The 144,179-nt window shown below is 40.8% G+C and overlaps 2 protein-coding genes across 4 annotated transcripts; one reads left to right on the forward strand and one right to left on the reverse strand.

Annotated features, from left to right (window-relative positions):
• Positions 1-4,694: 4,694 nt before the first annotated feature.
• PDHX (pyruvate dehydrogenase complex component X) lies at positions 4,695-95,882 on the reverse strand. 2 transcript variants are annotated; one of them, XR_005598385.1, is made up of 12 exons: positions 95,662-95,882; positions 88,816-88,899; positions 79,369-79,469; positions 59,944-60,161; positions 54,783-54,881; positions 44,195-44,378; positions 41,721-41,868; positions 27,653-27,711; positions 23,186-23,344; positions 11,366-11,430; positions 6,802-8,393; positions 4,695-5,069 (listed from the first exon to the last, which is right to left on the reverse strand). XR_005598385.1 is itself a non-coding variant. In XM_039538410.1 (11 exons), the coding sequence occupies exons 1-11, from the start codon at positions 95,801-95,803 to the stop codon at positions 8,129-8,131; spliced, it is 1,524 nt and encodes a 507-aa protein (XP_039394344.1). In that variant the 5' UTR covers positions 95,804-95,882; the 3' UTR covers positions 6,749-8,128. The 2 variants fall into 2 exon arrangements, 1 of the variants encoding a protein (XP_039394344.1); XM_039538410.1 differs by lacking the exon at positions 4,695-5,069 and having other exon boundaries at positions 6,749-8,393.
• Positions 95,883-96,461: 579 nt separating this feature from the next.
• LOC120404837 (APAF1 interacting protein) lies at positions 96,462-113,104 on the forward strand. Of its 2 annotated transcripts, none has more exons than XM_039537845.1 (7): positions 96,462-96,604; positions 100,755-100,855; positions 103,669-103,717; positions 106,842-106,959; positions 109,124-109,259; positions 111,684-111,851; positions 112,549-113,104. In XM_039537845.1, exons 4-7 carry the CDS (start codon positions 106,851-106,853, stop codon positions 112,646-112,648), a joined length of 513 nt encoding a protein of 170 aa, XP_039393779.1. In that variant the 5' UTR covers positions 96,462-96,604; positions 100,755-100,855; positions 103,669-103,717; positions 106,842-106,850; the 3' UTR covers positions 112,649-113,104. The 2 variants fall into 2 exon arrangements, with proteins under 2 accessions (XP_039393779.1, XP_039393778.1); XM_039537844.1 differs by lacking the exon at positions 96,462-96,604 and adding an exon at positions 97,053-97,161.
• Positions 113,105-144,179: the final 31,075 nt, after the last annotated feature.

Raw genomic sequence — 144,179 nt, forward strand, 5'->3', positions numbered from 1 at the left:
AATCCACAAATTCGACTTAAGTAGATTCGAAAAAGTCTTGTAGTGTAGACAAGGCCTAAGATAGAAAGAACAGCTACAGGAGGAAAGGAAATTAGATACTATGTCTCTTTATGTTCTAATATACTGAGCATATGTGACTGTTTGATTGTATATCTGTAACTTCTGAGAGGTTGGAGTTCAACAGAATTATTGGTTTTTGCATTGTCAGCCACATATTCATACCAGATAAGCATTACCCTGAGCTGAGTAGTTTAGGAAAATGATATAAGTATACAATCTGGCTAGTTACATTTTTTTAGTCTCTTGCAATGTCTTCAAACTGAGAAGTGAATGCGAATTTTGCAGTTTTGAAATCTCTCTCTCACTAGGCCTGCATAGTGTAAATTAGAGCACATAACGTACATCATTTATGCATGGAAGTTGGGAGAAACAGTTTTCCAATGGCATGGAAATGGTCCCTGTGTGAGTTCAAATATTAATCCTTGGAGAGGCCAACAGAATAAAGAACAGTGCCTCGGAAATCTACGAATTCATTCCAAAAACAGATTCTGTAATAAAATCGTTTATTAATAGTGTCACATGGGTTTCTACTCTTTACCGTGCTCATCACATGGCATATGAACGCCTGTTGGTGTTCACTTACAAATTGCTAGATAGATGAGTACACTTTATGCAGCCTGATCTCATGGAGGCATTCTGCCAGTAACCCATGCTTTTGCTTGCAACCTCAGAATAGTTCGTTTCAGCTTCTCTATGCAGTTTGTGTTTAATAAAAGGGAAAAAAAATACAGTACCTAATTTGAAGTAACTTTGAATGCCACACATAATCGTGCATTCAAATCTATACAGCCATCATGCAGCTGTGTGAGATAAGCAAGCATTGTGGGTATTGGTATGCAAATGACCACACCACATTGCTACTTTGCTTCCAAGAACGTTTTTATTGATCCAGGACTGCTTCTACAAACAGTTGTAGTAGGGGACTAGCCTGGTTGAATACCAAAAACAAAGTGTGTCTCTTCTGCTTTTGGGTATCAATCTCCAGCATAATTTTCTGTCTTCCACAGTTGTGGGGACTGTATATGGTCCCAGAATAAGCCAAAGAGGGTTTCTGTGCATTCACACAAAAAGCACTCCCTTTATGTGCATGTCCATGAGGTGCTTTCCAAGGAAAATCACAATGCACAGTACTTTCCAAAGAATTTAGGGGAGAGGGGAAAAAACCCCCACAAACCTGTCGCAGCCTATAATGGACCAGGACAAAATGGTCTAGTGGAAAAGTGAAGAGAACTCTTGGGAGAGAAGCCAAGCGAATAAAGGAAGTGTGAGCTGTCATGTCACTAGCTCAGACATCTTGGAGTACTGGATAAACTGTCCGCCTAAAGGCCTGTCTGGCCTGGCAAGAGAGATGTCAATAAAGTGCCTTATTTTCTTTGTGGGACAAGCAGTGAAAGGCTTTGCCCTCTTTCAGTCACTGCAGCTTTGCTGCCATGTTTACCACAGTGTAATTCTAAGCCCTGGTCTACACTACGAGTTTAGGTCGAATTTAGCAGCGTTAGATCAATTTAACCCGTCCACATGACAAAGCCATTTTTGTTGACTTAAAGGGCTCTTAAAATCGATTTCTGTACTCCTCCCCGACGAGATTAGCGCTCAAATCGACCTTGCTGGGTCCAATTTGGGGTACTGTGGATGCAATTCGACGATATTGGACTCCAGGAGCTATCCCAGAGTGCTCCATTGTGACTGCTCTGGACAGCACTCTCAACTCAGATGCACTGGCCAGGTAGACAGGAAAAGCCCCACAAACTTTTGAATTTCATTTCCTGTTTGGCCAGTATGACAAGCTCAGAGGCGACCATGCAGCTCTCATCAGAAGAGGTGACCATGTAGCCTCAGAATCACAAAAGAGCTCCAGCATGGACCGAATGGGAAGTACTGGATCTGATCACTGTATGGGGAGAGGAATCCGTGCTATCAGAACTCCACTCCATCCCAGAGGACTGCCCAAGCAACAGAAAGCTGGCATTTAATAAGTTTTGAAGTGCAGTGTGGCCTTGTCCTTCCCTCCTCCACCACCCTACCCGGTGCTTCCTTCCTCCCGGACTACCTTGGCAGTTATCCCCCCATTTGTGTGACAAATTAATAAAGAATGAATGAATTTGAAACAACAATGACTTTATTGCCTCTGCAAGCGGTGATCAAAGGGGGGAGGGGAGGGTGGTTGGCATACAGGGAAGTAGAATGAACCAAGAGGGCACGTTTTCATCAAGGAAAAACAAACAGAATTTTCACACCATAGCCTGGCCAGTCATGAAACTGGTTTTCAAAGCTTCTCTGATGCGCAGCACGCCCTGCTGTGCTCTTCTAACCGCCCTGGTGTCTGGCTGCACATAATCAGTGTCCAGGCGATTTGCCTCAACCTCCCACCCTGCCATAAACATCTCACCCTTACTCTCACAGATACTGTGGAGCACACAGCAAGCAGTAATAACAATGGGAATATTGGTATCGCTGAACTGCACCAGCGTGCTTTTAAACATCCAAATGCACATTCTACCACCGTTCTGCATTTGCTCAGCCTATCGTTGAACTGCTCCTTACTCCTGTCCAGGCTTCATGAGCCATGGGAGCAAGGGGTAGGCTGGGGTAGGTGCGACCGTGTGGTGCTGCCAGTTGGGAGAGCAGCCTGAGGCAGAAGCCTCCAGCTCGCATGATTTTCCAGGCAGGACTGAACCCCCATGAGACAAAACTTAAAGAGAATGACCTGGAGTCACTCCCATTTATGTCCAGGCACCTCTGACTGACCTCACTGAGGTGTGCCAGGAGCACCCATGTCTGCCCAGGTGCCCCGGCTTACCTCACCGAGGTCGGCCAGGAGCACCCAGGAGACGATAACGACGACTAGCAGTCATACTGCACCATCTGCTGCCGTGAAGGCAAGAAGCTGCTGCTGTGTAGCAATGCAGCACCACGTCTGCCAGCAGCACCAAGGAGACGTATGGTGACAGTGAGCTGAGCGGGCTTCATGCTTGCTGTGGTATGTCGTCTGCATGGGTAACCCAGAAAAAAGGCGAGAAATGATTGTTTGCCATTGCTTTCACAGAGGGAGGGAGAGAGGGAGGGACGGGGGCCTGACAATATGTACCCAAAACCACCCGCAACAATGTTTTTGCCCCATCAGGCATTGAGAGCTCAACCCAGAATTCCAATGGGTGGCGGAGACTGCGAGATAGCTACTCACAGTGCAACGCTCCAAGAATTGATGCTAGCTTCGATATTGTGGATGCACTCTGACGACTTAATGCGCTTAGTGGGGACACACACAAACGACTGTATACAATCGATTTCTAAAAAACTGACTTCTAAAAAACTGACCTAATTTCGTAGTGTAGACATACACTAAGTCATATCTAGTCCAATGGAACTCTTCAATCTCTCTGAAGGTTGGTGAATATCGTACTTGTGAAAGATGCTGGATTGTCAGTCCTGGAGAGCAAGGTCCTCGTTCATAGAACAGCTACAGCAAAGGGAGCAGCTATGCAAGCTTCCCACACATTGCTCCCCATCGTGGCCCATTTCTGGATAACATGTGGGGGTGAGGAGGGAATTTCTCTCTACTCAGTCCTTTACTGCTTCACCGAGACTGTCCGCATGGGCTCAGTTGTATTGGTGTGTTTTGCATTCTGGGCATCTGACCTGAAGCCATCAATTCATTTCCCCCAGGTCACCATGCAGCCACCAGATAGTAATTCTCTCTCAATAACAACATGAGTCAGTTTCAAACCAACAAACAATTGAGCAAAGTAAGGCTTTGTATCAGATTATCAATCCCTTGAGACACCCATTTCCATACTTTCCCTCATCTATTGCACTGACTACTTCATATTGAGACAAAGGCCTGTAGGACACTTTGCTCCAATGGTTCAGAATTATATAAACTATTCCTCTCATTAATATACCACATACATTCCTGTCTCTACCTAATACACTGCAATTTTTATCCACTACAACAATGTACACACAAAATACACGGGTCCATGTCCACAAAGGCAGTGTTGATACAGAAGCCTTTTCATCAAATTTTTGGCTTGCCTGCTAAATTGCTAAATTTTGTAATATTCAATAGGACTTGTCATTAGTGGGATGTAAAAAAGTTCTACTGTATTATGTGTAGGAATAAATCAACACATGAGACAAGAGGTTCAGTGTTATCCAATCACTTTGCAGTACCTACGTTGTTTTAGAGAGTCACATCTGGGATGCTTCCAGAGATGACAGATTAAAAAAGAGCTCAGAAAGTAATCTACACTGATAACATAATTAGGGATTAATTAGTATAGGGAGGGTACATACTGTTTCTGACATGCTGTCAAGCACAGGATGCATTTGAAGCAAAATATATTTTCTCAATTTCTCTTTTCAAAGTAAAGCTATATAGAACTCTCTCCCACCCCAACATTCAAGCATATCCCTGTTCCCAGGAAGCATGTTCCCAGCAGAAAATATTAGTACACTGTTCATAGATCTCTATCTTCAATTTCTGACTCCTCCTTTCTAGGAAATTGGATCACTTCTTCATGAGTCTCTTGCTTAGACACGCCAAAGATATTGACAATGGTAAATTCACAAAGAACAATGCATGAGGTATTTGATACTTTTGAAGCTTTTTATTTAAAGTAAAACTGTTTCATATTTAACCATTAAGACACTTCTGAAACATCTTATCCACAATACTTTTAAACCTAAGTTTTCCAGAATGAAATATTTTCTGTATATTTTAATCCTAAATAGCTCCACTTTTGCTGTTCCATTTCTCTTGTAGCAGTCATTTGCTGTGCCAAATGGTGTGGTTACTCTGTAATATGGACACTCATCTCCTTGGGACTAGGTTGAAACCACAAGACATTTTCACTTGTTCAGACTTTCTTCAGTTGGATGGGAAGCACAAATCATGCCTCACCAACTATGTTTCAATCCAGTGACAATGTTGGGATACTTACAAATAACCATTCTGCATGCTGTGAAGGGGTTAGCTACAGGTCACACGCTGAAGTTAATCTGCATGGCTATGATAGAAGCACAGTTCAAAAAAAAAATCTCACATTAGCATGAAAAAAATTGCACTGCATCTGTTTGTACAAGCAGCATAGAGGAATTTGTTATATAATGTGCCCCATGTGCAGTCAACATTATGATTATATGTTTATATACAACAGCACCTTCCAGTGGCTCCCAAAGCAATGTGCAAACTATGCTGACTGCACACATTTTAAGTAGGAATCACTTTGCCCACTGTGGCCTCCTGTGGGGTGGAACATATAACTGTTGAGTACACATGAACCCCACTTTCCCTTTAGGGCAGAAAATGAAGAATAGATACCAGATTTAAAAACATAAGGGGAATTTTACTAGGCAGACTAGATTTAGCTATCTAAACACATTAGAACCTATTAAACTTCATTATTACCAATGGCACTATATATATGTAGATGTTTTGTCTTCAATGGGACCTGGGGCTGCTCATCACCTCTGAAAAAAATCAGACCATATGTGTCTAGGTGTCTAAAAATTAAAAACCTAAAAAGCATACAAGTTTGAAAATCTCAGTTATCAAGAACAAAATCCTGCCAATACAAAAAGGGTATATGAATAATAGCATAGTAAACCCTATGTAATGTGATACAGAATGGCCAGAGGGCAGCAGGAGAGGGTTAGAAAGGAGCCTTATTCCCTGTAAGGGGAAGAAAGTTTGCTATAGATTAACTAGAGCACCTGAAGCCAATTAGAGCACCTGAAGCCAGTCACATGATAAAACCCCCCTGCTTCAGTCAGACAGTGTGAGACTTGGAGCAGAAAGGATTGGTGTTGCAGCAGAGAACAGTTTGAAGGAGTTGGAGCAGAGAGGAATTGGTGTTGGAGCAGAGGACAGTTTGGAGAAGTGCTGCGGTGGGCTAAGAAGTCCTAGACCCTAGGTAAGGGGCACCTGGCTTGTGCAGAGGGAGGGCAGGAAGCCCCCCACACGCTGAAGGGCAGGAGAGGGAAGTAGCCCAGGGGAAGGAACCGTCAGTTCAAGTGGTTCACCACTATCCTCAGGGCCCCTGGGCTGGGACCTGGAGTAGAGGGCGGGCCCAGGTTCCTCCCTCTCCACTCCCCTCCTCTAGGACACTAGTGGGGCAATTAATATTCCAATTTAGGGGCAAGAAATGGTGCCCTGAACCCCCCTCCCAAAGAAGAGAAAGCACGAGACCCATCATAATAGTGCCGGCAATTTGCCACAGTAAGTAATCAGAAATACGTCAGATTGATGGCTTATGAATTTCTCATGTCGTTATCATTCACACACATCAGTTAAAGAAGCAAACTAGTTTTGTGAAAACTCCAACCTGAACATTGACATAAGTTTTAGACATACACTTACTATTGTAAGTATTGCAACAACTTGGTGAGTAAATAAATACTTAAGAAGTTTGGATCTTAAAGAACAAATTGGTGCAGTGAATTATATACAACAAAATACGGTGGCTCTAATGGTGACAGACTCCAGGACTTGAATGGGGCACTAGTGGCTTATGTTGTCATCAGATCCCCTCAATGGAATTATTTCATTGGAAATTCCCATTGTTTCCATATGATATATACAGTAAACTATCATAATAGGGATTCCAAATAAAAGGCTACTCAAACTGAATTACAATTCAGTATCCATCTACTTATGATATGCACTTTGTAATGATACATTCATTCCTTCCATTCAAAGAAGGGATTTATTGAGCAAATGTTCAGTATGCAAAATCTGACCTTTGCCACTCAGGTCTGATGAAGAAGTTGGTACCACTGTGTGACAGAAAGATCATCAAGATAGTCAGTCTGCAAAACACACTTCAATTTTCAGTTACCTATCAGATAACATACCATGGAACAATTGCAAAAGCACTATTGCAATTTACAATAGTTAAACAAGGACACACCAATTAGATTTTGATATTTAAATGTAATCGAACTCATTACTATTGTAATAATGTATTGGGTTAAAAAGGAAAGTATCACTTTCACAATTTATTGCAGATTTAAAGTTTGTAATGAGAAAAATATCTGGGGTGAAATCCTGGCTCTATTGAAGTAAATGACAAAACTCTTACTGACACATTTATTAAATTTGTCTCCTTTGTGGGACACTACATTAAGTAGAGAACTTAAAATGCTGAAGTGCATATCCACACACACTTTAAATGTGTTTTTAATTAATCTAATGCTAAGTGCATTTTCAAATCCAGCTTTAGATGCTAATAGGCTATTTAATATTTTATTTTATTTGAGTTTTTCCATTTACATCCATTATGTAATTTGGTTTTTGTGCACTAGAATTTTTCCACCCTCTGTTATTTTCATCTGGAAAAGCTCATAGTAAAGTAAAAGATCAAGAATGGTTGAGCTTGTGACATGAACCAAACCAAAGTAACTTATATAGGGCCATGTGTCACCAACCAAAGTAACTTATCTAGCGTCAAGTAGAACCCCTAGCAAAATCCTCATAAAAAATCTCAGAGCTCTCACAGTTTATATCACCCAACTCTAACAGAAGATTTTGGCTGGAACCCTCTTCACATATTAAATAGCTAAAATATATTGCTTGAACCGATAGCTGGTTTGATTCTCTTAATGATGATAGGGATTTATAGGGCCATCTTACTCAGTCATGCTACTTGCTTTCCTCACTGTGAAAGCTAGTTTAGTCCTTAAACAAAGCATTGCCTCATTCTCTTTTTCATTTCACGTTTCTCACTCAAATTTCCCAAGGTTTTCTAAACTTCTCTAGCTAAACAGTAACATATATGTTTAAATTTGGTGTAGTTGCTATTAAGCAGTGAAAGAACTTTAATGCATTAGTTCTATTTTAATATTTCTTTAAAGTATTTCAGTTTTACAGTATAAAACTTGAGAGCTGGAAATGATCAAAAAGATGGATCTGAAGAGTCTTTCCAGTTAATTAAAATAAATTAAATATTTTAATTGTCCCCCCCATGCTTAGTATTCGTTATTTCTCTGGGGCAGTGGGGGAGGAGAGGGGAACAGTTTGTAACCTTGTTCCATATTTTGCCAAAGCAGGAGCCAATCCCTGATCAGTTTAACATAAGGCAAGTCGTATCGGATTCTCTAGGTTTGCTTTCAAGGTCTCCAGAAACACTGAAGCCAGTTTGTCGTCTACCATCCGACTGTCGCTTGACAGTGTCACTGTCATAAGCTGATGTTGCAGAAGTTTCTCGTTCCCTTCTTCATCTTCCACAATCTTGAGTTCAGGTCGAGCTCGTCCCACAGCTAGGATGCAGGCTTGAGGAGGGTTTATGACAGCAATGAAGCCACTGATGCCAAACATGCCCAGATTGGAAATGCTAAAGGAAGGGGGAAAAGTTCATGTACATATTTTCTGTGTTACAGGAAGATATCATGGCATTGTCACACAACCGAGATACACCCAGCTGTGGAAAAGTCACTACTAAGGGAATTTGCAGGCAGATTAGCGCTGCCCAAAAAATGAGCGGTATGGGCTGAACAGGAGGCGTAGTTCCAGGCATCTTTGAAAAGGCCCATTCAGCACATCACAACTGCAGCCTCTAACAATGGGAGTCTGATTTCAATGTACAGTGACCCTCATCCTGGAATGAACCCAATGGGATGGCAGCAGCCAAATCTCTGCCTGCTGTCTCCTATAAATGAATCCTATCTGCTGGGTAAGGTGTTGCCTGATGCAGGGAAGTGCATAAAAGATATGATGCAAAACTATATCTAGTATTTGAATTCAGCTCCTGTACCATAGCTAAGTTCTAATGATTCACAAAATACCTACAGTCTAATATTTTACAAACGTATAAAGAAAAGAGAGCAAAGTTGAAAGAGGCAGAGGGCAGGGAGGAAGGGGACTAGTTATTGTGCCTCAATGCCCATATATAGAATCTATAGGTCCTAAACCTTGTTTTCAGATGATGAGTACACACAACTGCTGAGGAGTGTGCAAGCTTTAAGCCACCTTTGCACCTCACCTGATCCCGGGCCAGGTGTGTGCCAGGCTGGCCCCCAGATGTAACTCAGGGGTGCTTCAATTTACAAAGGCTGCTGATAATGGCAACGTTACCAGTACAGCAGCTGGGTATTACTGGGGCACAGGTAAACCCCAGCCCTACTCTGTTTCCCAAGGGCATGCCCCTATGTCACTCACTGGAGGTGGCATACAAGCCATTACGGTGACTCTATACCACCCCAGGATGGAGTTACCTTTTATGACTAGCTACAGGAAGGATCTATCCCAATGCCTCCATTTATTTTTCAATTTATCATCCTTCTTTTGAAACCAATGAGGTGGTGGTTTTTTTCTTCTCCCCTCGCTAAAGCCATTTCTGTTAATGAGGACATCCATCTCTGCACTGCTGGATTCCCATTAGCTTTTCTGCCGAAATGCTTATGATCATCTAGGAGATATTTTCTTTTGACAACTGCTTCAGCCTGAAAACACCGCGCAAAATAAATAGTTCTGTGCTCAAGGCTGGTGTAGGCCAATTACACTACCCATATTAACAAATCTCTCTCTGTAAAAGAGCTTTATTACTAGTGCATCCCAGGACATTTTTATAGTCACCAATTATCCATTGTAAATGCAAAGATTTGTGTTAATACCATAATTCTGCACAGTTAAAAAAAAAATCACACTTAATCACTTAAAAAGTCATGAAGTTCAGGTTTCCACGGCAACGTTAGCCACTCTCTGTTTAACAGTGTTATGTTTCTCATAAATGTAATATATTAAGATACACATTAAACCACAAAAAACTGAGTCAGCATATGTTCAAAGAAGCCAATATAAAATTTGTTAGAAACTTAACTTCTGTATTGCCTTACATTTAAATATTAACATTTTATTTAGCACAAACCATTTCGTTTCTTCTTGTAAATTAAAAAAAAAGGGGGGGGGAGGACTGCTAAATACATGTAAATTGTCCCATTTAAGTTTTGAAATTTACATCTCAAAGATCAGAGTGGACTAAGGGTATGGCTACACTTACGGTTTGCAGCGCTGGTAGTTTGCAGCGCTGGTCATCCAGCTGTGTAGGAGCAGTGCTGGTGTGTGGCCACACTCACAGCTACCAGCGCTGGTGTGTGGCCACATTTGCAGCATTAGCAGCGCTGTTGGGAGTGATGCATTATGGGCAGCTATCCCAGCATTCAAGTGGCCGCAATGTGCTTTTCAAAAGAGGGGGGTGGGGTGGGGTCTGGTGTGACAGGGAGCGGGGGGAGAGAGAGAGGGGATTTTTGGAGCCAACACTGTGTGTTTAGCTTCCTGACTTGAAAAATCAGAACATGTTTCCAACCCCTTAGTCTTAACTCTTAATTGCAAACAGCCTGCAGCCAACACAACTCCCCGCTGTTTCATTCACTCTCCCTGTCTGCCTCTCATCTGATTGTTTACAGCCAGGTACAGATGATCACAGCAAACAGGAGCTCTGTTTGTTTTTTAGATAAGCGGCAACGGAGCTCCGATTGGAGCTCGTTCACAACAAAACAAAGAGAGGCTGCATAACAAAACAAAGAGAGTAATTTATAAAAGCATTCTGGGATACACCTTATACCCTGGAGACCAATCACAGCGCTGGTGTGTGGCCACACTTGATGACCAGCGCTGCAGCACCAGCGCTGGAATCCTTATTCCCCATGCCGAGTGAGGTGTACGGCCAGCGCTGCAGCCAGGGAGTTGCAGCGCTGGAAGTGCCCTGCAGGTGTGGCCACTTACTAATTGCAGCACTGGTAGAGGCTTTCCAGCGCTGCAAATCGCCAGTGTAGCCATACCCTAAGGAGGGTTATTTCCCAGCAGCTTTTGTTTGGCTGGAGACCTTTTTCTGCAAGGCTGGGTTAAATGAGGTGAGAGTACATTGGTTTACACTGCAGTAGTCGTGCCTTTGCAATAGAAAGGTATTTTTATTTTTTTACACTATAAAGTAAATATTTGACTCTTTTCCTAACTACTAAATATAATAAACAAACAATCTCCTGCAGATGGACATACACGCAAAATAAAAAGCCAAAACCCTTTTTTGACTCTCAACAGACTTGGCTGTATCAAGATGAACCTGTATGAAAATTGTGAGGGTTCTTCTCTTGATATAGGAATTTCAGGCCTAGATTATCCTTGCTAATTTGCAGGTGTAAATTGCTGCATCTTTTTTCAAAATCACTTAATTTGCTTTCACAGATACATTGGCTGATTTTATAAGATGATGTGTTAATGCACATCTGAATACCTGAGAGCCAGTCGTAGTTCTAAGCTCATATTGTATCTATTAAATTGGTAAAAAAAAAAAAAAAAAAAAATTACCTAAAAGATCCTCCTTGGTATTCTTCAGGTAACAGTTTTCCATCTCTTGCTTTCTTTGCGAGATCCTAAGAAAGTGAAGATAGAAAATAAAATCCCAGACCAAGTTATTTCATCACCTTGTATCTGAGTAAGACAGCACACACTGAGTATTGCACAGCATTAGTAAAATTCCCTATATGCTTTTTTGGTCTACACAAATATTTGAGGCAGATAGTTTTGCCATTTAAATATGACATTGAAAATGATTAGCTGCTGCAATTTGTAAGATGTGAGGGGTGAGACATTTTGGATGAGATGCCTGGGGAAGACGACTAGGACTGGTAGCCAGAGAGATTGGATGAGGAGCTGGAAGGGGGTAACTGGCACTGGCTGACATTCAAAAGAAAGATTGAGACTCTGACAGAGAGCCTGGATGTGGAGACTAGGACTGGACAGACAAAGAGAATGAGACTTGGATGAGACTCCTGAGGAGAGATTGGGGCTGGATAGGCAAGGAGAGTAGAACTGGGCTGAGGACCCAGGGATGTGGATAAGACAGGACTGGAACCGGGGCAGGTTGGAGAGGACAGAGCAGAAGGGATCAAGTGTAGGCAAAACAGGCAGAAGAGTCTGTACCCACTAGAGCACACCCTCCTCCAGAGCCTGGAATGGAACCCACGATTCCAACATCTCACCATTCTTCTGCTATAAGCAAATATCTGAGAAACCTACTGGCAAAGTGTCCCATCCTCCTGTAAGGCTGGTCCACACACAGGATGATAACCTATTACTTCTACCAGTTACTCTGTTAGTTCAGTAGCAGAGGTCTGTGTGAGAGATCGACACCTGCTGACGAACCATGTGGGTCAATATGATGCCAGATAATTAAATTTGTTGGGGTTTTTTCTTGTTTGCTTTCTTAAAAACCTAGGGAAGTACACACACAAAATACACAAAAAGAATATTAACATTGCAATGTCAAGCACTCAAAAGTTAGAAAATGCCTTAATTTAGCCCCCTTCTGCATACACATTACTATACAGTCTTTAATTACATGATCACATACTATGTTTTCCCCATCGGAGCCCTATTTCATTCAGTATACTGGATGGACAGTGCTCACTTCAATGAGCAGCTATTCAATATTTTGTTTTCTCCTCATTATTCAGCGTGTTGCCCATGGCCTTATTTGATGCACACAATCCATACCCTGCTCTAAAGGCAGAATTATTAGTTTTCAAATGGGCTTGTCTATGGCGTTCATCACAACAGTATCTGAGCGCTTTGCAAACATTAATCTATCCTCACAACACCCCTGAGAGATGAGGAGGGGGATATTACCTGCTTTTTATAGATGGGGAGCTGAGTCACAGAGGGATTAAGTCAGAAAAATGTTGGCTCTGTGGTTCAGCAGGTGCTAACTTAACCCATATGTTTTGGGAATGCTCCTATATCCATATGTTTTGAGCAGAACTTAATTGCAGAATTAATTATTTCCTATCAAAACGGTGTTGCAAACTAAACAAGTAATTTTAAACCTAATGGATGTTCATTGGAAGCTGAATAAGTCTGAAAAACTTTGGCTTAGCAGAGTACTAATAATTATTAAAAGACTAGTACTACAAAAAGTGAAAAGCCAAACAGCGACCAACAACTGAATACTGGAGCATACACATTGTAAGCTTGGTCACCATGGAAAGAATTGAATACGGTAACAGAAATACCCAGGAAAAAACTTCAGTGCATGCTCTCAACACCTCTTCTCTACCAACTTCTTCCCTCCCCACCTCTATTGCCCTCCTCTAAGTATTGCCTTTATTCTTTATCTTAATTGTTTTAATTAGTTGTATTTTTATGTAAATTAATTTGCTTTGTCGCCTTCAGAAAGGAAAAATGTATACAGACTGCAGTGCCTTCATCCATATTCTCAAAATCCTAGCGCAGGTCTGAGCCCATCTCCCTCTGATTGTAATTTTGGAAACAGTTGCTTTTTTCTGAAAAATCAGAGAGAGATGGGCTCAGACCTGCACTAAGATATCAAGAATATGAGTGAAAGGAATGCAGTCTGTATACTTTTTCCAGGCTGTAGGCAACAAACAAATGATAGGTTTCCCACAGGTTTCATAAGATATGAAGGAATATTTAGGCTTAGTTAAATTGATGGAAAAAAAAAAGCATTCAAACTACATTGCTCCCTTTATAAAGTGTTCTGATAACAATATATGTGGGATTTATTTGTAAGAAAAAGGTCCAGACATTTACTTTAACTGCAAAAGTCATGGGAAATAAGCTGAAAGACTTTTCCTGTTAAACATAAAATGTAAATAAAGTCACGAAGAACATCCTAGGTAAGGCAGGATGACCTAATGTTTAGGGCAGAGGCATGGGTTCTCGTCCTCTCTGCTGAGAGGCCTTGGGCAAGGCACTTCACCTCCCTTTCCTTAAGTGATCCATAACACCTTCAAATCGCTCCTCAGGACACCAGGTTTCTATAAAGTCCTCAGAAAAGAAACCCACCAATAAGTGATAATGATACAAAGCTTTTTGTGTCGGAGTGGAGTTTTGTGGAGGATTAGCTTCTGGGTTTTAACTGAATTATTTCCATTTTGTGAAAAGGTATCCAAGGTAACAGACTTTGTATGTTACAAATGGTAATAAACAAAAAAGGACAGATTGAAGGGAAATAAGGAATAGCGGATATTCCTTATTTTATATAAATACATATATAAATAAATAATGGTGTAAATTTTGATTGTATCCTTTTCCCTAAATCCCAGATTACCACTCTGAGTGCAAGAATTGAATCTTTGTGTGTCTGTTGACAATGCCTAGCATCAGGGCTGGTTCCAGGGTTTTTGCTGCCCTAAAGAGTGGGGGAAAAAAAAACTGCAATCGCGATCGGTGCCTGATCCACCGCGCCACTTTCTTCTTCAGCGGCAATTCGGCGGCAGGTCTTTCCCTCCGAGAGGGACCGAGGGACCCGCCGCTGAATTGCTGCCAAAGAGCCCGATGTGCTACCCCTTCCCCTTGGCCACCCCAAGCACCTGCTTGCTGAGCTGGTGCCTGGAGCCGGCCCTGCCTAGCATATTGTGGATGTTCCTGGCATATGAGTAATGAAGAGTAATAATGTTCTTTAGTGCTGAAATGGGAATAACACCACCCATTTTTATAAAGGTCTTAGCTATTTATGGGGAAAAGTGATATATAAAGTCTTGTTATGAAAGGAAATATTAGGTGATATTGTTTCCCCTCTTGCAAACTAAAATTCTATAGTGCATGTAATAAAATCTGAATATAATCCCACCAATAACATATAATCCCACCAATGACATGCAAAAATCAAGTTCAGTGAAGTTTTTAAATTCATTAAGCAATACCATACTTTTCTGTATTACTTGTATTTGCATGTTCAGTATAGTATGGAGGCTGCAACTGGTACACGGCACATTCGTATGAGACAGCCTATATATATTTATGTTTGAAGGCAGCGTAGGTATGATTATTCAAGTGCTCCCCCTCCTCACCAAGTGAATTTTGTGTATGTGAACAATACTGTATCGACAGCCTTGGAGAAGTAAAGTTCACTATGCACAGAACAGGTACAGTGGTGGTTCAAATTTCCTCATGCTCTGCTGCCACTGTACCATAACTCTGACCGTGACGTTGTTGAATTAGCCAACAATAGAGGTAAGAGGGTGATTTAGTCTCTATGACCATCCAATCTTCAGTCTTTCTAGTGGGAGATCAAGAAAGAGAATATAAGGAGATATGGGGGAGATTATTGCCAGATACAGTGATTTTTTTTTTGGTGACGGAGTCACCTGCCCACTAGAAAATGAATCCAACTCATTAATTGTTGATTGCAGCGTTGTTGTAGCCATGTTATTGCCACGATATTAGACAGACAAGGTGAGTGAGGTAACCTTTTATTGGTCCAACTTCTGTGGGTAAAAGAGAAAAACTTTCAAGCGACACAGAACTCTTCTTCTCTTCCTAGACCTAAAGAAGAACTCTGAGTAGCTCAAAAGTTTGTCTCTTTCACCAACAGAAGTTGGACCAATAAAAGATGTTACTTCACCCACCATGTCTCTCTGAGAATCATCAACTCATTTCACACATGCTACCAAACAGTCTTGTTTAGTCATGAGTGACTTCAGCTAGATTTCAACCAGTGACCTAAAGGATAAACACATATTTTGTCATTAGTCCTTTGCACCAGCCAGTCCTCTTAGATTATTAAGTATTTGTTTTTTTTGGAAAGTACTTCTGAGACAGAATTTCTCTCTGAGAAGTGATAACAGTTAAGCCATTAAATTGATCACAAAATGAAATTTAGAAATAAACTACCATAACGACACTAAATAAGAAAACACTATTTATAAAAAAAGTTTACAAGAACACTCAGTAAGGTATTGCATGTTGCACTACACATGAGGGGCAGGAAAGTCTTTTGTGAATGCTACCCAAAATCCATAAACCTGGGAATCCTGGACGCCCCATCATCTCAGGCATTGGCACCCTGACAGCAGGATTATCTGGCTATGTAGACTCCCTCCTCAGGCCCTACGCTACCAGCACTCCCAGCTATCTTCGAGACACCACTGACTTCCTGAGGAAACTACAATCCTTTGGTGATCTTCCAGAAAACACCATCCTAGCCACTATGGGTGTAGACGCTCTCTACACGAAGATTCCACACAAAGATGGACTACAAGCCATCAGGAATAGCAGCATGATACTATCACGGCAAACCTGGTGGCTGAAGTTTGTGACTTTATCCTCACCCACAACTATTTCAGATTTGGAGACAATTTATACCTTCAAGTCAGTGGGACTGCTATGGGTACCCGCATGGCCCCACAGTATGTCAACATTTTTATGGCTGACTTAGAACAACACTTCCTCAGCTCTCATCCCCTTACGCTCCTACTCTACTTGCGCTACACTGATGACATCTTCATCATCTGGACCCATGGGAAGGAGGCCCTTGAGGAATTCCACCAATACTTCAACAATTTCCACCCCACCATAAACCTCAGCCTGGACCAGTCCACACAAGAGGTCCACTTCCTAGACACTACAGTGCTAATAAGTGATGGTCACATAAACACCACCCTATACCAAAAACCTACTGACCACTATACTTACCTACATGCCTCCAGCTTTCATCCAGACCACATCACACGATGTCTACAGCCAAGCTCTAAGATGCAACCGTATTTGCTCCGATCCCTCAGACAGAGACAAATACCTACCGGATCTCTATCAAACATTCTTAAAACTAAAATACCCACCTGGGGAAGTGAAGAAACACATTGACAGAGCCAGACAGATACCCAGAATTCACCTACTCACAGGACAGGTCCAACAAGGAAAGTAACAGAACACCACTGGCCATCAGCTACAGCCCCCAGCAAAAGCTTCTCCAGCACATCAAGGATCTACAACCTATCCTGGAGGACGAGCCCTCACTTTCATAGACCTTGGGAGGCAGGCCAGTCATCACTTACAGACAGCCCCCCAACCTGAAGCAAATACTCACCAGCAACTACACACCAAACAACAAAAACACCAACCCCAGAACCAAACCCTGCAACAAACCCTAGTGCCAACTCTGTCCCCATATCTATTCAAGGATACCATCATAGGACCTAACCACATCAGCAACACCATCAGGGGCTCATTCATCTGCACATCTACCAATGTGATATATGCCATCATGTGGCAGCAATGCCCATCTGCCATGTACATTGGCCAAACCGGACAGTCTCTACACAAAAGAATAAATGGACACGAATCTGACATCAGGAATCATAACATTCAAAAACCAGTAGGAGAACACTTCAACCTCCTGGTCACTCAATAACAGACCTAAAAGTGGCAATTCTTCCACAAAAAAAACTTCAATGTGAAACTGCAGAACTGGAATTAATTTGCAAACTGGACATCATCAGATTAGGCCTGAATAAAGACTGGAAGTGGTTGGGTCATTACAAAACCTAAACCTAATTTCCCTAATACTAATTTTCCCCTACTGTTACTTACACCTTCTTGTCAACTGTCTGAAATGGGCCACCCTCATAACCACTTCAAAAGTTATTTTTCCTCCCTTGGTATCTTGCTGTCAATTGAATTATCTCCTTAGACTAACCTCGCACTTCGTAAGGCAATTCACATCTTTTCATGTATTTATACCTGCTCCTGTATTTTCCACTCCATGCATCTGATGAAGTGAGTTCTAGCCCATGAGAGCTTATGCCCAAATACATTTGTTAGTCTCTAAGGTGCCACAAGGACTCCTTGTTGCTTTTGCTGATACAGACTAACATGGCTGCCCCTCTGAAATTTGTGAATGCTTGTGATTAGCATGTAGTGCATTCTATTAACAAAGGCTAACTACAAAACATCTTTTAATGGGTTACGCCCATCTTTAAGGGACTTCACAGATATGAGGGAAAGGATTCAAAAGCTAAACAGCTCCATAAATGTTTTTACTTATTATAATAGTTTGGAGTTTTAATGAGTTCATAAACGATAAGTTTACAGGTTGCCACAGTTCAAAATGCAACATTAGACAACTGAATAAATAACCTTTGTTATAAATCCATTTTCCTTTCCTTTTTCAGGCTCTTATTTTTTCCCATGGAGAAAATGTTATTTTTTGTTATTAAAAAAGGGCAAGTTACAGAGGGCAACTTTATATTTCAAAAACTCATATTATAATGGCCAGTGTGAACCAAGAAATGTCTTACAATAGGCTAGAAATGTTTCAGTACCAACTTGGAGAAAGAGAGAAAAGGACCAGACTCTAATATTCTTACTGACACTGAAGGGACTGCTCAAGGAGTGAGGTACAATTCAGTGTCAAGCCATCAGAATGTGGCCCAAAGAAGTTTCACTCAGTTTTTTGGAGGTTTGCTTTGAAAAATTCAAAGGATGAAAAGGAAAAGCTGTGTGTAATTTGTTCAGAAACAAAACAAAATTTCAGTAAATTCAATTAAAATGTTCTGGTACTTGTACTGTAAGAAGGTAGATTTTAGATTAGCTTCGAGGTAGAAATGGAGAGTTAGATCATCCAGAGCAAAGAGCAGCATATTAGCAGATATAAATGATTTCATTAAATTACAAAGGGGTACCTTGTATGTAGCACTGCTTTTCTGCCAAACTCCTCTTTCATAGTCACCTGTTTGCCTACAAAAAATCTGCAATAGTATCAAGCTCCCTCTATCCTTCTCCATAAGTGGTGATGCGCCTAGATGTTTCTTACTTTATGAATTGGAACTTTGCATGCAGTGCAAAACATCAGTCTGCTTTTCTACTAAGAAATCAAAAATGTGCAGACATATTTCCTACTTTCTTATCTGCTTTTGTCTGCCTTGATGTTGCTTCTGCTGTCAGTCTTCTCTAAAGGGGTGACTCCTGTAGGACAGTCATGGTAGTCAGAGCCTGGTCCACAAGCTCAGATACCATGAGAGGCCAGCTGCCTTAGGCCCTCCTCCCAGTACATGTCAATTTGGGGAATTCACTTACATTTGTGCTTCAGCTTCTCCATATTACAGTGTGCGTAATACTTATTCTGCTTACTTGCTTTACTACTTTTTACTTTTAAGCACCTTCTAGCAAAGAATCATGTGCACTTCATAAATATTAATGAACTAATCCTCACAACTCCCTTGTGATATAGCTGTTTTTAATCACTTTCAGAATATGTACAAACATTAATCTGTAAACTGTAAAACACTATATAAGCATAAAGTATTTTTATGATCACAAGTGCCACTGAATCTGATGCTGGACCTCTGATATAAGGCCTTACTTCCATTGATAATAATGAGATCTGCCCAAGGCAATTTATGATAAAGTCATAATTACAATTTGAGACAGGATTTAAATTAACTTGTCACAACTATGAGGTATATCTGCAATGTTGTTGTAGCTGTGCTAGTCCCAGGATCTCAGAGAGACAAAGTGGGTAAAGTGATATTGTTTATTGGACCAACTTCTGTTGATGAGAAAGAGAAGCTTTCAAGCCACACGAAGCTCTTCTTCAGGTCTGAGAAATGTGATAACTCCTTATCTGTTCCACCTTCTAGTTAGCTGTGATATTCTGAGTACTTTTCTCAGACCTGAAGAAGAGTTCTATGTAAGCTCGAAAGCTTGTCATTTTAGCCAAGAGAAGTTGGTCCAATAAAAAGTTATCACTTTCCCCGCATTGTGTCTCTAGCTATAAAGCATCTTATTTTCATAATTTAAGGTGAAGGTTTATCATGCAACAACTCTACCTTCACTCACAAGAGAAGAATGACAAATGCAGACCGACACTCATTTCAGCATGGTTTCCTCATATAGAAGTTGACCTAATGTGTTACTGTCAAGTGGAACAAATAGTTTTATGAACTTTTCTAATGGGTTTTGTCCACTAAAATTAAAAGCTAAGGTCCCCTAGGAACAAAACAGGAGCAGCAGCAACCACCGGAGTACCACCCCCACCCCCGAGCAGCAGGGACCGCTGGAGCACACACACACACGCCCGCCCGCCAAGCACCAGCAACCCGGAGCACCCCTTCTTCCCCAGCACCTACGATTTAGTTAGGTGTATTTTTAGTAAAAGTCATGGACAGTTCACTGGCTGTGACTTTTTGTTTACTGGCCATGACTTTTACTAAAAATACCCGTGACTAAATCGTAGCTTTAGCAATTATTATATTTGTGGGGGGGGGGGTGGTCTTGACAACACATCAAAATGAACATTCTGAAGTCCACTGCAAGGTATGACCCTCAGCAGATCAGAAGTAACTACAGGGCTCTGGGAATAAGGTGAGGGAGTTGGGAACACAGGTGGTGTTCTCTTCAGTCCTTCCAGTCAAGGGTAGGGGCCTCGGCAGATGCATCCTGGAGGTGAATGTCTGGCTGCGAGGATGGTGTCACCAGGAGGGCTTCGGCTTCCTTGACCATGGGATGCTGTTCCAGGAAGAAGGACCTAAACATAGATGGGGCCACCTATCAAGGAAGGGGAAGAGCATATTTGCCACAGCACCTAACCTAGTGAGGAGGGCTTAAAACTAGGCTTGATGGGGACAGGTGACCAAAGCCCACAGATAAGTCAAAAACATAGAGATCTGGGAGAAGGGTTGGAATCTGGGGGGAGCATGGGCTGTTATAGCAGAAATAAGGGAAAGACAAGACAGAACTGGGGGCAGAAATCAAATCAGTATCTTAGATGTCTGTATACTAATGTGAGAAGTATGGGGAATAAGCAGGGAGAACTCGAAATGCTAGTAAATAAACACAACTATGATATAGTTGGCGTCACAGAGACTTGGTGGGATAATATGTATGACTGGAATAATGGTATAGAAGGATACAGCTTGCTCAGGAAGGACAAGCAGGGAAAAAAGGGAGGTGTTGCCTTATATATTAAAAATGTATTCACTTGGACTGAGATAGAAATAGGAGACAGACTTGTTGAATGTCTCTGGGTAAGGATAAAAGGGGTAAAAAAACCAAGGGTGATGTCATGGTAGGGGTCTACTACAGACCACCAAACCAGGAAGAAGAGGTGGATGAGGCTTTTTTTAAACAGCTAACAACATCATCCAAACACAGGACTTGGTGATGATGGGGGCCTTCAACTACCCAGACATCTGTTGGGAAAATAACACAGCAGGGCACAGATTATCCAACAAGTTCATGAAATGTATTGGAGACATTTTTTTACTTCAGAAGGTGGAGAAAGCTACTAAGGGGGGAGGCTGTTCTAGATTTGATTTTGACAAATAGGGAGGACCTGGTTGAGAATTTGAAAGTGGAAGGCAACTTGGGTGAAGGTGATCATGAAATGGTAGAGTTCATGATTCTAAGGAATAGTAGGAGGAAGAACGGCACAATAAAGACAATGGATTTCAAGAAGGCAGACTTTAGCAAACTCAGGGAGCTGGTAGGTAAAATCCCATGGGAAGTAAGTCTAAGGGAAAAACAACTGAAGACAGCTGGCAGTTGTTCAAAGAGACATTATTAAGGGCACAAGAGAAAACTATCCCACTGTGTAGGAAAGATAGGAAGTATAGCAAGAGACCACCTTGGCTTAACCAGGAGATCTTCAATGATCTAAAACTCAAAAAAGAGTCCTACAGAAAGTGGAAACTCAGTCAAATTACAAAGGATGAATATAAAACAAACACCACAAGTATGTAGGGACAAAATTAGAAAAACCAAGACACAAAACTAGCTAGGGACATAAAAGAGAACAAGAAAACATTCTACAAATACATTAGAAGCAAGAGGAAGACCAAGGACAGAGTAGGACTGTTACTCAATTGGGGGGGGGGGAGACAATAACAGAAAATGTGAAAATGGCAAAGGTGCTTAATGACTTCTTTGTTTCCGTTTTCACCAAGAAGATTGGACGTCTAACATAGTGAATGCCAGTGAAAATGAGGAAGGATCAGAGTTTAAAATAGGGACAGAACAAGTAAAAAATTATTTAGACAAGTTAGATGCCTTCAAATCACCAGGGCCTGATGAAATGCATCCTAGAATACTCAAGGAGCAGACTGAGGAGATATCTGAGCCATTAGCAATCGTCTTTGAAAAGTCATGGAAGAGGGGAGACATTCCATAAGAATGGAAAAGGGCAAATATAGTGCCCATCTATAAGAAGGGGAAATAAGGACAACCTAGGAAATTACAGACCAGTCAGCTTAACTTCTATACCCGGCAAGATAATGGAGCAAATAATTAAGCAATCAATTTGCAAACACCTAGAAGAAATAAGGTGATAAAGAACAGTCAGCATGGATTTGTCAAGAACAAATGGTGTCAAAGCAACCTTATAGCCTCCTTTGACAGGGTAACAAGCCTTGTGGATAGGGGGGAAAAGCAGTAGATGTGGTATATCTTGACTTCAGTAAGGCTTTTGATACTGTCTCGCATGACCTTCTCATAAACAAACTAGGGAAATACAAACTAGATGAAGCTACTATAAAGTGGGTTTATAACTGGTTGGAAATTCGTTTCCAGAGAGTAGTTATCAGTGGTTCACAGTCATGCTGGAAAGACATAACGAGTGGGGTCCCACAGGGATTGGTTCTGGGTCCGGTTCTATTCAATATCTTCATCAACGATTTAGATAATGGCATAGAGAGTACACTTATAAAGTTTGCGGACGATACCAAACTGGGAGGGGTTGCAAGTGACTTGGAGAATAGGTTTATAATTCAAAATGATCTGGACAAACTGGAGAAATAGTCTGAAATAAACAGGATGAAATTCAATAAGGACGAATGCAAAGTATTCCACTTAGGAAGGAACAATCAGTTGCACACATACAAAATGGGAAATGACTGCCTAGGAAGGAGTACTGCGGAAAGGGATCTGGGAATCACAGTGGATCACAAGCTAAATATGAGTCGACAGTGAATGCTCAAATGGTCACAGCCACGAACAAGGAATATAATAATTACAATAAAACAAACCACTCCCACCTAGCGCCTGGAGAAAATACTGCAAATACTAAAAAATCTAAAATTACTTATTTGTTGTTGTTTTTTAATTTATCACTTTGATTAAGACACACAATTTCACAGGCTGTAGTGAGCCATGTTTAGCTGGGATTTCACTGCAGAATTTGCATTTAAAAAAGAGTGCTAAGAGAATGAATGGCAGAGACTTACTATATTAATAATAATTTTAAAATTCCAACACCACTAAAGCAGCTTTAAAGACCATTTTAAAACTGCTTTAAGATCATCATTCATGTTCATCTGGGTCATGCCATACACATGACTCCAAGAAGCTAAACAGCCATGATATTTCTAAGCTTACTGTACATCTGAGACCTACCTTTGCAGAGGCAGAAATTTCCTGCACTCCCTTGGCAGCAGCATCTTTTATGATTGGTGTAATGAGACCTCGGTCTGTTGCCACAGCAATAGAGATGTCGATGGATTGCAGCTGCCTGGGGCCCTCTCCATCCCAGGTCACATTCACATCTGGCATTTGCTAGAAAAGAGAAACACAAAGAGAGCCAGCTGTTAAAGGAATAATGGTTCAACAATTATTAAAAGGAAACCCCTTTAAAATGCACAGTGATATACAGGCATTCACCAAAGTAATTAATGCAGTACAGAATGCTGCTTGAGAGCAGGTCACATCTGTCACCAGGACTGCCACGAGCAAGACAGGGATAATAAAAGACTTGCCATGTAACTCTAAGAATAGACCTACTTTATTAGCTAGCATCCATTTAAATCTACACTGTCAGCAAGTGCGAATGTATGCTGCAGAGATGGAAATTGTGCAGCAGGGGGGCAACAAGAAATATTTATGAACACTCAGGGTCATTGGGAAACTAATGCTATGCTAACAGCAGGCTCCAAATTCCTTTGGTGTTCACAAGTATCACCTTTTGGATGTCTGAAATTCAAGAGGTACAAAGCAGAGGGTTTTTTTGCCAACCATGAAGTAGGGTGAGCCAACACACTGTATTTATATTGTATATGAGAAGGTAGTGAACATATTAAAATGGAAAAGGGATGCAGAGATCCTTCTAAACATACACCAGGATAGTAATGTTAACTTCTTTTGCCCTGCTTGTTTTGGTACCACTCTAATCAAAAAAGTTGGTTGAGTTTTAACTGAGTATATTGCAAAAGGCTGACGTCTATTATTGGTGTTAGGTTCTCCTATCCAAAAAAGCCTCACGCAGATTTCTAGGGACAGATTCAGGTTGAAGTTAATCGATTAACTCTTGAGTTTACCAAGCACAGCAAGGTAGACCCCAAAAAACATGGGGGGGGGAGGGCGTGGGGCGTGAGAAAGAGATGGATAACTAAGGCAATTGGCAACGGGGTATTTGGCCCTTCATGTCTAAGTCACCAGTTTTAAGTAATCCTGATCAAGTGACCATACATATATGATCTGTAGGCTTGTTCTGTGTCCAGTGCAAAATGAGTTATTAGAAAGTCCAGTTCCTAGTGGGGAGATGTCTCGGTAGAAATGCCCATCCAATCACTGGCCTAGGAACAGAACTTTCCTCACTCCCTGGTAGTCTAACATCATCATGGGATGAGATACACTGGCAAGTGGTAGCAAGAGGGACACCTGGGGGTTTATATGAAGCTTCAAACACTAGCACTCTCAATCTAGCAATTGTAAAACCGAAATAATAAAATATCCTGGAGTTGAAAAGCTGAAACTTTGTATCTTGCTGGCACTTTGAAGCAAGATTTTTTTAAACCTGTTTTGAATATCCAACATTCAGATCTCTACCTTGTCATCCCACAGATGGTACTCCTGGGCTATTTGCATAAGAGGAGAATATGCATGAAACATTTAAACATTCTCAGCTCACCTTCTTATGTGTATGAAGATAAGAATACATCACGATATCTTAATTCTTATTTTGTATCCTTAAAGAGGAATACATTTAGCAGTCAGGGAAACGTAAAAATCTCCTATTAAACCAAGTAGTAGTAGTCAAAATTTTCTGAATTTCAAAGTTTTTAATGCAATTTTGTCAAAAATTCTATTTTGATTAACAAAAATGTTTGGGGATGTGGGAGATGGTTAAATGTTTGGGGGGGGGTCTTGACTAGCTAATAACTGAGCGTATATCTGACATGCTATGTATATATTTGATTATTTCTGAACATTTTAAGTTACTAAAAATCAAATTTGAGTGTGGGTTGTTTTTATTAACATCACAATAGTATAATGGAGTGTGAATAGTCTTATGATTACTAAATATCTTCCAAAACAATAAATAGCTTTCATGTAATGTATACACAAAATTAGCACATCATTAAAATACTCTATTCAATTTTCCCTCCCCAATTTACATATTTTAATTCACAAATGTCTTCTGGTTATCAACTGCATCAAAACTGGAATAGTAAAAGCCTATGTGCCAACTCATTTATAACTGCTCACATACACAATGTCCTAAACAAGCTGTTCTCCATCATCATCCAGTTATTAGAGATCGTTGAATTTTCTTTAAGAACCTGGAAGATGACATGTTACTGCTGATTTTTAATGCCCAGCAGCAATCTAATCCTTCAGTAGAAGAGCCTAATGCTGGATTAGCAATGACAATCAACACAAAACAAAAATGCAAAATCTAATCAACTAAAATTCAGATATTAAGAGCAGAAAATCATATTCCCTAAATTGATTGGTGTAGATCATTCTGTAGTAATAAATGCAGAAATCCCCTTTTAAATAACAAATGAACAACATGCATAATCCTTACACCATATGGTAAAATATATTGAAAAAAAAGCAACTGTGAAAGGTACCTGTTATAGTTGCTTTAAGAGTATATCTGTACTACAGAAGGGAGATGCGATTCCCAGCATGGGCAGACAGACTTGCACTAGTTCACCTTGAACTAGCACACTAAAAATAGCAGTATGGATGTTGTGGCACTGGCAGCAACTTGGGCTAGCCGCCCAAGTCCAAGCCCGCTCAATCTCTTGGGTCAGGGAATGGATGCCTAGCCCGATAGCTGCCACTGCCATAAGATGCAACATCCACAATGCTATTTTTAGCACACTTTCTTGTGTTGAGCTAACATATGTCTGTCTACCTACCCTGAGAATCACACCTCCAAACTGCAGTGCAGACACACCCCCAGTTAGCAGGCTGCACCTGCTAGAAGTATTAACTTGTACTTAGAAGTTTTTGCAACTTTTATATCATATAAAAAGGGTTTTAGAACATTAATACTATTATTTAACTTATTCTTTTATTGATAGAAGAAATGAATACATAAAAATTGAACATTTTTCATTCTGAACACTCCATTTTAGTAAATTGCTGTAGATAGAAACTGTGCTATGTGCTATTTAGCAAACAGACAATATCCTAATGTTGGGAACAAATCTGTGGCCCCCTAGAACTTCAAAGTTATCAGTGTACTATACAGTATGGCCACTCAGAACTTCTTCCAATTCCAAAATCCTGGCCCCCACCATTTAATCTAAAATAGTCACTTGATTTCTATACAGTAGGAAGAGCAGTTGCTCATCTACATTGGGTGCTCAACATAAACTAAACTACAAAAATAAATAAATAAATAATAGTGTATATATATATCCACACACACACACACACCCCTACACCTCCATTATGGCTAAACTACAACAAGTGCATCCTCTATCCGTTATTTGTAGCAATATGCAAATAAAGTATGGAAACAATCCGCACATTACTCCTTCCCCCCCCATTAAAAACACCCTCCCAATTCTCCTCTTTTCAAATGCTTAGGCAACAAGATAGGCTTTGCAATGTACCCTTAAAGTAGTCAGATGTGGGCAATTTTGGACCAAAGAGGGGAGCAAGTTTCAAAGTCAAATCAGTCTCTCAGAGAATGCTCTACTACTCCTTTGAATTTCACAGAAGAGTCTCTGTACCTGCAGCAATATGGCATAAGGAGAGAGGCAATTCCTCGGTTATACACATCATAGGTAAGGCTACGATTTTGTCACAGAGGTTGCAGAAGTCATGGAATTGGTGACTTCCAGAGAACTCCATGACTACAGCCAGCAGCAGCTGAAGCTGCAGGGTACCACTACCGTTCCTGAGCTGCCGCAGGGGGACCCTGGAGCTCCTAATCCGCAGCAGGGCAGGAAACCCCGGAGCTCTAAGCCCCAATGGGCAGTAGGGGCCCCCAGAGCTCCGAGCTGGGGCCCTCAGAGCTGCCCATTTTGTCACGGATATTTTCAGTAAAAAAGTCAGACAGGTCACAGGCTTCTGTGAATTTTTCTTTATTGCTCGTGACCTCTCTCTGACTTTTACTAAAACTATTGTTGAGTTACTGCTCCGATGACCGGGAGATCACCGAGTGATGTTCAGTCGCCAAGTTGATGGCATTCCTTGTGACTTCTCACTTAGAGTGGGCCCTGTGAAGGCCACCATCTTCCACCACATCACTGCAATAAATTCGGCTACTGCTGACATGTAGCCATTTGACTCCATCAACTTCAGGTGAAATTGTAATTGCTGCCCTATGCCAGCCATACAAAAGAAGACTAAAAATATGCATGACAAAATCTTAGCCTTAATCATAGGCCATTTAGGGCTTTATTAAGTCAATGCCAACACCTTAAATTCCATGTCAGAAACCAATACACAGTGCAGATCATGGAGCACTATTACTATGCTCACAATACTTTCATCTAAAAAGAGGTAAAGCACAGAAATACAGTTGTACTGTAATACTAAACAAGCTTTGTCAATACTTCTTTTGTCCCCCTCAAAAAAAGTTTATTCTACAACTATATTATTGAAGGTAAATTATTTACTTACTTTGAGGGTAACTGCTGTTGCTTTGATAATAAAGTCATTTACTGATACTTTAATATCATCTGTAAGAGGAAAAATAAATACAGATATTATGAGTAGTGGTTACCACTGTAGCTCCAGAAATTACAAACCACACAGTTTCATGACTGAATATTCCAGTGTTTCAGTCAATTAGTCTTTAAGACTCTTAGAAAGTCATACTGTCACAAATTATTAAATAATTGGGTTACACATAATCACAGCATGTAAGCGCTATATAAAATGTATACATTCTAGACACAAAGCACAAGGCTTCTATTACCACAAGGAAAGAGCAGTTCAGAAACAGTGTGCTATTAGTTCCACAACAAAGGAGAAAACCCGTAGTCCCCTCTAGAAGATACTTCAGTATATTTGTTTCCATACTGAAGTGTCAGACAACGAGGGAGATGCTAATGGAAAAAGCACTGCCTAATACATTACTGGGAATACTCTCATATAGGCAAAGGAAAAGGAAAGAGCAGTCAAGATGCCCTAATAAAAATTAGAGATAGAAAAAAAAACAACCACCACCCATGACTGAATGCTTCACTAGTATTTAAAGCACAAAGGATAAAATTAAACCAGCAGATGTGGATGGAGAGGCAAGCAATTAGGAGAACTGCGATTCATGAACTTTAGAACAATTAGTTTCCATTAATTTAGTTGTGTTAGTTGACAAGAAATGTCTATTCTGGGAACAAACTTAGCTGTTCTCCAAAATTCTCTTAATTGACAGGGAAAATATCACACTACAGAAATATCTTGTTTCCAAAGGCAAAGACATATCTTATTTTCAAAAATGACCTACTGTGTATTTTAGGATGGGAAAAAAAAAGTGTGTTCAGTTTTTAATCAATGCTGATGAGCAATCTGGTGGCTTAACTACACCTCTACCCTGATATAACGCTGTCCTTGGGAGCCAAAAAACCTTACCACGTTATAGGTGAAACCGTGTTGTATTGAACTTGCTTCGATCTGCCAGAGTGCGCAGCCCCTCCCCCCCCCCGAGCGCTGTTTTACCGCGTTATATCAGAATTCGTGTTATATCGGGTCGCGTTATATGGGGTTAGAGCTGTATCTTTTTTTCAGGGGGTGCGGCAGACTAACATATTAATGGTTGATCTAGTGCCTTTACAAAAGTGCTGGACTGAGGAGTTGAGAAACCAAAATCCTCTGTCTCCTCCACACAACAGGAACCTCCTGGACATTAAGAAAAACTCTCCCCTCCCACTCGCCCTGCACTCACCTATGAATGAATGGGAACCTGGTGTTAACAGCTGCTAGAGGGAATTCAGTATTAATCGCTTCACAAACCTTGGCCTCCAGGCTAGGACTACCAACAAGATTAGCATAAGTGCTAGTGATTGTATTTGTGTTTTTGAACATCCACCCTCGATGAATTAGACTGAAACCTCCAACTCATATCACAGCCATTACATATGCTTAGTCCTGACATGGATGAGATTAATCATCACATGAGCAATTACTTTTTGTCAGATTAACATAACAGAGGTTGTTTTGTTTAAAATGCTCAAGAGATATACATGAATTAAGAACCCATGCCCTATTAGTTAACATGTGAGCTCATCTTTTAATTAGTTCAATAAATACTGAAGTTCCGATGCAAACCTTAGCAATTGCCTGTATTTTTCATTTTTTCAAGCTATTTCTAATTTTTAAAAAACCCTTTAAGGAAAGGCCAAAATTTCACATGGTTAAACAAAAACACACAATCAGGATCCAATCCCGTAACCATTTATGTGCATATATTTAAGTAACTCATATGAGTTAGTGCTTGCTGAATCAGGTCCTGTGCTTTACAAATATGCAGTTGGGCTGAGGGACAGGAATGTATGTTAAAGTTCCAACCTGTCATTTACATCCACGTTTACCTTGCACTATCTTGGGAACTGTGCATGTAGCTGAGTGAACTTTTTTGAAAATATGGCGAAATGGATTCTCTTTTCAAATAGGTTCTAAATAAACAGTGCTGAGTTTAAATGGAGAAAGAATGTCAGTCACTTAGAACTCCAAACTTTAGACAATGTTGATATGTCAAAACGTCAAGATAATTTATGGAGATCATGTTAAAAATTAAACGTTTTTGTAACAATACTTTGGAAGTCTTTAGGACTAAAATGGGAAGACATTTTCTTTTGCTAGAATGGCTTACAGTGAATTAATTACTAAAAAAATCTGTAGTTTGGTATATTTAATGTAATATTTAGTTTACATTTATATATCCTTTTTTCCAGAAAGTTACCAACGTACTTTGCAAACTATAGTATATATTATACATGCAGGGATTGCTCCACATGCTAATGAAATGTAGCCACCTCTGAAGTACAACCTAGCTGCTTTCTAACAAGGTGTACGTGAGCAACACTAAACAGTTTATGACAAGAATAAAAGGTATTCAGGTATCCAACTAAACCTGTAGGAAGAATGGCTAAAAGGAGACCATGTCAAGATTTACAAAGAGATTTTCAAAGGTATATAGGGTACAATGGCACTTCATTGCCATTGATAGTCAATGGGAATTAGGTGCCTGACTGCCATGTGTTCCTTTGAAATCTCACCTTTTGTCTCATTCTAAATTTCTGCAGTTTTGGTACAGTGAGCAAGTTAATCTTAGTTCAGTGTTAATTACAATATTAAATTAAAGCTTTGGAGGATCAACTCTATACATGGAATAGAATACAGTAATATAAACGAGCCTATTAATAAAGAGTAACACACACACACGTACAGTACACACTGGCTTAAGTCTTATGTAGAAATCTACTGTTGGTCTAAAGATAAAGAAAAACAATCCTGCATATTTAAATTTCATTGTTTCTTTTTATGTTCCGTGATGCATAAACTGGAAGAATCACAAGGATTATCTGTATTCAGCTGTGAACCAGAACCTCACTATTCTACAATGACCCTTGGGGCCTTTTACTACAAGGATTACCAAGGTGAAGGCATCTGCAAATGATGAAATTCTGTTAGCAGCAGCAGCAAAGCAGGCAGCAGCTCTCAATGCATGGGTCAGCAGTCTATAGTGTTTAAAAACCAAACCCAATATTAATGATTTAGCCCAAAGAAACACAGTGAACTTGAGAGGAGTGGATTTTTCCAGTGTGAACATAAGGAATGGTGCATATTGCTTAGACAGAAGGATTGCTTCCCTTCCCCCTACTCCAGATAGAGTGTGGAAAAAGTCAGTGGCTATATTTGCACTACATTACTTGCAGAGTGTTTAGGAGGCTGCTGTGATAACTAGATATAATCAGTACTGTGTGGCAGGAGAGGCATAGCTGCTGATACAGAGTAGTGTAACTTCACGATAACTATGGCATCATCCTGAAGGCATGTCTGAGATTTTTTTAGGGTATTAAATACATTATCAAAAAAAGCTACAGCTTGCTGCACTAGTCTATTGTCATAATAATTGCTGGCTCCTGAATAGCCAAGGCAGCATAAATGCTTCAATTCAGGGGGTTAGGTTTACAGCACTTGATACATGTGTTTGAAAACATTTCTCAAACGGGAAATTAAGCTGCATCTCTATAATTAAGAGATATTTGCTTAACTAAAACTAGTGAATTTGGGGGTCATATCCTAGTCTCCTTTTGTCCACATAACTAATCTACAGTATTTATCATCATTGGTAGCGTCTTCCCAAAAGAGAGCCAGGATTGTATTCTAATAGCTGGGATGTTGCAGATGAATACCAAGCTACATTGGCAGAGGTGTGTATGAGACACAAGCTTGTCCACATTATTCCTGGCCGAGCCAGAAATGTTAGTGTCCGTTTCCCTTAGTGCAAAGGCATAGTGAAAATGTACTTCATCTTTTAACCAGGACCACCTTAGTTGTGTATATTCATAACAAATCAGAACAATAAAAGCTCTCTGTCTAGGGGATGCTGGATTCTCTTGCCTCCTGGACAGCAGCTTCCTAGTCATTTGTTAGAAACCACCATCCTAAACCAAATTAAAAAGGGATCACAACTCAATTTTCAGAACACAACTCAATTTTTATTTAAGGACATTCTGGCTCCTTCCTCCACACACGCACACACACACACACACACCCCTCCACTTCATGCAACACTTAGGATGAAAACACTTAGGATGAAAAAAGTGAAACAATAAAGAGACACTGCAACATAGATAAATGGTAGAATTAGTCAAATCATGAGGTAATTTAGTGATGAATAATTTATTTGATGATGAACCCATTGTTGAATGTTATTCTACCTGTTCTGTTTGGTGGGTAATTTAAATATTTGAGATTGATATAGTCACAGGAAAAAGTTCAATATTCACTAAACTATCTGCAAATAATGTGACATAGTTACTTGTCAAAATTTTACCCAAAGTCCAATTTTTTAAAAAAAGGGTCTTAAGCTCTTAGGAGTTTAACACTCATTGAAAGTCAATGGGACCTAGGATCTGAAGTCATTTAGGTACTTGTGAAAATTTTACTCCAGACCTAATACATGCTTATTTTAAAATTATATATATTCAGTTTGCGTTTATTACTGATATACTTAGTGATTATTTAAATACTCTCGAGTGTGTGTGTGTGTGTGTCTATATATATATATATATTTTTACACACACACACACACCCCTCTATGTTTAAAACAACAGTTTGGTCCACAGCTGAATACTGCACACCTGTCTGGGGGAAAAGGTCACTTACGGACCTTGTCAATATCCAGCTAAATGCAGTTATGAGATTTGTAGCTGAAGTCCACTCTGCTGCCTTGGCTTCCAGTTCTTGCAAACATCTTTCCTCAAGTTATGCAGTGAGAGATGGCTACATCGCTTTCCCTACTCAGGCACTCACTAGCCAAAAGCTCTCACTCCATGACAACCTTGTTCACCTGCCTCACAATCACCTTAAGACCTGCCAATCATCCTCACAGAACATGCAACAGGGCAGGCTTTGATGTAAAAACAGCAAACACTCCATAGATGATTCCACCATCAAACTGCCTGTTTTCTTGTTCTGCCAAAGACACTAGATGACCATCAATTGTACTAGGATGTTATGTGGAAGATGCACTCACCTGATGCACAAATGGCGAATGAAGGATTCACCACAGTGTGAATGCAGAAACCTTCATTCCATAGAACACATTGTGAACAAGTGCCCATCTTTTCATTTCCAGGAGGGATAGCAAAGGTGCACGCTGCATCTCCTGAAGCCCTCAAACTTTCTGTTAACTTGTAAATGTTGCTATTTCCATAGCAGTGCATTCAGTGCATAGGATGGACAGGGCTCAAGGAACAGATCAGGCTTTTGTAGTGAAGAGACTGTTGTCTGTAGGACCCTTGTTTATTTGTTGCAGAATGAGGGAGGGGATTGCAAGAATAAGGCTGGTCTTGTGGTTTAAGCAGTTGAATGCCACACTGCAGAATTGGTTTTGATCCCTGACTCTGCCACAGAGTACTTGTATGATGCTGGGTAAGTCACTTAAACCAAACTTTTCACGGGTGACACAACATGTTCCTCATTTTCTGAGTGCCCAATTTGATACCCTGGGGTCTGTTCTGCCAAAGTTCTCGCACTCACAAGTGCAATAGAGAGCTTTAATATACTAAGTTATCTGAAAAAAAATGACTACAGATAACAAATTTAGAGGGGGTTGGGGAAAACACAGAGCATGTGATTCTCCTGGGAAACAATTTAAAGGACTACAGACAGGGGATTATAAAAGACCTGCATTATGTAGCTCTGCAGCAGATGGTTGAGAACAGGAGGGAGTTCAGTGATGGGACCAGAATCACTGCCTGCTAGGTGATCTACTGAGTTCCTTGGAAGCAGTATTCCCAACATCTTCCTGCCTCAGCAGAGATTTCCCCATGACCAGCTCCTCTCCTTGTTAGCTCTCCCATGTTAACCTGCTCTCCCAAACCTCAACCCGTAGACCCTCTTAGGGTTGATACAATTGGAAAAGCAGCGGAAGCCACAACTTCTGTTCCCAGCTTCACCCCGTGCTTCTGATGACAGGACAGGGTCCAATTCTGCTCGGACTTAAATCAACAGCAGTTTTGCCATTTACCACTTCAAAAGGAGCAGGAGCAGAATGATAACATACAACTCCTAGAGGAGGTGACATTTTTACCTAGAAAACGAGAAGACTCCAACTAGCAGAACAGCAGCACTTTGAGATGCTCAGCTGTAAATGCAATATGCTACACACACTAAGTGCTAAGACTTTATTTAAGTTTCACAAAATCCCGGTGAGATTAATAGCCCAATTCCGTCAGGTGCCTCTATTTCCATAGACTTTAATAGGAATCACTCAGCAGTGTTCAGGATTGGACCCAAAGTGATTCACTGTGTGACACTGGACAAGCTGATAGAGTTTGGAATAGATAGCCCTGCTCCCAGTGCTCTACTCCAAACCCTTCAATAAGATAGCTCAATTTATACAGCAAGGACAAAAGTGTCCATTTCATGAGATAGTAGTGAATGCTGAGCTCAAATGACTTTATATTTCGTGGCTGAAGAAAATTCCATTGGGATTATTGCCCATTGCCCCAAAAACCATTTTGATTGTAACAGAACTACAGCTTAGAAGAGACCAATGCCCAAAAAATCTTTTATGATGGTGAAGATAAATGGAATTTCAGTGGATAATCTACCATTAGAGGAAAGAAAACAGAGCACATATTGAAATGGAAGAATTACAGAACAGCTCACATGCATTTTCTTTAAACCTCATGGCTTTTGAGCACCTAATTAAGCCAACATTAATGGTAGCGGGAGGACATATTAAAGCTCTAGAAAAACTATACATGTCTGAAACTTAGTTTTAAATTACTATGTTGGATTCTCTACAATCTCTATAGAAAATGTTCTAAACTATGTGCTAGATGACAAGGAAATAAAGTATTCAGCCATTTCCACAAGGAACCATGAAACAAAAATTATGATCTCGCTTCATGAATGATTCAATGCTTACAATAAATTCAGACAGACTTTGTTACAAATAAAGCTATATATAAATCCAAATATCATAGAATCTTTCAATCAAAAGTTCCTGCTCACAAGAGCCCTTTCTGTTTGCATTTTAGCACTAAATTTACAAAAGTAATGCACACAGGGTTTGAGTCACATGACATCCAGCCCCAAATCTAAAATGCAATGCTATGTGGGCAGATGAACTGGTGTAAATTGGGGCATCTCCCACTGAAGTCAAAGGAACAATATTACAAAACAGTTCACATGCTAAATCTATACATGAATTAGTCTCTTATTTGTACATTGATGGATGACCCATGATGGGACCATGTTAATGATTTGTCTAGGTGATTGTTCAGAGTAAAGAAAGTTTGTTGGTTTCTCACAATGCAGATCATCAGGAGAACATGAAGTTGTTACAACTGAAAGATGTTTTGACAAATTGAGGACAGAATATCATGCAAGTAGTATCATTTCCAGTTGGACCAGAGGCACCCAGTCCATATTATTTTCTTTAGCCTCCTTATTTACAACACGTCTAATGTGTTTGGTGGGAGGGATAGCTCAGTGGTTTGAGCATTAGCCTGCTAAACCCAGGGTTGGGAGTTCAATCCTTGAGGGGGCCATTTAGGGATCTGGGGCAAAAATCTGTCTGAGGATTGGTCCTGCTTTGAGCAGGGGGTTGGACTAGATGACCTCCTGAGGTCCCTTCCAACCCTGGTATTCTATGAAGCTCTCAAGTGAAGGGCAGACAGCTCATAAAATAGAGCAAGCAAGCTTTGATGGGCTTGTCTTCCTGAGCTCACTGTGGGACAAAAGGTTTGCTGTAGTTCTACTGAGATAATGCTCCCAGTGCCCTAAGGAATAAGATGTAAAGTGTACTGTACATGGGACATAACACCACAATGGCATTGCAGGAGCAAAGAAAGAGATTCTTTCTGCCCCCAATCAACTAAGACAGGCAGTTAGTAGCACCCTCCTTTGCTCTGTATTTTGTGGAGTTGTTTACAAACAGCATGAAATTCATCTGGGTACAAAGAAAAATCATAAACACATGAAGACGTGTAACTAAAACACTAAAGTGGTAAGACTCTTTAGAGGGTATTAGCAGGGATTACGGCTCATTTTAGTAAGTAATGGGCCTGAGGCAAGACCGGTGAGTGGTATGTTAAAGTTTGTTTATTGTTCTGGCCTAAAATCCTCTTGATATTTAATTTAAGTGGCGTGTAGTGTGTTTTTCTGTCAAGTGGGTATCTTTACTTTCTCAATGAATGATGTATATTTGTGGTCAAACTGGTACATTTTCTCATATTCAGTGCATCTTTTCAGCTATTAGACTGCTCTGCTGAGCTTGGTATTTTGATCATTGTGAAGAAGTGCTGAGGCGTATTTTTTTTAGGAAACTAACTTGATTCTGTTACTTGCATTTCTGTGCATTGGATTTTACTGTATTTATTGCTCCGTTTTGCTGTTTCTGTTTTCCCTAGGGCTTGATGCATGATTCAGTTTCATATCTTGTTTCCAGTGGTGGGGTCCTTGGGTTTTATTCTCCAAAAATAGGAGAGTGTATTAACCAGATTACAGGTTAGATTCGCCCCCACTTTACCTGCTATGATGTCTCCCTGCACTAGCTAATGTTAATGAACCTAGTACAAGATAGGTTCACCCACCAGGAAGGGCGGGCTGTTTTTTCAATGTGGCCCTGTCTTGTGAATTCTGCTGGAGGAGCACAGCTTTACAATCAGGTGAAGGCTGGCGAGGGGATGCATTTAATCAGTACCACTGGCTGCACCACCTCCTGAATCAGCAATATCACTCTAGGCAGGCATTGTGCAGTCAAAGGCCCTCGCCAGGGTTGCCAACTTGGAAGCTAAGGTATCACTTTCCTTGGCTGAATCTGGTCCTACAAGTTTTTAAGCCATGAGGATGATGATGGTAAACACACCCGGAAAGCAATGCAAATGCCGTATATAGCTTCTTTGGATTTATGAAGCTTCCTCTCATATGTAGCAGCATGTCAATGTGTAGCATGATGTGATGTAGAGCGTACAGATATTAAAACTGGCTCAACAACAGTTGAGAACATATATACATCTGACACAAATGACCAAAGAAAAACAATCAAAACATTCCATTCAGAAATCACATCAGAAACCTCTTGATTACCTATATACTTTCTTGCGTAAAACCAAAGGTCGATATTCACACACATCTTCATAAAAATCCTTGAAGAACAAAGCTGTATCTTCCTAAAACTTAATATACACCATTCATTTAAAAAAAATATTATGACATGCTAAAGACAAATTTTTCTTTTGATGTAAAAGAAATGATATTCAGAATTCTAATCCTAATTCACTAACACACTTGGCTCAGCCTAATATTTACTTACTTAAACTTTATTTGTCAGATTTCTTGAACACATTTTAAAAAAAAATTAAGAAGAGCTGAGCTTTGCTGCTGGGTTTATGAAGGCTACATTTCTGTGGGGAAGAAAAAAAGAGATTTCACAGCAATATGGTCCAAAATTAGATTTGCAAAGTGACAAAGATAGATCTGCGTCCCTAGATTATCTGAATTTTATACAATCATAAATTAAACTTTGTAAGTGACTACATGTGCCTTCCATCAACATAATTTACCAGATTCATCAAAAGGAGAAGCAGTCATTGTTTTTCCAATTATTTTAAAGCATTTTCCCCCTAAAAAATGAAAAGTAATAAATGTGATTACAATTCATGGAAGTGAGAGATTCAGATATAACTGGTTTAAATTAGACAGAGGACTTCCACTGAGGGGGAGAATAGACTACTAAGTCCTCTGCAGGGATGCAAGACAGACACTAATGTAATGACATTTTATGTACAGAAAAGATATCGCTAAGGCAGGAATGAATCTTGCACATCATTGTGGAGAAAATTTCACATTTTGGGGGAGCCTAAGGAAAATTGTCCAGAGCAGGTTGATTAAGAATTATGGCAAGTGTTTGCAACTACTGAGGGATTAACAACGTTAGAATAAATCCTTAAGGGATAGATTAGTGAGCAGAAGGCAGGTCAAAGGTGTATGGTAAATTTATTTATCACATGACTCCACAGTTTACCAGACTGGTTTCATCTTCATGTAGGTGGTATATGAACTTATTAAAATGAATAATTAATCAGAACTAGTCCTTTGAATAGAACACAGTAAAGAATGTGATAGAATAATAAAGCATTATGTTACAGAACAGAAGAGAAGCTTTGCCTCAGGCTAAAGTTTCTACTTGGCTAAACCAGAAGATAGAATTCTTCTCAAATAAATAAATAAGGTTTATTAAAGAGCAATATGTCTTGGATCATGATAAACCTGTAGTCTCTCTAGGATGACATTATGGCATACTGAGTTTTATATTTGGTTTGAGCTAGTTAGCCTGTAGACTTCAAGGTCTGATGGAAACAGTTTAGATATTTTTCACATTTCTAGTAAGAGCATTTAAAAAATAGATTGTATTATGGTGGTGTTCTCTCTTTAGATCATATAAGTGGCTGTAATAACAAATACTCCTTATAATATCCTCAGTTCTGTATCTGAGGGTAACTAAAAATATTAGATATATTCACAAAAAACAATGCAACTGTTACATTAGGTACAATGAGGGAAGATTTCTGAGTAGATAAATATAGGGATTGTTAAGTGGCTGCCTAAATTTTTCCTCTGCCACATGTACAATGTGTTCCTTCGTACCCACAAACATTGACTAAAGTCAGCTAATATAATAGCTTGTTTCTTCAAAGGCAATGAAAACTCCCAAGTCTACATAGTTCACGAAATATAAAGAATACAACTTCACTTGGGTTCCAAGTTGACCCTGGACAACAGAAGTTCTTAAAAAAATGTCTTTGCACCATGAATAGAGCAGAGGTAGCACTCTCGAGTAGGATGGATTTACCAAATCTCAGTATTTACCACGAAACGGTAGGATTTTGTTTGTCAGGCCCCAATTCAGCAGAGTACTAGAATCTGTATATTTAATAAAGGCGGTAGAAAATTTTTAAACAGGTTTCCGACAGAAAATGCAGTGTCATCAAAATCTAAAATGTTTTGCAGCAATGTGTCAATTTAGATTAAATCTTTGATGGAAACATTTGAAAGTAGTCATTTAGACTATTTCCTTTGGATTCATTTAAACTTTTATATTATTACATTTTATATATTTAATTTTATATTATATTATAATGTTTCAGCATTATCAAAATGAAACTATTAGTTTCCAAACTGAAGTTTTTCCAAACGGTCAGAATTTTCTGCAGGACAGAAATTTCATTTTCTGACGTGCTTAAAGTAAATACTAGAGCTAATGCATAAATCACACTGAATTCAAGATAAGATCTCCTAGTTCATATTAAAACTACAAATTGCCTTGTCTTTATTAGGATTTTACCTCGTTACTTACCATGTACTAACTAACATGAGTTAAGAACACACCTTTTTTTCCCTATTGAAGACAAAGCCACACAAAGCTTCTAGTCATACTGGATTACATTTCATTTCCCAGTAGCTTCATCAGCTTTAGGCTACCAAAACCCAGGCTTCCAGTAACGTATGTTGTGGGAAAGGGCATGTGTGTATTTTTCCAATAGGATTTCCCTCAACATACTTGTGATGTTATTAATATGAACTGGGACCGTATAGATCATTGTTGCAACCAAGGTCCTGTAGTGGCACCAAATCTTGTATAAAGTGGGTCAAATAAGGTGTCTAAGACAAGGTTATGATTATGATATCTGTATGCATGCATCATTTTTGTATTTAAAGTTATAAGTATTGGCTCTATACTGTCTGTATTTCAAACTTGTGCTATGCTTCTGGGTAACACCCCAGATAATAAGAACAGGAGTACTTGTGGCACCTTAGAGACTAACAAATTTATTTCAGCATAAGCTTTCATGGGCTACAGCTCACTTCTTCGGATGCATAGAATGGAACCATGTGGAACCATTCTATGCATCCAAAGAAGTGAGCTGTAGCCCACAAAAGCTTATGCTGAAATAAATTTGTTAGTCTCTAAGGTACCACAAGTACTCCTGTTCTTTTTGTGGATACAGACTAACACGGCTGCTACTCTGAACCCCAGACAATGTGGTGTCAGCACTGCCTAGCCTGCTTGATGGCCCATTAAGGCCCATCAGCTATACAACTGAACCACTGAGAGAAGGCAGATTCGTGACTCAGCAAGGTATGCAGGGACATGCCTGTGGACAGAACTCTAAGGTTTTTCTATGCCATGTGCTGGATAGCTTGTCTTTGGGACAAAGAAAGCAGAGACCACATGGCAAGAGACTATAAAAGGCTGCTGCAGTGCCTCCATCTTGTCTTCAGTCCTGCTTCTTACTTCTTGAGGGACCTTGCTACAAACTGAAGCTCTGAACAAAGGATTGAATGATCCATCCCAGCTGCGGATGTACTCCAGAGACTTAATCTGAGCCTGCAATTTATTCCATCATTGCTACAATCCTGAACCAAGATCTTTGCCATTACTGTATGTAATTGATTCCATTTAACCAATTTTAGCTCTCATCTATATCTTTTTTCTTTTATGAATAAACCTTTAGATTTTAGATTCTAAAGGACTGGCAACAGCGTCATTTGTGGGTAAGATCTGATTTGTATATTGACCCAGGTCTGGGGCTTGGTCCTTTGGGATCAGGAGAACCTTTTTTCTTTAACTGGGGTATTGGTTTTCATAACCATTCGTCCCCATAACGAGTGGCACTGGTGATACTGGGAAACTGGAGTGTCTAAGAGAATTGCTTGTGTGACTTATGGTTAGCTAGTGGGAAAAAAACGAAGTCTTCTCTGTTTGGCTGGTTTGGTTTGCCTTAATAGTATAGGAACTCTAGCTTTGGGCTGTAACTGCTCTGCTCTAAGCAATTTGTCCTAAACTGACACTCTCAGAAAACAGCATCGTTACAATCCTACACACAGATTTGTCATTTAGGAATTCAACCTACAATGCATCCATCCTGATATGCCAAGATTTTAATACAGCACATATTTACTCTCTAGGTGGTCAGTCAGAAAAATCTGCATGAATTCTAGAGATAGGACTGAAGGAAACAAGAACCTACTGTATAATTAGAAATCTTTTGTTAATCTGAAGTTGTGTGAGCATTCTCATACTGGTTGGCTGAATAACACTGCAGTCTTCTGGTCTCCTAAGAACCTGCCTGATTCCAGTAACCACAAGCAATCACAGAGTTTGTGTCTGATCTACAGGATGATGAAGCAAATGGTAATTTTTTGCTTGTCTGTCAATGCAGTGAGAAACAGACAGTTTTGATAAGTGTAATACAGCAGATGAACCCTAACGTAGATTTAAGGATTGAAGATTATACCACTATCTGTGCCAAAGCATTTTGTCGTTTTTAGGCTGCATTCTAAATTCTGGAAGATAGGCCATGAATTTATGAAAGAAAGAAATATTGTATGAAGTGAATCTCCTATGAACAGAGTGGCAAATGGTTTTCCAGAATGATTGCTGAATTCAGATGCTAACCTGAGAAATTAGAACTGGGCATGGGAAGGGTACTCAACATTTTCTGAAAATCAGGCCCTTTTAAAGTGATATTAGGCTTCCAAAAATTAAGGTACCCAAAATCACAAGTCACATTAGAACAGCTTGACTAGTATGTTTATTTCCCTAGGAAGGGGCTTTTAAAAACATGCTGAATGAAATCAAATTTAAAATAAAACCCACACCACGATGACTTTTACTTGAGTTTAGATTTGTAGACATACATGAAAATCACATCGCAATCAGCACCAGCCTCCCCAGAAACAGACACAAAGTGGTTGCTTAAGACAGGACAGTGAAACAGGAAGCGTCTTAATGAAAACAAAAATCTTTAAGAAAAACAAATTGTTGTAGCACAGAGAAAGAAAGTTTATTTGAATGCCCAGTATTGAAACTCAATATAGAAGACTAGTCACTCTGTACAGAGAGTGTGGGTGTAACTAATTGTATAGCAGGTGAAGAGAGTCCAGTTAGTGCTGGGTACTCTTTAGATCAGTTTATTTTGAATAATAAATAACGTTTACCAACCTTTTGCTAGTTCTTTCCTTAGTTTCAAGATAGCATCAAGGTCACAGTCAGTAGAAGCATATGAATGAGGCACAGTGGTTTTAGATTCTGTTAATCTCTTAGCAATAACTCTTCGGATGTTGCTGGCAGGGACTTCTGTGAACGTACCCTGAAAGCAAATATTTTGCATACTAAATACAGGGAGAGAACACACACACTCCTCTGCTGAAACAAGAGTAGGGCAGTCATGCTTTTCAGTTGGTAGCTTTTGTTCACTTATAACAACCCCCAACTTTCAAAAAGCATTAAAATGTAGGATGTATTTAACATGTCTAAGATTAAATTTAAATAAATTGAATTTTCTATTCTTGCTGAAAGATAGCAGAATGAAAAATCATATTCAGACCAGCAAAACAGGTTATACAGAACCAAGGACATTAATGCAGTACAGTGTTTATTTTATCTTACTCCATAAAGCTGAAGTGTAAGAAAATGAAGGCTGAAAAACATCTGAATATTTGTTCCATTGCACCATGCCTGCCAGATTTAAATCTGGATAAACACAGAGATTCTAGGCACAGTACTATAACATGTTATAGAAGTACTTGATCTTTAGCAGATAAAGGAAATCAAGATGGGTGGTCCACACAGACAATACTGACAAGTAACAATCTTCTTTAAAGAAAATTCACAGTCATACATTTGGGGAAAAAAGTGTACCAAATTTCTATTATTCTGCCCATGTTTCTTATCACTGATAAGGAACAAGATAACTTCAGTTTACAGAGTACAATGAATCCTACTGATCTAGCAAATTACTCCAAAAATATCAGCCCTGGTTCTCAGCTGGTGAAATCAGCATTGCGGTATTACAACAGTTTAGGGCCTGCAGAGTATAGTTCTGCTGCACCTTTATTTTAGTAGAAGACTCTTAGTAGAAGCTCTGTTGATCTATCGATTTATCAATCCCTTTAGTGGTTGCTTAAGACAGGTTTCACTGTACATCTCTCTCCTTTGTCATCAACCTGCCCCTCCTGCCCAATTCATTCAGTCATGTCACAATTCAGCATTCACAACCTTTTGATGAAAGGGAACTCTATTGCAAGCAATTACTTGTAATGCCAATGAAAATAGAAGCAGGAAAAACGTGGATTTCACAAGAAACACTCTCCAAAATTATACAGCATATACACCGTATGTTGAATACAAATCACAGTGTGCTCTGATATAGCTGCAGGCAAAGCACTTTTTTATCATGACAGAAAAAAATATCTAGGCCTGGAATTTATTTATTTTTTTAACCTTACAAAAAACAAACAAACAAAAAAAAACCCCTACATTATTTAGTATGGTTCATCACAGAATACCAAATATTCTATAACTCTTATAAATTGTCAACAGGTACCAGTCCTGAACCTGCAGCTGTACTTCAAAGTTGGTTCTAGAAGCAGAATGGTCCAACTTCACAGATCCTGTCTCGAAACATTCCAGCATGGTGGAATTCCCCCCAAAATAATGTATCTTTCAATATTTCAGGCCCAACTATTTAGAGAAAACTTTGTGAGCCTTTGACATTTTTTAAACACGAACCATCTTTACTCAACCCCAATCCTCTAACCCTTGCCTAATCCAACTCTACACTCCTAACCTATGTTTATTTTTAATCCATGCTTATAGAATTTTGCACTCACATGCCTCTTATTATTCAGAGATTTCAAAGTGCTATACATATAATCAGATAAGTGTAATGTTTATTGTATAGGTAGGGGAAAACTTAGCCATTGTGGCCTTAAGTACACTAGGATGGGAAAAAGGCGGGGGAGGGAGGTTCCCCTAATTGGGTTAGCTCAACTGAGGTAAAAATGGAGATCAACTTTGATCAAAAAGATCACTTTAGCTCAACTGACCTAACAACTTAAACACCCACTTAGCATCAATTTAATGTCTTTAGTAGGTTAATCCATAGCCACGTCATGCTAAATGTGTTAAACCGTGTTTGCACGGACGTTAAGTGTGGTTTTCAGTCCAGTTACAGTAGCTTAATTAAACTAATTCAGTTGGGGGGGGGGGGCACCTTTTTCTGAGTGTAGATAAGGACAGTGAAGTTAAGTGACATGCCTATGGTCACAGAAAGTCAGTTGCAGAGTTGGGAATAAAACCCATGAGTTCTGAATCTCATGCCCGTTTCCAATCCCTAGATAACATTGACTAAAATGAAGTTCAGTATGTTGTTATTATTACTATTATTTTTAATTAAAATGAAAAGATGTGGCATTATTTAGTTGTAACTCAGTGGTTCCCAAACTTGGTTCGTGGCTTGTTCAGGGTAAGCCCCTCGCAGGCCGTGAGATCTTTGTTTAACTGAGCATCCACAGGTACGGCCGCTCGCAGCTCCCAGTGGCTGCGGTTTGCCGTTCCCAGCCAATGGGAGCTGCGGGAAGAAGGGAACCCCTGCTGTAACTGAATGCAAGTTGCTGCTTTAACAGAAGTATTACCTGTGCGGCCGGCTGACCCGGTATAGAAATTGGTGGAACTGCAGGCCGTGGATAAATAGAGGACACAGTTGTTGCTTGTGGAGCCAAAGGCACTACAGTAGGCTGAGTAGGGGCTGGAGAAACCATAGGTCTCGATTCCACAGCTTTGCTCTTCTGTTTCTGCTGCAGAAGATTGAGTGCATCCCTGTTGATTAAACAGTAATATGAAAAATACTTAGAAAGAAACAAAGCATAACAGACAAAAAAAATACTACAATTTCAAGAATCAACTCTAATGAGTAGCTTCTGGCTATTAAAATTCTGGATATTAAACTAAAAATTAAAAGGCAATTTTTTTAAAATCAATAATAATTTTCAAAATGAAAACTCTGAGGAGCATGAAGAAACACCATAAATGTTTATAGATTATTCACCCCTGCCATGTTAGGATTTAAATCTGCAGCAGCACAGGGCAATTGAGAAACAGGAGTACGTTTATCATCATTAAAGGACAACAGTGGCAAAACTATACTGTGCATTGTACTGTCAATTCTTAAAATGAAGGTGTTACAGGAACAGATGAGACATGCATTCAGATTATATTTGGGACACAGCAAATAAAAGCTGTTTCATGTTACGTTACAATAAATGATCACATACACATAATTGCACCACCTGTGAACACTGAAAAACAGACCAGTTATAAATAAAGCTAAGATTATGTCATGGAGGACATGGAATCAGTGACTTCCAGAGACCTCTGTGACATTTTATGCTGCAGCCCTGGGACAGCGGGGCTGGAGCTGTCAGCCAGCAGGGGCCTCCACAGCTCCCAGCCGCTGCAGGCTCAATACTTACATTTATTTATTTATGTTTAATGTAATACCCCATTGCTGAGGAATTAATGAAAAATAATAGCTACTATCTTTATATGTTCTAGAAAATGTGTACTGTTGTTTGCTGGTTAGCTCTGACACTATTTCAAACAGTTGTGTCAACATCCTTAATGACTGCCCTGCACCTTTAAGCAGGGGGGATGTTTGGCTGACAGGCCAGGGTACAAACAAGACACAGAAAGGGTAAGTAATTTGCCCAAGGATAACACGAGTTCATGTCCAAACTAGAACTCTGCAATACCTTGCTCCCAGCCCTATGTTTGGTCCACTAGACCATACTGGCTCTTTGATTAGGAAATAATAAAGTTTCACATCTCCTTACATAATGATTAAACAAAATCCTGGGAAACTTACTCTGATATAAGTGTGGATTCATGAAAATATGCTTTAAAAATTAAGTGTGACGAGCTTTCCCCATGAGTGAAGGGAACAGTGATTTATGGCTGTTGGGGAGGGAAGGGGAAGAGATGAAAACTGCTGCAAAAGGGGCATCCTCTGGGAATGCAGGCTTTGAAAAGGGGCAGTGCGGTGCCTTGAGCCGTCCTTTTCACATGGACCCAGGCTGAAGCAACTCATTATTTAAGTGCAGGGCAGATGTTAAGTGCAGGTAGTCCACAGGAAAAGTATATAGACTTAAAAAGAGGTGTTCATTAAAGGAACGAATGGAGGGTGGGTGGGAATTCCTATGATTGGTACGGCAGGGAGCCAACCCCCCATTCTTATAGCCCATCTTAACTCTCCTACAGGGGGTGGATGGTATGGTCCTGGTAATGGATTTGTTGGAGGGATCTGGAGGGAAAAAGAGGGTCAGCTGGTGCAAACCCCTCACCCTGGATATGGTAAGGTCCCGGCAATGGATTTGCTGGAGGGACCTGGATGGAAAGAGAGGGGGAGCAGGTAAACCCCTCCAGGTAATTATGGAATAAACATGGGATTACCTGCACTGTACACTGTTATCTGCCAGGTAGTCCCAGATATCTAATAATAAAGTTGTGGCCTGATTAAACCCACGTCAAATGTCTGCTGTCCTTCTTTCGACATAGCCAGTCAATAACACTTGTGTACAAAGATGCTTTGATACACAGGCAGTGTTGGAATTAAGTTGTTATAGGACCAATGACAAATATTATTTGCTGAAGTACCTAAGCACAACACATTGAGCTAAGGATGCAGTTTCACCCTTAATAAAGAATTTATTTAATTTTGCAAATTAAAATTATACTTGAATTTCTTTTAAAATCAAGCATTTGTTATTTAATATAGATCTTGTACTGGAAGAAAAACTTTTACTGAATAAAATGATTTTTAAAGAAAAAACTAGATGTTTTAGCTGAGAAAATGGTCACAAAGATGACACAAAAAGAGAACAGAAAATTATTTCTGCTTCTTAACATGGCCGTAATAAGTATTTAATTAAAACCATCTGGTTATTGTCATTTGATTGATTTCCTTAGATTTTAAGTGTACAAAAATATAAAACTATTAGGAAAACAGATCTTTATTTTTAAATTAGAAGATTAATTTAGAAGTCTTTAAATCCTATAAGTGCAGCACATTAAATTTCTTACTACAGAATCTCTGCAATTCAACTGATTAATAAAAAGACACAATAGAACACCAATTTATGAACGTCACGGATTACAAACAAAACATTCTTAAGACAGGGGCCTGCAAGTAAAACTGGTCAGGGACACAAGGCATCTCGTATCAAACTACTATAATATTTAAAAAAAATAAGGTCAGCAACAACACTGCTTTTGAACTGCTTTTCTAAAACCCATTAACACAGCACGGGGGGGAAGCAAATCTTAAGACAGGTAAACCTATTGTCAAAACAGCACACATTCATTGGTAAGCACACATTTTCCTTCCCACCACATGTATTAAAATAAATTGAATATTCCTTGTCAAAATTGTTACGACATGGAATCTGCACACACTGGCAACTCAGTGTTACACTTCACTATATCACTATAATAAGATGGCCCAGATACTTACAAACGTGCAGCCTTTTGACTAATACTTTCAGTGTCTCCATGCGAAGTACTAATTTAGCAGAAGCTCAGATTTAGGAAGTTCTCTGCATAATTTGGACACCTTTTTCTCAAGTGCAATTGCCTACTTGTATATTTTACAGTTTAAGTAGACAAGCTGAAATAGAATATCCTAAGCAACAGTTATTTAGAAAGCCCAATTCTGCAAACCTTAATAAATTAACATAACCTTGCAGTACATGGCGCCCATTGGGGAGCACATTGGCAGCCCTGGTGGTGGTTATATAATACTGTGCTGTTCCTCAGCCACCTCAGTTTCCTTCTCCTGAACATCAGAGTACAAGGATGGATAGAAAACTCAGGCTCTCTACACTTAAATCACCACAGTAGCACAGGTGCAGCTGCACCACTGTAGCACTTCAGCGTAGCCACTCACTACAGCCATGGGAAGGTTTCTCCTGTTGCTATAGTTAATACATCTCCCTGAGAGGTGGTAGCTAGGTTGACAGAATAATTCTTCCATCAACCTAGTGCTGTCTACATGGGGCGGAGGTTAGGTACGTTTAACTACGTTGCTCAGGTGTGTGGTTTTTCAACTTAACTTTTAGTGTAGACCTGGCCCCAGAAAGAGAAAGAGGGTCAAAAAGTGTTAATATATTGAGATACCCTGCAAAGAGCAACACTTTCCGTGCTTCATATTTTATAAAAAGAACCTACAAAAACTGTAGTTCTTCAACATGTTGTAGTCAGTGTGGATCTCACTGTAAGTACGTATGTGCCTCATGCATACAAGATCAGAATCTTTTGCACGGCCACCTGGCTCCTGTGCCAGTCATTCCTTCAGCATAGAGAACATATCTCAGGAGACACAGATAAATGCAGATATATCTCGATTTGGAGTTGCGCTCCATTTGGCTCTGTGTTTGGTGCTGACCTTCTGCAGAGGTGCTGACTTTATTGCCCGAGATGCCAGCACCAAGGCAGTTGGTGTTGAGGGTTTCATGGACATTGAGATTGTCAATACAGAAATCTCCACTGCCGACTGTCAGCACCAGCATCACCTTCTCCTGCTTCCCCCCTCCCCCGCCCACACACACTCCCTGAGCTGAGGGTATGGTGTGTGTTTGAGAGCGCACTGGCCAATAATGGTTTTTTTGGTCTCATTCTGGTAGTGACTGTCACCTCTGGTTCCAAAGTGACCCATTTCTCTAGCAGATGTAACTTGAACCCAGCAGCACTGGATTTGTGGGTAACTGAAGAGAAGGATTTGGATGCAGAGCACCTGTCAGGCATGTGGCTCTCCCCTCAGCTGAAGAGGCAACAAATATGTCCATCTTTGATAGAAATTAGTCAATCACAAGACCAATGTGGTTTGAACCATGACATTTCAGAGTCCACCATGAAGCATGATGGTTGTACAAAGTGCTTCACCCTGCTTTACAGGCGTGAGGGGAAGGTGTATGTCATGAACAGTTCTCTCCCTTTTTCCCCCCAGAACATCTAAGTCAAGGAAAATGGGAGTTTTAAGGTACGTTTTCTTCACAGACTGTAGCCGGGGGAAAGCAAAAAGTTAAAGTCTCTAAGAAAGTAGTGGGCTGAATGCTCATTACATTCTGTCTCAAGCAGCAAGAGGGAAGGTTACAACTTCTCTACCCGTTCTGGATTTGAGCCCTCACACAGGTGTACGAAGCAGCACAGGGTGCAGGTTCAGCCGCAATGGACAATGCTATTCAAAAGGTGCAGTCTCGGACACACACGAGGTGCATCTGCAACTGCCATGGGATCCACCCTGACATACACTTGTAGAATACCTATTCTCTCTGCCTTTTGTTTACGTTGATGGCTTTTTTATTTTATTTTATCCTTAAAACCAGAAATCCCACCTGCAATTTGGCCTGAAAAAAACAACAACAACAAGAGATAAAAGCTAGGTTATACTTTTAAGGAACAACCTTGGGTACAAAGCAACAGAGAGCTTCCCAGCATAAACAGTGAGGGTCTGGTCCAGCGCAAACTGATGTAAATTGGGGTCCTTCTATTGACTTCAATGGGCTTTAGATTTAGACCCGGATTGTGTAAGTTGTGCCACTCTTTAGTCTGATGCAACCTGTTCCATGGAGTGTTGCTCTGTTGAGTCTGAGCTGGGTCACCACCTCTTCACCAATCTGTTTGGGCACACGGGTGAACGACTTCTGAATTGCCCTGACAAAAGGCAACTGTAATTGGCCATTGTGTGTAATTACTTTTTGTCTTCCCTTCTCTAAAATCTCTCCCTAAATCTCTCCCTAAATCAGGAGTCAGTTTAAGAGTCCAGAAAATGTAAGAGTTCCTTGATTGTGTTTTCCAGTGTGATGTACTCACTGATCATTTACTGCCATATCGTCTCTGCTAAGCAAACCAACAACCACCTATCAGCATAAACCTAACACTGACCACTTACAGAGTTGCATGTTGATAGTTAAGGTGAAAAAACAACAAAAACAGTTTATTATTTGACTTTTCACATTATCAAGCAAGGTCTTTTAAAATCCAATATAATAAAGCCATAAAACTTTTTCATCTTAAATATCATAATCTAATAAGCCCTAATTACCATGTACAGAACAGTCAACTATTTAAAAAGATTGTAATGGATGCTGCATTTTATTCACACAGATACAGAGATTGAGGTTGAAGTAGTTTTTCCATTATATACTCTGATTTTCATGCTATAAAATATTATTGAAAACCATTCTATACAGCAGCTGGTCTCTGTGATTTGCGAGACTTTGGATACATTTACAGCACTACGTAAATGCTTAATAAATAAATAAGTAAATAATAGGCTGAAACATGCATAATGTGTTTAATGTACTAAAATTACTTCTAGTGTTTATCTTCCTTTAGAAGCCACAGCTTCAATAAAATTAAATTGGTTCCCTGTGGCTTGCATGGAAAATGTGCAGCTACTGATCAAGGATAGCTTGTCAATTAAGTTATACATTGTGTATTGCTATTTAGTAAAAATTGTGACAGAATTTTAAAATGACTTGCATCCTGAGATTTATACTGAAATGCAAATTTTAAGGATAAAAAAATTATGAATACTTTACACTTGTATGGTGTCTTAACATAGGCCTCAAAGCATTTTACAATGCAAACAATAATTAATCTACATAGAACTGTAAATAAAGTCTTCACTTTATAGATTGGGAAACTGATACACAGAGACACAAAGTGAGAGCAAGTGAAAATTGAAACCAGCACTCCATATGGAGGAAACACTACCATGTGGGTTCAGTCCCTACTTAAGGTAATATTTGTTTCCAGTTTTTATGTTGTTCACAATATCCAGAGGGAGAGTGTCTTCTGTACTTTTACTGGAGATAGGCAACGGTCTCTTCCAATGCCACTGGAGAGGAAGGGTATCTGGGCTGCATTTTGAGAGAGGTGAGGAGAGGAAGCTGAAATGAGAAGGCTTAATACTGCTGTAAGGCTACTTCTGTGCTAACAGTAGATAGAGCTGCTAACTTGAAATTGTTACAATTATAGTCACAGCTTTAAGACAAAAAAATACACTAAGATGCCTAAATATGTTTGACGAAAAGCTATAGAGAAAGATCTTTAACACATTAATATTCAACTGCAAGGCAGACCCTTATAGCACACAAACATTATTAGTGTGTTAGCTGGTTAAGAAAGTATATCATATAATTTAGTTGTGCTGCAAGTTGTATATTTCTTACTGCCATCTTCATATTCCAGTAGAAATAATCTGTAGATAAATTACTACACCAAAATATGTTCAAAGAACTAAGGCCAAGAGTTGAATGGTTTAATCTACTAGGATTTCTTCTCTAAACACAGGAACTCAAGTACTGATGGCCCATATCTCACGTGTTTGGAATTACCAAGCTAGTCCCAATTTGACAGTTATCTGTCTCAATAAACCACCATGTAATCTGTCACATTCTGAGAGATCTCAGGATTGGAACAGTATGGATGTGGCACGTGAAGACTGACACACTGTCCGAGCTATGTGGAGAAATGTATACAGCAACTAACTGGAACTAGGCAGAGTTAATTAGCAAGTCCCAGAAGACAAGGGGGATGCAAAATGTGAACAAGTTACAATGTGCAGAAATTAGAGAAAATGCAGGCCAACAGTGTCCACAGTATTAATTTCTCTCCCTCTTTAAAATAAAAAATGAAATACTATAAATTAAGAACTACAAACTAGCCATTAAGAACTGAAGTGGATGATGCATTTGCTAAACAGACTGACAAAAAGACAATTTAAATATGGAGCCATAACTTCTTTTCCTACTTTTTTGCACCATTTAAAAAAAGGGTAGAGTGAGAAAGAAATCTCATTTAAATGTAATAATTGTGTTAATTTTATGAGCACCATGAATTTACAGGGCAGGCATGTGGCTTTGGCCCTTCCAAAAGGCAATACCCCTTGTATCCTACACTTTCTTCCATTATCATCCAGGCTTTTTTCTTTAGAGCTTCCTCTATATTTACTTGATATTTTCCGTATCTGTACAACTGAATCGTGTCTTCATTTTCACAAGTGCCATGCCTTTCTATTTGTTTCATGAGGCAATTACTCATCCAGGAAGCATACTAGCCAGCTTTCCAAACAATCTATATTCTTCCTTGAACAAAAGCATTGGATCCCAGTCAATAGTTGATTTACTGCATAGCTTGTCAAAGCAAAAACATGGGTGCTAATCTCAGCTTGTCAGGTGTCATCTTCTATGTTATCAAAAGAGTGAGCATCAAGACTGCACTATAGTCAGAATCTGATTCGATAAGATAAGCTTAGCAGCCATTACCCATAGTCATTGCATTGTTGAATGGGGGTTGTACAATTTTAGACTGGCGCCTATTCAAGACATACAAGACATAGCCCCAAATATTGGGACTGTCCCTCTAAAATCAGGACATCTGGTCACCCTACTTATGTTTAAAATTGCATATTATTTTTGGGATATCAAGTCAGTGGAAACAAACAAAACCTCACTTAATGTCCATCTCCGTTCCTGGTTTTACACTTCTCTGATTCTTGTACTTTGGTGGCCAACACTGAATATCCATGACCAGCAAGCAACCTATTTACTTTTAAATACATCCAAGTGAGCTGTGTTGTAGTGCTCTACCTCCATGATTATTTACCTATTAGCCTACTTGATAAAGAGGCATGAATTGTTTAGCTGTGCAGCACAGCACGTATTTTGCTGAGTTTCATGCAAACATGCAATATTTCATCCAAACAGAGAGTACCTGTCTACAAATATCTGCAAACTTTTCTTTTCAGACAGTATCAAACAGAGGGGGTCTATAGGTACTTACAACACTTCTCCATTTTAAAATAATGGTTAAAACAGCAGGATATATCTTTAAAAATGACATTTCCAAGTAACTTCTTTGAACGGATGAAACAACTTTTGAGACACACATTTTTGTAGCTGTAATAATTAACTTCCTAGCAGAATCTGTGGTACATTTCCATGACAACTAGGGGATGTTAATTAGATAGCTCAGAGTCCCAGAGGGTTCCCACCTGCCGTGGACTAGTTACACACCATAATTTACAGTTGCACTTATATAATTAAAAAGCTTTCTGATAATGTGCTGCTATTACAAATGATACCCCCTCTATCCAGCTCACTATTTAATCCAAACCAGGCACAGTCTGTAGGAGACAAAGGTTAAGAAAGGAAACACTTTCAAAGTTTCTTGTTTTGTTACTGTGTTCGACTCAAGCCTAACAAACCTGGTCATCTTTGATATAAGGTTTCAACCATACAGAACCAGCATGTTACAACAGCTTAACAGCTGTGTGAGGAATATGAGTGGGAGTCTGCCTAGAGAGGGAGTGGTTTTATCCAGGACAAAATCAGTTTCCTGAAGGAAACCCTTCCCACACAACCTTACCAGAACACATATGCAGATTTGAGGGGCATCATTTCAAGGTCAGGAATCCCTGATCTATAATGCTAACAAATGAGCACCCAATTCCAAAGGCTGCTGGGTGTCTTGACTGAAACCACATCTTAATGGAGAGCATAGTGCATCCAAGGCGTATAAGGAGCACATTAAACCATCCCAGAATCCTCAACATTCACAACAGAATTAAAGACAGGCTAAAAACAGAGATGGTTGTGAAAGAGAATTCCAGACCCCAACCTCTTTAAACTTTCAGAACTAAGTTTCATGTCTTTAGCCTACCTGTACTAAAATGGAAGCAAAACAGACCCTGGACTCCACAGATGAATTCTTGTGTCTGCTGGGATTAGCAGTGCAGCCAAATACTTTACACAATAAATGAATGATAAAATGTTATAATTAGCTCATATGCTATGTCATATATAATCATTGTAGGCTAAACAGATTTAAGTCGTAGGATTACAGAAGTATAAAACTGATAAGTATTTAGAAGTGATAATTATGTATTAGGTATCTAAGTAAGTTCAGCTGAAAAACAAGGGCTACAGGCTGAGGCCTGTAAGATGTCAGCTTAGCCATACTAGCCAGAGGCTTAAGAAATGCTTGACATAAGTAAGTGACCAAAGAATGACCCTATGCCACAAAATTATGGGAATAGATGTGCCAATGGGTGGTACTGAAAAAAATTAATATTAAGATTAATTTTTGATTACAAGAACCAGGTAGTCACATTTTTCTAACACAGGCCTTAACTGCAGGGTGCACCATGTGAGTAAATGCTAAAAAGGATTAAAGGAACTACAACCTATGAAAAATGAGGTACCCCAATATTCTTGGGGGACAATACAAATAAGGAAAAACAGGGCAGACACCTTCACGCACATGCACAGAGTATTAGGTTAGTCAGAATCACAAGATAAAAGAGGGCTCCCAGAGTGGATAAAATGAGTTCCATATGGGAAAACTTCAGCAGGAACCAACCCTGATGATCAATTGACAAGGCATCCATCAGGCCCTAAGAATATCATTAAGGATGTGAGTATGACTATATTTGTAACTTGTGCATAGGTCTTTATAGGATTTCTGTATGCCTGAGTAATCATAGCTTTAATAAAACTTGTAAAACAGACTAGACCTTGTATTTGTAAATGTATGTGTAGTCACTGTCCTTGGACTTTATGTTACTAGAGACTCTAAATCTGAAGCAAGTAGCAGAGGTGAAAGCACTTTGTTGAACTTGAAACTGTAGCCACCAGCGCCGAACCCACAGTGGTGCAATACAACATTACTAAATTCACTTTAAATAAAATACAAGGCTACAGCAGTGACTCATGTGTGGGAAAGCAGGGGCTCAGATTCCCCATAAAACAGGAGTTAGAGAAGGGTGGCCTCTGCTGCTTCTTCTGACACTTTATTGCCTCTGTGCATGTGGGGGAATTTCAGGCCCAATGAAACCCCTGTGCCAGCTGACAGCACAGTTTGGGAGCTGTCAATCACTCTAGTAGTGGGCTAAGGGGAATGGGAGGGCTAAACTATCTCTCCCAGCTGTCACATGGCTGGACAGTCCCTGTCCCAGAGATCATACAAAGAAAAATACAAACTTCTTACAATGTCACCCAACCCAGGCTCCCACATCCTCAGTTGGTGATCCAAACAATCAATTACCCCAAGGAAAAGGTTGATAGAACAAGTGGGTCTCGTAGGCTGAACACCATGGAATTCGGGATAGGCTGAAAAAGGAAATGAATAAAATATTTGGCTTAATTACAGCAGGCTTATACATACTCTTTAGTGAGGATTCCTCGAGGCCCAGAGGGAGTAATACTGCTTGGGTCAAGTCCATGTGTCTCTAGAATGTAGCGGGCAGCAGGACTTAAGCGAATCCTGAAGTTAAAAAAGAAAACCACCTAAATAATAGGGTCAGGTGAATGTATTTCACACACAAAATGTCAGAGTTCTGGATACCATGTGCTATGGTCCAGAGCCTCAGCTCCAGCTGTGGGGAATGCAGTGCAAGTCAGTGGGTGTCTGTGCAAAGATAGCGTAAAGTTCACCTTTGTACTTATCTGATCCCAGGGCTGCAATGTGAAGGGTTGGCTCTACTATACCAGAGTATCAGAGCGCTGAAGTTACACTACAGCTACTAGTGACCCCAAGGAGCTGAAACCACAACTGGGCATCATCCCAACATCGGGGGTCTCAGCCATCTACCTTATGCTACCAGCAAGGAATGGGATGACATAGAAGCCTTAACACCATTGGAGGATCCCCATATAAACAGGTGATCACCACAGAGCAAGATATGCCAGCTGCATAGATCATCTCTTGGCAAGGTAGTATAAAGGATCCCTGCTGCGTCTGAGGAGCTGGCCCTGTGTGCTTACTGTCTCACAAGGTATGTCTACATCTGCGGCTGGCCCTGTGCCAACAGATTAGGGCTCGCAGGGCTTGGACTACAGACTGTTTAATTGCAGTGTAGACATTCAGGCTCTGGCAGAAGCACAAGCTTGGGGACCCTCCCACCTTGCAAGGTCCTAGAGTCTGGGCTCCAGCCCGAGCCCAGAAGTCTACACCGCAATTAAACAGCCCCGTAGCCCGAGCCTGCTGGCACAGGCCAGCCAGAGTTTTAATAGCAGTGTATACATAATTACACAAGCTTGCTCTTCTTTAATAGCAGGTGAGGTAGTGACAACTGCATCATTAGTTTGTCTAATTTCAATTATAACAATCTTTATACTTAACATCTTCAATTTTTGCTTTTATACTTAAGTTTACTGGACAAACTTCTAGAAGTACAATAGATCATCTGGACTGAGAAATTAGGAATTTATGCAAATAATTCTAATCTCATTTTCATCTTTACAAGTTTAATGCAGTTTCCTCCCACTCTCAAACATTAAACTTTTATTTGTGTCATCACAACCCATGCAGGATATGCTTTGCAGTAACTTTCCAGAGACAGAGTTAAGCACATCATCTACAGCACGCAACACTGATCTCCATTATACAGAAACTACAAAGGTTACATAATAACCCAATTCTGCATTTTAATTGAGAGGTATATTGGAGAAAAGTTCCAAGCATTCATTTTATCTTAAGATAATTTATATGACATGAGAACATAGTGAACTCAGGCAGACTTTAGAATTCTTAGATGCAAAAGTTAATTTAGCAAAAATAACAGAGCAAGATTAAGTACTTGAGACCAGATTTTACTTCTCAAAATTCTTGAAAGAATGCCTTGAACAGATAAACAGAAGAGCAGGTAGGAGCTGAGCCCTTTGAGCCTCACAAGAATTCCAAGTGCGGTAATACCAGCTTGACAAGGAATGTAAATCATTAAAGACGTTAATTTGATTTTAAATTACTTGTCACACATTTGTGATTAGGAGCGTCACTGAATCAGTTTCTGTTCTAACATTCTCAGATGTCAAAGCACTTGATTTAACCCTTGTTAGTGTTCTAATCATTCTTCTACTATAGCAAGCATGTGGTTCGAGGCCTCAGTGTCTTCCAAAGGTCTTCCCTACTTGCATTAGGACAGCCTGAATGCTAGTAGCAAAATTAAACAAACAAATTGGACAGTTAGGCAAGGACCTAAAAAATGAATTGAATTGTATAGTGGTCAACACTCATAGAACCATAGAAACTGTAGGACTGTAAGGGACCTCAAGAAGTCATCAAGTCCAGCCACCTACGCTAATCCAGAACCAAATCTACCTACACCATCACTGACAGGTGTTTGTGGAATCCCTTTCATTGGAGGTTTTTTAAGAACAGGTTAGGCAATCTCCCTTGGAAACCTATTTCAGATCTTACTTTTTAGGTTAGATATTTTGCCCAATATCTAACCTAAATTTCCCCTTCTGCAGATTAAGCAGATTACTTCTTGTCCTGCTTTCAGTGGACATGGAGAAGGACTTCTTTGTAACACATTTGAAGACTTATCAGGTTCCTCCCCACTCTTCTTTTCTCAAGACAAAAAAAATGTTCATGTTCAAACCTTCCTTGGAGGTCAGGATTTTCCTAAACCTTTTTTTTTCCCTCCTGCGGACTCTCTCCAATTTGTCCACACCTTTCCTAAAGCATGGCACTCAGAATTGGACACTGTACTCCAGATGAGGCCTCATCAGTACCAAGTAGAATGGGACAACTACCTCCTGTGTCTTACATAAGACACTCTTGTTAACACACGACAGAATAATATTAACCCTGTTTACAACGGCCTCACTTTGTTGGGTCATATTCCTTTGGTCATCTTGTTAGTTTCAAATGAGTTCTCCAAATTGTCAAGGTCATTTTTAAACGTAATCCTGTCCTTTATAGGCTGCTGATACTTAACTCCTGTTTTTGGCAAACTTACTCATAAATTCATAGATTACAAAACCAGAAGGGACCACTGGGATCATCTAGTCCAGCAGTTCTCAAACTGTGGGTCTGGACCCCAATGTGGGTCACAGCACTGGTGTTAGAGTCCCTGGGGTCTGGGGCCAAAGTCGAAGCCCAAGCCTCACCACCCTGGGCGGTGGGGCTCAGGCTTCGGCTTTAGGGTGACCAGACAGCAAACGTGAAAAATCGGGACGGGGGTGGGAGGTAATAGAACCCTATATAAGAAAAAGACCCCAAAATCAGGACTGTCCCTATAAAATCGGGACATCTGGTCACCCTATTCGGCTTCAATCCTGGGTGGCGGAGCTCAGGTTACAAGTCCCCCACCTGGGGCTGAAGCCCTTAGGTTTTGGCTTTAGCTCGCCCGTTCCATCCACCCACCTGGGGCAGCAGGGCTCAGGCTTCAACTTTGGCCCCCTACCATCTGGGGCGGTGGGGCTTGGGCAGGCTCAGGCTTCGGTCCCACCTCCTGGGGTCATGTAGTAATTTTTGTTGTCAAAAGGGTGTCCTGGTGCAATGAAGTTTGAGAACCCCTGATCTAGTCATTCCTCTTGTATAACAGAAGCCATATAACTTTCCCAAAATAATTCCTAGAGCAGATCTTTTAGGAAAAAAATCCAATATTGACTGAAAAATTGTCAGTGATAGAGAATCTACCATCCTTGGCAGATTGTTCCAGTGGTTAATTATTTTCACTGTTAAAAATGTAAATCTTATTTCCAAGCTGAATTTGTCTAGCTTCAACTTCCAGCCACTGGATCATGCTACACTGAAGAGCCCATTATTAAATATCTGTTCCCCATGTAGGTACTATGATCAAGTCTCCCCTGAACCTTCTCTTTGCTATGCTAAATGAATTGTGCTCCTAGCGTTTATCACTATAAGGCATGTTTTCTAATCCCTTAATCATTCTCATGGCTCTTTTCTGAACCCTCTCCAAATTATCATCACCCTCCTTGAATTGTGGACACCAGAACTGAACACAGTATTCCAGCAGTGGTCACACCAGTACCAAATATAGAGGTAAAATAACCTCTCTGCTTTTACTCAAGACTCCCCTATTTATGTATTGTAGCAGGGTAGTTACCCTACTCCAGCCCTGGGGGAAGGTTTTCGCTGGGAGCTGCTAAACTGAGCAGTTTGGCTGCAGCTGGGGCCACACCCCAAACTGACTCAACTGGCCCTGTAAAGGCAGAGAAGCCAGGGGCAGTCAGTCAGTCTCCTGCTGCCTGTGGAGGGAGATAGGCCTGGCTGCAGGGAGCTACAGACACAGTACCTGAGTGGAGCAGGGCTGGGGACAGGCTGGGGAGCTCCAGCCTGGAAAGCCCCAGGCTGCAGCCTAGCATAAGGCCAACAGGTACTAGGGGTTGCAGAGGGCAGCCCAGGGGTAGGCCAAGGCAGCAGGTCCAAGCCCAACCTTGCCAGTGACGAGTAGGCTGATACTGCAGTCTGCCCCAGGGCATGGGGCTAGACGATGACTGGCAGTAGCCTTATACTGAGGTGAGGTGAGACTAGTGGGTGGGGGTTTCCCAGGGAGGGGAGACCCTGAGAGAGAGAGGTTACTGCTTAGGGGCAGCACCCCAGCTAACGGGGCACCTGGGTCCTAGGAGGGACATGGGGCCAGAGGGCAGGCAGATCACCAAGAGGCCTGCAGAGGGCGTTCTAGAGCTGGAATGAGCTAATTCCCGGAAGTCACCAGCAGGAGGTGCTGCAGGGGTGAGTCCATTCATCTACACATATCCAGGGATCACATTAGCCTTTTGGCCACAGCATCACACTGGAAACTCATGTGCAGCTAATTATCTACCATGACTGCACATCTTTTTCAGAATCACTGCTTTCCAGCAGAGTCCCTCATCATGTAAGTATGGCCTACATTATTTGTTCCTAGATGTATATTTACATTTAGCCATAATAAAAACATTGTTTGCTTTTGCCCAGTTTACCAAGTGATCTAGATTGCTTTGTATCCTGTCCTCTTCGTTATTTATTCCTCCCCAACGTTTGTGTTATCTACAAACAGTGATGAAGATGTTTTGAGTGATTATTACCATGGTGTCCTTACAAATTTGCACAAGTTGTATTGAGAGGGCACACTTAAGTCACCACTTCTGAACAATCCACACCTCTCTACTGAGAACCCCTTACATGACACTCTTATTCCAGTACAAGAGTAACTTTTTTCAGTTTAGCTTAAAACTCTTCCTATGTGATATAAGCTCAACTGAAAAAAAGGAACTCTTATACCAGAATAAGAGTAGCCACACACGGAGTTATACCAGCATAACTATATTGGTTTAAATTCATGTCTTAGGTTATAGAAAACAAAAGGGAAAAAAAAACCTTCCTTTGTAGACAAGGCCTAAACAAACCAGGCAAATCTAAAGAGTCTCTCAAACAATACTTTGATTTTAGCTACGGAGACAAAATTCATCCCTGGTGCAACTCCACTGATTTCACTGAAGTTACAAAAGGGATGAACTTGGCCCCAGCTGTAGTGGCAATACCCTCAAGTCTCTCAGTGAAAATGTTGTTCATGAGGAATACAGAAACTCACGGTAGTTTTCCAAGCCCATGTTCCATTTTGGTAGAGGCTGAAGCTAAAACGCCTACTGGAGGGGGACTAGGTGCAACTGCAGGCGGAGCCATCGGGGGTGCCAGACAAGATGGATCGCCAGTATCTGCTGGTATTTCAACCTGCTTCCAGTCCTGTCCTTCTTCTACCAGCAAACCAATTAGTGTTCCCAGACGCACGTTTTTACTTCCTTCTTCCATCTAAATTTAAAAGACAATGAGAACATTACATATAAGTAACACATAGTGCTATCTACTGTTTTTTAAAAAAAAACAAGATCTAGAAGTTGCAGGCATACCACTGACATATGAATACATCAAGTTTTATTCTTATAACTAATAAAAGTCTAGGACCAATATTAAACAGTTGGTACTGGAAATCAGGGTGGGGTGTTAAGTTATGCCAAAATTTTACAGATGTGAGTGCACCTCAAGTAAGATATCTAAATCCATTGAGTCAGTGGAAGCTGCAGGTGCTCAGCACCTCTGAAAGAGGCTACTTTCTTTAGATGCCTACATATAGATTCAGGTGCTAAATTCAGGCCTCAGATTGGAAAATTTTGGTTTAAGTATCCAAGACAAATTCTCAGCTTTGGGTAAGTCCATTGTGTCTGGCTAACATTTTATTTAGTTTTTCCAGCTTATTTAAAATACACTCACCAGTAGGGCCCTACCAAATTCACGTCCATCAAAAACGCATCACGGACTGTGAAATCTGATCTCCCTCGTGAAACATCGAGCCTAGCTGGGGGCTCCTCCCCTGTGCAGGCCTCCAGCTGCTAGTCCCAGCTGGGGATGGAGAGGGACAGGACTTCCTCTTCCATTATAGGGGCTGCTCCCAGGATAGGTCAGACACCTCCAGGAACCTGCCCTGGCTGCAGGAATCTCCACAGCTCAAGCTGTCAACCCCAACTCTCACGCATACGCAGGGAGGCTGCAGCTTGAGCAGTCACCCCATGTGCATGGGCAGGAGACTGCTGGGTAACCCCCCCCCATACCCTGTGACCCTCATTTCTGTGCCACTGCTGGCAGTGATGCTGGCTTTAGAGCTGGGTACTCAGCCAGCAGCCCTCCTCTCTGGGCCCCTGCCAACAGCAGGACAGAAGTAAGGGTAGCAATCCCACAACCCCACAACAATTGCTTTTAAAACATTAACTTTCCCCTAGTCTTTTAGAACATCCCCTGCGCTCCAAGACTTATTGAAAACATCAACATTAACAGTACAGCGAGCTTATCAGTCAGGCAAGTTATCTGGTCCTGCTGATTTAAAATGTCTAACTTTAGTAAATGTGTTTAACATCCACCAGAGATACTAGTAGAATGGAAAGAGTTATCACCATCATATGATGACACTATGTCACATTTTTTCCCCAAATACAGAACAGAAATGTTTCATAGAATCATAGGACTGGAAGGGATCTTGAGAAGTCATCTAGTCCAGTCCCTTGCACTCAAGGCAGGACTAAGTATTATCTAGACCATACCTGACAGGTGTTTGTCTAACCTGCTCTTAAAAATCTCCCTAGGCAATTTACTCCAGTCCTTAACCACCCTGACACTTACAAAGTTTTTCCTAATGTCCAACCTAAACCTCCTTTGCTGTAATATAAGCCCATTGCTTCTTGTCCTATCCTCAGAGGTTAAGAACAATTTTTCTCCCTCCTCCTTGTAACAATCTTTTTTTTATATACTTGAAAACTGTTATGTCCTGTTCCTCCCCACCCCTCAGTCTTCTCTTCTCCATACTAAACAAACCCAATTTTTTCAATCTTCCCTCATAGGTCATGTTTTCTAGACTTGTAATCATTTTTGTTGCTTTTCTCTGGACTTTCTCCAATTGTCCACTCCATCTTTCCTTGGAGTATTGTGGCACCAAGACCTGGACACAATACTCCAGTTGAGGCCTAATCAGCACAGAGTAAAGCAGAAGAATTACTTCTCGTGTCTTGTTTATGTAACCCACACAGCTTCTGTACTTACAACACTCCTGCTAAGATATCCCAGAATGATGTTTACTTTCTTACACTGACTCATATTTAGCTTGTGTTCCACTATGATGCCCAGATCCCTTTCTGCAGTACTCCTTCCTAGGCAGTCATTTCCCATTTTATATGTTTGCAACTGACTGTTCTTTCTGAAGTAGAGTACTTCGCATTTGTCTTTATTGAATTTCATCCTACTTACTTCAGACCATTTCTACAGTTTATCCAGATCATTTTGAATTATAATTCTATCCTCCAAAGCACTTGCAACCCCTCCCAGCTTGGTATCACCTGCGAACTTTATAAGTGTACTCTCTATGCTATTAACTAAATCACTGAAGATATTTAACAGAACTGGACCCAGAACTGGACCTGCAGGCCCCCACTTGTTATGCCCTTCCAGCATGACTGTGAACCACTGGTAACTACTCTCTGGGAACAGTTTTCCAACCAGTTATAAACCCACCTTATAGTAGCTCCATCTAGGTTGCATTTCCTTAGTTTATGAGGTCATGCAAGACGGTATCAAAAGCTTTACTAAAGTCAAGATATACCACATCTACTGCTTCCCTCCTATCCACAAGGCTTGTTACCCTGTGAAAGAAAACTATCAGGTTGGTTCGACACCATTTGCTCTTGATAAATCTATGCTGACTGTTGTTTATCACCTTATTATCTTCCAGATTATCTTTCCGGGTACAGAAGTTAAGCTGACTGGTCTGTAAATCCCTGGGTTGTCCTTATTTCCCTTTTTTATATATTGGCACTATATTTGCCCTTTTCCAGTCTTCCATGACTTTTCAAAGATAATAGCTAATGGCTCAGATATCTCCTCAGTCAGCTCCTTGTGTATTCTAGGATGCATTTGATCAGGCCCTGGTGACTTGAAGATATCTAACTTCTCTAAGTAATTTGAATGTATTGAATACTTCTCCCTTTTCTGCATTATTACTGGTAATTCCACCTATTTCATCTAGTAATGGACCAATATAACTGTCAGGATTCTTTTTGTTCCAAATATATTTTTCAAAAACTCCTTTTTACTATCCTTAATTCTGCTAGCCATAGATTTATCTGTGTGTTCCTTTTCAATTTTCTATAATTCCTAACGTGATTTACCGGTATATTCATTTTGATTAAGTCCCACCCATTTCCACACATTATAAATAGGTACACAAGGAAACAGTCATCTTATTCCATAGTGTGATTTGGCGTTTGTAGCCAACAACAACTAGTACCCCCATCTGTGCTTTATGTAATAGGACATCAATCAATATCATTTTCTTTCATGTTATCAGAAACTCAGAAACAGGTAGGGTGACTAGTCAGCAAATGTGAAAAATCAGGACAGGGGGTGGGGGTGGGGGTTAATAGGAGCCTATATAAGAGACCCAAAAATCAGGACTGTCCCTATAAAATAGGGACATCTGGTCATCCTAGAAACAAGTAATGTCATTTTTTTTTTATACAGAGTGCCACTCTCCCTCCCCTTTTGCCTGCTTGATCCTTCCTAAATAGGTATAACTACTGATTTTCCAACCCACCAGGTTTCAGTAAAAATCCATGCTAGAATATGAAAGTGGACACATGTAAGCAAGCCTATATAAATGTCATTGACTTTATAGTTATTTCAGCCAGGTTTTCAGGGTAACAAGCATTACTGAGTCAAGTTAAACAAGACTGTTTAAGTCCACTAGGAGGATCCAAATATTGGAATTTAATTTAGTTACTTATCCCTGTATGATTACTTTCTGCATACTGGTTTTGTGTACTCTTTGCCTTTTTCCAGAAAGCCAGAGGTCAGCAGCTTAAGTGGATTTACAGTAGCATATTGTATTTAAGATTATCCTCTCACTCCTTAGAGATGGTCCCTCCAGGTCAAGGTTGAGGCACCTCAACAGGAGGAAATGGGAAGGTGGTCACCGCTGAGCATATTCTGATACAAAGAATTTCACATTTACACTACTGTCAATCCAACTCCTTTCACGAACACTAAACTTTACATTAAGAGTATTTATAAAACAAAAAGAAATATTATCATCTACATTGACACTACTTCCTCTACTCCTCAGATACATTTTCTTCCATTAACACAATGAATATATTCAAAAAAGTTTCATTTGAGGAAAAAACCGTACATGTCAATCAAGATGTGATGATATTTTTATTATTATGACATGCATTTCTGAAGTATCTGTCACCCTAGTATTTGGGCATACATTATCAGTGTAGATGGCAGAAGAAAAGATCTTGAAGTGAATTTAAACCATATGCGGTCACTGAAAAAAATTGAAAAGCCCATGACCAACCAGGTACATGTCACTCCAGAGAAGCACCACTAAACACAAGTAACATATAGATCCCGTCTCAGTGTATCCTGAATGATCTAATCATTGTAATACAAAACAAATTGGAAGAAAAAAAAAGAATATTGTAAATGGACAATCAAACCCCCACAACAAAACACCAATATCCTTTGCTCTGTGGTATTGTCACACTTTCCAAGGTATTTCACAAGCAGTGCTCTGATTATATTTGAGGTTTTGCATGCAATCATTTTAACATAAATCAGATGTTTGATGCTTAATATAAAACCCACTACAGGCAACATCCCAAAGCAAATACCACCCAGCACTCTGAAGAGCTTCTCTTAAACTTGATTATGATGAAAAAGTTAGTGCATTTTCCAAAACTTCTCTTAAACACCTTTTCTGTATTTATTTCTTCATCTCTGCAGATTACAAAGATTTACATTTATAAGAATAACATTTCTCCTTTGATAATCAGCCTCCATTTCCTAAATGATCACTCAAAACAGTAATATGGGGGGGGTATATCACATACATTCTAATGAGGCATTAATAAATCCTAGAGGGGAAAAAGGATGAACAGATAGGAACATATGGTTTCTTATGTTCGTTAGGGTCAAGTTACGGCCCAGACGTATAGTGTTGCCAATTCTCCTGGATTTTATAATGAATCTCACATTATTTTGTCTTTTTCTTAGAGTCCCAGCTCCTGGAGATAAGTGTTTATTCTGAGATTCTCAACTTAATTTTTTTTTTAAATATAAATTTACAGCCCATATGGTTGCAAAGTTTAAAAATGTGAACCAAGTTCACCCTTAACAGCTTAGAAGGCAAATTAAAATCATGAGATTTTTTAAAAAGTGTTTTTAAGTCAATCTCATGATTTTGAGGGGGCTTGATTGTTATTTTTTAAACACATTTGAGTTTGCCAGTACAGGAATAAGACCCCTGCATGGCCCCCCCTGCATCCTATATGCAGAGAGGTTGGGGCGGGGAGCTGGAGGCAGAGAAGGGTACTATTTCCCTATGTGAGCATGAAGCCAGGGAGTGGGTGCAGCCTTAGCTCCAATCCACCTCACCCAAATGTGGCAGAAAGTACAGCTGATGTGGCATTTGGGAGAAGGCTTTGAAATCTGCATTTAGGAATGCTGGAGCAGATTACTTTCCTCTGGATTCTCAGTCAGAATTCCCTCCCTGGGTTGCTCTTGGAGCAGCACAACTATGAACACCCTTTACACTGGACTAGCCAGTAGTTTTCAACTTGTGATCCATGGACCCTTGTGGGGTCTACAGACTATGTCTAAGATTTCCAAAGTGGTACACACCTCCATTAGAAATTTTTTGGGGGCCACAAATGAAAAAAGGTTGAAAACCACTGGACTAGACATATGATGGACACTTAACTGAGGAAAAAATATATTGGTGTAACTTTATTGCAAAGTTTTACACAAGGACACATCATTTTAGACCTTAACTATTTCATGAGAAATGGTATGAATGAGCAAATAGTAATGAAAATTGAATCCAGCTCTTCACAACACGGTTATTCATCCTCTTTTCTTTCCCATGCTCAGCTAATAAAAATTTTAAAAAGAAATGCTGTTCTAATTTAAGAATGATCTTTACTGTAGCAGTAGTCATCAACCTCAAATACCTCAGCTAAAACATCTCACATTTTTATTTTATTCTGTTGTATTTTTAGCCTTCTGTTTTCTGTATCTTACTTACTTAGGGTAACTACACATTGAAGACAAGAGAAGAATTTGAAGCGCCACTTGAGAGAAACTTTTATCACAGAAATCTAAGTTACCGTAATTAAGGTTAAATCTTTTCATAACAAACAAACAATGAAAATCTAAGGAGCTTTAAGCAGACAACTCATGTTTATCTGACTGCCAATGAAGGGATTGTCTCTTAATTTAAATCAAAACAGTGCAGCACTGTAGTTGGCCCAAATGAACAGATAAACGTTGCCCAATCTGTACAGGACATAAGTAAATTTGAGCCAAAGTTCTCAAAGGGCAGCAAGCCGGACGCAATCATCAGGGAGCAGGTAAAGTAGTAAATGCACCAGAAGGAGTCTCCTGCTCTAGGGAGAGACTGCTGGTCAGGAGGATTTCAGACCACATGGATTGTTTTCAGACTTCTTGTTGTTTCTTCTTCATGTCTTTTTTTGAGTCAGAAACCCAAAAGGCTCAGGCCTTTTGTTCAAAGAAGAGTTGTTAATGGATACTACATCATCCCCCTAACCCTTCAGCACCTGAGTGATTAGGCCACGTGGTAACTTTGACCAGACTCTAAACCTTAGTGCACCAGCATAATCAGACCCACCCTACCAATCTCCAGCCCAGATTCGGTTTGCAGATTGGAGGTCTCTAAAATAGAGTTAAGGGATATATTCCCACTTCAAGACTCTGCATTTTTGGGTGGTAAGAATAATAATAATCATCATCATCATAAAAAAAATCAGAATCAGATGAAAGTCGAGACAGACCCGGTCCCAGGTGTATGCATCCCAAAAGAAAGACCTGTAACATTACCTGTGGTCTGGGATCTAGCTAGACTCTATCAACCGTCAGCTCTGGCCCACGAGGACAACATTTGTGGATAGACTTCCCTGAGTAGCAGTGGTTAATGGAACAGTCACTCAAGAGGCTGAAGCCACACAATATCTCTGCTCTAAGCAATGCAGGAATTTGCTTTATTAGGTGACTAGAATTCCAAAGACTAAAGAGGTACGTCACATTGATAGCCATATCCAGATATCCCAAAGAGAGTGAAAAAAAAGAATGCCAATTTTTGTGTCTCCTGCCTGGGTTGTCAACGAATAGCCCCTCAAATGGAAGCTTCAAGGAATCCTGAATACTTGTATTCCTGGTAAACATCCCATTTCAATGAATGGGGACACCCAATCTCTGCAGGCACAAGGTGTAGAGAAAGCTACAGTCATGGCACAGTAGAGCAGAGACCCCCCCAGCCAGGACTGCAAGGAGGCAGAGGAGAACAACAAGCCCCCTGCTGCTGAAGGGCGCCTGCTCTTCTTGTTCCCCAGCTTCTCCTCCGGGCCCTGACCAGGGGTCTCTGCTCTGCTGTGCCAGGACCACAGTCTCTCCCACACCTTGCACATGCGAGGATTGGACATCACTGGCCCTGTGGCAGTGCAGGGAGCTCTCTGAAGCGCCAGTCATGGGACGGAGGGAGCATGTCTGTGACAGCGGGGCTGCAAAGGGCTCCCTGCACAGCCATGTGACAGGTGAGACACCTAATCTCTGCTAGCACAACGCAGGGGAGGCTGCACTCCCGTTGACTGTTGCCAATCCATATTTGTTAGTCAATTTCAGTGTCTTCGCTGAAATCAATATTTACTGATCTCTATTGATTTAAACTGAACCCTAACAACCCTAGTTTTACAGGAGGTCAGACTAGATGTGGTCCCCTATGGCCTTGGAATCTTATTAAACAAAGACAAATCTACTGAACACCCGAGGAAGTTCAAGACACAGCAGGGACAGATCAGAGCCATGCTAAGACTAGACGAGATTGACAAGTCTCAGTCCCTGGTACAGTCCCATTATTTTGGTTCCCAAACCTGATGGGTCTGTACAATTCTGTGTACACCTCAGGAAACTGAATGAAATTTCACAGTCCAATGCCTATCCCATGGCTCAGGTGGATGATCTCCTTGGCAAACTAGGGAAAGCCAACTCTATAACAATGCTGGATTCAACGAAGGGGTGTTAGCTGATTCCTCTCAAGACAGAGTCTAAAGAAAAAACTGTCTTTGCTACTCCTATAAGGCTGTTTCAGTTCACTTCAATGCCTTTTGGATTGCACATGGCTCTTGCCACCTTCGGCAATTTATGTACCACCTCACTGTCAATAAGCAGCTATGTACTTGGAAGATGTGGGCATTTGGGGCTCAGATTGGAGGTCACACCTCAGAGATGTTGCCTCAGTCATGCAATCACTGGAGAAGGCTGGCCTCTGTCAACCAAATATGTGAAGGTTTGGCATTAAGAGACTAAATATTTAGGGTACTTAGTATGGAAAAGGAAAATCCAGTCATTCAGTAATATTACGGCTATCACCAGGAGGCAGTATCACAGCGAGGTTGGCTATTTCTGTTTATCTGAACATATAGGAATTAACTCTTGAAGAAGTGCTGGTTGCCAGACCTGATGCAACTCTGTGCTCAGCACAGAACCACCAAAGTACATCATCCATGCCTTAATGTCTCTAAGAATCATTTCTTAGGTGTCTGCTGGCTCGAGTTATGCTTCCCTTCCACACAAGCAAACAATGTGACATTGAGCTAAAACATGACAGCAGCCACATTAAAGTTGCAACTGATACCGTAGTACAAAAATTGATGTGACCAAGTCAGTTTCTGATGAAATTTCCTTATAGATGCACTGTAAAATTCAGGAGAAACAGAAGTGTGAGAGAAGTATTCCAAAGTGATGAGAAGAGCGTTAAGGACAGCAAAAGTATCACTCATCAATTAGTAAAACAGAGATGACAAAAGGGACCATAGGAATAAGTTTGAAAATTGGTCCAACATTAATTTTAATGCTCAGCACAGAACAGGGTCTATGCAATTTATTAGAGTGGTTGTAAACTGAGCTGAAGGCTTAAAAACTCTAGGTTTTCAATGCTCACTTGATCAAGGTGCTATGAACTGGAACAATACAATAGCAATGTAAAACAATGTAATCTAAAGGAGGAAAATGATTATATGAATGTGAACAGCTATTTTAAAACAAATACTTAAAATGCAAAGTATTTTCAACTGAAATTACATGTTGTCGAACATTTCTGATCTGACAAACCTTACTGAGCAATCACACTACTATTTCATTTACAGTTTAATTGTATCTTTCACATAACAAAACTAACTCTTTCCATACTCCCACTTCTGCAACAAATGTTCCTTTACTTATGGGGTATAAATAAGTTACTGCATTGACTATATTACTTCCTACAGATCCCACACTTCATAGGAGAGACTAAAAGATTTAAAAAATTCAATGGGATTTCTTTCACAACACAAGGTCCACCTGAAAAGTGATCTTGAGATAGGACAGTTACACAAATTACACAATTTAACACAGACAATAAGAACATGGGAAGATTCTCCCCCCCCCCACCCGACCCCGTCACCACATGTAGTTTTTAATTAAGTGACTGTGGTTGGTACCATGATCCATCTTGCATAGATCTACTTTAAGCCAAGGGGTACTGAAAAGCCCAGGGGATTGATGGATTATTGAGTCTTTCACCTCTAGCACAGATTAGTAGTGACTAAACATTATCACCATTTGATGACTCTTTGGCAGCCTCTGACAAGTGAGAGGAAGGACGAGCTTGTGGCTAAGAAACTGGTCTGGAACTCACAAGAACTGAGTTCAGTCCCTGACTGTGCCACAGATCTCCTGTGGGACTTCAGACAAAAATCACTGGAACTCTGTGTGTGCCTGTAAAATACTTACCTTCCTCACAGTGATGTTTTGGGGGACAAGAGCTGAATGGACCATGAAAAGTATTTTCACAACCCAGATGTGGTTTCTCACTATCAGGCTATAAGCAGAGTGCTGAGCAGTGTGGGGAGGAGTGTGCAATGCCACTGACTCATGTCCTAGTTCTGTGGATAAACAATCTGTAAAATTATCAATCCTTTCACCAGCACTCCTTTCCACACACACTACAAGTTAAAAACAAAGCAAACGTTTGTAACCAAAATAGCTCCCTTACTGCAATGTGCATAGCAAAGGCCCGTGAGACAGATATTTAGAATACAGCATTGCTACATTTTCCTCAGAATAATAAATATTTCACCAGAAACTCTATTATTTAAGTCTCAATTAAATGCTAAATTTGGAAGTCTCATTACAGAAGATTACATTTCTATAAAAACAACAAGGAGTCCGGTGGCACTTTAAAGACTAACAGATTTATTTGGGCATAGCTTTCATGGGTAAAAAACCTCACTTCTTCAGATCTATTAGTCTTTAAGGTGCCACCGGACTCCTTGTTGTTTTTGTGAATACAGACTAACACTGATTCTTACCCCATTTCTATAAAGTAACATTTACAAAGCAATGTTAGATATTAATTCTTTATGTGAAACTGTAAAAAAAAAAATAAGAAAAGAGTCACATTTCATTTTTCAAGATAAACTCCAACAACTGAATAGAGTTAATGATATAAGCACTCATGCTTCTGAGCCCTCTGAGTGACATAAGTTACACCTACAAAAGCACTGGTGTGGACAGGGCTATGCTGGCAGAAGATGCTCTCCCGCTGACATAGCTACCACCACTCACTGAAGGTGGTTGAATTATGTCAGCGGCAGAACTCTCTCCATCGGCATAGTGCGGCTACACAAGTGGTCTTACAGCCACACAGCTGCATTGGTACAGCTGTGCCATTGTAAGCTCGCTAGTGTACAATTCTGTGCAGACTTCAGGAGACTGAATGAAATTTCACAGTCCAACTCCTACCCCATACCCCAGGTGAATGATCTCCAGGCAAGCTAGGGAAAGCCAATTATATAATAATGCTAGAAACAAACTTTAAAAAATACCAAATTCCATTTTCTCTACTGATGCTTTTGGGTTTGTTTTGTATTTCAGTCATCTTGCACAAGGAAACTAGACTTGTCAGTTTCACTTTCCCAGTCCATGCATTAGTTTAATGCTGCAATATTTGGGTTGCATAAATCACAGTCCTGACTCCTCCTGTAGGGTGACCAGACGTCCCGATAAAATCGGGACCATCCCAATATTTAGGCGTTTGTCCCGCGTCCCGACCGATCTTTGGTCAGGACGCAATTAGCCCCGATATTTCACAGTACTCCTTTTTTTGTTCCGCCGGCAGCACTCGGCTTTTTTTTTTTTTTTTGCTCTGCCGGCGTGTCCCCCACTCCCCCCATATGTCCCAATATTTTCTTCCTCTCATCTGGTCACCCTATCCTCCTGTTCTCAACCAGGGCTTTGGAGCTGCGCTCCAGCTCCAGGCAAAAACCTGCAGCTCCACTGCTCCGTTGGAACTGCTCCACGCTCCAGCTCTAGGCTCCGCTCCAAAGCCCTGTTCTCAATGACTGGACAGAACTCCCCATTCAAGATTAGTCTACCAAATGGCACTAGAAAGCAAAAATCATTTAAAATAGGTTTTAAAATGTTATAAATATCGCTCGTACTTGCCTCCCCCCAAACACACACACACTATGCATACAATGTGCAAGCCCAAAGCCCAACAAGTGAGAGCAATTCTCACCTTAGAGAGGACGCATGAGCACTTGCTGCCAACACTAGTGAAATTGGTCTACTGATTTTTTTCACCCTTCCTGTAGCATTAAACCTGGATGAATAGCTGTTTTTGACCTATTGACAGTGTTAGCAATTCAAAATACATTACCAAGCAACTGAGTGAAAAATACTATCAATTCCAGGACACATTTATAACCAGAGGATGCAGGGTTAGAGCCAGAGGTATTTAGAAAGCAGCTTCAAGCACACAGTGTAATATAAATGCAACTAAACAGGCAGGATATTTACTACTATGTCTTATTAGGTCATGATAATTAACCAACTAGTAAAAGAATCTAATATATTTGCCTTCTGATACCAACAACATTTTGGGGTTCTACTGTCCCATTTTTGGTAGGCAGGTAAATGTGTTTTTACTGTGGGATGGACCTGAGGTGTCAAAACTAACACATCAATCTCAGTTACCCTTTGCATGTTTACAGAGCTTTTTACCCATATATCTCAAAGCACTTCACAAAAGTGTATAAACAGAATTAACCCCATTTTGAAGAAAGAAACTGAGGCATTAAGAGACATAGCAAGACCAACCTGGGTTCAATATTTATAGCAATTTTATCTTTACTCCTAGACTCTCAGATTGCGTTAGTTGCAAAGAAACTGCACTCCATGCCTGGTTGTCCATGTTTTTCGGACTTTTTGGTTTGCACTTAGCTCCAGCTAGTCCCAAGTGCAGTTCCCTGCCTCTGGAATGTACTATGTGGTTGAGACGCTCATGCCTGTGCTCTGCAGCTTCCTGCACCAAATGAAGTTCCAGGTACCGGCCATTATACATAAAACCATAAAGTGGCCTAAGCACAACTCTTGGCCTTTGACTTGCCTTCTGACCTAGGCTTGTCTGGAATGCTGGAACTCACCATTCTAGAGATAAAGTTCACAGTAACCAGGTACAGGCCTTTCTCAGTAGCAGGTCTAGGCATGTGGCAATCATGCCTGCAGCAGACATGCTTAGCACAAGCAGCTATTTCTAAATGTGGCTCTGCAAGATTTGTTTCTTTGCAGTCTTTCAGCTGGCTGACCTATGAAATGGTAGGCCTATAGATGATCCTTCCGTCCTGTTTCTAAAGCCTTGAGCTGTGGAGGATTGTGGTGGTTTTGCTCTTCCTTTAAAGTATGTTAATAATATGAGTTAAAGCCATGTAAAAAAGTTTCCATATACCACACTATAGGTGCCTTGTATTGCAAATACATTAAAAAAAAAAGTTACCTTTCCTCCTTTTTATTTATGTCAGATCACCTCTAAAATTGTGAAAAGGTTTTTTTAATCATGGTTCTATTGCATACATCTTTAAAATACAGTAATGCATTTTAACTCCTCTTGTATAGCAGCCTGAGTGCCTTGGTGAGAAGACAGTTTAAAAATTATGACATTTTAAAAAAAGTCAGCAGCAGTTTTAAATTTTGTACTTAATATCTCTACATGCAAACAGTTCAGCAACATCTTCAAGCATTTTCCAGATAGGTTATTTGGAACCAAAGTGTAAACTTTGGTTTTGGGTCTGGACTAAAATAACTTTTAATACTTGAAATACAAGCAGTATACAAATATATATCCCCACAACAACAACAAAAACTACCCTAAAAGCATGTACATTGAAACTGTTCTATCCATCATTTCACTGACATCAAATAACCCACAAGAACAAAAGAATAATTGCTGCAGCGTTAAGAGCTTGCAAAACTAATTTATTAATTAAGCAACAATGATTAGTAAATGTGAGTAGTATTTTAAACCCTGATATTTCTTAAGCAGGAGTACTAGTACTATAGTATTGAATTAATTCAGAACCTATAGATAAGGCAGCAGATGTTACTTATACCTGAATTAATGCTTTACTCATAGGCAGCATTAGCATACTTAAAAGGTTCAACTAGGAAAAGCTAATGTGTCACTTCCATCAATATTTCATGCAGCATTACAACTAAGCGAAGTGCTTTCCAATCCTTTGGGGACAGGGGGAAAAAGAGAGAAATCACAATGAGCTCAAGACAACCAAAGAGGAGCATGGAGAACTGCTTATCTACCTACTATAGTAGATGAGTGTGAGTTAACAGATTCATTCTCATCACAGTTCACTGTTTAAAAACCTCAAAGAAGTTTAAAAAAAAGTCTTAAGTGAGCTGCAAAACATTCCTTTCACTTTCCAGATAAATATGAACTCTGGTTCCATTTAATTCTGTGAAATCCTGAAGTAAGATAATATGGGGGAACTGTGGGGGAGGAGGCGGGAGGGAAAGAGAGCAGTGAATACAAATGCTTAGAGCTGACTTCAAAACATTTCTCTTCCACACATCATGTCAGCTTTGAAATGTGTTCACCTATCTATGACCACAAATTATCAGTGACTCTAAACTGGAAGCTGAACATCGCTGATGTGACATGAATAAAGATAAGGGAAGTACATACAGTACTTCTACTTTAATGATAATTTAATGTGCAATGCGGGTACCATTTATAATGGCTGTTTTAAATACTGCCTTAGAATAAGATATGCTGACAGAAGGCTTTTTTTTTTTTTAAATAAACATGCAGGTTTGCGATAGCTTCTGCCTATTGGTGCTTGTTCAGCCTCCAACCATCCTCCTCCCAGCTCTTGTTTATTGTTAGAAAAAAACTGAGAATGGTAAGACATATAGTACTTATCCTATGGATTTTATATATTAAAACAATTTGCAGCTATTCAGTTTGGCACCAGCCTACAACACCGCTTTGGCAATAAGAAAAATAAATACGTCTATTGTGTCATCATTATAATCACATGGTGAACATGTAAAACACACACAACCACTAACAAAGACACCTGTACCTAGTAAAAGAACTTCCTGTTCCCAGAGAGATAACTTAGGTATTTTCTATCTTTAAATTTTATAAATCACCTATTAGAATTGTGTGGGGAGACTTTGGCAAACCAGTGAAGTGCCTAAAACCACTATGGCTTATTGTTAAAAAGAAACCTAGTCAGCAAGCTGCAAGTTGGTCATTCAGCAATCTCAGCTTGACCAAGGCAGGAGAGGAGGGGGTTTTGGGTGCCACGGAAAGGGCAGCTTGACCCTGCATCCTTCCTGATAAGAGTTGTGTTGAAGTTGCTGATACATGCATTTTAAAAGAACAGGAATTCTATTGGGGTCTCAGAGCTGCAGACTCTGGAAAACCCACACCTGGTTAATCAATAATCAGAAGGAACCTCTTGCTTGAAACTGCTTACTTAACAAGGTTTCTGTAATGTCATTCTATTACTAATGTATAAATAAGGGGGAAAAGCTTGAGATAATTGGACTCGTTTGGGGACTCTTTTGGACTCTCCCTCTGGATATATCTTGCAGTCTTCACCGGCAGATGGAAGATTTGGCCACCGGAAGCCTGCCGCTGTGTCACTCGAGAGCCACACTCAGCTTTGGTAATTATCAAGGGTTGGGGGTGTTTTACTAACCTGTTGCGGATGTGTGTAAGTGCTTGAGATTAGTAAACTTTAGCTTTAAGTGAAAGCACTCTTGTGTTGTCCTGTTTGTGCCAGCCATCTATCGGTCGGACAGCCGTGTCTCCCCTGATTTATTTCCTGACACCTCCTTGCACAGAGTAAAGTTACCAAGAGCTTTGGGTTGAAAGAACCCCGGGTAACAGAATGATCATCCAACCAATCTCAGTGACAATGCAAAAGTATTCCCTACAGTAAAGAGTGTTTTATCCAGTCTAGTTTTTCCATTAGTCCAAAACAATTAAGCCACAGCAGACTATTGCCTAATTATTACCTAAGTATTCAGCCTAAGTCTTCCCCCTCCAGTTTATCCCATTTCTCTCAGTTATATTTTAGTCTCTGCCACTCGATGCAGACAGACAGTGGCAGAATGAGGACAGACAGATGCTTAAGTTTAAACTTTAACACAGGAGAGGGGCGTGACTCACCCATTGCCCGTATTCTCCTATACCAGGTATTAACTGGTCCCAGTGTGGGAGTTACAGGGCTTCTTACCATATAACCCATAACGCAGGGTAGGTTTTTGTCAGCCTACTCCCCAGTACTCAGCTCTCTCTGAGTCCTAGCCCGCTATCCCTATTGTTGTGAGGGGGACAGATGGTCAGCAGGGTAGGGACCTCAACACACAAGGGCCACAACGTCTGACCTCGGTCCTTGACAGCCACAAGGTCTTAGCCTATCACATGAGCCCAAGGCCCAACGCCAAAATCCCAGGTCTCTTACCTCTGGGAACCATTCATTTTATTCTCTTAACTACACTGGAAACCAGCTACTAGTTGTAACGAATAACAACTCCACCCCAGTAGCTCAGTTAGGTACTAAGCAGATTCCTACTTAACCAGCCGTGGCTTGAAGGTGCTGCGAGGAAGGCAAACTCCTCCCAGGTCCTCTGCCAACTGGCCCATGGGAGAAAAAATTCCTTCCTGATCCCCTAAACAGGCAATTGGCTAGACCTGCAGCTGGCTTCCCATTCATACTTTGGATGGATAGGGTGGGTTGCTGGATCAGAGCCCAAAGAGGCTGGGGAATGCTGGCCAATCAGCACCCCTCTCCCTCAGCTGGCCAATGGGCACCAGAGACTCCCAGGGGGAGAAGCTACCTACTGTCCCTGAGCGAGTGTCTCCCCTCCTTGCTACTGGGTCTGTCCCCTTTTCACCACTGGCCTCATTAAGTTTCCTCGCCATTGAGGCAGTTGGGTGGCATTTTTCCTCACGCCTCCCAACAGCGACTGAAAAAGAAAATATTTTTTCCAATACTTCCCCTACAGCATTTTCAATCCTTCGTTTTAAAAATGTTTCTATAGGGAATGGTATTAAACATGTATGAATGCTACACTATCCACACAATGTTTGGTTTGATCTGATTGAATAGGACAGTGATTAGAGGCAGCTCAGTGAGAGCAGTTGCATCACCCATTATAGGTGGAGCCCAGGCTTGCAGTGGCTCATAAAATGAAGGTAGCTGGGAGACTAAGGGAATCAGCCAGCCAGAGAGTATTCTCGGGCAATTCTGTCTTATTATTGATCAAACTTTGGGGGGCAAAAGAGGAGCACTTTCTGTGTGGGAATGTGGCACGGAGTTTGGTAGGACTCTGGGCTGGTTGCTGTGTTTTCAAATATAGGCTAAGTTGCTGACTGAAAACCTATACATTTAGCTACACCATTATTAATATTTTAATACACAAATAAGAACCCTAAATACATGATTAAAGTATGTACTCAATCACAGTTATTTTTGTTAAGAAAAAACACAGTGTATAAATGAATCTATAATTGTTGGAAACACACCTTGCTTATTTTGGGGAAGGGATAGCTCAGTGGTTGGCCTGCTAAACCCAGGGTTGTGAGTTCAATCCTTGAGGGGGCCCACTTAGGGATTGAGGGCAAAAATTGGTCCTGCTAGTGAAGGCAGGGGGCTGGACTCAATGACCTTTCGAGGTCCCTTCCAGTTCTAGGAGATAGGTAATAATTGGAGATATACCAATTACCTAATCTTAATTCTATAATTTTTTGGTGAAGAAACTGACCTGTTTGTGCATACCTCTTGCTACTGTGTGCCAGTGAGAATTTGCATTGAGGTCAGTATGGTATGGCTGAGTGGTCTATGCATAATGAGTGAAATCCTGGCCTGGAAGAGCTCAGTGCTCCATTGTCCTTAGACAAGTTTCAGGCTGTGCAGTGCACCCCTGGTTGTTCACTTGGTTACCACCCTCCAGCCCAGATGTGGAGGCAGTTCTGTGGTACTAGTATAACTGTTGAGCACTTTGGGATTCTTTATATTAAAAAGAAATAAGTACATGCAAAATATTTATTACTGCTTAATATAATACAAACATTAGTAGATCAAATAGGAGCATTCAGTATAGAATCAGTCTTCTGTATGGCAAATCTGGCTCAAGAGATGATGTGAATAAGTGTGAAGACAGACCACCCCAAGTCACATGCCCAACTCACCTCAAACATTCCTGTGACGAAAAAAAACAACACAGAATAAATTAAAAGAGATGACGTCTTAGCTGACTGGCTTTAAGAACTGTTTAGACCATTGGCAAATTCACCATCCTTTTGGTGAAGCCACTAGAAAATTAATCTCTCCAATATAATGCTGTTTCCCCTCCACTGTCCCTCCTCTCACGCTGTTACATACAATCTATCCACCTTTCTAGTCCTTGTTCCAAAACACAGACTTGGCAGTGCATGCCCACCTTTAGAAAAAAACAAAATGAAAGTATTAGAAACAGAGGCTAGGAATTGAGGGCCTATTTCAGTGCCCTCTGAAGTCACTGATCCTTCCATTGTCCTCACTGGATCGAGCCTTGTAAGAGGAAAGAGGAGATTGAAGAATTAGAGTGGAGTTCAGCCTAAATTAGTGGTCTTGGAACAGCTGAAAATACTCAGCCACATGCAACATTGACACATTCCACCTCCAGACAATCAAAGCTTCTTCTATATTCCGAAACACCTCAGTCACAATAAAGGTGTCAAAACTGAAGTTTTACTCAGTCATCCCAAAAACAACTCAGAAGGAGAAATAATGTTTGGTGATTTCTTCAGCACCTTACATAACAAATACAGGACTCTCAACTGCATTGTGAATCCAGAAGCTTACCACAAGACTCAGTTATCTACATGTTGAATACCAATGATGTGTTCTTAGTAACCATGTGACATCAGATTTATTTATTATTGTTTATATTACAGAAGGACCCAGTCATGATCAGAACCCCATTCTGTACAAATGTGGAAATTGGCCCCAGAAGTTCATAATCTACAGTTTAACACTACAGAGTTAAGTGAGGATGAGGAGAGAGAAAATTAATAAATATCAAAGATGATGTAGTAATTAGGATCATTGTCCTAAAAAAAAAAAAAAATTATAACAAAGGGAAGCGTTGAACTTCTAAAGTGCAAAACCAGAACGTGATTGCCATTATATAAAACCCGTAATTAAGTAAAATAGAGAATGTGATTACTATTATTTATTCTTTGCATTTTGGCAGCATTTACAGGCCCCAGTGAGAATCTGGACCCCATTGTCCTAGACGCTGTATGGACTTATAAGAGGATACTGTTCCTTCCTCAAATTGTTTAAAATCCGTCTGTTAATCTTATCTGCATGGGCAGGCTCCCAGACTTGCTCAAAGCCCTACTGTTGCTTACAATCAGACTGCACAACAAGGAACTGAACCCCCCCCCCCCCCAATGACACACACACAAACAGAGGATATCCTTTTCCCCCATCCCTCCCCCTCCAAACAGGCAGAGGAATCAGGGTGATGGTAGGTACTCCACATTAATTCCAATTATTTCCTACCTTTGGCTATTCCAATATTCCCTTATTTTCTCTGAACTCCTGCAGATGTTCTATTTTTAAAATAAATTTTAGGAATATAGGAATTGTTATGCTAGATCAAACCCATGGACCATCTAGTCCAATATCTTGTCTCCAACGGTGACCCCGCAGCAGATGCTTCAGCAGGTAGATGGTGAAAAATTAATTAGGTGTTATTCCTAAATTCTAATTAACTAACACCAAGAATAAAATTTAAATATTTGATGGTAGCGAGTCATAAGGCAACAAAATGTACAAAACCATAGGTTATCCTCACAGATGAAAATTACACTTATCGATAACTTTAATAGTTCAGCACTTGTACGTTTCCAAATATAAAAGCTATTCCATATGAGTGTGTTGGTGTTTTATTCTGAAAATGAGGTGACAGACTGAAGTTCAAATTAAAATAATTTTTGAACTAACATGAGAGATGACCTCAACCCATGACAAACGACCTCAACCTAAAGAAAAGTTCATCCTACCATTATTTTAGCCAATATGCCATCATCACTTGACTCCATGGTTACCACTGCTTTGTCCGTTTCGATTTCACATAATGCATCTCCTGCATTTACAGTTTCACCTGCAAAACAAGACATGATTTTAAAATGCTGTAGAATAACTTCCTTTCAGAACTACTTAACCCTTGTTAAAATGGAGACATACTGAAATGTCCTTTGAAGCATGCATCTGGCTACCAGTTTTCCAGTATTGTAAGGATGGTTAAAAATGCAGTAAATAATATTGTACTTTGAGACTTCTGAATAAAAATCATTGCTTTTTTGTAAAGTGTTAATGTCATTAATTACTCATGTTTGCGGTAAGTATTCAGACAGACAGAACAATGAAGTGACTTGCCTTAGGTCACAATCAGTCAGGAGCAGAGTCAAGTAGGCAACCGTGAAATCCTTATGTCCAGCCTTTGGCAGTAACTGCTAGCCATTGATGAAAATGGTGATTTAAGTATCTCTTAGTATAATACTGGTAACAAGCAGCATTGTCTTAAAACTATATATAAGACAATGTTGTGTGTGTGTATATAATATATATCACTTGTTTGTGTATATAAACACACACACACACACACACAGAGGCAAGTGTTATTTTGAATTTATAGCAAAGAGTTAAAAATGAAACTGTCCTCCCTCATGGACTCCACTCATCATTACAGATATACAAATAAAACTTCAAGAATAAAAAATAATTCAGATGGCAAGTTTGTCAGTTGTTTTCTCTCGTTATAAAATCCTGAACAAGCAAGGCCTTTTAGAAATATACATCTTTTGTGAAATGAAAATATGTATGTGTTTTAGAAGTGGATCTGCATGAACTACACAAATCTACTGATAGGATCAAGTTATATTATGGTTTTCCTCTCCTTTTAAGCACAGACATGCCTGCTATTGCATGATAACAGCCCTACGAGCCTGGATTGTTCTGACAGATGAATAATGACTGGATACCTGCCATTAAATGAAATTACAGTGGGAAACCTGGAGAGGATCCAGAATGTTTTGGCCTTAAAGCAGATGCTTTTCTTTACACAGCACTGGAGAAAAAGTACAATTATGTATCAGGATTGTAGGTACTGTATTTTTAATTAAAATGCAAAACACAGGCTTTAACACTTTAGGCAGCACAGTAAATGAAGTGACACTATGAGATCTCTAATTTTAATTTCCACTTGCTCTCTGAAGCGCTTAAACCTCAGAAAAATTACTTTGACACCTACAATTTCTGCTTGTGTATGTGACATGTGCAGATATTTATCTTGATTATTTCCTGTATTGTGGGAAAAAAGAAAGAGAAAGAACTGCTATATGGTTTGGATGACCTTTACAGTAAGAAACAGCAGCTATATTCAAGTCTCGATTAAATAAATACTTCCCCGAGGTTCTGTTGTGGGAACTCTAAGGGGAGAAAAAGATGGCCAATTTCTTTGTCCACTCAAATATATACAGGTAACTTAGCACTTCATTATTTCATTTTCAAAAAGAAATCTACATTATGACATTAAATTGCAACAGAAATTAGGAACTGGATGGCTACTAAGCCTTTCAACTCTAATTCACAGTGGTTTAGTTCTGTTAGACGGTTATTTCATGTGGTTTGTTATAACTTATACTACCTTAGACAGCTAGCTAGGTATTTACTAAATAAAATGGACTCATTCCTTAGCTGTGCCAATTCTGTGCCCAGCACAGTTGAGGGGGGCCAGTGACATCTTTATGCTTTCTCTCATTAGACTGTGGCCTCGGTGGCCTACTCCCAGCCCTGGGGCCACTTACAGCAGCCTTAGAGCAGTTTTATTTTTAAATTTTACCTTACAGCAATAGCTCCAGCAGTACAGGATTGCCAGAGCACAATAGCGCTCCAGCAGTGTCCCCACCCTCTCAATGTGCCTCTTACCCTGGGGACTCAAAGCCTTCCAAGATGCTTGGGAATTCCCCTGCACTGGGGACTCTCTGGGAAACCGGTAATGCTAACTTTTTCTGCCTCTTGGCCCCACCATAACAGCAGCCAGTGGCAGAGGATTTGTCGTAATATCTATTTTTAGAAGTATGTTGCAATATAGCCTTAAAAATCCCTGTCACTGGTTCAGTAACTCAGTTCAATGAATGGGAGTGTGATACCTCTCAGCGGGGGCTGCCAAATACATGATACATCCTAGCAGGTGCCCAATTTGATGCCAAGTACAACTCAAAAGATCAGCTTTCCAACCAGAAAGGATTGGAAAGCAAAGAGCTGTGCTGAAAATTCTGATTCCCAATGCTTTCTAATGGAAAAGCTGGTACTTGGTATCATAAAATTGTTCAGATGGCTACTCTGTGTGAATATTCATTATAATTATAGTTATATTCATTATAATTATTCAGACACTTTGAAAACCCTTGTTTTCAGTGGTTAGCTCCTCATTTTAGAGCAGTGGTTCCCAAACTGGGGTTTGTGAACCCCTGTTGTAGGGGGTTCTTGGGAAAAGATTCCCTAATGGTGGACAGAGCTGTCCATCCGGGGCAGCATGGGGACTTCCAAGAGCTAAGCAGATCAAAGCAAGCATATCTATCACACTGAGGGGATTTAAACTTCAAGACTCCTTATACAAAATAGAAAGGAAGGTGGATATTTTTTGCTGTTTTTAAAATTAAATAGGCTGCTAGTGATGTTTTTAAATTATTATGAAAAACAAGTTTCAGCTTCGTTGTAACATGCATTGTTTGCCTGGACTGCTCAAGACCTGAATGCTTATGTAGGAGGAACTTAGCTGGCTTCTTAAATACCTTCATGCTGTTTCACATCTGATACTCCTTGATGAAACATAGGCGCCAGTACAGAGGGGTGACGAGGGTCACGTGATGCCCCCACGTCAGCACGCTCCCTTCCCCCCCCGCCCCCCGCAGGTCCCTCCCCCTTTTTTTTTCCCTGGCAACCCCCGCAGGCCCCCCCACTTTTCCAGCAGTGCCCCCCCCCCAGGCCCCAGCCTGCCTGGGGGCTTCGTCCCGCACCCCTTTTTTCTACTGGCGCCTCTGTTAGGAGCCTTGTCTTAGAACAGGCTTAATCAAAGGTGATACAAGCTACAAAAGTGCGATCTTGGAAGAGTGTTGCTGTTTTCATAATGTAATAAAAATACTGTAAAGATAAATAATAATTAATATATAGCGTGTAATAAGCATGTCATAAAAACAAATTTTATATTTCTAAGATCACTGCTTTTATAATTTATGCTGAGGTAAGGGAGAAAATCCCTGGAAATATTCATTTTTAGGAAGGGGTTCACAAGACTTGACGTTTTAGTGAAAGGGGTTCCTGGTTGTTAAAGTTTGGGAACCACTGTATTAGATTGATTACTACTCTACTACGCTGGAGTTTTCCTTCAAATTTAACTAGGTCATATCCAACAGAGGTTCAGTAGCCTAGATGCAATAAGATGTTATATTATATATAGTGTCAGTCCAGTTACTAGTGGACAGGTGTCCAAATCATAAGACACAAATTGCACCCCTTGATGCATAAGGATTGACAATGGAGAACTCCCTTCTCTCAGTCCCTAGAGGTAGTCCCTCTAGTTTAGAATACAGTTGAGTTATACTGTATGGGGAAGCATCACTGACGCTGCCAATTCTATGTGCCTGGCTCAGGATAATCAGAGGATTGTAGTCTCCAGGGCTGTCAATCTGTCATCTTTCACCAGTACTAAATTCCTACATAATAAATATCTTTAGAATAAAAAGCAGTTTTTTAAGCAATGGGCTTCATTACCCACAGGAACCAATAGAAAGCTGCAGTAACAATAAGGGGGAAAATAGTGAAGCTGTCTATTAAATACAATGTGTTTTCTCCTGCTGAAGTGAAATCATTTGTCTATACTGTGCAACTGTAAAAACAAATATTAGATATTTACACTTAAAGAGCAGGAACAGTGACCAGAAAAGTATTCTAGTGACCCCTGCTGGTTATATGGGGGAAAACCCACACATTTCCAAATGCAACATAACAGGTTTATCTTTCCAATCTTTACACAAGGTAAAACTATTTCCCCATGCTTATTTCCCCCACACACAGTTCCTCACATCTCCTTGTCAATTGCTGGAAATGGGCCATTTTCATTATCACTACACACAGTTCTTTTTCTCTCCTGCTAATAGCTCACCTTTCTGATCACTCTCTGTATAATGTGTATGGTAACACACATTGTTTCATGGGTGTGTGTGTGCGCGCGTGCGCGCGCGCGCACACCTACTGTATTTTCCACTACATGCATCTGATGAAGTGGGCTGTAGCCCACGAAAACTTATGCTCAAATAAATTTGCTAGTCTCTACGGTGCCACAAGTACTCCTGTTCTTTTTGCGGATACAGACTAACATGGCTGCTACTCTGAAACCTTTCCAATCTTGTGTCTTTCCATTTATTTTGAAATATGATACGTATAATGTTTATTTTTTCAGATATAAGATTAGAAAGACTATATCACTATTAGTGCCACTCAATCATATATATCAAGTCATTGCAGAATGAATCATTTATGAGAATCGCTTAATGGTGGTAAATTTAGAAGCATTACCCCACTTTCCTTTTTTCCCTTTTAAAAAAAATCTAACTACCCATTTGCTTTAACTCTTATTACACTGCTATTTTCCAGACCGCCAGGCAAAAAAAAAAAAAGGTTTAGAACTAATTATTATCAAAGATGAACTAGATGAGCCCATGTATCACATTCAGATTTTTTAAATGGAAAGATCTCATTGTATTCAAAATGTTAGACTAATTTGTCTTTGAATCCAACCTTCAATTAAGAGCAATTAATATGCACAACTGATTTTCAGATACTTATCTAGGGAGGCATAATAGGGATTGAAATAGCTTTCTATAGCACACATGGAGGAATTGGCATAAGACCTTTATAATAAGAAATAACAGTTGTACAATGGTTTTAAAAGATTTTGTACTTTAAACTGTAGTTATAGACACAATATTCAAAAGAAAGAACCTAATCTGCTGTAGAATATAGTCTCCTGGTTATCAGAAACTCGTGGTTAGTTATGTTACATCTACACACTACACGTACTAGAGCGGCACAGCACCCTGTAGCACTGCAGTGTAGTAGGGTTGCCAGGCATCCAGTTTTCGACTGGAACACCCGGTTGAAAAGGGACCCTGATGCCTCCCATCAGCACTGCTGATCAGGCCATTAGAAATCCAGTTAGTGGTGCAGCAGGGCTAAGCCAGGCTCTCTGCTTACTCTGGGTCTGCGCAGCTCCTGGGAGCAGCTGGCATGTCCCTGTGGCCCCTAGGCACAGGGGCAACCAGGGAAGCGCTTCATACTGCCCCAGCCCTGAGTGCCAGTTCTGCAGCTCCCATTGGCCGGGAACCTGCCTGGCCATGCTGCGCCCAGGAGCCAGACATGCTGGCTGCTTCCGGGAGCCGCATGGAGCCAGGGCAGGCAGGGAGCCAGCATTAGCCCCGCTGCGCCGCCAACTGGGAGCTGTCTGAGGCAAACATCGCCCAACTGGAGCCCAAACACCCACTCACACTCCAACCCCTGCCCCAGGCAAAACCCCCTCCCATACCCTAACTCCCTCCTAGAGCCGCACCCCAACCCCCATGCCAGCCCTGAGCCCCCTCCCTGAACCCATACCCCACACTCCCCCCTGCACCCCAACCCCTGCCCTAGCCTGGAACCCCCTCCTGCACCCCAAATATCTCATCCCTGGCCCCACCCCAGAGCCTGCACCTCCAGTCAGAGCCCTCACTCCCTTCCACACCCCACCCCAATGGAAGTGCGTGAGGGTGGGGAAGAGCGAGCAACGGAGGGAAGGAGGATGGGGCGAGTGGGGGGGTGGCACCTCAGAGAAGGGGCAGGGCAAGGGTGTTTGGTTTTGTGCAGTTAGAAAGTTGGCAACCTTACAGTATAGACACTTGCTACAGCAACAGAAGGGGGGTTTCCATGACTGTACTAAATCCACCCCCTTGAGAAGCAGTAGCTAGGTCAACTGAACAATTTTTCCACCAACCTACAGAGGTCAATACCAGGGCTTAGGTCAGTTTAACTATGTCTTTGGGGGTCTGAATTTTTCACACTCCTGAGCAACATAGCTAGATCGTCCTAAGTTTTAGATGTAGGCTAGGCCTTAGAGAAAGACAACGACAACAGCCCTGGAAGTTGTCTATCTGCAAATCATTAAACCTCATGGAGCTTCAATTTATCCATCAGTAAAATGGGCATAATTATACCTATCTAACTCCCAAAAGTGTTATTGTGAGGGTTAATGTTTGTAAAAACACTTTGCTCTTCTACAGTACCTCTGATCTGAAGTTCTCAAAGAATTTTGTCAAAATACAAACTGTATTTTGTCCTTGAATAAGAGTAATGATTTCTTAAATGTAACTAAATTTGGGAAAATATATAGTAATAGTACTTTCCACATAGTCAAAGCACATACAAACATTAAGCATGCTGATACTATGGTCATAAGGGCCATATAAGTTTGAGCATTTGCCTGCTAAACCCAGGGTTGTGAGTTCAATCCTTGAGGGGGGCATTTAGGGATTTGGGGCAAAAATCTGTCTGGGGATTGGTCCTGCTTTGAGCAGGGGGTTGGACTAGATGACCTCCTGAGGTCCCTTCCAACCCTGACATTCTATGATAAGTACCTAGCCTAATTTCTAAGTCATGTTCAAAACTTCTATGAGGTACCCAGTCACTGTAAGTATTACCCCCACTTTCTAGAAAAGGATACTGATGCAGAAAAAAAATACTTAAAAATATACTCAAGACCACAGAAGAAGTCTGTATCAGAACTAGCATTAGACTTCAGGAGGTCTTCGCTCCCAGCTCTGTGCTCAGACTACACCGATCTCTAAAGTGAAACTAACGGTGGTCTTTAGAGCCCAAGATATAATCTTACTGGTCCCTAAAGGCCAAGCAGGGCATAAAGGTACAACTGACAACTTTATGGCTCCTATTGGGTCATAAACATGTTGCTTTACCTGGACTCCATTATTAAATTTAAAATCCAGCCTTAACTTGAATTTTCATGGAATCTGGTATGAGAGAGCTAAAAAGAAACAGGTTTTCTTGATGACAGAGTGTGAACCAATGATTCTTCTGATTCAACCTATGGAGCTACAGAATCCTCATTTACAGCCAAGGCATGTGAAGATACAAAATACTGCAAAGGTCATTTATCTAGCAGAGCCAACACATTCTAATAAAGGTCAATTACTTTTCAGGTGACAGACCTCAGAGAGCAAGAGATAAACGAGTACCCAAAGTATCTTCTCATGCAAAGTAAATGGGTTTTGGAAATGAGTCTTTCCAGATTTAGAGACACATCTAGGCAACTTAAATTTGTTCAATTTCCATTAGCTTTAAGAATAGACTGTCATTTAATTATTAAAATGTCGGCCCTGAATACCCACCATAACAGTTCCTTGTCTTTCATAATTTACTAGCAGGAAGAAACATAAGAATTCATACCAAATAGCTTGTAACTTTATCACAGTTCAGGGCTAGCTGCACTTTTGACACTGGTCTGGTCTGTCTCTGAGTACAGGCCAGCCAAGTTTAGGCCTTGAGCTTTCACTCCTTTGGGGTGAAACATGTGACTCTCCCACTCTTAGAACTGGGGCCCTGGGCTACAGCTCTGTGTGTACCACCTCTAATTATGCAGGACTCAGTACCTGCAGTTCTTCCTTCTGGGAACTATGACCAGCAGTAAATACAATGAACCAAACAGCTTTCTTAAAAGTATTGTTTAATCCTAACAGCAGGAACACATCATAACAAGAGAAAGAATTTTGAAAGCAATAAACCAATTTATACACATAACTATCTTAGGCTTATCTACACAGCAAGTTACCGTTCAGCAAGCCTGGGTATCAATCTATAGCTCAACAGCTTGCCGCATAGCAACATCCTATGCAGATGTTGTTGCAGTGCAGTGAAAGCCCCAGAAGGCATCTTGGGGTACTACTACTTCAAAGTGTAATATTCTAAGAAGCACTCTGGGACTTTCACTTAACTCTAGCAATGTCCATATGGACCATTACTGTGCAGCAAGCTGGTGAGTTGAAGATTCATAACCTGGCTTGCCACATGGTAGCTTGCTGTGTACAAAAGCCCTTATTTAAGAGTTAGGGAGGCCTATTTTACCCCATTCTCCCAACCCTCTGGAGTCTGGGTTTCACTCTGCTCCCATACTCTTGCCAGAACTACAGGGAAAGGGGTGGATCTCCTTGGTCTTTGGGGAGAGAAGGCTGTGGGAGAACTCAGAGGGAATCATGGAATCAAAAGATTAACACTGAATCCTGCTCTCATTGGCACTAGGAGCACAGTGACAGGTAGGCAGGACGGGCTGCTGTTGGGACAGAGGTGGGGGACTCCTGCTGTGCCGTGAAAAGCCAGGGAGGGAGGTGGGGGCTGATGTAGGGGTGTCCTCCTCCCACTGCCAGAGATGGCTGGGACTGCATGTTACCAGAGCAGTTGAAAAGCAGCAAGCAATCTAGTTGGATGCTCATGGAACAATGGGATTGAGAAAGTGATGCTGTACCTGCCCCCATGAGGCATTGCAAACCCTTCCCAAAGCACCCTGCAGCCATTGGCATAGTGAGACAGCTACCCACAATGCACTGCTCTTGTGCTGCTATTGGGGATGCACTCCACCAGCCAAGAAGTCTAGTGTGGACATGCAACAGCAGTTTAATTCCAGTAGTGGCTGTACGTCAGTGTAACTTGTGTCAACAAAACTAGTGTAGACAAGGCCTAAGTGTTTAGCTTAATGATTCGAATGTGCCAATGATGGGTATATACAAGCCCTTAAAGATTCAAATAAAGTTTAGTTAGCACAAACTAAAGTTTCACATTACATTGATAAGGAAATATTACCACATACAGAGGTTTCTTTCACAAAATGCAGTTTAAACTCAAATTGCCATAAGAACTTGGGAATGTAATAACAGATTTCACACCACCTCTTAAGTTGTTTAGGATTTCTATATTGGTGAATCATTCCAAAAATCATTTGTGATATTTCATGAAAATCTAGTCATGTGTACATTATTCTTAATCTACAATATTAATTGTCCATTACTATTTTTTTTTTAAAAAACACATATGCTCTCAGAAGCGGAGTGCGAAGATGCTTCTTGACTTGAGAGTTAAGAACGTATTTGCAAAAATACAAAATATGTTAACAGAGTAGCTTAGAGGTAGTTTTCAGACTGTCACCAGCGAACCAGTGGTCCATGGATCTTGTCCTTGATAGGCAGCAGGAAGAAACATTTTTGAGAACCAGCAATTTGTGGATGGGGTATTCAGTAGAGAGTTGGCACCCAGTAAGTGATCCTGCTCTTACAAAATAGTCCACATAATGAGTTGGAGAACCAATGCATAGCTCACTAAATTTGTCATTTTAGATAATTGTCTCTCACCTTCCTTTTTTAACCATTTCACAATATTTCCTTCCTCCATTGTAGGAGACAGTGCAGGCATGAGTATTTTAAATGCAGGAATACCTGGAAAACAAGACACTGGAATTAAACACTAAAACCTTTGCTTATCAAAGAGTTAATACAGTTGAGATCTCTGAGAAAGGAAAGAAATGGGAGTTAAAAGCAAAATGAGTGAATGGGCAAACAATCCAAGGAAATAAATAAAAATATCCACCCTTGTTCTGTAATTCATTAATGTTAATACATCTTACAAATCTGAACTTGTTCATTATTGTGCTATAGACTACTGAAAGAGAAAATTATTACACTTGTAAAGAAATACTTATGGAAGAATGTTTATTTATTCAACAGCGGAGATAAAACAAGATGTATTTTTTTCATCCTTTCCGGATACAATGTGGACCTTTTCTGCAAAGTGAAAATATTGAAACAGAGATCTAGTATGCTTGCAGGCTATAAAGATCTTGTACAGAAAGAGGAAAACAGAGTTCATTTATTCCCTAAAGACTCCATAGATCCACACCCAAGGGGTCATCATCCCTAAAGCACATGAATTGTAAAACTGAGTTGAAGTTATACATGGTTCATGCTCCCAGAAAGTCTGCAGTGCAGAAATCTAAATAAATTTGCTCCTCCCTTCTATTCCCTAATTAGTTCTCTCTTGATCCAAATCAGTCATAGAAACTCATTGTTCTGGTACTTTAATTATTTAACTTTAGCATTACTCATTATTTTAGCATTTGTAAAGTGAATCCAGAGACAACCACTGATCAAATTGTGTTTTGTGGCTGTATTGTCTATAGGGATTGATAATCTTTCTTTCTGATCACTGCTGGTCCGGGACTAGTGCTTAGAAAAGTTACTGGTCCTGAGAATATTTGTACTAGTTTGCCAAACCCTGTTTATCCTTGAGAATATGTGAAATAGTAGACCTCACAGCATGGGTCCATGGCTTTGTTTACTCAAATATTTTCACTATGTTATATTATGGACCCCCAGAATTAGAAATTATCACTGTATAGGACTTGAAAGCTTTCATAAAATACACAGACTTGGTTCCACTTCTAACAGTCTGTTTCGAGACACTGGCCTCAATTAGTATATCAAACCTGAAAGGCTGAGAATAAAACATGGTAATAAGGATAATGTGATTTAAAGTTCTTATGTTATGAACATCCAATAATTTTATTAAGATTTACCACAACTCAGTTTCCACACAAGCATTTCTTTATTAGTCCAAAGGCCACTTGGTGCTGGCTACCAAAATATAAGCATATATACCTGTATTCTAAATCTTAGTAACAATAACAGTTACTTTATAAGCATTGGCCAAATACATACAACCAGATCTGGGCCAGGAAATACCTTCTAATCATGGCATGGCTCCAGAAGGGCAAGGAAAAGCTCTGACAAAGAACCCCTAGAAAACATTGCTGCTTTATATAACAAACAAGTAATGTCTCTGATGGTTAGTGGACCTTAGCTAAAGTAAGCCGAAGCAGTTTAAAGTGCACTCTGCTTTCTTCAAGGATTTCCCCTTATTTCACTGTCACATTTTCCCCCAGCTACTGGACTAAGCATTTCTAACCAGTTACTTACTGTGCCTGGTGTCCACTTAACCATGTTTTGTTTATTTCGATAGCTTAGTCCAAAGTTTAAATAAGATAACACTGGTATTTCCAAGGTCACTATGAGTTTAACACAAACAAACCACGTTTCTCATGAGTTTATTCTTTTTGGTTACATGCTTCGGGCCTATCACTCATGTTAAAATCCAAACAATTTAAAATCATTTAAAATGCCTAATGTGGGCCTATACAAATAGTAATGAGTGGACACACATCACAGAAAAGCAGAGATCTCTAGCTTTCCAGTGATATATAGCATTCATTTCTAGCCATGTTGGCTCACAAATACCAGATGTTAAGCCTGGTCTACACTTCAAACTTATACTGGCATAATGATGTTAATTAGGGGTGCGATTTTTTTTAAAAGCTACTATATTATAAGGCCTAGTGTAGATACCCATACCAAAATAAAAGTGTTTTTGCCAGTGTAGCTTATGTCTCTCACGGAACTTTTTAGCATCACTAGGAGCAGGACAACCCTTATGAAAAGCTGGTTGGGAGCAGGGGAGGAGCTGGCAGGTCCTGAACTCACTAACCACTCCTTATACCCTTGTATAACACCACCATCACTGCACTTCTACCGGATTTTTCATCTGGAAACACAAAGTGTTTTGCACAGTTGGGTTTAAGTATTATCTTCTTATTACGGATGGAGACCCTGAGGTCCAGATCCTCAAAGGACACAGGCGTTGCTCTGCTCAGCATTCCAATAACTAACCCCTAGATGCCAGATGTCTAGTGGAATCCTCACTCCTGAGATAGGTACCCAAGCTTTCCACACAATTCATAGGGAGAGTTAAGCACCTAAGACAAGGATCCTCAGAAGCCACCTAAGCTTGCCAGGAGCAGGAGGCCCAGGAAAGGAGAGGGGCTTGGCTGTCTGAGCAACTAACACAGCAAGTCTGGCTGATGGACTGGAGATTAGTGCCTCCCATCACTCAGGATCCTTAGCTGCGAATCCTCTCCTAGAGCTAGGTACTTACGCCACGTCAGCTGCTTAGAGAGCCCAATGTCATAGCAGCCAAATCATCTCTCTCTCTGCCTCTCCTGCTCACCATTCTCACACTTGCCTTCCATTTCCCTGTGTCGCTAGCCATTTTTTGTGTGTAGGTGCCCTGCGTCTGGCCCTCCAGCTGCAGGGTTTGACAGGTATAAGGCATGCTGAAAGCACACCTACAGGTTTGGGCCCCACTAGCAAAACAGACATTCCCCACCTCCTAGTTTAAGAATTTTGCCTTGCGGTCTCTGGGACCTGAGCAGCCCATTAGCTGTGGGATAGCATCAGGACTTAGACAGCTTTGTGAATGCCAACTGGTGGAAAAAGGGAATCATGGTCTCATCCTACAACTTTTCCATCCAAAGTGGAAAGTCAGTAAGAGCAGAGCAAACAGACTTTTGATGTCATTTTCTTAAGGCTGCTACAATCGCTTCTGGACCAGATCATACAGGCTTAATTTAATTTAAGCAATAATCCCAGTTGTTTATTACAAACAATTAAAATTATGAGGAGTGATTCCCTTTCACCAAAAACAAATCTATATTCAATAATCCTGCCTTTGTATTAATAATGGTTAGTATTTATGTAGCACTTTCCAGATTCAACAATCTGTACAACAATTAGCTAATTCTCACAAGACTCCTGGGAGGTAAGCAGTATACTTATTTTATAGGTGGGGAAACAGACACGTTTCAGTGACTTGCACAGAGCTTCACTGTGGTGGTAGTGGAGCTGGGATTAGACCTCATGAGTTCTTGGCTTCCGGTTCCATGCTCAGTCCACCATACCATGCTGCTGCCATCAATATTTTTATAGCCATGTACTGTTTATTTAAGGCCATTTCTATATCTACCACCAATTGTATTTAAGAGAATCAATTTAAAATGTTTCTTAAACACAAACCAATTGTTAACTTGAAATCCTCACTGAGGCCATAACACTTCCATATTTGGTGACCACTTTAAGGGTTATGTTCCTTCCAGACATTAGATTTAATTTAATGGATTTGAAAAATCCTGTGGATTTGCACTGCACTTTATCTTCCAATGCACTGGTCAGAACTTCTGTGCTCACTGCTTATAATTGTTTCACCTGCCTTGAAATGGGTACAGCAAGTGCTTTGTCAAAACAGAAAAGCTGCAGTGAACTAGAGATAAGTGCCGCAGCATCCTCAGCTGAAATGCTATTTCATAGCTTCCTACATTACCCAGCCAGTTGTAAAGACAAAATTTACTACGCTTCTATATCAGTGCAAACATAACACAGCAATAGCTGAGATATAAAAAACTACATTAGGGGACCATTTTCTTCTCTCTGTGAAAAAAGTGCACCAGTGTCTTCCCTCATCAGGATTCTAGCCCTATATTGCATTTAATGTGCAGCCCTACAGAGTTTTAGAATGCTCATTACCTGTTCAAATATAAATGTAGTATAAACCAATTTGCTGCTATTATGAAGCAGATCTAAGCTTCATTACTTTGACTAGTCTACATATGTCATTGCTGGAATTTCATATCGAATCTCTCTGGTTCACATGATGTGCTCCCATAAGCAAAGAGCTTTAGTAGAGGGTTGGATCAATGCCAGAATAAATTACCCAGTCACATTTCACTTCAGCTCCTCTCTCTCTCCCTCACTGCGCATCTTCTATATTCCACAAGGGTCAGACACAGCTCATTCCCTTAATACTAGTGCTCATTAAAATAACATTGTTCAAACCACTCTAAAAATAACACACTTGCACCATCTGCAGGTTAGACAAAATACAGATACTATGGCATATATACCTCAGGAAACATTATAGCAAGGCTAACGGCAAGAAATGTTAATACTGCAATTATGGACTACAGTGGGAAAGCGTGCTTCTCTTAGACTGGTACAAAATGGGTACAATTTGAATTAGTCTATTTTTGCTCTAGAATCTGTTTTAAGAAGTCTTCAGTTGCCATGGATATAACAGGAAAATCTTTAAATAGAAAAAGTCATCACAATTATTTAAAGTTCTAGTCTGACTTTAAAGAGCCTGTGATATGCGACATAGTGTAAAGGCACAGAAGAAATAGATATTGGATACCAGTGACTCCCTAACCAGCACTTGCTGACTATCTGCAGGCAGATGTTTGATCGATCAAAAGGCTCTCCTCCTTTCCTATTACCCAGTCACATTAACAGACAGCTGAAAAAGCATCCCTTTGGAACTGCAGTAATAGTTTATCTGAGCATAGGGTTGCCAAGCGTCCAGTTTTTGACTGAACGTCCGGTCGAAAAGGGACCCCGGCGGCCCCAGTTGGCACCGCTGACCAGTCTGTTAAAAGTCTGATTGGCAGCACAGTCTGGGCCCAGACAGCTGTGATGGGAGCTGCTTATTTAAATAGGCGTGGAAGTAGAGTGGAAGAGTCACAGCGAAGCCACTTGGAGCTTTTTAGGTCTATGAATTAAATTTCACTTATTTCTGATTATCCCTATAGACTTTATTCTACAGTCCTTACCCAGGCAAAACTTCAGTTTGCTGTGTTTTGCCTGATTAATGATTCCTGGTACTAGTCCTACTTGCTATATTGCTTGCCTAAATAACAGCATTTAGTTTTTTGTCGTGGGTGGGTGTGCATGAGGTTTGAACCTTTTTTTTCTGACATCTCTCATTTCCTGGGGTGTATGTCTAAATTCTGTAGTAAAATGAACATTTTTTTATTTCAAACCACATTAGAGGATTATCTTAAATAAGAGCTCAGCTGACAAGTCTTTCTATCTTTGTCTTTCTTCACTTGCCAAGGCCTGTGTTTTGTACTTACAATAGCACCTTTCACCAAAGGAACTCAAAACTCTCTGTTGTTTATGGAACTCAATTTTATATAAAATCTCCTGTTCTCCTGTGATAAGGATAAGTAGCAGTCTCCCTATTTTACAGCTTTGTTGGGACACTGGAGCAATGAAGCATAGGGGAAACAAAGTAATTTGCCTGGTGTCTCATACCAAATTATTAATAGAACAAAAGCAGAGCCATGACTCCCATTCCCTTGCTCTAATTGTTCTAAAATCAACTCATACTTGCCACCAGTGAGTAGATTACTTTTTAATATAGTGAAAATGACTAGAACAAGAAGGAGTATTTACTTCCCTTCTGGACTGTTCTGTCAGAGTTCTCTCAGTCATCAATTCCTGTAGAACGCAAGTTTTCATTTTAAAAAAATAATTAGGTTTCTATCACTTATGGTTGCAAAGACAGTACTCCAGTCTACTTGATTCTACATGTGTACAGCTTTTCTGCTGCTGCTGTTGCAGCTTATAGCTTCTCAAGTAGATGCAGAGAAAAATTGATAAGACTGGTATGTTTTGGTGAGGGTCAGTGATAAAACTGTCAAGAATCATGTCACTTTCACTCTGATATTTAGGAAAGCTATGGGCCACCCTAGAGGCAGGTAATAGGACTATTCACTGGGAAGGAAGACCCAAAAATAGACTGTGGGGAAGAGAAATCCTCCCTTCAGAATGAAAGTTTGCTCCCATTTTAAGTTCTACATTTGACCCTCTAACTTGCACAGAATGCCTTCTTTTGTTTTACAGGTTTTCATACAATCTCACACTAAAGAATTTTTTTATAAAGAGCCATGAGAAAAATGGATGGAGGTAAATCACAGAAGGAATTTGGGAGTTAGAGGGCTTTGAGAAAGTACAGTTCTCGGTATTCTTTGGCCACTCAACTCAAAAGCAGCCACAACTATCATTAGAAAATAGTCTAAACCAGTTTGCCATACACTTTGTGCTCTAGACACCAAACTTGATGCCATACCACCATCTTCCTTTCTCCCCATGTCTTGCATCCCTCATCCTATTTCCACTGGACAAACAGAGCATCGTTATCCACCCCTTTCCTTCTCTTCCACTGGCTAATCATAAAGTCCACTCTGCTTCTCCCCCCGCCAAACCTCCACACCCCAACATTACTGCCCACTCACTTCAGCAGATACGCCCATGGACCCTCTCCTCTGTCCAGGTCACCCACTCACCACCAGACCCTGCTTGCAGAGATACACTGCCCTAACCACAAGCTCCTCGCAGACACCTGGCCTCCGTCATTACCACCCACTGTCCTTGCCCCTGAAAGTCACTGCTGTCCCCCGCACAGCTGCAGCAGGTTCTAACAGTGCCACAGGCGGCCAACTAAGAACCGCCTGTTAGTGACTGAGGCCAAATACTCACCCAGCAGCTCGTGGCTCCTGTGCAGAAGCCTCCAGCCTCCTCCAAGGCGGAGAGACGCACAAGCCCCCGCGACTAGCCTCCCACCCAGGAGTAGTTTGTCCATCCCTTTGCTGCGGCAGCTCAGCCACAAGGAGGCTGCCATCTTGCTCTCCTCCCACCCAAGGCTAGGGCTGTCCAACTCACTGCCCGAGAGAAAAGACAGCCCCGCCCGGCACACACAACTGCTGTCCCACCCCTAATTGCCTCAACACAAATAAACACCCCCTTGCAGCCAGGGCTATTGTGTGCTCCCTTTCGGGGGAACCTACTACTCCTTTCCCGCATACAGATGGAGCAGGACTAGCTACCCCCCTGCACAAGCCAAAAGACGCACACACTTTAATTCAAAACTCGTCATGCTCAATGCAAGCTAGATGAGTGTTGCAAGGGTCAGAAATTCATTTGTAAAAAAACAGGAGTACTTGTGGCACCTTAGAGACTAACACGGCTGCTACTCTGAAAAAAAATTCATTTGTGTCCAGCATCTGCCCAGGGCAGGGCTTCGGGTGGTGGTTCGGATTTGATTTCCCCATAATATCCTTCGTTTCAGGTATTGCCAAACCTGAGCGTTCAAAAATCACCAGAGCCCCAAGATAATGTGATAAACGTAAAACGCTTGATTTTTTTAATAATACATTTGGGGGTTGTTTGCTATCTAGTTTATGTGCCGTTGGGGTTCACTGGGATCACATGTTCAGGCTCTCCGCCGCCGTGACAAACGCATTTTTTTTAATGACAAGCGAGATTCACACCTAACTCCAGAAGCTGGGGATTTAAAGCGAAACCCACGGTACAGTCACAAGCCTTGGCAACAGTGATTGGCACTTTGCGGCTCGGCCCCATCGCACCAAGCGAGGTCCGAGGAGGGCCCTGCCCGAGAGCGCTCAGGAGAGCTGGGTCTAAGGTGAGAGACGGCGGCTGCATACGATAGACCGGGGCCTGTGTCCATCAAGCGGGATGCACAATAGGAGGCGCCTTCTGCCACCGCCTTCCTTGGTGCCCCGGGGCCAGATGTCCCCGCGTCGCCGGCACCGGTGTCCAGGCGCATCACCCAGGTCTGCCCTAGGTCAGGCCCCCGCTGTCCGGGCCGGGGTTGAGCGCAAATAGTCTGGGCACATGTCTCTCCCCAATGGAGAAGGGGGCGTCTCGCCTCCCCCTGGGGCCGCCTCAGCCACTCGGATTCGGGGCGGGGACCGGAGGTTTATGCTCCTACACCCGCCTAACCGCGCCTCCCCCCGGGCAGCGCCTCCCCAGCAATTGCGGGACAATCCCGCCCTGGGGCTGCCTCCGCCCTGCCGGAGCGGGGACCCCCCCCGGAGCCGGTCCCTGCCTGCGCCGGGGATGAGGAAGGACCCCGGGGTCCTCCCCAGCGCTGTGCGTCCAGGCGGCGCCATGGCTGCGGCTGGGGGCGGCCTCTGCTGCCCGCGCGGAGGCGGTTGCGTGGCCGGGGATGCATCGCAGGTAGGCGCGGGGGCCTCGGCATCTGGGGGCCGCGACCTCCCCAGCGCGGGGCCCGGCTTGGCAGCGTGCGCGGCGCGCTCGGTTGGTTCAGGGTCAGAAAGCTCCGCGCTCTGCAGGACCCAGCTCTTGGGGCCACGTTATAAATTGCATCGGGGATTGGTACTGACTGGGAGGGACGAGTGCCGCACGCTGAGTTGCCTGACACATTCCTGCAGCAGCTGAGATTTCTTTGGTGGTCACCCATCAAGTATTGATTGACCCATCCCAACTCAAAATCGGGCAAAATGAAAGCCTGATGTGGTGCATTCATAGTAGTTAAATAAGGGCCATAACTAAGGGTAAGATTTTGTCATGAATATTTTTAGTAAAAGTCATGGACAGGTCACAGGCAAAAAAGAAAATACCTGTGACAAAATGGGGATCTGTGGGTCCCCACACTGCCTGAAGCCGGCAGCTGCGCAGAGGCTAGGAGCTGCCTGCAGCAGCTGGGGGTTGTGGGGAATCTTTGCTGCCTGCAGTTCCAGGGGCCCCTGGTGCCTGGGGATTCCCCCACCATCTCCGGGAGCCCCCACTGCAGCAGACAAGAGGTCAGGGGATTCCCCTGCCAGCGGTGGCAGCCGGGATCTCTGGGGGTTCTGTGTCCGGGAGCTCAGGGGTACCCCGCTGCCCATGGCAGTTTGGAGTTCCTGGAGTTGCCAGAGACAGCAAGGGTACCCCGCAGCTCCCTGCCTCCGTGGGCGGCAGGGGACCCAACAGCTCCCAACCACCTCAGGCTGAAGTCACAGAGGTCACTGGAAGTCACAGAATCCGTGGCCTCAATGACTAAATTGGAGCCTTAACCATAATGCACCAAAATGTGTTTTAGTCAATTTTAGTTTTATAATCCGTTTATCAGTCTTAAATGTTCAAAAAATTTTCATACATAAGAGCAACTAGAACAAATCCTGTTTTGGGACAAACAAAGAAATCTATCTTGGGACAAATCTTGGATACATTTATCTGTATTTTTAACTTCATTTAGATTATGTATGTCAATAGTTGCTTTTACTAAATTACAGTATATGCTCGTTCATTAGTTGGATGGTTTATAAGCTGACCCCCCGATATGGTTAGGAAAAAATGGCAAAAACTGTATGACCCTTTCATAAGCCAACCCTATATTTCAGGGGTTGGCAAACTTTGGCTCCTGGCCCATCAGGGTAAGCCGCTGGCAGGTCGGGACATTTTGTTTACCTGGAGCGTTCACAGGCACGGAGCCCCCTCAGCTCCCAGTGGCCGCAGTTTTCCGCTCCCATTGGCTGGGAACAGCGAACCGTGGCCACAGGGAGCTGAGGGGCTCCATGCCTGCAGACACTCCAGGTAAACAAAATGTCAATGTATTAGATATTCAATTTAACAATTCATAGAGTTTAAAATCATCAGATTTTGGTGTAGACCCATTTATAAGCCGACCCCATGCTCTTTGAAGTGTCATTTTTTTTGCCAAAAATATTCGGCTTATGAACGAGTATATACGGTAAACATGCTTTAAAATATTGTAGCAATCCAAAGAATACTTGTGGTGATTTACTGCAAGGATCTGGTGCCTTAGAAACAGCTACTGTGAAATATCATCTGTATGATTTCTTCTGCAGATGTCTGGTTCATTGCACTTGTTTGTAAGGGAAAATATACATATTGTCCCTAAGATTTTGTCAAGACACATATTTAATACATTGCATATTCAACCTAGTGTCCTAAAATAGCATTGGTGGTCCACTGTCTTTTGGATTGTAAAGCTATTGAAAACTGTCTTCCAAAGTCCTAATAGGCTTATTAAACTTAATTAAATTAATTTAATTACATTAAACAAATTACTTTATAGTACAATATGAAAATTAATTTAACACATTTTGAGACCTTAAGATAGTACAAATGGTTGGAGTCAAATGGGAAAAACAATTTTTCCTTGACACCCTAGACTCTATTGCCTTTAAAAAAATAACTTTTAATAAAGTATCCAATTCCCAGATAGACAAAGTGGGTGAGGTAATATCGTTTATTAGACCAACTTCTGTTGGTGATGGAGACAAGCTTTTGAGCTTACACAGAGCACTTCTGGAGGTCTGGGAAACTTACTCAGAGTGTCACAGTTAAGTAAGTTTCCCAGACATGAAGAAAAGCTCTCAGTAGGCTCAAAAGCTTCTCTCTCTCACCAACAGAAGTTGGTCCAAAAGAGATTACCGTACTCACCTTGTCTCTCTAATATCCTGGACCAACACAGCTATTTTATGCATCTATTGTGCATATATAAATTGCGGCTCTTCACCCCAGAAACAGCTGCACATCAGTGTTGTAAGTAAAATCCATTAATATTGTAAATTCTAATAAGAGGACATTTCAACAACTTCCCTAACATTGGATACATAATAGTATTCATTTTCTGAGTGCTGTTATTTAGTATACTTCTTCCCTGTGTTTTTTAGTTTTATAGTCGACAGGTGCTCCATTTAGTATGTCTGATATTTGAACAGTAAAGCAAAGCTGAGCTGCAAAAGTCCCAGGTGAACTATGAATGAGTCTGTGACACAGTACTCACCCTCAGGAACTACATACATGTTTTTTTATTTAATAGTCCATTGTATTTATAAAATTAGTGATTATAATAAAATGTTTTCTCTGAAAGAAATATTAAAATGGAGCAATTAAGATGATAGGTAAGCAGCATCTGAGGCATTCTCGCGTCTTAAAATGGTAGGAATGTGAAGCTAGTCAAGTGATCTGGTGAGGTGAACATTCCTCTCTTGATATTATTTAAATGCTAATTAAAAAGAAAACAGATCTAAAACTTATACAGTATGATCCATACATATGCATAATCATAATTGATATAGCCCATTAATAAAATTAGGACTTTTGTTATTGTAATTCAAATTTAAATCTTGCAAAATAACCCTACACAAAAATCATTCAAGAGGACGATGTATGTATCACACAGACTTTTAAAAGCATGTCATACACATACTCCTAGAAATGATGGGAAACATTCCTTTATTTGGCACTCAGTGGCAACTCTTTGGTCGTGTGATATGAATTTACAATGCAAGTTTGTGGTAGTGGTTATGGTGGGATAGATGCATAGGAAGTTAGCCTATGTGTAACTTCACAAAGAGAAGAATTAATTGCCTTCAAAACATTTGAAGGATGTGAACACTAAGGATGGGCAAATGTATTTAGGGCATGGTAGGAGAAATAAGAAAAAAATTATGCTAGTTTGTGATCATAAGGATAGTTATCCTGTACTGGCAAAGGTCAGTGGATGGACTAGATGACCTAATCTTTCTCTTTTATTGCTAATCTTGGTGGGATCGATCTAAAGTTCATTGACTGCGCTGAGCTTTGGACCAGGCCTTCTAACTATGAATGCCATCTGATTTTTTGTTTTTTCTAACGTGGCCCACATGAAATGTCCAGGGCAGCACACAAACATGCCGTCAGTCTTTAGTTCAGGCACCAGTGAGGTTTTTTTGATTTTGAAGTCCTTCTGTATAAATCAGATATCATCTCACGCAATTGATTCCAACATTTATAAGTGGACAATTATTATTTTTAAGGACAAGTTACATCCAAGAAACCTGATTCCGGAGCTCTGTAAGCAGTTTTATCATTTAGGATGGGTCACAGGAACTGGTGGAGGAATCAGCTTGAAACATGGGTAAGTGGCGGTTTTGAAAGCGATAACTATACAGATGATGGGGTCAATTGAATAAGCAGTGAGTGCACTACAATTCATGAAGGATGGCTGAAATTCAGGAGTGAGGCATTAGACAAAGATATGTTGCAGAGATATCATTCTTGGTCTCTGAGGAGGAAGGAATACTTCTTGTATTCAGATAAATCCTGAAGACGTATTAATGGGAGATAATTTAGGCAGGTTGGGCAACAAGAAGACTTGCAGTAAACAATTTTTTGGTGTATATACAGTACTAAAAAGTATACAATTAGGGACCACTTTGCTATATAATTTTGCATGAAATTTACCATTGTCTATTCAGGTTGATAAGTTTGAAGTTAATAATGGATACAGAGCTCCTCGTAGTGGCCATTGAAAGAAAGGAACAGTAATCATAATTAAGGCTAAGTTTTAGTCACGGGTATTTTTAATAAAAGTCATGGACAGGCCACGGGCAGTAAACAAAAATTCATGGACCCGTGACCTGTCTATGACTTTTACTAAAAATACCCCTGACTAAAACTAGGGGGAGGACTCGGGGGGGAGGGTGCCTCGGGTGCTGGGGAGGGGGGCGCAGCCCAGGGAAGAGCTGCAAGTGCTGGGGGGGGCAAGTCATGGCCCGGGGGGCACTGGGGGTGCTGGGGCGGGGGGTGTGGGTGCTGGGGGGAGGCGTCGTGGCCTGTGGGGGGGGGCACAGATGCTGGGGGGGGGTTGGTGGGGCTGGGGCAGGCTTCCTACCCAGCTCCTGGGAAGCAGTGACCCCAGCTCCCTAGCTCTACGTGCTGCCTCCGCTCCGCCCCAAGCCCCAGTTCTGCAGCTCCCATTAGCTGGGAACCGTGGCCAATAGGAGTTGCTGCGACGGTGCCTGCGGGCAGAGGCACAAGTGGAGCTAGGAGCTCCCACCCCGCAGGTAAGCAGCGGCCCTGAGCCCCCACACACCCAAACTCCTGCTGCCGGGGGACAGGAGGGCCCTGAGACTGCCCCAGCAGCAGCCAGTGCGATTGACTCGGGGGCTGTCCAAGCTGCTCAGGTAGCTCCTGGGCCTGCCGCACAGGCTGCTGCAGAAAGTCACGAAATCCATGACTTCTGTGACAAATACAGAGCCTTAGTCATAATTACACCACAGATGCATTGTTAGTCCAAGATAAATATGATCTGAAGTCACAAAGTAGTGAAACACTGAGTACCCCTCACCTCACCACATGCATGCAACTACGTTGCTGTTCAAGCATCTGATCTGAAGTAGAGGACATTGATTTTAAAAGTGTGAGATTAAGCATCTCAAAAGACTGCTATATTTTTTACAGAGTATAATGGTGTATTAGTCTGAGCACAGTTAGAGCACATTTAGAACTGTCCTTACTTCTGAGGTGTGTGCTGACATTGACTACCTTTGTTGCCTTGGCCAGATTATTTAACCTCTCTGCCTCATTTTCTGTCTGAGACAAGGTGGGTGAGGTAATACCTTTTATTGGACCAGTTTCTATTGGTGAGAGAAACAAACTTTCATCATTGTTACTCGCTGGTGGAATCTAATTTAAAATAATTGCACTAGTTTGCATATAGCACAGTATATGGAAAATTGTTCTATTACTCTTAGTCAACTGTCCTACATTTCAAATACTGTATTCTATTGTCAGCTCTTCATTAAACATTTAATTTTAAAACAAGACATTTTTCTTTTCGAAAGGAGGTACGTAGCAATCAAATAGTAATTGCTTAACATTCTACTTTCTTAGTTATCTTGCTCATAGAATGGCACCAAGTATCAGTGAATTAAATTCATTACCTATTTGCAGTATTAATGTATTAATACTAATCCATTAAAACCACTTACTTTTTTATCGCAGATATCCTGTGTTTTGTCAAGATAAGTATACTATCTTGAAGGTTATATCTTATTCAAAGGACTCTGTCTACTCCATAAATATGAACTCCATATTTTCCTTAGGAAACTAATACAGTCTTTGTCCTGAAATTGTTGGAAATGTATCTGTAGATTTACTAATTGTTCACTAGGTGTCTCTATACTATAGATTTTAAAATAAGGCCTTTGAAGATGAATCGTGATTACAAATATTATCTGATATTTTATTTCCTTTTTATGGCCTTTACTGAAAATATTTCACATCCTATTTTTAAATAATTTTAATTTATGTAAAGTTGTTGAAATTCTTCATTCACATAAGCCTTGCAAGCTTTAGATATTTCCACTTGAACATAAATTGTTCAATTTATTGAATTGTTCAATGTTTTCTTCTGTGTGAATTAAATATATTTATTCATATATTAAAACATATATAATACAATTTAGTGGTTACCACATAAATAAGTGTATTTCCCAGTAACTAAAGGTGTTGACAAACACTAATTGCTAATTGAAATTAAGCTATAAATATAGGTTTGGCACTGTTTTTTTTCTTGCATCACTCAGTGTCTACTTGCAATTTCCCTTCTGTTTCACTTTGATTCTAACTAATGTGGGGTGTGGGTTTTTGTTTTTTTCCATCAGTGATACAAATATACTTAGTTAAATCTGTAGGCAGGTTGAAAGGGCTATTTATATCTTGGATATTCTCAGAGCTTCCAACTGCTCTAGTAAGATCAGTGTCACACATTGAAAACCATCTGTATGTGAATGTGTGCTGGGAGGACAAGTGCGGTTGCTCATCATGTGCTGTGTAAGTTAATTCTTTATCAATAAAGGGTACAGTACTAAAATGGCTCTAGCAAATTAGACAATTTGAAGAATATATTATCTCATACATGGAGCTAAATTCTATATCTTTTCCTAGAGATGAAATCTACATTGCGCCATCAGGAGTCCAAAAGGAAAGAATTCAAGTATGTAAAACTTTTATTTTTTACCTCAGAACTCATCCTTGAAAAGGAACAAAATTACTTGTAGTGAGCTGTTTATTCTGAATGTTCTTTCAAAGCAGTTTTGGGTTTTTTTTCTTGTTGTGAAGTCTGAAACACCTTATTATTACTGACTACCTTCCTGAGACCACTGATGATTTCTCCTAGTATTATGTGATCTCAGAGCAGCAATTCAGTACTTGTTCAGTGGCATATGTAGGTTACTCCTTTTGAGTTTTCTTGTCCTAAATTAGTACTGACCATGAGATCTGAAATCTCCTTCATCCCCAGATTTGTTCTGGAACAGCCCAACATTCTGCTAGTTTGCTACTGTTTTAGTTAACAATGTATACATGCAATTGGGTAACTGTGTGTTAAAGCTTCTGTTCTAAATATTTTTATTAGGGCTTTCGATTAATCGCATTTAACTCACGTGATTAACTCAAAAATTAATAGTGATTAAAAAATTAATTGCAGTTTTAATTGCACTGTTAATCAATAGAATACCAATTGAAATTTAGTAAATATTTTGGATTTTTTTCTACATATTTATATATATTGTATTCTGTGTTGTAACTGAAATCAATGTGTATTATTTTTTGTAACAAATATTTGCACTGTAAAATTTAGAAACAGAAGAAATAGTATTTTTCAATTCACCTTGTACACATACCATAATGCAATTTCTTTGTCATGAAAGTGCAACTTACAAAGGAAGATTTTTTTTTTGTTACATAACTGCACTCAAAAACAAAATAATATAAAACTTCAGAGCCTACAAATCCACCCAGTCCTACTTCTTGTTCAGCCAATTGCTAAGACAAACAAGTTTGTGTACATTTACAGGAAATAATGCTGCCCTCTTCTTATTTACAATGTCACCAGAAAGTGAAAACATTTTGTAGCTGCCATTGCAAGCTATTTATGTGCTAGATATTCTAAATATTCGTATGCCCCTTCATGCTTCTGCTACCATTCCAGAGGACATGCTTCCATGCTGATGACACTAATTTAAAAAAATAATTTGTTAATTAAATTTGTGACTGAATTCCTTGGGGGAGAATTGTATGCCCCCAGCTCTGTTTTACCTGCATTCTGCCATATATTTCATGTTATAGCTGTCTCAGATGATGACCCAGCACACATTTTTCATGTTCAGAACACTTTCACTAGAGATTTCACAAAACGCAAAGAAGGTACCAATGTAAGATTTCTAAAGATAAATACAGCAGGCGACCCAAGGCTTAAGAATCTGAAGTGTCTTCCAAACTCTGAGAGGGTTGAGGTGTGGGGCATGCTTTCAGATGTCTTAAAAGAGCAACACTCTGATTCGGAAACTACAGAACCCAAAACACCAAAAAAGAAAATCAACTTTCTGCTGGTGGCATCTGACTCAGATGATAAAAATGAACATGCGTCGGTCCACACTGCTTTGGATTATTATTGATCAGAACCCGTCATCAGCATGGACTCATGTCCCCTGGAATGGTGGCTGAAGCATGAAGGGACATATGAATCTTTAGCGCAGCTGGCATGTAAATATCTTGCGACACCGGCTACAGCAGTGCCAAGAGAATGCCTGTTCTCACTTTCAGGTGACGTACACAAGAAACAGGCAGCATATCTCCTGCAAATATAAACAAACTTGTCTGAGTGATTGGCTGAACAAGAAGTAGGACTGAGTGGACTTGCAGGCTCTAAAATTTTACACTGATTTTTTTTAACATAATTCTACATTTGTAAGTTCAACTTTCATGATAAAGAGATCACACTACAGTTACTTGTATTAGCTGAATTGAAAAATACATTTTTTTGTTTTTTTACAGTGCAAATACTTGTAATCAAAAATAAATATACAGTGAGCACTGTACACTTTGTGTTCTGTGCCTTTCATAATGACAGGTTTCAGAGTAGCAGCTGTGTTAGTCTGTATCCGCAAAAAGAACAGGAGTACATGTGGCACCTTAGAGACTAACGAATTTATTTGAGCATAAGCTTTCATGGGCTACATCCCACTTCATCGGATGTATCTGTATCTGCATGCATCCAATGAAGTGGGCTGTAGCCCATGAAAGCTTATGCTCAAATAAATTCGTTAGTCTCTAAGGTGCCACAAGTACTCCTGTTCTTTTTGTATTCTGTGTTGTAATTAAATATATTTGAAAATGTAAAAAACATCCAAAAATATTAAAATAAATGGTATTCTCTTATTGTTTAACTGTGTGATTAATCACAATTTTTTTAATCGTGTGATTAAATTGCTATATTTAATTGCTTGACAGCCCTAATTTGTATTTGTTTGTATGTAAATCTTTCTTTCTCTAGGGCTGCTCTGTAGACAGATAGGATCTCCCCAGATCAAGATGACCTTAGTCCAGTGGTGGCCCATGGACCGAATGCAGCTCACCAGGGTAATCTAATTGCAGGCCGCCATTCCCAGCCAATGGGAGTTGTGGGAAGCGGTAGGCCGCAGGGACATGCTTGCTGCTGCTTCCCGCAGCTCCTACTGTCCGGGAACGGCAAACTGCAGCCACTGGGAGTTGTGAGGGGCTGTGCCTGCGGGCGGTCAATGTCAGATAAATGTCTTGCAGCCCACAATCAGATTACCCTGATGGGCCACAGGTTGCCCACCACTGCCTGAGTCTATCTCAGTTCCTCTCCCTTAAGAATAAAAACAGAAGAACTGCTGGAGATGAATAGTAAATACTGCCAGCTGATTTATGATGCTAGGGACTCCTCTGAAACAGAAACGTATGTGGAGTAAGAATCACTACTCCACATCTCCATCTGAGATAATACAATAAAGGATGATAGGAATCCTCTTCCTGATTGAGACTTGGGTTTCCACATAATGATCATTAAATGTATTTGCAGAAGAAAAGAGAGGGGGAAAGATATATTCTGGCATGATGCATAATTGATTTTAAATAAAAAAATCTTTGTGCTTAATCTCATGGAGTAATTGTTTAAGAACAGTTTATTAATGCAAAAATACCATTTATGTAAAGCTGCCAAAAGCAAGCCTGTTTTCTAGGTATCTCCCCAGAAGAAAAGTAAATCTATTTTGGGGAAGAGTGTCCCAGTTTAAGCAGTTCTACCTCTCTCACAGCCCGAAGATATGTTTGTTTGTGACATAGAAGAACGGGACATCAGCAGCCCTCCACCACACAAGAAACTAAAGAAAAGCCAATGCACGCCTCTCTTTATGAATGCTTACACCATGAGAGGTATGCAATAAATGAATTTGAGTCAGACAATAATAAATCAATATAAATCAGTTCATGAAATGGAAACTCCTAAGTCATAAGTGTAGCGTCACTGGAATTTAATATTGCCTTAATTGGAAAATACTGTTGTAGCTAAATTTGTAGACTCATGGCCTTGCAGAAGTTTCATACCAATAGATTTTAGGCCATATTACAATCTTTTGCAGTTGTAAAGGTTAGCAATTGTAATAGCTAGTACAGTGGTGTAAGAAATGTAAAGCTATTAAGATTCCAAATTATTGACAGAACATGTATTTACTTTACAATTATAAATATTTTGAAAAACAAAACTTTTCCCTTTTCTCTAATTACAGTACAGGCCAAGTCATGAGTTTAGGATTCTATTTCTCTTGCATCTGTTGATATCAGAAATGCCAGAAATAGTACAGCGAGTGCAACTCTCACAATTGTTTGCTACATTAAGTGGAAGCAGCATGCCCCACATCAGTACTTTGAGAGAAACAAACCCACATGGGATCTAGTAATAGGCATGACATTTCATGCCTGACTGCAGTAAACTTGGATTAGAGGCCCTGTTTGTCTGTCTACTATTTCAATCCAATTCATCCTAATGTGAAAAAGACAATTTAATCTCTTTATCTAATGCCTCTGGTCCCATTTAGAAATATATATTAATCTAACACTTATGCACTTTCTACACATTTTTATCAGTTTAATTTAATGGAATTTGATTTTAGCAGCAGTTGAAGGTTTTATGCAATTGTATGAGATTTGTGTCTTTTGTCCTCCTTCCTGCCCCCCTTCTCGCCCCCCCCCCCCCCAAAAAAAAAAGATTTTAGGAGTCTATTCTTGTTTTCATGTAAAGGAAACTTGCACATGGAGAGCCTTTGCATATCCAAAGGAAAACTTGCAATTTTCAGCAACATTGCAGGTTATACCTTGTGATTCCTGTGCTTGACCTTTCCACCACACCACAATATAAAAATAAAATGATTGAAAGTGATGTCAGGGAACCAATATGCTCCAGAGCAGGGGTGAAAGTAACTCCGGACAGTTACTGGTATGGGGCCGGGGCGGAATCTCGGGCAGAAGTAGGGTGACCAGGTGTCCTGATTTTATAGGGACAGTCCTGATTTTTGGGTTTTTTTCTTATATAGGCTCCTATTACCCCCCCCCCCCCCCATCCCAATTTTTCACACTTGCTGTCTGGTTGCTCTAGGCGAAAGGGGCGGGGATGGGGGTCAGCATCCCCCTGCCAGCCCTTCCAGGCCACCTGGCCCGCGCTGCCCAGGACTCCCGTGGCAATTTAAAGGGCCCGGGGCTCCGTACGCTGCTGCCATGGTAGCAGCAGCAGCAGCATCCGGAGCCCCGGGCCCTTTTAAATCGCTGGCCACAGTGCAGCTGCTCCCTTTGACCTCCCTCCCCTGCCTGTCAGCAGCCGAATGGGGGACAAAAGGGGCAGAGATGTTAAAGCAATGCTGGGTCCTTTGCCATGGCAGCACTTTAACGTTGTTGCACCCCCCTCGTTGGCCCTGCCAGGGGGGCGCAGCAACACTAAAACGCTGCCGCAGCAGCTCTTTAATGTCCCTGCCCCTTTTTTCCTCCCCTGTCAGCGGCCCTGCTGCTACAGACCCTACATACCATACGGGCCGGTGCGGGTTCTTACCAGTACTCCGTACTGGCCCATACCAGCTCGCTTTCACCCCTGCTCCAGAGAGAAATAGCTGTACATCAAAGAAACTCTCCTTCTCTTCTGAGTTCTTTCAGTCTTCTTTGCACTCTTCTGCCACAAATAAGTCAAATTTTTAATTCTTTAGAACCTCAGCGCACTTTGGTGATGTAATTAAAATGTTTCAGTCATATCAGCAGATGGAAATGTAAAATAGATCCGTGAGGGAAAGGTTTGCCTGGAAGTTGCACTAAAACCATCCACTGACACCCTAAAGATAGCTCTCACTGTTCTTTGTAGATTACAGAATACTTCCTATTAACATACCTTTTGGTTGCTCTAAAGAACTAACTATGTTCCTTGTCTAGTCCATTAGCAAGGATGTTCAGCTGAAGGGTTGAAATTTATTTTCACATGTCAGTTTATCTTAATGGAAGGTAGGGAGTCACATTTCAATATGAAATACAGAGGCATCCCTTTTCCTTCTCCTTCTAGGAGCTGGAGCTGTGATCCATACTCATTCAAAAGCTGCTGTCATGGCTACCCTTCTCTATCCAGGAAGTGAGTTTAGAATTACCCATCAGGAAATGATAAAAGGAATCAAGAAATGCACTTCAGGAGGGTATTACAGGTAGATTCCCATTTACAAGACTAATCCGGCATACACTGTTTCTGCTAAATGTCGTCTTCAAAAATGTCAGTGTCTTTTGTGGTGTCAGCATTCAAGTGAGCAATATTTGTAATTAAGTCAGAGGAATGTTCACTAAGGGGCTGATTTAAATAAAACTCACCATGCTTTTCTTGGAGCAAAGCTAAAATCCAGTTGAGGAACATTAAACTGATTAGAGAAGAACAGTATTTTCCAGTGTTATGAATTTTCCTTGCATTTCAATTTTCTGCTTTTATTGTGAATTTGAGTGACTCTGTGTACTAACAAAAGATGAGAGGCTGCCGTTTTTTAATACTGATGCCAGATATGGTGAAAAGATAGCAGTCCCAGTTTCCAGCATGCTGTCTCGGGGTGACCCTAACCTGATGAAAAGAAAACACCCTATGGCTAGGGTTAAAAAGTAACAAGATTTTGTGTGGTGGTTCTCACAAAGCATTGAGTTGGGACTAGCACACTCATTTCAGATAGTGTGACAACAAGATGAGAAATTATGGGGTGTTAAAGGTATACACCTCTGCACTTTCTTGGTGTTAATTTTGTAACTAACATTTTTCCCAAAAACTTTTGTGAAGGCAGAAATGCATTGAGGTATTTGCATTTTTAATGTATGGCAAAGGCACCTGATAGCACTGGATAGGCACTTTTTATCTTGAATTTTGTATAAAAATTAATCCTTTTTTGGATCCAATTTTCAGGGGGTGTTTCTGGGTGGTGTTTTCTGGTGGTTGTTCAGGTAAATATTAAGGATGGGATTTTCAAAATATTTATCATTGGCCTAAATCTGATCTCACTGAAGTCAGCAGAAATTTTACCTTTGACTTAGTGGAAGCAGAGTCTGATTAAACAGTTTTGAAAATCCCCAACCCTCAATTATCTCAGGAAATCTTTAAAAAAAGAGTAGCATGAGCCTGGTCTCTCTCAATTTTTCTCTCAATAATAAAATAATACTTGACATGTGCAATCCATCATTTATCTAAGAATCTTTGTAGAGCTTAATTCTCACAAACAACCTTGTGAAGCTGGTAAGTGGTTTTATAGAATCACACAGCCAGTGGCAGAGCTGGGACTAGAACCTAGGAGATGTTGCTCCCAGTCATCTGTTCTAACTACTAGCCAACGCTTCAGCTCTTCTTTTAATTTCTAGGCTGTATGTGACTAGTAGGTGAGCTCACAAACATCACTACAGTTGTTTCATTCATTAGACTGTAGAGTGCTTTGGGATGCCTTCAGCATGAAAGACTGTATAGAACCAGATTTTCTCTCTTTCTATAAATAAACACATCAAATACTAGATTTACTACTTTCAGCATTGCTTCATATCTATAATGTAGCTCCATCTTTTTTGAAGATGTTCTCCCACCATCTACTCAAAAAATACCTGTATGATCTTGATGGTGAATCTGGATTTGAACTAGAGATTTATTATATCTATTTAAACAAGTTTCAGCAAATATTAATTAATGTTCAAACAATGCCAAATATCCTAGTCTCTCTTTGCTACACACTATTGTGCAAGTTCCACTGAACAGCATGCAGCATCTTGCCTATAGTGCAGTGGTTCTCAAACTATTGTTTGCAGATTGCATGAATCCCACTGAGGACTCTGTCACAACAGAGAAACATCTTTAATTAGTCAAGCACTGACACTTCTTTCTACCTGTATCCTTGGGCAGGACTCTGTCAGGGTTTCCAAAGTCTTTTTTAGGCCAACCAAATCTAGACATTTTAATCCTGAGTGGCCGCTTCATATCTTTCTTTATTAAGTGTTTTTTTTTTTTTTAATAAATTCAGCCATGATCAAGTTAGTAGATGTTGCCAGTATCGGAGGGGTAACCAACACAGAAGAGGACAGACCAAAACTGCTAAGTGACTCAGACTGATGAAAGTAGTAAGGGCAGGCAATGAAAGGAGATTTAGTGCTGAGAAAAGTAAATTTCTAAATCTGAGGAGAGAGAATAAACAGCAGATACAAAATAATGATATGTAGGCAAGCAGTTACACAAAGTGCATTAAAATATTTTTATTTTCTTTTGTCCTGAATACTGTTCAAGTATTCCCAGCGTAGTGTAACCCAGCACTATAGCTTTCATAGGGAAGGTGGTTGTATCAGGTTTTGAACTAGAAGTGTCCTTGAGAGGATATAACATCGCATTGTTCACAAGATGAAAGAGTTTGAGAATCACTGTTAAAGATGTTATCAAATCCTCTGCAAATAATGAAGGGATTCCTCAATTGGGGAAAGCTTAGGACAATGGCTCTTAGATGTGGAAAAGAACTGCTATATCATCCATGCCATGTAAGAGCAGGAACAGAGTAATCTCCTGATAGAGAACACTTCAGAACGCATTAGTTTCTAATTGCAATAATACTTCATTTTCTATTTAGATATGATGATAAGTTAGTGGTCCCCATTGTTGAGAACACACCAGAGGAGAAGGATCTCAAGGAACGAATGGCACATGCAATGGATGAATACCCAGACTCTTGTGCTGTATTGGTCAGACGTCATGGAGTTTACGTATGGGGAGAAACATGGGAAAAAGCCAAAACCATGTAAGTGCAATTTAAAGGTCATATCTGTTGCCATAGTAGCCCTGATATATTAATGGAGGTAGAATCACTGCATATGCATCCCAGCCACAGTTGATAGTTCCCTCTCTTGGCTCACACCACCAGTGCCAATTGTCCCAGTCTACGGGGTTCCTGACAACTTCTTTTCATGTGGGAAGGGCCCTCCCCATATACACATCAGCTTCCAGGGAAGATCTCCAAGTTGCTTACATGGGCCCCTAGCAGTACCCTCCTCAACAGCCTCAGCCTACAGAGTCACACATGATGGACTGTTTTAAATAATATTTTTTTTCCCATAAATGGGAGTCATTTCCCCACCTGCCAGTGGAGAGCTGTGCAGCACAAAGCCTGGGCACCACAGAGGCCTGGCTAACCCTCCCCCACCAGAGACTTTAATGTGGAGGTGGAGTGACTATTGCAATAAAGTGATAACAAATGTGAAAAATCAGGATGGGGGTGGGGAATAATAGACACTTATATAAGAAAAAGCCCCAATATCAGGACTTTCCCTATAAAATCGGGACATCTGGTCACCCTAGATAGCGGGAGTGTGCTGGTGCCTGACCACTGTGCTATCAATGCTCAGTGTATAGAAGAAAAATGTTCACTTTTTAAACATATGCAACTTCCTAAAGATGTGACCCAACTCCATATTTCTCCTGTTCTGTTTTTACTGAAGGTGCGAATGTTATGATTACCTGTTTGATATCGCAGTACAGATGAAGCAGCATGGACTAGATCCTGCAAAACATCCAGCTGAAGAAAACGGGATTGTATAAACTACTACAACACGGTTCTGTACCCCCACCCACCCAAAATTGCAGTGCAAAAAGTGGAAATGTATTTGCCAACCTTTCAAGCGTTTATAACTCAGCGCCCTTCTACTGCATCTAGTAGTCTGCTTTGTCTGTCAAAAGGTGAATTATAGCTTAAGTGTTTAATAACAGCAAGTGGAGGAAACATAGCCCCCAATCCTGCAAGCTGATCTGTGCGAACAGACCCTTATGACCAGGTCTACAGGATCAGGGCCATGCATAGCAATTCTGCTTCAGGGCTGGGTTTTTTCCCTTCAGTAGCAATTGTTGAATGCCATTTGATTAATTTCAATGGGCATGGTGGGTCACTTGTGTACCTTGGACAGAAAAACTACAGTGGATTTGGCTCCCTGTTGCCAAAGAATCAGTGTTTAATAGTAGCTGAAACTGTCTTAAAATTAAATGTCTCATAAAATGTAACTATCAGATTATCATTTTTGTAGCTGTTTAAATATATAAAAACATTAAATCAGTCTCTGAATGTTTTAAGCAGAATAAAGGAATTCAGAGCAGAAACCTTAACTCCACCTCAGTGTGCCTGACTTTGATAGAGCAGCATATAATACACATAGGGTAACCGTACACAGTCAGTTGTGCCTCCTATCTCTCTCTCAGGAATCAGGGCCTGCAGCAGAGGTAGTCTGGAGGGGCCAGCAGGCTGGCTCTTAAGCCAGCAGCAGCTTACTGGCTGTTCAGTGCTCATTCCCACTGTTGTGCCTGCTCTTACGTTACTGCCTTGCACCCAGCCTTGTCTCTGTCTTACCCCTGCCTTGAACCTGCTTGCCTGCTACCCTGTTTGCTCCAGTTCTTGATCTCTGGCTTGATCTTTGGCTCCGGCTTCTAACTCCTGGCTTGACCATCAGCTCTGGTATTTAGCTCCTGACCCGTGGCTCTGGCTTCTGATTACTGACTCTGGCTTGACCCGTGGCTATGGTATCCAGTTCCTGCCCTCTGGCTTGAGCCTTAGCTCTGGTATCTAGCTCCTGACCCTTGGCTTCAGCTTCTGATTACTGACTTCAGCCTTGATCCACAGGTTTGGGTGTTCCTAATCCACCACGCAACTCTCAGATTCTGCTGCACATGGCCCAAGCCAGAAGAGGGCGTTATTCCACTCATTTGACAGCTGGATTCTACTAGTTATTCTTGACTGTGAGCTGGTTTGGAAGGAAAGGAGGGAGAGGTTTTTAAAAAAAAAAAAATTGCTGTGGATGAATATCTTCCAAAAATCACTTTTGATTTTCTCACTGCAATTCTAAGTTTCTGAAATGCTCCACCTGCCAATGAAAAAAAAAATTAAACTACTTTTTTTTTGCTCTTACAACTTTCTCTTTATAACGTCACAATCATGTACATTTTTTTTTATTATTATTTTGTAGAGTGGTGGGTTTGGTGTGGAAAACCTTAGGTGGTGCTGCAAATAAGTATTGAGCACAAATACACACTGATAAATTATAGTAAAAGATTGTAACTTTTTAATTTTCTTCTGCAACTTCTCTCTGTATTGAAATGATTTTTATTTATTAATTATTATTTTTGCCATCATAATTGCCTGCACTTGCTCTCTCAAAAGAGGGTTTTGGTTTGGTCAGACTTGGACATTTATTTTTGAAAGTCAATAAAAAGGGTAATGAAGATGTAGAGATGATGTGGGCAACAGTTCAGTCTCTATCTTCTGTTAAGTATATACTGGAAAAAGATACTAGGCACCATTATCGATGAAGGATTAATATATTTTAATTGTGATGTCTCTTTTATATTGTGAGATACTGCATTTTTTCTAGATCTGCTTCTAAATATTTAGCTGTGTGCTGGATTGTGGATCATAATTTCTGCAGGACTAATGACCCATGGTGGTTCTGTTAATAGTTGTCTGTTGCCGCCCAAGTAGAAAATTTCATTATCAGTTGACAAAATCTACACCACTGGGCTTGATACTTTTTTTAAAAAATTGCAGAATTCAAAAATTCAATATGAAGCCTGAAGCACCAGTTGAACTATTAATTTGTTCCTAAGTGGTGTTAATCTTTTTTTTTTTTTTTTTTTTTTTTTAAATCAAGCCTGTAACTGATCACCTTAGAATCCTCTGCTAACTTAGATTCTCTTCTGAACTAAGAAAAAGCTAACAATTCTATAGTTTGCCTGTGTGAATGAGTTACTACAAGACTGATATTCTGTCTTAATTTTTCCTTCACAAAGGAATTCACTTTCAATAAGATCTTGTTAAAGACCATTAGTGTTTTAAAACAGCTTGATAAATGTCCTTATGACCACAGTTAACCACGGTAAAATTTCATCAAATGTCATGATTCAGGATATATACAATGCCATGAGGGTCAAAAAGTACATTATTCACTGAAATACAGTATTCCATAATAGTGCATTTTAGTATCTTCTTCCACTATATTGGGGAATGGCCAGTGTTGGAAGCAAGGTATCAGTTTGGATGGACTAATGGTCTGATCAGATAGAGTAATTATGTTTCTATGAATACTCTTTAAATCAAGAGCTACAGTATATAGAAATAAATTTTACTTTGTTCTATGAAAAAGATCAGTTGACTCTTTATTTTATTTTTATGTATGCCATAATGTCGACAGTCAGACTTGCCTTTTAGGGTGAGGAGAAATTCTCTCCCTTTTTTGTCTCTTGTGACCTTCTGCAGTTGTTCTCCCATGCCTACTTAGAAACAAATTGTGGTGAGCTAAACTTGTCCTACAAATATGATGTTCTGTCTTGATCGACATTGGACTTTGTGATGTGACCAAAGGTCTGCGAATAGGCATGTTTAGTTAGGAATGACTTAATTGCAGGGAACATACCCACTATACATTTTGTAGGAAAATATACTGTTCTCTCCTTGGAAGAATTGAAGTACTTTCAACAGGAAGTAGTTAATCTTTCATCCCTTCAAATTCTCCTATCCTGCCCCTCCTTGAATAAGTTCCTTGAAAGAACTGCAGCCCTGGTGAATGTTTAGATGGACCCCGTCTGTCTCTGCGAGATGGAGTCTAAAGCCATGTCTAAACTACCACTTATGTCGGCAACATTTACGTCACTCAGGGGTGTTAAAAAATACCTTTGAGCAACATAAGTTTTGCCAGCATAAGTAGCAATGTGCACAGTGCTATGTTGGCAAGAGAGCTTCTCCCGCTGTCATAAGTACTGTCACTCATTGAGGTGGTTTTATTGTGTTGACAGGAGAGCTCTCTCCTGTTGATATAGAGCGGCTACACTGTAAGCTCGGTAGTGTAGAAATGGCCTAAAATGACCTCACACAAACTTCTACAGCAAAATTCACCGAGGAAAGCCTCAGTTTTGTTTTTCATTTCCCGCTTTCTACAAGTGACCAAATTTGGCTGTTCTTGGATACCTTACACTATTTAGGAAATACAGCTATTGCACCGAGTCTGAGTTATCGCAGGTTCTTAATTATTTCTGTTTCCCCTATAATTCACCCTCTACTTTAAGAAAACAAACTTCTGCTGGTAATGAAGTTCCCTTTCCCTGCTTCATTTTATCAAAGTGCCACTTTTCTTTTTCACTGATGATGGATTTCATATTTTCTCCCCAAATATGACTGAAAAGCTAAATGAGCTATTTCCTGCTTGACTTCTTCTATTGTTTTTGGACCCCTATTTCCTTTTCAGTTACTTGTCTTTTGTGGCTTAGACTTCATTATTGCTGTTGTATGCCCATGTTGTATTAGCATATCTACTGAACTTCATGTAGCATCTGTATTTTCTTGGCTAATTTTTTTCATCACTAGATGTATTTCTCAGTACTAGACATTTGGGTTTGGTGGTGAGCATTCACTGCAGTCAGAGTGATGATCTGTGGGTTGCAGCAGGGACTGACAATAAGAACTCGTGTCCGTCTGACTCACTGTGTGATTTTTGGCCTGTCATGTAATCTTTCTGCTCTAATCATGCTCTGCTCCTGTTGTAGAGCTAATTAATGGCTGTAAAGAGTGTCAAGATGCTATATATGTGAAAGACATTAAGCAGCTTCTGTGTTCCTTAGTGCTGTTATCACCCTCAGAGATATGCTAGCAAACAGATTCATTGCTGATGTTTCAATCCAAGTACAGGTAGTTTCTGTTTAAAATCTGATAGCTGATGGTGACCTCTGATACCATCTCTAAACTGCACCATCTCTTCAAAAGTTAATTCCTGTTAGTATTGAGTTAATTAAAAAAGGTTTTCAAGACTAACATTTACAATCATAGTGGAACATAATTATATTATTGTACAGTACTGATGTTTAAAACAAATACAAAAAAGCTTCACCAGCTTCTTGTTATATTGCTCCATTAGTACTGCAGTGACTGACTAGACTAGAGGGTACAAGGACAAGCATTTTTCTTGCTATCTTCTTCAAGATTTGTATGTTAATAACCAATAAATATTTGATCTGCTTTGACCTTTTTTTAACAGAGGTGTAAAGACTGCCCCTATAAAATTTCAGTGAGAACATAACTCCCCATATGAATTTGTTCTCTTTCAATACATGCTTCCTCCACCCCCAGCTGTATTTTGTAACTGGCTGGAAGCTGAAGCTAGACAAATTTAGACTGGAAATAAGGTATAAATGTTTAACAGTGAAGGTAACTAATCACTGGAACAATTTTTCAAGGGTCATGGCATATTCTCCATCACTGGCAATTAAATCAAGATTGGATTTTTTTTATAGACATGCTCAGTTCAACGGGAACTATTGTATGGAAGTTTCATGGCCTGTTGTACAGGTCAGACTAAATGATCACAATGGTCCCTTCTAGCCTTTGAGCTCCATGTGCTCTCATTGTATTCTGAAGTCCAGCTCAGAGATTTTCTTCATAATAATTCATAGAATAGTTAGTCCTAATAGAACAGCAGTTATCACCCTTTTTCTAGTCAGGACTGTGTTAGGTCTCTAAATACCTTTTGAGGATCTGGACCTAAGGCACTAAGCCAGCTAAGCATTATAAAAACTATTGCCCTATGTCTACTGTACTTGTTTGACTAAAGTATTTTGTACATTTGCAGCAGGTGTTTGATCACCTTCACAGTTCTAACTGATGATCTGAGTTTAGTATCACCAGCTCATGTTATGTACAAAATGCTAACCTACCTATTACTGGTGGATCATGTAAACTACTAATTATAAATGCAAATCAGATGTTACTTCATACTGGTTAGTTTTTCAACAACCATCCCATTTGGTTTTTAGAAGGCAGAAGTTTGCAATATGCAAAAACTTGCAATATTAAATGGTATGCCTTAATCTACATTAGCTTCATAATTATTTACCATAAGTACTCTATTATGCTAATTGATCTTGCATTACATTTCCTCTGACACTTCAACCTTCGTTTTAAAAAGTCAAAAGCTAAAAAGACAGAAGGAGCACTATAGGTTTCCTATCCTGTTACCAATTTTCCCTTTCTCTGAAATCCTTACGTGTTTGCTTTTTGGCAGCTTCTGTCAAATGAATTGGTTTTGATTCTCTTCCTGTGGAAAATCACATCACCAAGAAAACACTACTGCATTTGCCACCGATAGCAGTCTCAACGGAGGGGCTAGCTGTTAAACTGGCATGAAGACTGAATCAGCCTGCAGGTGTTACCTCCATGCCAGCATTGAGGCTCACTCACTTTGGTAATGGGAGAGAACAGTATGGGGAAGTGGGCACTGATGCTGTACCCTAATAAATAGAGGATTCTGTCTCCAGTACTGTCCATCGAACACTAATCCACTTCCAAAAATTTTTTATTAAGTAATACAGTGGTCCCTGTTTGTTCCACAGGCTGGGAATGTTTAGTTTTCTGCCATTGTTTTGCTTCCACACACACCCTCTCCCCCCCCCCCCCCACACACCCACTGCTATATTCCCCAGTTTCTTTCAACCAGAGAAATTTACCTGACTTGATTATATAAAAAGGGAGTGTGTACCAGCCAAGCAAGCTACCTTAACTTATTCAAAGTAAATGCCCTCACTTGTCCCTCCATTGGTGGGGGGGGGAAGCATCTGTGGATAAGTGACTGCCCTTTTAGCACTATTTGAATTTAGTAATATACAATCTTGCTTTTTAACACTTCCTTATCCAAATTGTTGCATTAAGAGGCCAAATTCAAATTTGATGTAAAGAACTTTACATTTTACAAATTAGTGGGTAAAGAAAGTTAGCAGTCCTACTACTTCAGCACCTAAACTCAATGTGGCTAGCAGTGGTTGGGAAGGAATCATTCCTTCCTCTGGAGTAATGTTAGACAATTGACTACCTATGCTCTACAGGGAGAGGGATATGAAGAGATGTTTTTTCCTGTGCCCAAGGCAGAATATCAGACCAACTAGATCAGGGGTTCTCAGACTTTTGTACTGCTGACCTCTTTCACACAGCAAGCCTCTGAGTACAACCCCTCTTATGCATTAAAAACACTTTTTTATATATTTAACACCATTATAAATGCTGGAGGCAAAGCAGGGTTTGGGGTGGAGGCTGACAGCTCGTGACCCCCCTCCCCCATGTAATAACCTTGCAATCCCCTTGAGGGGTCCTGACCCCCAGTTTGAGAACCCCTGAACTAGACTAACCCTGTATACAAATATAGTCTGTGGAGCTGTGATGGATTTTTGTAACAAAACCTAAAATAAGTAATTTAGTTCTGGATTGTTTTGCCAATTAAACTGAAACTGCAAAGCATTCTGAAAAGATGAAAGTAACTTCAGCTGGGTTTTAGAGTTTTGAGGTTTGTTCAAAACAAAACCAGGAATACCATTTGAATGAATCGTGATTTGAACTGTCGTGAGTTTTTCCATGTCTCTTGTGTCAATTCTTTTGCTTCTGCTAGAGCACAATCAGAAGGAATAGTGATCAGATGTTGTAAAATACAAAAAGCAGAATGGGAAAATGTGTCTAGATATGAAGCAATGATGAATGACTTTGTTTCAGATTGGTCAGACAGCAATTACAAAGACCCATTGTTTTCCTTAACTATAAGAGATCATGCTACAATCCAAGCAAGTTTCTCACAGCTGGCACATATAAAATTACAGACTTTAATCTTCAGAAACCAGTTCTACAAGAACTTAAACGTATAGCATAAGTTCTGTCTTCTCTAAGTATCCCTCAAACCAACAGAATATTATCATTAGCAAAAATCAGGTAATTAGAAATGGAGTTCACTTGTGGTTGGGAGGAAAGAATGGGTTATAGAGTTAAAGCACCAAACTGGAAGTCTGGGTTCTATTGCTGAGGTATGTCTTTAGGCAGGTCACTTTGGGTCACAGATTTAACAGAGTTTGAAAGAGTTGGGTGCTTAAATCTCACTGAAATCTAATAAGAACATAAGAACGGCCATACTGGGTCAGACCAAAGGTCCTTCAAGCCTAGTATCCTGTCCTCTGACAGTGGCCAATGGCAGGTGCCCCAAAGGGAATGAACAGACAGGTTATCATTATGTGATCCATGCTCTGTCACCCAGTCCCAGCTTCTGGCAAACAGAGGTTAGGGACACCATTCCTGCCCATCCTGGCTAATAGCCATTGATGGACCTATCTTCCATGAATCTATCTAGCTCCCTTTTGAACCCCGTTACAGTATCGGCCTTCACAACACCCTCTGGCAAGGAGTTCCAGAGGTTGACAGTGCATTGTGTGAAAAAAAATACTTTCTTGTGTTTGTTTTAAACCTGCTTCATATTAATTTCATTTGGTGGCCCCTTGTTCTTGTATTATGAGAAGGAGTAAATAACACTTCCTTATTTACTTTCTCTATACCACTCATGATTTTATAGACCTCTATCATATCCCCCCTTAGTTGCCTCTTTTCCAAGCTGAAAAGTCCCAGTTTTATTAATCTCTCCTCATATGGAAGCTGTTCTATACCCCTAATCATTTTTGTTGCCCTTTTCTGTACCTTCTCCAATTCCAAAATATCTTTTTTGAGATGGGGAGATCACATCTGCACGCAGTTTTCAAGGTGTGGGCGTGCCATGGATTTATATAGAGGCAATATGATATTTTCTGTCTTATCTATCCCTTTCTTGATGATTCCCAACATTCTGTTAGCTTTTTTGACTGCTGCTGCACATTGAGTGGATGATTTCAGAGAACTATCCACAATGACTCCAAGATCTCATTCTTGAGTGGTAACTGCTAATTTAGACCCCATCATTGTATATGTATAGGCAGGATTATGTTTTCCAATGTGCATTACTTTGCATTTATCAACATTAAATTTAATCTGCCATTTTGTTGCCCCATCACCCAGTTTTGTGAGATCCTTTTGTAGTTCTTCACAGTCTACCTGGGACTTAACTATCTTGAGTAGTTCTGTAGGATCTACAAAGTTTGCCACTTCACTGTTTACCCCTTTTTCCAGATCATTTATGAATATGTTAAATCAGAGCTAGCTACTTCCTTAGGCTCCTCTGAAATTCCTAGCCTTTATCTCTATGTGCCTCACTTCTGTAAAATAAGGATTTTAGAACGATGGCTTCCGGCAAATCCCAGGCTGATATCAAATGTTTAAACTGTATTTAAAAAGAAAAAAGAAAGAAAGAAACTCATGCATAAAACATTTAGTTGTCTAACAGCAAAGGTTGCCTCCCACAAATATACTTGACACAAAATCAAGAAAATGAAAAGCTAAGCTTTACTTCTCCCCCCACAGATACACATCTTACCACAACTAGCCTATACCACAGGCCATCCGTCACAGCCTTAACTCAGCCCCCAGAGGGCTGACAGCCCAAATTCACATTTCTCCAAATTGCTCCCTCCAAACACCCTAGATTATCCCCAATCCACCCTTTTGTACGGCTCTGGGAAATTCTACCCTTGCAACGTGTTTGTATGTGTGTGTGAGTAATCCACAACCAAATGATTGCCCTGCTTATTACACAGATTCTTGTGTTTATTTTTTCATTAGAATTTGTCTTTCTTCTGTTCTCTTCTCTATTTTAACCCTGTTTTGCTATTGGATTTATTTTCTCTCTGATCCTTGTTTCACACTTTCTCCAAATGGAATGTGAACTGAATTATGGTTGATAGTTGCTGAACTTTCAAACCTGGGTGTGCCAGAGTTGGTCAGTAACATTTCTCCCTTCTGTGAGTTATTATTTATTGGATCATGCCCTCTTATTTGGTTGGTTGAAAACTGTCGGCATTTTAATGATTAAAATTCCTTCTTTGCATTAGATACCCAATTGAGGGTTTAGCAAGCAAAGGTCCCGTTGGTTGCATGAGAGTATGCATAGATCTAAGACTAATTTCCTGTTAGTGAGTCACTAACATTAAAGAATTATTTGCATAATCACAGACTGGGGAAATCTTGGGAAAACCCAAGAGATCAGTTTGATGCCAGGACAAAGCCAAAGCCAAGCCCAAGGTGTAATTTCTTTAAACATATGAAAATGTTGTCCGTATCCACTACCTCTACCCCAAACTACCCAACAGTCTGTTCGGCAGCAACAGGTTCCAACTTCTCCTGGTTAAGTCATTATTTACAGCAATTTTTAAAAGAGTTATTTTAAGTTCAACTTTAAGGTGAGTGCAATTTAATTTACACAATAAAATTCAATCATTCTGGTACATTACTTACCTCACAGGTTGGAATTCAAGCTACAGCATTTTGTCGGGTCATAGTTTTATTTTGTGCCTTAATGCTGAGGTTATGATAACTTTTGAAACCCCTATCGCCCCTTGAAAATTAAGAATTCTAGTATACATCTAAGAGAGAGCTAGCCAAAAACAATGAGATTTCACAATGCAGGTAGGTGTATTTTCCTTGGTTTGTATGTAAATAAAGGAGCGTCAATGTAGGAATGTAATAGAAGAGCCTCGAGAAAGTACACTAGCAATTAACAATGAGTTCACTTAAATCCTTGTAAATTGTTTTATAATTAGTCATTGCTGTACTACAATGAACTCCATTTTAAATCAAATTGCATTCTTTAATTCAAGGAGCTCATTTGCAAAAAGAAAGTGTTCACTGCGGTATGGTGCCCCAAACTTATTCCACACCCAGAGCCATCTCTGGGGGGGTGCGGGTCCCAGGGCAGAAGTGATGAATCCGCCACTTCTGGGACCAACCGCACCGGCCAATCGCACCAGCCTGCGGGGGCCCCCAAAGCCTGAGGCCTGGAGCGGTTGCCCCAAGTCGCTGTACCCAAGGGATGGCTCTGTATGAGGTTAGAGATTTACTGCTGGGAATCTGTGGATCTCCAAGAAGGATGTACAATAGTGCCCCACCCTGGATAGGGATTCTGTCAAATAGTGCCCAGTTTTCAAAGAAGCAACTAAGTAAAAAAAGAGCCCTCATGCTAAACTAGAGAGATTAACATTAACACAAACAGAAAACCAACGTGATTTATAATATAAAAAAATGTAGGAGGGAAGGGAGAGGGAAAACAGTTCAATGATTTACTGAAGCTCTGAGCCAGAATGAAAAGAGAATAATATAAGAAACCAAAGTGAGGGAAGAGAAAAACATTAAGACAACAAGCAATTTATTTCAGCATGTTCAAGGGAAGAAAGGGGATATAGGTGCTGGTTCTAGGGTTGCTACGCACCCCCTGGCTTGTAGTGGTTTCCATCATATAAAGGGTTTACAGTTGGGGTTCTCAGCACCCTCCCCCCCACACACACACACACTACACCAATTGTTCCAGCACCTTCCTTGAGATGAGGCCCAGGATCTCACCCTTGGGGTGGAATTCACTCCCATGCAGAGGGCACTAGGCCAGCACCAGTATTTGCACTGCTTATGATCCACCAAAGCTCTGTTTAGAGGTTTTAAAAACTGAAGGGCTTGACTTGGTTTTCTGCAAAGGGGTGAATGCACCCTTTAGGCACTGTAGTCATTTACCTTGGCAAATCCTTCATTTTTCAAATTAGTAACCTCAGTACACACTCCCTGAAATTTGCATGGATAATTCCTTTCCCATGAAGGGTGGGTGTTGCGGTAGAAACATTTCCAAAGGTTTCTCCACAACCATTTAATATTGAAAAGAGCACCGTGCTCGTCACTGTTAAGGCTCAGTAGTAGATTGAAATGTCATCTTTGTGCTTCAATATGGGATAATAATTCCCTCCAATTTTCCATTAATAATGGAGGCCTATCATCAGCTGATATTAACAGAATGCCAGGTGTGGTGAACTCCTTGCAAACAGTGTTGTTACTGATCACCATGAGTGCTCCACTCCATCAGTTTCCAAGGAGCAATTTCACTGCAGCTTTATCTTGAAATGAGCCTAGAGCAGAGGTTTTCAACCTTTTTTCATTTGCAGACCCCTAAAAAAATTTGCATGAAGGTGCAGATCCCTTTGGAAATTCAACCTGTAATCCGTGGAGCCCTATCATAGAAGTCTGAGACTAAAAACTGACTGAACAGAATTTAACTATAAATGTTGCACATGCTTGGCATGGAATTTGATGCAGCATGAGAAAGGGCGCTAAACTGTGGGCTTCTATAGTAACGACAATACTTCTGGGTTTTGACCTGTAGGTGTGGGTATTCACAACTTTTGTTTGATCAGAAAAATGGAATGCCTTTTCTGGCACCTGAAACTTTATTTTCATAGTCACCTTTCATGGAAACCTTAGATGTAGTCTGTAGATCTGACCCCAGGGTCGGTGGACCACAGGTTGAAAACCACTGGCCTAGAAAATGCCAACAGGGGGAGGGATAGCTCAGTGGTTTGAGCACTCACCTGCTAAACCCAGCGTTGTGAGTTCAATTCTTGAGGGGGCCACTTAGGGATCTGGGGCAAAAAATCAGTACTTAGTCCTGCTAGTGAAGGCAGGGAGCTGGAGTCAATGTCCCTTCCAGTTCTAGGAGATAGGTATATCTTTATTTATTTATAACAGAGCTGATATCAAATGCAAGCATCATTACAAACAACTTAAGCCTCGTTTACACAGGAAATCTTTTTCAGTATAAACTAAGGTGTGGATTTAAAGTAATATCAATTTACAGGTATAACCCCACCAATGTAATGCTCTCTTTCAGTTTTGATTATGTCACTTGGAAAAGCTAATCTAAAAAACACTTCTAAAAAGGACAGGCCCAACAAAGAAAGTAACAGAACGCCACTAGCCATCACCTTCAGCCCCAAACTAAAACCTCTCCAGCACATCATCAAGGATCTACAACCTATCCTGAAGGACAATCCATCACTCTCACAGATCTTGGGAGACAGACCAGTCCGTGCTTACAGACAGCCCCCCAACCTGAAGCAAATACCAGCAACCACACACCCCACAACAAAAACACTAACCCAGGAACCTTGCAACAAAGCCCATTGCCAACTCTGTCCACATATCTATTCATGGGACGCTATCATAGGACCTGATCACATCAGCCACACTATCAGAGGCTCGTTCACCTGCACATCTACCAATGTGATATATGCCATCATGTGCCAGCAATGCCCCTCTGCTATGTACATTGGCCAAACTGGACAGTCTCTATGTAAAAGAATAAATGGACACAAATCAGACATTAAGAATTATAACATTCAAAAACCAGTCAGAGAACACTTCAATCTCCCTGGCAACTCGATTACAGACCTAAAAGTCACAATATTACAACAAAAAAACTTCAAAAACAGACTCCAATGAGAAACTGCTGAATTGGAATTAATTTGCAAATTGGACACCATTAAATTAGGCTTAAATAAAGACTGGGAGTGGATGGGCCATTACACAAAGCATGCTTATTTCCCCCCTCCCCCCAGTTCCTCACATCTTGTCAATTGCTGGAAATGGGCCGTTTTCATTACCACTACAAACAGTTCTTTTTCTCTCCTGCTCATAATAGCTCACCTTAACTGATCATTCTCCTTACAGTATGTATGATAACACCCATTGTTTCATGTTCTCTGTGTATATATATATATATATATATATCTTCCTACTGTATTTTCCACTGCATGCATCCGATGAAGTGGGCTGTAGCCCACAAAAGCTTATGCTCAAATAAATTTGTTAGTCTCTAAGGTGCCACAGGTACTCTTACATTGGAATAAGAGTGTCTATAGAGAGGAATATACCTGTATAACTGGCAAATCTCTCCCATCTAGACAAGGCCTTAAACCCGTTCCCAACTGAATTAAGGCCATGGCTACACTTGCAAATTTGCAGCGCTGCAGCAGGGTGTGAAAACACACCCTCTCCAGCGCTGCAAATTGCGGCGCTGCAAAGCGCCAGTGTGGTCAAAGCCCCAGCGCTGGGAGCGCGGCTCCCAGCGCTGTACGTTATTCCCCACAGGGAGGTGGAGTACGGACAGCGCTGGGAGAGCTCTCTCCCAGTGCTGGCGCTTTGACTACACTTAGTGCTTCAAAGCGCTGCCGCGGCAGCGCTGCCATGGTAGCGCTTTGAAGTGCAAGTATAGCCATAGCCTCAGTTAAACTGGTAAAAGCCACTGATACTGAAATGAGAGACTCCACACTGGGATTTGCCCAGGTTTAACTGTATCATCTTAAATTCATACCTCAGTTTATACTGGTGCCACACTTCTATGTAAATAAAGCTTAAATTCAAGATGATAATTAAAGGTCTGATTAGACTGGGACCCAATTATCCCAGCCCACATCTAAACATGGCTGTTAACATCTGCTGGTAGTAGAGCTGGTCAATATTAATTAAAAACTCAATTTAAAATGAAAAAATGGCCTTATTTTTAAACCAAACGTTCACATAAAGCTATTAGGTTTTTTAAATGTTTGTGTTTTTTTAATCAAACCTGACCAGTTAAAATATGGGGATTATGAAGAAAATTTAAATTTTGAAATTTTAGTGTTTTGTTTTTTCCCTTTCTCTTCTTCTTTTCTATTTTCCTTTTTGTCACTCAATGAAAAAGAGTGTATGATGTCTAGGGTGTTTTGCAAATCATTAACTACAATTAATCAGAAGGGAGAAGGAATGAAGGAAAGATTAGTTGAACTCTATCTTTGGATGTAAGTCAGATTCCATCATTCTCCATCCTCCTCCTCCTCCTCTTGGGCATCCATCCAGGTCTGAATACTCCCAGCCTTGCAGGGTCTTGTTAGCATTTTAAGGTTTTTTAACATCCATTCTTCCACCAACAACAAAACCCAGAGGTTATAAATGTTATAACATTCTTTAGCTCATACCAAGTGCCAAGGGTATTTAAGCCCAGCTTTTCAGCATAGGTCCATTGTAGTTAGGGTGTTACAAGTCCATAGCTGTAAGAGAATGTCACTGGGCTGCAAACCTGGCTTTTTCTTTATCAAGAGAAAGGTTGTCCTGGAGTATGAGAGAGAAACTCAGGAAATAAAGTAGGAGATGAAAAATATGTAGGATCATTCTATGGAGTTTGGGGGAAATATGCTTCATAAATGGCCAATTGTTTATGCTTGCACAGTTTAAGGTATATTGTGAACTTTGCTCTGGAACTATATCATGATGGTACTCAGTTCTAAGAAGGGTCACACAAGATGGTTTTGACAATCTAAATTCTGAACGTTAGCTGGGTGCCCTTATTAACCCTTAGGAGGAAAAAATTCTCTCTCAGCTATCTCCCTTTGGTTTCTTCACATGTGTTTGACTGGGCTGGCACATGTCTTATCTACTGGTCCACAGTTCTGAGACTAAACTCTCCAGGAAAAGCTTCAAGGCCCTGAGTTGAGGGTTGACTCACCTCATCCCTGCACCAGTGCTTGAGTGGAGTGACCCTCAGTTCGCAGCATAAGACATACTGATTCTGTTCTGCTTTTCTCTGATGTTTTTATTGTTATATTATGAAATAAGTATAACATTGTTACTAACATTTGTGGAAGCTGTAATAGTGCCATAGCATGGGCTTTAATGTATGTTGTTTAACTTTGTCCAGCACAATTGGGACATCAGTGAATTACGAGGTTATTGGAAGACAGCACGGAAGCATTTAATGTGTTAACTTGTGTTAACTCATATAATTACTGTCATTGCTAATGGAATTACTGTGTGGTTACCACAAAATAGTTTTTGTTATTTCACAGTAACCATGCAATTAACTTTTGTGGCCAGTGTTATTTTAAAAGACAGGTATGTTACTCAGCTCTCTTGTCTGAGTTATGTAACACTGGTTTTCTGTAGTTCATGTAATGCTGTGTATCCTGGGAACATTGCCACCGATTCAGGCAGACAAGGAGGCATCCTACATAGAAGTCTCTGCAAAGACATAAGGAATAATGGGCATGGAGAAGAAACTTCTCTTACCTGTGGAGGAGATGTGTGACAAAGAGAAGCAGCGAGGAGAAAAGGAAAGAAGAAAAGAGCTTTTGGGAGAGAGGAGCAGAGGAGACAGGCATACAAAATGACAAGAACAAGCGAGAGGATGGTCTTGTGATTAAGGCACTAAACGGGGACTCTGAAAATTAGGTTTTGATTCCCAGGTCTGCCGCACTGTCCCTGTGTGATTTAGGGCAAGTTATTTAATTTCTATGGGCCTGGGTTACCCATCTGTAAAACTAGGATAATACGTACTTTCTCCCATGCTTTTGAGATTGTGCCTGGCACAATGGGGCTGTGATCTCAGTTGGGGTCCTCTAGCTGCTATTGCATTACAAATAATAAGTATAACGAAGACAGAGAAAAAGATAAAGAAAATTTGGAAAGGAAGAAAGTAATGGATGGGGGAAAGAAAAGGAAAAAAATAATTAAAAAGGAGAAACCACGAACCTACTGCAATAGTCAAAATGTGACAAAGCAGCAAGGAGAAAATGTACCAGGGAACTGAGACAGGTACAAAAAAGGAAAACATCAGAAAGAAATTTTGGGTAAAGGGACTAAGAACAGAGAGTACTTAAGAGACAAGACCAGAAAAGGTTAGAAAAATATTTACTTTCTACATGGCTGATAACAGAAAAGGTCCTGTCTGTATTGTAATACAGTGGTGCCCTGTGGCAGGCCAACATTATGCCATCTATTTACCCTGGCAAGAAGAACAAGCTCCCTTTCCTCTGAAGTTTGTTGTATTTCTCTTGTGCAGACCTCAAAGATCCTGGGCCCTCCAGAGCTCAATCAGAACTCTATGGTACAGTGATCCTCAAAGAAGAGAATATCTGGGAGTGAACCAAGAATGCACGTATGCAAATGCAATGGGGAGATCAGGGAATGGGCTGTGGTTTAGTGAGTTCACCCCTTATGAAAGTCTCTGGGTGACAGCCTTGAAAACTGGAGTCCAACTTTATCCACAGGACCAGGTATAATATGCATAATTACACTGCTTGCTTCTTCTCATGCAACCAATCAATGTGCCTTTATCCTGACCTGGATGCATGAGAGAGTATTCCCCTTCACCATGCCCACTGTTTCCTTGTACTCCTCCCTGACACTCATAAAGGTACCAGTTGTGATGGGTTGACCCTTGTCTGTTAGCGATAACTGGATTACGACATCAGACACTAATAATGTCAGTGACTAACAATTGACCTGGGTCAAGCGACAGATAAAAATTAGTCTTATGTATCTTTTTAGACACACAGCAAGCCTGACACTGCTCTCGGACTCAGGAGCGACTACAGATACTTTGGAGTAAAGCTAGTGTAAGTAAAATAAGAATCAGGCTGAGAATTTTTATTTTTTTCATACAAAAAGACAGCAGCATTCACATTTTGTAGATCAGCAAATTAAAAAAATCTGTTTATGAACAGTCCACCTTTTTTCAGTATGAGTTCATTACTTTGTGGACATGGTAGCTAAATTTTCAAAAATGACTTTTAATTCTTGCATGCAGAATTGCACATGCTCCAGTTTGCATGTTCAGTGCCCCTGTTTGCGCATGCAAAACGTCCCTTTTGCAGCAATCACATGTGCAAAATGCATGTGTGTATGAAAAACTAGTGTCAAGGTTGCTGCAAAAATGTGATCCTGTGTGGCGCTTTATGTGATATTGTACCTGAAGAAAGAGGGACAGATTCAGCCCTTGTGAGTGCAGCTGGCCCAGAGAGTCCAGATTTAGTACAAGTTCCTTTGTGAAAACAACTAATGTAAATAGTCTTATAAACTGAGAAAATAGCTGCACAAGGTGTACAAAATTCTCCACAGAAGCCAAGTGGATAAACAAATTATTCCACAATTGGCTTTAGGGCTAGCCACACCCACACTGCACACAATAATATCTTTTATGTTTTGCATGAAAGAATATATTGCAAAGGAATCGTGGTACAAAGTTTCAATAAAGAATTACCAAGTAATAATTAACTCAACATGTCATTTATTATGACTAGACATTGGGGTAAGGACTGTTTCTTTTTATGCTTCTAACAGAATGTACTCAGTTTAGAACAGGAATGACCAGTTGCACGGAGATTCTGAAAGACACAATGTTCTCATCGTGGCTTAGTGATGCACAGCATATTCATTTATTTGTGCTGGTTTTGACCTATCTGTTGATAGGTCATAGGAAGGGCGACATGCTGGAAATTGTGTCAGAGTGGGGTTAGTGCACACGATTCACCTCTGAAGACGTGATCAATTCTTCTTTAGGTTAAACCAATAAGGAGCTTCATCCTACTTCTTTTGTAAGGTACTTTTGCCCCGAGCATGAAAGAGACTGTTGACGGATTTAGTCTAAGCTTGAGCGAACCAGGTTTTTGTAGGGCAGGACTGAAATGTATTGTGGGAAGTTTGTGTTGTCCTGGGATCCAGCCAGTTTCCGGCAACATTCATGACCAATAAACCCACCCAAAATGTGTGGAAATGAATGAACAGATGTGTTATGTGTAGTCAAGGAGCATCTTACAAATGAGGCACTTGTCTGTTTTAACCCCCTTTCCTGGCAGATTTTTTCAGTGACAAATAGGATTAGTTTGAACCCAAAAAGTCCCCTAAATCTGTTAGCTCTCTCCCAGGCTACTGGGCAGGATTTGTCTGATGGCTAATTTCCAATGTGGAAATATGAACCTAGGTTTGTGCAAAGGATATTCCTGGGGGAATTCTGCATGACTCTGCATGTGCAGAATTCATGTTCCCCACAGATTTCTTTGCTTCCCCCCAGAAAAATAAATTCTGATAGAGAAGGAAAGGGAAGCCACAAAAGCAGTCACGTGCCCTCCCCAGCAGAGCAAGTGCATCATTTCAGGTTCCTGGAGCAGACGACAGAGAGGGTGGGGAACACCTCAGCCAGGGGCTCCTACCTTGCGCCGGGCTCAGCTGCTAGTCCCAGCGGGGCAGGGGGCTGAAGAGGAAGGGACATCCTCTTCCCTGCAATGAGCGACTGTGGCTTGGGCCAGATCAGACCCAACCCCAGGAACCTCCCTTGGTACCACACCGCCCCTGTGCTTTCTTCCCCCCTCACTCCTTAGCTGTGTGGGGATGGATCACTGTATGGGGAGCTGCTCCCCTGTCCACTTAACCCCTGTGCATCCAGACCCCTGCATACCCAGATCTGACCCATCCTTACTCCCCACACACACACACAAACTCCCCACCCAGTCCCCTGCACCTGAATCCCTATCCCACCAGGCCTGTCCTCCGGCATCTGGAAACCTGCTCCTGCACCCAGACTAGCCACCGCTGAACTCCTCTGCACTCTAACCCCAACCCCAAAAAGCCTGCCCCGACTCCTGGACCACCCCAATGAGCCCCCTGCAGTGAGACACCCCACCCCACTGAGCCACAACCACCTGCCCCTGGACACCCACCCCACCAAGCCTCAATCTCCTAGCACCCAGGACCCCCCTCTAAACTCTCACACCCAGACTCCCCCTGCTGAGCCCCACTCCCACACACCCTAACCCACCCTGCTGAGCCCCAACCACCTTCACCTGGACCCCCCTGAAGAGTCCCATTCCCCCTGCAACTGGAACCCCTCAAAGAGCTCCTGTGCATCCAAATCCCCACACCCAAACTCCCCACTGAGACACCCGCACCCAAATTGCCCCAGAACCCTCTCACCTCACACCTAGATCCCCCCACACTAAGTCCCTCCACACTTAAGTCCTGCTGGGTTTAGCCTGCTTGCCGCACACCTGGATTGGGGGCCAGGGCTGGGCATGTGTGCAAGACTCTGTCCCTCTTGTTTGCTATCTCGGTGCGCCTGGTGTGGAGGGCTAGGGCCCCAGGGTGTTCCTGTGGCAGGCCCGGCATTTGTGCTGTGTCAGGGTTGGGTGCAGCCTCACCGCTGAGTCCATATCCCAGGGTGATCTCCCACCTCTGTGCAGCCAGTGACCTGTGTTCCCCACGCCATGCTGGAACTCAAACTCATTTCTGCTACTTGCTTCCTCTGTAGTTATATGAAAGTCACTTACTATTTCAGCCTTCCTTTCACCATCTGCAAAGTGGGGATAATAATACTAATTATTATTTATTCACTAATTATGATTTATTACTTGCATTACAGTAGCTCCTAGAGACCCCAATCAAGGATCAGGGCCCAATTTTGCTAGGTGAGTTGCAGACAAGTAACAAAGACAATCCCTTCATCAGAGCTCTCACAATCTACACATCAGACAGGATGCAAAAGATGGATGAAAGAGACAGGGATAAGAGTGGATTGGGAGGACGGGATAATTATAAAGCCAACAAAGTTCACTCATAGTTCACTACTTGCCTAACCAGTGGTTTCTACGAGTCACAGTGAAGATGATAACATGTCAGCTTTGCGAAGTTTGACAGGGAGATTTTTCCCATGCATAGGGAATGGCCTGAGGTTTTTATTTATCACCTGTCACTGGGTGGAGAAACCCATCTGCGTAGGAGATTGGACTAGATCAGGGATTCTCAAACTGGGGACTGTGACCCCTCTGGGGGTCATGAGGTTATTATATGGAGGTCGCGAGCTGTCAGCCTCTACCCCATACCCACCTTCGCCTCCAGCATTTAATAATGTTAAATATAGAAAAATGTGTTTTTAATTTATAAGGGGAGGTCGCTTATAAAGAGGGTTGCTGTGTGAAAAGGGTCACCAGTGCAAAAGTTTGAGAACCACTGGACTAGATCAGTGGTTTTCAACCAGTGATCCATGGACCCCTTGGGGTTCACAGGCTATGTCTAAGATTTCCAACGGGGCCTGCACCTCTATTCAAAATTTTTAGGAAGTCAATAAATACAAAAAACATTGAAAACCACTGGACTAGATGACCATCCCTTACTTCAATAAATTAATTGTCAGAATATAGTATGAGAGATGGTTTTGCAAAGTGGCTCCAGACAAGTTAACATCTATAAACCTGGCAGCAGCTATAATTTTCATCTCCAGTCTGTAAATATGATTTAGTCAGGTATAGCCTAGTTTTGCTATTTATCCTGAAATTGACTTTTCTTCAGCATAGCTGACAGCTAAGAAACATGAAGTTATGTTGAAAAATTATGCCCATTATATAGCCACAAAGGAAGAAAAATAGATTTGATGTAGCATGCTCATTTATTGCTTTACAAGGCATTTTTAAATAGCAATGGGTGCATGCATGGGTGCTTCATACTTCACAAAACCTCAAATCTCTTTCACCCAGACCCCACATTTTGGATTTCACAAGATAGATATTTTACATGGTTACTCAGGATTTTGTAACACTTTATTATTTGTGTCAGGTGTCATCTCTGTTTAATTTAAATGGAATTAAATGAATTAATTTAAAGGAAATAACTGATAAGAATATGATGATCCAATCATTGTAAAAAGTTATGTGTGGAATAAACTTTTAACATACAGGAAATTAAAACCGAAACCTTTATTTGTATTTTAAACTCCAGACCAATTAAGATCTATGCAGAGTTCTTAGCATCTTTGACATAAATTTAGAAACACAATTAAAAGGTTACAAAATTAATCAACAGCCATTCTCCTTCTTCCTTCCAACAACAACATCTCATATCAATCAGCAGTTATCCCCAGTAAGGATTACGTCTCACCTCAAACTACATTTGCTATTAAACAATAGTTTTAAATTGCCTGGCATATATAGGTATCCCTTTGGTCTTTAGGAAGAAGCCATAACTCACGTAACTAATATCTTTCATAAGGGAGTATTAATTTCTTATTATATGATAATACAGTATTATATTTGGACAAGTCACTTCTGACATTTTTTATTGCTCTGAAATTATTTGAATGCACGTTTGGAAAATGGACTGAAAGATCTCACACACACACACCACTCTGATTGTTTGGAGAGCAGACTGATTAATAATGCAAATAAATGCTAAAATAATTTCTACTTGGTAGTAAAAACCATTTTCAAAGGTCAGTAGAGATGAGGAATGCAGAATAAAATACAGATTAATCAGAGTAAGATTAGATGTTGATATACAAGCAGATTAAGCATCCAGTCCTGTAAATAATTACTATTGTGCATATCTTTGCTCCTGTATATAGTTCTATTTATTCCCCCCCACCCCGTGCTTCTTATCGTCAGTGGAAGCTGCATATGCTCAGAGAACCAGGTGACTTTATTTAGGTGGATAAATATGGATGTCCTTTTGAGCTCCGGGTCATGGGCGGGCGCTAGCTCGCTCACTGCTAAAAGCCCCTCCTCCAACCAAGTTCGGGGGACAACAAAAGCAATAGCTAAATATGGATGTAGGAGTGTGGCAGGGTACTGCTAGGGAGACCTTAATCAGCTTCTGCCACTCCAGTCCCAATCAGGGGGATTTGATGGGGCTGGGTAGATAGCCTGCTGCTTGCCTGGTAACTGACCATACCTGCCAGCCTTCTTAGCAGGAGCTATAAGGTTGGGAGGAAGTGAGAGCAGGCTGGGTGGGCAGAGACCAGGGTTCAGAATCACAGGGAGGTAGGAGCAGGGAGCCTCCTAGTCTGTTGCTGGCCAGGCCTGTGGTAGGCCAAGCTGTTGTAAAAAGCCTGTATATAGTTGGAAACTGGTGGTGGGGATGTGATCACAAATAAAGAGCACAGGTGTTGTACCAACCTGAAGCATCCCTAAGTCTCTGAGAATAGGGGGAGAAGGGCTGAACCAGCGGGGCATGGTTTGCACCCCATTACAAGGAGCCTTACTTTAGGCATTAAAAGTTGACCATAGTGTATAGTCACAGATTGGTACTATAAGTAAACTTGAGATTGGGGGTAAAATCCTGATCCAATGGAAGTCAATGGAGGTTTTGCTGTTGACTTCAGCGGGGCTAGGATTTCACCTTGGGGATTTAGGACCTGGTCCAAAAACTATTGAAGTCAGGGGAAAGACTCTTAGTGGCTGAACTGGGCTCTGAACCAAGCCTTTATGCATACAGCTTGGAAATGCCAAAAGATCTTGGAGTTTTTTTCATTAGTTATAAAATACATGAAAAATTGGAGGGGGAGGGATTAGTTAAACCAGATGTTTGCATCACAAATACTTTAGAAGGCACTACATTAAACAAACATCAGAGAGAACTTTTGGGAGTCACACTATCAGTTGCAGGAACTTGCCTATGAAGACACTTGGCAGAGAAAGCTATACATTTGGTGTCAGATTGGATTAAGGGTGGGAATAGTGTATCGTGTTAGGATTATTGCTTATTAGCTTGGAGAACGCCCAAGACACTTAAGATGTGGGAGCCATATATGAGCTTAAATTGGACATCATTTTATTTGTAAATAGGTTAGATTGTTTATCAAAGTGTTGTAAGAGCAATTCTTGGATAAGATTTTTATTTGATTCACCTATGAATTTTGTTTTATATTTCCTTTATTAATCATTTGTATTACAGTAGCACCTAGATGTAACTGGTTGAAAATGTTCATAAATTTTTTTATTGAAAATGGATTATCAACCAAAATGAACATTTGTGGCTTTGGTTAAAAAAATATATTTTCCAGTTAAAAACAAACATTCACGTACTCATTGTAGCAGGGTGCTGGTGCAAAGGCACCTAATTAGCCCCTGCTCAGCCAGCCCCAATCAGGGGAAATAGATTGGGGCTGAGGAGAAGTCTGGTGCCTGGCCTTTAGAACTGGCTGCACCTACAGGCCTGAGGGTTGAAGGGCTATAGAGGCTGGCTGGCAGCCGGAAGAAGGGGGAATGGCCAGGGGAAGGTCAGTCTCCAGGCTGAGGGCAGACTCTGTGTGGAAGAGGAGATTGTCAGGCCTGCAAGCATTGTATATAGTATATCACTGGTGGCGGGAGAAATGTGTAAATAAAGCCCCAGGTGCTGCAGAAGGAGAAGCCGCTCTGTGCTTTATTGGGGCAGCCAGTGGGCCCCAGGAAGAGGGGTGGGCAGAGGACCTGGTTACACTCATCTACAACCCTTTTTTTCCATGCAAGAAAGGGTAAAAAAGAGAGAAAGTGGGTATTTCCCATCAACACCTTTCAATATTTTTCAAATTTAAAATAAAATAAAATACCTTCTTTTTTTAATTGAAAAATGATATATGACTATTTTGGGGGAAAAATTCATTCTTCTCAGAATTTTCTCTTGGCCCTTTTTTAATCAGCATTAGCTGCAACTGAGATCGGGGTCCATTGTGCTAGGCGCTGACAGACAAAGTAAGAGACCTCCCCAAAGACTTTAAGATATAAAGGTGTGTGTCAGTTCAGAGAAACAGAAGAAAAATGTTTTAAACTAATTTTCACACTACTTCTAGGACAACAATGCAGAGAGGGACAAATCCTGTGATATGCTGAGCACCTAGTTCAGTGTAATGAGTGCCTTCAATTCCCATTAACTTCATTGGGAGCTAAGGCCACTCGGCATACTACAGGATCAGCCTTCATAGTATTTAATGAGAGCCAAATTGATCTTGAACTTTATAAAGTTTTAAAATCTGTTCTAAATCTAGAGAGTAGGATTTTCAATTTAAATCTGAATTCTCCCGTTGCTTTTTATCTAGGCCTCCTACTCAGACAACATGCACACATGTACAACCACCTCAACACTCACAGGTTTTGTTTTTAAATCACACCTCTCTCCCCCAAAGGCTCTTCGGAACACTCTGAGATCTCACAGATTTGAATATACTAGTTCTCACTACATGAAAATCATAAAAACTTATTTTATAAAACAAAACAAAGATCCACTGGGATGTGTTTCAGTCTAACTTTTAAGGCACATTTACACAGATGTATGAACAATTTCCTGTTTATAAACACTTCCATGTTTGCGGTGAGGATTTCTGAGCTGCAATGCATGTATCGTGTCATGGTTCAGCCGCTAAGTCATTCATGTTTCAAATGGCCAGCTCACCAGAGCTACCGGGTATGTTGGTAACATTTCAGTAATAACAGAGAGCAATTAAAACAGTTTAGGAATTTTAAGAGTTGACTATAAAACCTTTTACATTTAATTTTTTGAAGGGCAAAAGATCGAGGGCCAGATTCTGCAATCTTACTCATATGCAACATAACCTGGTTACATGAGTAGCCCTGTCAATATATCAAGTATCAGAGAGGTAGCCGTGTTAGCAGTAAAAGCAGCAAAGAGTCTTGTGGCACCTTATAGATGCACCGACAAAGTGGGTATTCACCAACGAAAGCTCATGCTCCAAAACGTCTGTTAGTCTATAAGGTGCCACAAGACTCTTTCCTGTCAATATAATGGAGCTATCACACAGTAAGATACTGCTCATTCTGAGTATGGCACAATTTATACTTAGCCCTTTTCATCTTCAGTGCAATTCACAAATAAATCAAGAATTCTTGCATCATTCATATGAGTGATGCAAATTTTATTCTCATTTTACAAACTGGTAATTTCAGGCAGAAACTGGTAAGTAACCTGCCCAACGCCATAAAGCCAGTGCCTGGGTCAGCATGGGAACTCAGAAGGGCATAGCTCCCAGTCCTGTAGTTAGACTGCACCTCTCCCCAAGGTGTCTCTTCTCAATGGACTAATACATCTAGTCACTCAGTTTATTGATTTACTCTGTCTTTCATTTAGATGTACAGTCTATTTGTCAACAAAATCCAAACACCCTTTTTTAACCAGCAGCAGTAAATGTAACTAGCATTTCATCAAGCAGTATGTGATGCTCAGGTCTATTCCAGGATAATTGATCCCAGAATGTATGTGTGTCTGATGGGGGACCATATTTCTCAAAGAAGTGGCTAAGGAAAATGCAGAGCTACTAGTGGCCATTTTGTTTCAGTGGAGGTGAGGTACTGGAGCATTGGAGTAGAGCTGATGTAATGACGCTATTTAAGCAAGGAGGACCAGCCTTCCCCGGTGTGTAGTTATCTCATGGGTGAATCTGAAGATTCCTGTATCCATAAACAGGCAAGAGTGGGAGAAAGGTATGGTAGAAAGCTGGTGCTGTGTACAGAATGACAGGTCTCTTTATAGAGATAAAGCGGTCAAGATAATATCTTTTATTGGACCAACTTCTGTTGCAGAGAGAGAGAGACAAGCTTTCAAGCTTACACAGAGCTCTTCTTCAGGTCCTGGCACTGACATGGCTACAACAACACTGCATATAACAAGTCTCTTTATAGATTGAATGAGCACCACACTTTGATTTGAGAAAAGATTAAAAGAACTAAATATGTATTGATTGACTCAGAATACCCAAGAAGGAGATGAACTATTTAGAATAGACCAAGGCAGTATTCAACTAGGAGTAATGGGGTAAAATGAGGCAAAGATAAGCAGTCTGAATATCAATTAAATTTCCTATGAACAGTGTGAGACTGAAATAATCTTCCCTAAGGGAAGCAGTGGAAGCATATCATTTGAATCACTGAAGACTAGACCAGACAAAGCACTAGGAAATACACTGCAGGAAATGATTCTGCAGTAGCAGAGGGTTGCAATGGATCTTTTCCATCTTGTCTTTCCGGCATTGCCACTACCTGTGGACTATATAAAAACTCAAAGCAACTGCTACTTTCAGTAAAAACTGAATTTTAACAACCCCCAACATTAGGCAGTTTGGTTTTTAAAAAGTGTTGTCCTTTCCCATTAAAACATAAACAGTGATAGATTCAGGATCATATTCTCCAGGTTAATGACACTTCCAATATAATATGCAATTACTCTTGTCCTAAATTAATTACCACACGCTAGACTGCTCAGAATACTTTGTGTAACAGCAGGAAGTCAGTCTGACCTTAATTATTCCCTGCAAATAATCCCTGAGTTGTGACTAAGTAGTGCCTTTTAAAATGTAATTATTACAGCATGAGAGCAACAGAAGTCATTGATTTATAATTGCTTGATTGTTTATACCCATTAAACCACAGCAGTGATAGGTTCGTCATGCATATGTGCACCAGCCTGGAAGCTGTTGAATAATGGCCAGGACGAGGGCTAGATCTCTAGAAGGAGGTTGGAATGAAACTATTTGTCATCGGGAAGGGGGAAGGAAATAGATATGGAGGGAAACAAATAATGGAACATAACATTCATGGTTATAAGCTTCAAGGGCAGGGATGGCCAAGCTGAGCCTGAGAAGGAGCCAGAATTTACCAATGTACATTGCCAAAGAGCCACAGTAATATATCAGCAACCCCCCCATCATCTCCCCCCCCACTCCCAGTACCTCCCGCCCACTGGCAACCCCACCGATCAGCACCTCTCCCTCCCTCCCCGCACCTCCCGATCAGCTGTTTCGTGGCATGCAGGAGGCTCTGGGGGGAGGGGGAGGAACGAGGGCATGGCAGGCTCAGGGGAGGGGGCAGGGGTGGAGTGGGGGCAGGGCCTGTGGCAGAGCCAGGGGTTGAGCAGTGAGCACCCCCCGGCCAATTGGAAAGTTGGCGCCTGTAGCTCCAGCCCCAGAGTCGGTGCCTATAGAAGGAGCTGCATATTAACTTCTGAAGAGCCACATGTGGTTCCGGAGCCACAGGCTGGCCACCGCTGCTCCACAGACAACCAGAGGGCGTTTTGATAGTACTAGGCAGATTATGGCACAGAGGATCAGACTGCATAATGAATGAAGGGCAGGTACAACAGTGTGGGTGGTAAGGCCCCTGAGAACTATAAATTATCCATCACAAACTCATGCAGATCTCTCACTGAAAGACAGCATGCCTGAGAAATCAAGTCATTCCAATGAATAACTCAGGCCTGCTCTCTTCTCCTGAATCCACCACTACACAAACTCAGAAGGGACCAAGACCACCTGCAAAGACAATAAATGCCATTGCAGCAGGGGCAAGAAGAACTTGAACCACCTGTGGCATTAAATCATACAAGATGGAGATGGAAGTATCTTTTAAGGCCTTCTCCGTTCTCCTGCCAACGCAGGCTTCTCAGAAAGGGTGAAGTTAGTCAAAGAAATTATATTTAAAAAACAAACAGGACATGATTTATTTTTAAGATATAGTACCCCACAATCTAACAAAGAGACAGCCCCTCCCCCAAGGAATTTACAATCCAAGCGTAAGGCAATGGACAATAGGTAAATTAAACAAAGGGAGCCGGGAAGCATGCAGAAAGAATGAGAAAATACAGATCAGCATGAAAAACAATGGTCACAGCAAACCAGCTGCCTTACCATTGTTGATTTCTTGGGAGGTATTATTATTATTGACATATGCTTTATGCAGTCACATAACTATTGCTGAAACACTGGACAATCTTGACTTGATGTAGAGGACACTGGGCACCAAATAGGAAGCATTCTCCTACTTTTCATACGTCACTTGTGTCTTTTTTAATTGTAAATTCTTTGGGGGCAGGAACTTGTGTTTATACAGCACCTAGTACAATGGGGCCTCAATCTCTATGGGAGCCCCATGGGTACAACTATAATATAAATATTAAATAATAAAATATGGGTGGGTGTTGCTAACATCTGTGCGCATTTATTTACATCCAAAACATTCTCCTATCTAATTTAAGGAACTCCCAGTACTTGGGAAAAGACACAACAGAGGCTTTCTTGAATTAACAAAGAAGCCGTGTGTGCTGACAAGCATGAGATTAGATAGATGGATGCTGTCCACACTCCACCCACTGATTTCTGGTTGCCAGTTTAATTAATGCCCATCGCTCATTTTAAATGGTCCCTTGCAAGAGACAGGCATGATAATGTGCTTAGATGCATTGTGATATTTATTTGGCTCCTGCGTGTTTTTCTTCTGCATGCTCTGTCCTTTGCTTCTCAATGGTTTTCTCTTTGCCTCCCCATGCTAGGGTTTATCTTGTGCACTCTCTCTGCGTGTCCTTCCCTGTTCTGTAGATTATGTTGTATTTCTTCCCGATCAACACTAAAGCCTCGTGTTGCACTTAGATAGATAGGTATATCTTTTTCTACCTTTCTCCATTTCTTGTATCTTACCTCTGCTCTTCTGTTCCCCGTTCTCCATTCCCCTCCCCAGACACCTCTTTTCCTCATACTTTTTACCTTCCCCCATTCCATATGTGTATCTCTCACTTCCATTATTTCCCTCATCTTTCATACTGGCCCCCGGTATTACTTATTCATGTTTTATTTATAATGCATTAGTGCCTACATGTCCCAGTCAGGGATCAAGGTCCCCTTGTGCTAGGAGTAACACTCATAGTGAAAGAATAGCCACTGCCCCAAAAAGCTCACAAGCTTAGCATATGACAAGAGACAACAGGTGGAGAAAAAAATAGGGAGAGGAAGAAGGATAAGGTAACAGGGAAATGCTTATGTTTGCTATAGAAAGCCGCACTCTCAACGCCTGCTGCCTAGCCATTGTCAGGTATTGTGTAGCCATCACACCAAAGGTGAGTTCTGAAGAGGAGTTTGAAGAGGACAGTATGGTGGCTTTAGGAATTTTTATGAGAAATATGAGGGGTTTATGTTTCTGTTCTCCTCATTCTCCTGTACCTCTGTCCCTGAGAGGGCCCAAATGAAGGACATAAGAACCAAGAAAACTACTGTTTTAAATGTAAAATGATGCTGGATTGATGTACTTAGCACTGGCAGTGGGCTCAGTGCTGTACAACACACAAACTTAAAGACAGTCACTTCACCGACAAGCATACAGTCTACAGGAGAAATACCCTGAAGATGAGACACACTGGAAAACCAAGAGCAGGTATTAATTAGCATGTGTGTGTGTGGCAGGTTTGGATGTCATAATTATTTTATACTCACTCCATGTGGGCCTCACAGAAGAATTAGGTTTTCAGGCGGGCTTTGAATGAGGAGAGGTGGTAGCTTGGCGAACCAGGATAGTAGAAGAACATTCCAAACATAGGGGCAGTGAGGAAAAAGATCACAGAGAGGTGAGTGGGGAAATGAAACAAATACAATATCTTGGCAGACTGGACAGGTTGGTGAAGTAATATTAAAAGGGCTTGACATAAATCCTGTTAAAATGAATGGGAAGAATTCCTAAAAGACAAAATCAGACGTAGGGTGGGTGGAATCATGCAGGGTCTTGAAGGTGAAGTTTGAACATGATGAAGTGCACAAGAGGAGTCAGAGGAGGGAATCAACCTGACTAATATATTCTGTAACCTCAAATTCAGGATTCTACTACTGAGATGTAAATAGTATGTAGTAATAAATGTGACATAGCAGGCTAGTGTGGAAGGGGCAGTAATTTGGGTACAATAAGAAAGACCGCTTGTTGGAAGAGGAGTCGTGTGGCTGAATTTTTTCTTCCATGTACATTTTATGAAAATCCTACTACACTAAAGTAGAATTCATTCATGGAAGGACTCTGAGAGATGAAACACAATATTAGAGCCAGCTTTGCCTAAATATTCACCAGCCTTTTGGTGTGTCGGAATGACTCTATGTGCTGCAGAGGATAAGTACAATAGCTATATAAAATCAAACAGAGGGAGCAGGGTCTAGTACTCTGGCTCTTTGCTGCCAGACACAGCTCCATATTTTAAGCCAAAGGAAATCTCTTTTACTTCTTGGCAGCACTAGTTTCAAATCCTCACTGTGGGCCACCCACTAGAGGGCAACTTCACCAACTCAATCACTTGTACACATAAAGCCAGATCACTACACATTCTCCCCTCGCCACCCCCCTCCAGAGCTGCTGAGGGTCACAGGAATGCCAACTAGTAATAAAGTGCACTGTCTGGGCCAATTTCTGAGCCAGTATGAGTCAAATTTCAAGTGAACCTGCACTGAGCTTCTAGTAAACCTGACTTGATTCACAGTTTTGTCTTGGTTTGCTCCCAAACCATGTACAATTGATGTGTTTTGGCAGAGGTTTACTTTGAGTTTTTGAAGTTGTTTTTAATATGCTGGATTCACTGGGAATTTTGTCTAAGAAAGGACAGAGTAAATGCTTTAGAATTTAGTCTATAGGCAATGAACACATTGAAGACATGTTGAGTTCTCTTGGCAATTCCCCAGAAGGTGCAGGATTGTTCCTTAACATGTTCTTGAATTCTTTCCCCAGACTAGTTGTAAATGTCTCGAACAACAGGGCTTTCACCAGTTCCCTAGGGAGACTCTTCAATACTACTAACGAATAATAAATAGTGGAAATGATTTATGATTTAACAAACTCCAAAAATGTGGAAGGTGCCTCACAATTAGGGACTCTGCTTTCAAGGGCTTCCAAACTAATTTCAGAGATGATGTAATGAAGAGATAAACAAAGATGTAGGAAGGAGAGGACGAACAGGAGCAACATCAATAAGATTATTCAGTTACTCAGTAGAAGCTAGTACACAGCATGGTGGAGCGAAACTATAGTTATTAAACATAAAAATCAATCCATGCCTGATTCATTTCCTGCAAGCATTGTGGTAGAAGTGGTCTTTAGGGATGGAATGTAGTCATTTACTCCAGCACAAAGGGAATAAATGCATAGGCGTAACCCTCTACTGTTTTCATTTTATACCCACTTGCCACTCACTTTGCACTGGGGCACAAGACTTCACAAGGGTAAGGTAGTGCCTTTCTGGACCAGTTAGGAAAGAAGCTGCCTATGTTGGGGCTTCATGGGAGCCACAAGTGAATAGAGCACTGAAGCTCATCGCTGACAGAATGGAGGGGGCAATGCAGTAAGAGAAAAGGTCAGATAAGTAGGCAGGGACAACTATATATGGACTTCAAGGTGAGGTGAAGCAGCATGAACTTAATGTGTTGGAGAAAGGAGAATGGGAGGGAAAATGCAGGGATTCAAAGACAGGGGATGATGCAGTCCAGTCAGATCAATGGGGTAGGAAGATGAACCTAGCAGCTATTTTTTGTATGGACTGGAGGGGTGATATATGTGTGTCAGGAAGGCCAGAAAGGAGCAGCCTGCTGGTGTCATAAATGTTGTCACTCGCTTTTTGACAGCATAGCTACCACCAACACAAGGCTCAGAAACACTAGCGCTGGTCAAACTATTGGGAAATGTTCACAAGAAATTTGTCCCCCTTGTTGAAAATTTTTTACATTTAAAAGTTTTCAATGAACGTCAATAAATACCCATTTTTAGAGCAAAAACTTTCATTCCAAATGTATTGCCAGTGTGGACAGAGTGAGAAGTGCTTCTCTGCACTGAGAGCGGGATTTGATTATTATTCACGAAGGCCACTATATTGTGTACATCTACAGTAAGAGTCCCATTACTAGAAACCCGCCCATTCCAGGGACACATGATCACAAACCTACAGGACTTGTTTGCAAAGTAGAATCAGGATATTTAAATAGGTGTGTATTGTTACCAGCAGTGTGTCCAATAATATCCCTTTTGTTTCACAACA

Source organism: Mauremys reevesii, linkage group 4, assembly GCF_016161935.1.
Source record: "Mauremys reevesii isolate NIE-2019 linkage group 4, ASM1616193v1, whole genome shotgun sequence".
Lineage (NCBI taxonomy): Eukaryota > Metazoa > Chordata > Testudines > Geoemydidae > Mauremys > Mauremys reevesii.

Bases quoted from the DNA above. Each gene is read 5' to 3' on its own strand.
- LOC120404837 (XM_039537844.1), top strand. From the start codon at position 97,093: ATGGCTGCGGCTGGGGGCGGCCTCTGCTGCCCGCGCGGAGGCGGTTGC. The intron at 106,960-109,123 runs GTATGCAATAAA...TTCTCCTTCTAG, and splicing joins GAATGCTTACACCATGAGAG to GAGCTGGAGCTGTGATCCAT. The intron at 109,260-111,683 runs GTAGATTCCCAT...TTTTCTATTTAG, and splicing joins ACTTCAGGAGGGTATTACAG to ATATGATGATAAGTTAGTGG.
- PDHX (XM_039538410.1), bottom strand. From the start codon at position 95,803: ATGGCAGCCTCCTTGTGGCTGAGCTGCCGCAGCAAAGGGATGGACAAA. The intron at 41,869-44,194 runs GTAATACTTCTG...ATTTGCTTTCAG, and splicing joins CGGGTCAGCCGGCCGCACAG to GGTACGTTCACAGAAGTCCC. The intron at 11,431-23,185 runs GTAGGTCTCAGA...TCACTTTCTTAG, and splicing joins AAATTTCTGCCTCTGCAAAG to GATCTCGCAAAGAAAGCAAG.